Below are 144,179 nucleotides of genomic sequence, written 5' to 3' on the forward strand. Positions count from 1 at the left end.
CATGAAAATGAACCAGCCCCAAGCGAGGCACCCTGACACCCATTAGACCTTTGGTGACTGATGAAATGCGGGCAATCTGTGAGTTTCCCATCTCCCTTCTTGGAGAAATTCGTGACTCAGCAGCATCCCCTCCTCCCCGAGACACAGGTGGCACATGGACTCTCAACCCCAACCCCCACAGCAATTATGAAAACCCACTTGAGTAGCAAATTAATATGCAATTATGATTTTGGCAAGTGCCCCAAGGAAACCCAAAAGGGCTTAATTGAGTGGCATTTTCCCATGAGCCCATTCCCAGAAAAATGGGACAAAACACTTCAGATGTGCTCTGGCCCCAGACAGCACAGGGGAGGGTGTTGCCTCAGGGGGTGAAGGGTGCTGACATCTGAGGTATAGTGATAGGAATTCAACCAGACAAGTATTTGCTATTTGGGTTGGCTAAGCTTCAGGGGGAAATCATACCGTTACAGACTCACAATGTAGAAGAAGTGGGTTTGGGGGGACAGCACAACAATTAAAATAAACTGTCATAAATCTTCCCAAGCGGGATTGGTAGGAACCCAGTCCTCAAAGTCTGAGGGTTCAGCTCATGTACTAGCAGGTGAGGAAAGCTGCATTCAGCATCAGGGCCCCACAGTCCTTGAACTTGTGTGGGCAGCGTAAGGGCAGAGTAAAGACCCAGAGATGAGATGATCTGAAGGCAGCCTCCGGCTCTACCCAAGCAAGCGACATGATCATAAATCTCCTACCACCCACCATACACAACAATAACCTCCGGGTGCATTAAAGATTTAAATAAAAAAGGGAAGAAAGTTAGCAGAATATTTGTATAACCTTGGGCATTAGGGGAACACTCCTAAATAAGACAGTACATTTAGATGCTTAATATATATTTGAATAAGATGAGCATTTAAAATTTGTGCATGTTAAGTTCTCATAACCAAAGGCCAACACCCAAACAAAATGAAATAAGTGGTGCTCTGGAAAATTATTTGCAGCGCATATGAAATGAAGTTATAGGGACGAAGGTTAAGGTGCCTGTATAAAAAGTGCTTTCACAAGTTGACAGAAAGTCAAGCAACTTAATTTAAAAAAATAGGCAAATATTATACACAGGCAATTATGAAAGAGAACATCTAAATGGCCAATAAGCATGCAAAAGATGCTCAACCTGACTAGCAGCAAGGGAAGTGGAAATTAACCCAACAGTGAGAGACCACTTTTTACTCTCTCAATTGGCAAACAACGTAGACAACAAAAATAACGGGGCACAGGGAGGATGTGGGGCAAGAGGTGTCCTCAAGCACTGCTGTGGGGATATGATTTAGTGATACTTTTGGAAAATTACCTAACAATATGTTTTAAAGTTAATATTATGCACACCATTTGATTCCAGATTTGGAAACCCATCCTCCACTTACAAATACGGGTATATAAGGGTTTATTTATAACAATTGTTTTTGTGTGGCAAATGACAAGAAACATCATCAAAGAAAAGCTGGAAACAATTTGAATGCCCATTAATGTGGGAATAGTGAATAAATGGTAGAGCATTTACACTTTGGAATGTTGTGCAGTTATTATGAGCTATGAGTTAGTTTTATATCTTTTTATAAGTTTTGACCTGAAGCACTCTTACAAGATACTGCTAAATGAGAAAAGCAAGTGGAATATCTATATCATAATTTTGAGGGTGAAAACAAATAACAATTCTCTTTATGCATATATATATATATATATATATATATATATATATATATGGAGAAAAGTGCTGAAAAGGGAGTGGAGCGAGGGATAAATATTAAATTTTCATTTATTTTTTATCTAGAATGCACATATATTGCTTTTGTCATTAAAAGAAAACCAAAAATAATGGAATTACAAAGAGAACCACTGAAACGAATGAAAAAAATTATACATGGGTGGGCAAGTGTAGGTTGACAGTTGTGAGTATATGAAACAGAGTTTATTCTTGTATTATTATTTATTCTTGTATTATTTATTTATATTACAACTGTAAACCTACTTTTACTCACAGGAAGAATGTTGGAAGAGGCTCATTGACTCCATGCCAGGATCCCTGCTCTGGGTAAGGGTTTTAGCTCAAGATACTTGAATCCTCCTCTATCTCTAAGAATCTAAGGCTGAAAAAAACTGGACAATGCAGGGTCAAAGAAAAGCAATGAAGCGGAGACTTTTGAGATGGGAGTGGCCCAGGCAGAGGGGACAGGAGGGTGAGGCTATTGCAGGAGTCTGTGCCTTTAAGAGAGCAGATGCAGAAGATCTGCAGCAGCAGGAAGTGAATTGCAGGGAATGCAGGAGCGAGGGTGATGAAAGGGATAGAAAGTAGTCCACTGTGTCAGCAAACTGGGCTGTACTGGCGGTAAGAGACTAGCAAGGCAAAGGGAAGGTTTGAGCTGGGATAAGCTGAGCACCTTCACAGAAAGGGTACCAATGTGAGCAGATAATTTATTCAGTAAGGTGTGCAGAGGGGCTGGGGTGGGTCACCATGCACAGTGAGAAGTGATTGGGTGTGGCATGGAGACGGGGCCCTTTCTCTCTCAGACAGGAAGGCAGGGAAGGACTTTGTTTCAGATGGTTGGAGAGGGGCAGCTAGATCCCAGTTTGGAATCTAGGTTACTAGCTCTGTGGTCAGTCTGTGTAAGCCTTCGTTACACTTAGTAAGTGGAGATACTTAATGCCTACTTCTTAGACTTGTGAGTATCAGAGAAAAAGAGTGTCTGGCCCATCTGCTGCTACTACTTGAGGAAGTGCCGTGTGGAGGGGAGGAGGCACTGTGTGGAGTCAAACAGATTGGGGCTGGGATCCAGGCTTGGACACTTAGTAACTGCTGACTACGGAGATCCTAAGGTAGGCTGGTTCCCTCATCTATGATTGGGGCTATGAATGTAAGGGTGTAGTAAGGTTCACAGATATTGTTTGGCAAATAGAATGCCTGGAATAAAGACAATGCTTCATGTATAGAAACTGTTATTGTTTTTCCTCATCATCCTTTTCCTAATAGGTAAAGTCATGGGGTAACAGTTTCTGCAACATATCAGAGAAATGAATCACCACATTCCTAAGTGACAGAGAGACCCTGCTCAGTTAGCACAGTACCCTCTGGCTGTTCCCAGCATCCTGGAATTGGAAGTGGGGAAGGGAGACAGAAGGTGGAAAGTGAGAAGACAGAAGAAGAGAGAAAGGCTGGTGGCTCCCTTTGGATCACTCCAACCCCCTTCTCTCTTATTTTTTTTGTAACTAAACTTCCATTTGAACATTTCTGTCTCATAAAAATTGCTTTGCATATCTGTGGTATTATATGAGACAAGGAGGAGCCCAGGGATCCAGGGGGACTTGTGATTTGACCATTTGCTTGCTGGATGATACTGAACAAGGGGTTTTACAAGCATCATATTCCTATCTACACTAATAAAAGAGAAATATACAAATTGACCATCACTTCGCAACACCCACCAGCCAATCAGGAGTGAGTATGCAAATTAACCCGACAAAGATGGTAGGTTAATTTGCATACACAGGTGATGAGTGACCGGGGGTGGGGTGGCTGCTTGCACACATGCTGGCACCAAGCGTCCTGGGTCCCAGGGACAGGCATCCTTGGGAGCCAGGCTGCTCTGAGCCTGTAGGCCTGCGTGTAGGCCCGGAGCGGCCGGGGTCCCAGAACACCCCCGGTCACTCCTTGTCTACGCTTGCAGGTGCTGAGCGTCTAGGGGCGGGGTGGGAATGTCTCCCACAGTGAGTGAGCAGACAGCAGGGCCCTGCTTGCCCCTGGCTGTGGCAGCAAGGGGCAAGCAGTCCCCCACAGTGAGCGAGCAGATAGCAGGGCCCCCATAGAGAGCAGACACCAGGACCTGCGGTGGCGTCAAGCAGGCAGGTCTGCAGAGAGCAGAGAACCATGGGGAGCAGGCCTAAGCCATCAGTAGGACATCCCCTGAGGGCTCCCAGATTGGAGAGGGTGCATGTCAGGCTGAGGGCCCCACCACCCTGTGCACAAATTTTGTGCACCAGGCCCCTAGTTGTCTGATAATTTCCATGTCTTGATGAAACAAGTATGAGTTGATACCAAGCTCACATAGAAATGGATGCTTAGTAAATATGAAGTTCCTTTCCCTTGGCTGCTAGTGAGGGCCCTTTTAGCACTCATGTCCTATCTTTGCCCACCATGAAGCCTGGCCTAAAGATGATACTTACATAGTGATTCCTAAATAAATGAATAAATAAATGAACAAATGAACTAAGGTGTGAGAGCAATGTCAAAATGGGCAATCCCAGATATTAGTCCACAGCATGGAATGGAGCTATGTGGTTCTGGTCTCAGGAAGTATGGTACCTAAGAGACCTTTCTTCCTGTCATCAGAGACATGATAAATGACAACTTAATTTTATGACCGGCAGTAATTAGACCCGGGATCATTGCAGTCTCTCTTTTTCAGCTCTGTGGGAACTTTTATGAGGCTCAGAGGGCAGCCATTTCCTACTGCCCCTGCATCCTATATCCATGGGCCTCACGGACCTAGTGCTTTGGGAGAAGGCCAGTGTAGGGCTGGCTGTCACAGCCTACCTTAGCAGGTTCCAGGTCCACCAGGGGACCTGAGCAGGGGCCGGAGGCCCCAGGAAAGAAGTAAGATTAATTAGCTCTGTGATCATTCCAACTCCCATCCTCTTTCTGGTTCTCAGTTCTCTCTTCTATAAAATGGGGCATTTAAGTTAAATGGCCTTTATAAGGCTCTCTCCACTTCTGAAATCCTATGTCTATATTGACCTTTTTGAAGCATTTAGCTTGATTTTAGGTTCAGAAATACCCACACGGGAGTGCTATGTGGGTTTTCTGGAGGTCCTTTCTGGAGCCCTCAGATGCTTATGGATTCTGTACTTACTATAATAAGCTCAGCTGGTGATTAAGATTGCACACGGCAGAGCTCACTCTAAAAGGAGCCGCACAGCAGTCTTCTAGTCTAAAGCTTTGATGTTCTGCTGGGCAAGTTTGGCCTGAAGGGTGTTTCCCTTGGCTGTCATCATCCTCAAATGCTTTTAAATCCCTTATTATGTTAACATATATCCCGATTTACCGATTCTTATTGCCAATCTGCTCCTTGGGACATTTGAGTTTGTAATTGGTGAAAGTCAGGCTTTTATTTTATACATATATCCTTTGAATCAAGAGGAGGTAAGGTGGCTTATCTAAGGCCTCTCAGTTGGGACTCCAACAAGACCTTCTGACTCAACTGAGCTTCTTTTTCCATTGCATTCTAGGGGTAGGGCTCAAGTACAAGTTTAACAGAGATAGGGATGGGCAGGTCCTTTATATAAGCTACCTGGTGGGGTTGGGGGTGTCTGGTAGTAGTTTTCCTTAAGTAGATTTTAATGGGAAGACCAGAGAATTCGAACAAAAGACTTGTGTCAGGGATTCTGGCCTCAGTTTCCTCATCTATATTAACTTGGATGATTCTACTCTACTCCTACCTTGAAGAGTTTGTGGGCTCTAAGTGAAAAGGTGCCTAGAGGTGCTCAATGTTCATTCCTATGAACAGCTTGAATATGGCTAAGGGGTTGACTGGGTCTTACCTTCCTAACCTCCCAAAATGTAATAATCACATGTATTCTTACTTTCAGGACCATGTGAAGGAGGGGAAAGTGAGGGATTTACATGGAAATACACATGAGCACTTTGAGCTCTCTACCAAGGAGAGTGCCAAGGCACAAGCCCTCAGGGCAACCTCAATGCTCACCCTCCCTCTTTGGGGCACCCATGTTGGAGGGAGACCATGGGCTCCTGCTAGGGTGGACCATGGGCTCCACCCAATTTCCCTGTTTACATAATTCAAAACAGCATTTACTTTAACAGTCCTACCCTCTCTAGGCTGAGATGCATTTTCCTTCCCTGAAAATAGCCAGTGCAGATGCATCATATTTCTGACAACACGTTCTCTCACCCAACAGATCAGAATGATCATTTAAAAGCTCTGAGTGAAAGCTCAAGCTTCTGATTGATCCGATAATATTGTCTCGTTCCCATTTTAAGCTACCTGTTCTTTAAATTGCATATAAAAATATGGTCCATGAAATATTAATACGCTAATGAATAATACACTAACAATTTGAAGCATGCCAACCCACCCAAGGATTTTTCATCTCCTGCATGTTTCATCTGAGACACTTGGTATATACTGAGTAATCGTTAGGATGATGAAAATGATAATAACAATGAAATAAATGTAGAGCAGCTTCACTGTGGTGGGGAAAAACATGAAAGGTAATTCTCAATTATAAGTGAGAAATGGATGCCTGTGATCCAGGGATGGGCCTCTGCTTTTGATGTATCACAGGTGAGGGCGGCTGCAGCCATGTGCGAGTGGATGTATAACACAGCCTCATCTGTCTAGCACTGTCAGAGAAGGTGGTATTGCACGAAAATAGAATTTCCTGATATCAGTGGCAAAGTGGTTTGAGGAAAAGGACAATGACTTTGGAGACTGCTCACCCTGGATTCCAATGCCGGGTCAACCATATAATTGCCCCATGAGCTCTTTTAGCCTTCTATTTGTTACCTGGAAGATAGGATAATGACTACCCCACAGGATCATGGTAAGGATTAAATCAGATAGTGTATATGAGACAGCATGGAGGGACCTGGAGAGTATTATTCTAAGCAAAATAAGCCAGTCAGAGAAAGACAAGTACCACGTGATCTCATTCATATGTGGAATCTAATGAACAAAAGAAACTGATGAACAAAATAGATCCAGAGACATAGAAGCATGGAACTGCCTGTCGAGTCTCAGAGGAAAGGGGGTGGGTGGGTGAGTGGGTGGGGAGAGATTAACTAAAGAACTTATGTATGCATATATGTATAACCCATGGACACAGACCATAGGGTGGAGGAGGTCAATGGGAAAGAAAGGGGGCATCTGTAATACTTTCAACAATAAAGATAGATAGATAAATAAATAAATAAATAAATAAATAAATAAATAAATAAATAAGAAAATGCCTGGACCAGGGCCTGACACCTGGGAGGTGTTTAGTAGTTTCCTTCCTCAAACCACAGAGAACAGTACCTGCAGAGGCTCCATAAATGTTAGCTCCCTTTCATTACACCTGAAGCTTAAACTGTGAGGCAGCTGGTTGAAAAACCCAGAGGCTTTTTTGTCTTATCTGTGGCTTTGAGAGTATATCTCAAATGACTGGGGGTTTGGGATCTGATCTCCAAATATAAGGCTGTTTTGGCTCATCTGCATCCAAATACGGTTATAAAATTCTCATACCAAATAAGATATGCCAAATTCTCTGCCAAAAGGAAACCTACAAGCCTTTACAGAGCATTTGCATATTTAGAAGAGTCTATAAGCATTTATAAACGTTATTTTAACCATGAAGTAGATTTTAAAAATCCATCATTTTTGGAAAAGCATTTTAAATGGGATTTATTTCATGAAAAGTTATGGATTTTCTTTAAAAAACTTAACAAAACAAATGCATGCAGGTATTGACTCATTCATTCATAGGCCCTACACTGAGTGTTGACAGTGGACTAGTCACCACAACGTAAACATTGATGTGTAAAGACATACTCCAAGGAGGATGACAGACCCATGCACTTTTCCTTTTAACCAATGCACTTTTGACTAGATAAGCATAATTAAAATTGCTGACATTGAGGACAAGATTCATTTGTAATGACAGGTCAATTCTGCCACCTGTGATCAGGAACTCCTTGAAGAAAGTGACATTTAAGGTCAAGAAGGTAGGAAAGCACATTCTGGGCTTATAACATAGTCTTAGAATCAAGAAAAGTAGAATTTCCTGATATCAGTGGCGGTGGCAGGGTAGAGTGTGTGATGCTGTCTGGAAGATGGGATAATGACTATGTATATGAAGGTGCCAGTTGGGTATGATTCTAATACTAGTCTGCCATAAGTTATTGACTACTGAATGTGTTCCCCCCCATGTGCTTTGCAAAGCACTTATCCACGTTGTCTCCTTTGGTCATTATAACAACCCTGCAGGCTATGCACAACTGTCGCCATTTTACCTTTTAAGAAACAGATTCGGAGAGGCAATGACTAGACAGTGCCATACTTGGAATTCTATTCCATCTTTCTGGTTCAAAGGCTGTGTTTGAGTTGTACCGAATTCCGAGGCACTGCAGTAGAGAGGATACAGAAGATAATAAAACAAGTTCCTGCTCTCAATAAACTTGTTATGAAGGTAAGACTTGGATGTGAGCAGATGTCTTAAGATTTTAGTCAAGATATGATCAATCCCAACCTGGAGACAGGTGAGCTGCCAAGTTCATGGCTGGGGTGCCATTGAACAGAGGAGAATCTTTATGAATTGGGTCTTGAAATATGCATAGGACTTCAACCAACTGAGAAGAGGAAAGGACACAGCACTCAAGGGGAACTAGAGAGTCTGGAAGGCACATGCCTAATTCTGGTTAGGGAACAAAATAAAGAGGAAGACAGTGTGAGTACACAACAGAAGAGACCAGAAAGGAGTTTTAAACTTGACTCCAGGACATTTTTTCACTTTTTTCCTTCCTTCCTTCTTTCCTTCCTTCCTTCCTTCCTTCCTTCCTTCCTTCCTTCCTTCCTTCCTTCCTTCCTTCCTTCCTTCCTTCCTTCCTTCCTTCCTTCTAAATGTGACACCTTACTTAGGCAAGGCTTTTGACTTTACTTAATCCCGCCCCCCCCCCACCCCATCTGTTAAGAATGGTCCAAGGAACTGTCATGAGGTTAAGTCTGATTCTATGAAAACAAGCAGTGAGAAGTCCCTAGTGGCTAAGGTACTCTGTCAACCTAGGGAATTACATTGTAATGAACTCCAGCAACATGGCCTGGATCAGGAGGTTACCATGGCAGAGAAGAGAATGAACTGGACTCTCACCTGTCCATCAGCTCCACTTTTCCACCAGGCAGCAGACATCAGCGTCTCCTCCTAGCCCAGCCCTGAGACCATGCTCACGACTCCTTCAACTGCAACTATTTAAGCCTTTAGCAGCCTAGGGAGAGTTTTGGGCCACATGCTCTTAACAGACCAAACAAATTAAGAAGTGGATATGCCACTATTTGTGCAGGTAATGGCATTTTGCTCCTTGTATCTCAGTTTCCCCACTGAGGAAGCAGGAGTAGATGTTCCTTAAGGTTGTCTTTAGATACAGTTTCCGTGAAATGGAAAATTGCTATTTATACCAGGTCTCCTGTGTACAATCAACATTTCTCAAAATATTATTTCATGGGATGCTAATATGTATGAAGCAAAAGTCAAAATGAAACAAACAACAAAAACAGACAAAGAGAGATTCTATGATCAAATTTAGTTAAACAGCATTAGACAAGGTTATCCACTAAAAGCCTGTAGTGAGTTGAAATGCATTGACAATATCCTGGAAGATAAGATTTGGAGAATTTTTCCAAAATGTATTTGTCCACATCATCCTTTTCTCCCAGGGCCAGTTTTTAGCCAATCATACTTGGAGAAATGCTACACTAGCTTTGGCCTAATAAATTCAATCCCTTGGCAGCTCTTGATGAGTCTCAGGACCAAGGATGATGCAGTATAGAGAGCCCTGGTGTCTGGGACCCAGGAGTACCCATGCTTTAAGTCCAGTTCTGTCCTTTTTCATGTGGCGTGACCCTGGGAAAGTCATTGCCTCTCCTTCCCTATAATTAAGACAAATTTGATAAAATAACCTTTGAGGTCTCTTTTGGTTCTAATATTTTATGACTACATAATTTTCTGTGGTGTATTCATTCATTCTTTTATTCACTCAGCAAACATGTGTGGAGTATAGGCTGTGTACTCAGAACTGGAGCCAGAGGTTAGAAAACATATGCAATACCTGCTCCCAGAGGAAGTTGCAGGCCAGCAGGAGAGACAGACAATGTGCAGGCAGTAAGAGTCCAGTGTGATCAGTGATTGAGTCCAAGTGTGGCTTAGAAATGGCATCTCACCAGCCTGGGAGAGGGGATGGTTAGAAAATACTTTACAGAGGCAATGCCACCTGAAGAGTGAATAGACGTTAACTGACAGTAAAGGGAGCTCTGGATGAAAGAACATCGTGGATAGAGGCATGGAGGGAGGAGTGAATGCAACTCATTCTGGGAACTGCAACATTGGCAGCAGCAGCAACAGCAGTGAAAACAACAACAAAGGCAGGGGCAGCTGATAGGATATTTTGAGCAAATTATTAATGAATGCCTTGTATCATTAATCTCAAATTCCTACAACCCTATCAAGTAGATATTATTATGATTTTATAGTGGAGGCAGGAATAGGCAATTCATTACTCTTTGTGGGGATTTTCCCCTGAACACAGTTAACTTTCAGCAAATCCCAACTGATCTATCCACTTCATCTATTACTTGTCATTCTTGGTCCAAGATTGATTTTTTTTTTTTAATTTAAGTTACCTTTGGCTGCCTCTTACCAACTCTAGTGAGTACATGCAACACAGACTTCTTTCAATATTAGGTTAGGCAAAACATTAGGATAAACAAGAATCAGGATGCATTTTCAAACCAAAAATGAGTTATCTGCATATTTTTAAAATGACAACCCTGCCCTCCTTTGGGATGGGTCATTGGGATTAGGGTTTAATTAGTTCCGTTATCCTCCCCAAGGCAAAGGCTTGAACATTTACATTAACGCACTCATTCATCCATCATTTATTGGAAACCTATCCCATGGCAGACACAGAATAAAATACTCTGGGGACTACCTCAAATCCCCCATGATTCAGTGCAGGTGGTACCTTTTCCAGGAAGTCTTTCTGGATCCAGTCTCCCACCTCTTACCCTACAAAAAGGTAGGTCATGTGACTTTCTCTGTGCTCCCAATCTGCAACAGATCTTGATTGATCATAATACTGTACGACTGTTTACTTATTTGTATTTTTTGGTTTGGTGTCTAGATTATAAGGTCTATGAGGGCAGAGATGGTATGTATGTTAATTGCTGTATTTCCAATGCCTAGCACACTGGCTGGCTGCATAGTAAGTGTTCAACAAATAGCTATTGATTGCTTAGATAGACTTTTCATTCTTTGAATACTGAGACTATGTCTAATATGTTTAAAATCCCAAGTGCTTACCAAAGTGCCTGGAAATGGTAGGGACTCCTTAGGTATTTGTTGAATGAAATGAATGAATAAAATATGAGAATCATGCTATCTATCCCAAGGAGTTTATAATCTACCAAGAGATTACTTGTTGGCAACATCCTTTCTCTCTGTTGAGCAAGAGGATGCCATCCTTCCCTACTTGTTGTGGGTCATGTTGTTTGGTTGGGCCTCTACTCCTGGCTGCAGGGACAGAGAGCACATTCTAGAAATTGATTCAGGGGTGGGCATGTGAGCTAATTCTTGTCAGGGAGGCTTAGGTTTTGGGAATTGAGGGTGCTAGAGGGAAACCTGGCTTCCCTGCTATTGAATGTAAGCTTGGAGCTTCTGTAACCAACTGGCTAATCTGGCTGGGAATGGAGCCAGCCCAGAGGAAGGAGAGCCAAGAGATTGCCCTACCCCAAGCTAATAGCCAGTGCAGTTTCCTTAATGCTGACAGTGGTGTGAATTAATTATTAGACTTTTGTAACAGAGAGTCCCAAGTGAATGAGGCATGGGCCTATGACATTAAAAAAGAATGGAGTTCTAGAGAAAATGCTCAGAGAATTTAGAAGAGAGTTCAGGAAACAGGTAGAAATGTTCTAATCAGGACATGAATGCAGATGGTCGCTTTGAGAGCTCAAGACTCAGAGTATTTGAATCTGGCCTTAAGAGAGAAACAGATTTTGTCCATCAATGTAAGTAAGGAACTTCCAGAAGAAGAAATATCAGGAGCAAAGTTATAGGGTCCAAGCACAGGACACACTTGGGAATAAATACCTGGCTGGAAGCAGAGGTTGATCACGGGCAGTGGCAGGAAATAAGCATGAACAGGTGGGCAGGGGCTGGCTCACAGAAGGCCTTGAATGCCAGGCACTGCAGATGGGCTCTGCAGCGAATCAGAATTTCTCTTCCTGGGAGGCACAGCACAGAGTGGTACTGTCCTATCAAATGTCCATTGACTTGTATGCTAGTACCCAGAGAGAAGCCCTGAGTTCACTCTACCTATACCTTTGGGATCAGAGGCAGAGCTCAATGTCTGCTTTACAACAGATACCTGTCCCAGTCTCTTTCCTGATGCCATATGCAAATTTCTGATGATCTGAAAGAAAGGGGAAGAAGAAAACAGAGAAGTACCCATGAAAAGGCCCTTTTGAGGCCACAGATCCCAAGATGAAAACTGCATCCCAAAGATACATCACCGCATAGGGGAGTGAACTGAGTGAAAGGGAACCACACACACAAAAAAAACCCAGAAAAACAGTGTCATGGGAATCCTCTTCACATGTCAGGGCTGGAGAGGAAACATGGGTCTTGGGAAGAGATGTACCGGACTGGGAATCAGGTCTGTCCTTGGAATTCTAGAACTCTCTGAGGGAACAAACAGGGTTCATCCTCCACCCCCTCTGCTGCCAGGACCAAAGGGGGAGTTTCTGGCTGTTTCTATTCAGCTCACATTCAGTGAGAACTTAGGCAGAGCAAGCCTTCTATGTAGGGCCAACTTCATGGGCATGCAGTCCATTCAGCTGTATAGTGCCCCGTGTTTACAAGGGCCCCAACCTTGGTCTAACGTTCTGCTGTCACTATCTCGACATTCTTAATACTTTTTTGAATGAAAGGCCCTTCATTTCCTTTTCACCCTGGGGCTTTGCAATTTATATATCTGATTTGCTTCCATGTTTATGAGAATGGAAGAAAAAGTCAAAGGTCACTTAAGCAACTAAGGTTCGGCTCCTCCCCTTGGCCATCATGGGTGGCGAGGACTTGCTTTAACTACTAGGTCCTAACACATGCCCCACACCTGCCCGATTTCTCTTCTTTGTCTTGTTCTCCCTCCCTTAGAAAGTGCAGCCTCTGCCTCCATGAATCTGAATTTTCCCACCTCTTGAGAGTAGATAGAAATGGCACTTCCACCAGCACATTTTCCTTGATTCTTCCTGTTAAATACATTTCCTCTTTTTTCTCTCCTCTTCCCTTGAACTTTTGTATTGCATTATCGTTACTTTTGCCAAGTAAGCTGGAGCCAACATGGCTTTAGAAGAGAAAGACTAGATTCAAATGTATGCTTATGGACATAGACTCTCTGAGCCTCAGGATCTTCATTGATAAAATGGGAGTTAGAACTATTCATCACTCACTGTTACTGAAGATAGTAATAAGATACACATAGGGGACTGTGCCTCTGGTTTGCCCAAGATAGTCCTGGTCTATGCCAATTATTCAGACTCAATTAGTAATAGTGCCCCATTACCTTGGTTTAATGAAAAGTTATATGACCCCCTGGTTTCACATTTAAAAGTTCCCAGCAAGGTATGGGACATATAGTAGGTGCTCAAGACATGTTTGCTGAATCAGAAGCTTTTAAAAATTTTTCTCTGCCCTTTTCTCTGTGTATGTGAGCAAGTTTTGTATCTCTCCTAAATTTTACAGATTTAGAATTAATGACAAACTATGCAGAAGCTTAAAACAAAACAAAACACCATGATGAAAAAACACTGCTTTCATCATGCCTCTGATTTTTCAAGGGCTGTGATGATGGCTCGCATGCCATTTACATAGCTTCAAGGGAGGAAGCAGAGGGTCCGGCTGATCTCTTGTGTTATCTTCATTCCAATGTCCACAGGTGCCTGTGGGTCATGGGCGTTGAGCCAGCTGGACTGGAGACTGCTTTCATTTTTACATTTATGCTGAATAAAGTGATGCTATTGCAGGTTGTGTGTCTTGATTTTCTGTAGGGAAGAACTGGTATCTTGGAATGGAGCCCCTCTTTGTCTAGCTCTGACCTATGTAGGGAGAATCTGCTGTGTGGAGAGCGCCAAGGCCAGCCCTTTATGTTGGCTGCGGTGGGATCAGTATCCCCATGTAAGTGAGGCTGGGGTAAGTGGCTTCATGGAATTTTGCTTCGGGTGACACATTTCCCTCCCCTGCAGTACAGGGAACATCTGAGCTGTGGACCTGGTTGGCTCAACCTGCCCAACTCTGGCTCGACACCTCACAGAGATGTGTCCGGAAACGTGAAAAGCAGGGGAATTTGATCTTGTTGTTTGGGTCAGAACTCTTGGTCCTTGCTGTTTTCATGTTTGTTTTGTTTTACTTTTCTATTATTTTTTTAAAAGAATATTTGTATATGTATATATTTAAGGTATACAACATGGTAATTTGATATACAAAGTTAAATGATTACTATAGTCAAGCTAATTTACATTACCTATCTCATCACATATTTCCATTTATTTTCTCTTGTTTGTGGTGACAGCATCTGAAATCTACACTTTTAGCAAATTTCCAGCATTCCATATGGCATTATTAATTATAGTCATTATGCTGTACATTAGATTCCTAGACTTATTCATTAGGGAACTGCAACTTGTACCCTTTGATTAACATCCCCCATTTCCCCCACCTCTCCATCCCTGGTAACCACCGTTCAGCTCTCTGCTTCTATATATTTCACCTTTTTAGGATCCACTTATAAGTAAGGCCATGCAGTTTTATTCTCTTTGTGTTCTTATATTATGTCACTTAGAATAATGTCCCCAAGGTTCATCTACCTTGTTGCACATAGCAGAATCTTTTTTGAGGCTGAATAATATTTCATTGTATATAAGTACCAAAATAATTTCTTTATCCATTCATCTGTTGATGGACACTTAGGCTGTTTCCATGTCTTGACAATTTAAATAATGCTCCAGTGAACATGGGAGCACAGGTATCTCTTTGAGGTACTGGTTTCATTTCCTTTGGTTGTTGTATATTCAAAAGAGGGATTGCTGGATTATGTTAGTTCTATTTTTAGTTTTTTGAGTAACCTCCATAATGGCTGTACCAATTTACATTCCCACAACAGTGTGCAAGGGTTTTTTCTCCACATCCTTACTAATATTTATCTATTTGATACTAGGTATACTAACAGGTGTGAGATAATGCCTCATTTTGGTTTTGACTTGCATTTCCCTGAAGATTAGCCATGGCTGGATACTTTTTCATGTAGCTGTTAGACACTTGTCTGTCTTTCTTTGGGAAAATGTCTATTTAGGTCCTTTGCTCACTTTTTATTTTTTGCTATTGAATTATGTGAATTCTTTTGATATTAACCCCTTATCGGATATATGGTTTACAAAGATTTTGTTTGTAGTTGCCCTTTCATTTTGCTAATTGTTTCCTTTATTGTACTGACACTTTTTAGTTTGATGTAGTCCCATTTGTTTATTTTTGCTTTGTTGCCTAAGTTTTTGGTGTCATGTTCAAAAATTCATCACAAAGGCCACAATCAAGAAGCTCTGTCCCTATGTTATTTTTTTTAGGGGTTTTATGGTTTCAGGTCTTATGTTAGGTCTTTAATCCATTTTGAGTATATTTTTGTGTATGGTGTGAGATCAGGGTCCAAATTCATTCTTTTGCACATGCATATCTAGCTTTCCTAACACCGTTTACTGAAGAGACCATCCATTCCCCATTGTGTATGCTTGGCTCATATAGTATGTAGATGGGCTGGAATTGTTAGATTAGGAATGCAATGAGGAAGACATCAGTGCGATCCTGAAATGTCTGACAGGTGTTATATACATTACTCATGAATTAAGTAAAAACAAAACAAAACTATTTGGTTCCTTTAAAAAACACACTAGTTCATAATGAATATTACTGATGACAAGATCAACTTGGATAGAACTGTTGGCCATCAAAACTAATTCATCCACAGGCTAGCTTAGGCGCTTCTTCTTGGTACTCCTCATAAACTTGATGCTTATCTCTACTCTTAACAGTGGTCACATTATTTTCTAGTATCTGAGCCGATATGTTTCTCTTGCCCACAAGATCAGAAACTGTCTGAGAGCAAACTCTCATTTCCACATCTGTGTCAGGCAGCAGTCCAGTTCAGTGTAGTATTTGTCCAGTAATCTAGGATTTATCTTGCCTGGGGAGGTGAAGCATCTCACCCATCAGAACCTTCACCATTTTAGGATTTTCTTTGTACATAGAGGAAATAATATAGAGCCTTATACGTCATTGTCAGGAACTTCATTGGATCATAGTTTGAATGAGTTGGGAGCTCTTGGAGTCTTGCTTTGAAAGGGGCACACTCTGGCTGCTAGGTTGAGAAGAAACTGTAGGGATGGAGATGCAGGAGATGGGCTGGGAGGCTATGTCAGTCACCTAGGTGAAATATGAGGGTGGCTTGAACCAGGGCAGGGATAGTGGAATGGAGAGAAATGTTTTAGATAAATTCTGTATTTTGAATACCAGGCTGATGGGATTGGCAGATAGAGCAAATGTGACATGTCAGAGAAATAGAGGAATCAAGGGTAATGCCAGTATCTTTGGCTGGAGTAACAATAGGTTGGGGTAGCCTTTCACTGAGTAGAGGAAGAGTGAGGGTCAGACCACATTTGGGAGAATGTTCCCTCTAGGATGGCTTGCTGCCATTGGGCTCGTGTCCAGCCTTTCCTAGCTCCGCCTTCCTGCCTTTGGGAAACTTCAGTCCTGCTCAGCTCCTGAGGCACCTGCTTCTGACCCCTGCCTCTTTCAGCATCACTTTATGTGCTGCCCTTTCTCTGGGATGTCCTCATGTCTGTCACACTCAGCGGGGAGGAAAATCAGGTTCTACCCAATTAGCTCATCGTAAGTGAATTTCACCGTGCATTTAATTAAACCTGTTATAATCTTGAAAGGCATTTTGATACATGGTACTTGATACAGAGTAATTAGACTACTGTGGGCATGCACATAAATATCTTTGGGCTGAGGTATTAAGCTGGGCTCTGGGGCTGTGGGTTCATATGAGCTACCTTGCCAATAATTTCAAAGCCAATAATATAAGCCAATAATATTTACACACTCCATAGTCTGCAGCCTTCTCAGTCTTCTAGTTGGTGATCAATTGCAAGGTCATTGCTTATACTTTTCTATGGCTTGGGGAAAGAATTCTGGATCTTATCACTCTCCTGTTGAAAAGATTGTATGGCTCTTCACCAAGTATGAAATGAGGTCAAAGCTCTTTGTGCATATGATTTTGAGCATCTGTAGTTCAGTTATCCACCATGTTTCCAGTATAACCTCAGTCTGCAAAGCTTTATTCCATGGGATGTCTACATCTCACCTGTCTCCAAGCTTTTCTTCAGTGTTTCTTCTACTTTGGAAATCTTTGCTGTTTTATTGTATATCTGTCAAAATAGTACATGTTAGGCTGCAGTAACAAAGGACCCCGGTATCTCAATCACTTTACTATACCAGAGGCTTATTTTCCTTTCTCACTCATTCCTAGGCAGCCATTGCAGATCAGCCACAGCTCAGCTCCACTACCAGCAATCAGAGCAGAAGGGAGAAGAGAGCATGGTGACTCATACACTGGTTCTTAAAGCTCCTACTCAGGAGTAGCACACCCACTTCCACTAACATTTCCTTGGCCAAGTAAGTCTTATGACCAAGTCTGCCATCAGTGAGGTGGGCAAGTATCATCCTCTCCTGGGCAGAGTGACTATTTGTGAATCACAATAAAATCCAGAGTTGCATCACAGATCTTTCTATGATGACCCCTTGTTTTTATTTCCAAAGCAGTGTTCACTCTGCACTTTCCATGAGATTTTTTTTTTAACTTGTACTTTCCTCCTTGAATAGATAGTGTGCAGGTGGAGGGCAAGGCAGTGTTTGTCATCTCTCTCACCTACGCTGCCTAGTAGAGTGCTTTGTTCCTTAGACACTCAAAATGGTGTTCTATGGATTAAATGTTGCATTTTCAACAATGCGTCACCCAGGAAGCAGCGTTATAAACTTGAGAAAGTTAAAACTGTTCCCCTTAGAAAGACACATGGCTCTCTTCAGTGGTAATTTTATCGTATGCAATCCTGTGTCAGCATTGGGATCTTCATATGGTTTTACCCCTTTATATCTGTGAGAACACTGAGGCCCAGAGAGACACTGACATGCTCACCATCACAGTGAATAAAATTATTTCCAGGTTAGCACTACCTTTGAATTTAAATTGATGTCTAAAAATGATTACTATTTCATAGCCAAAGGAATAAGACCAAGTCTTCTGTCTAACAGGAGACTGACTTTGCTAATACATACACCCTCTGATTTTCAGGAAGAGGGGATGAGGGAGAATCAAAAGAGTCAGACAGATTTGCTTAATTATTGGCATGTACTCATGTTGTGAAATCTTGCATTACATTATTTTGTTTGGGAGAGCCATAGAGTGAAAATGGATCATTCGGGGTGAGAGTGGAGAGGGGAGAGACAAGAGGAAGAGAGAATAAGAAAGGAAAGATCTGAAGTATTAGTGGAGATATGTTTTAAAAATAGTCATTATGTTAATTAATTTTTTAGTCCTATTAATTGCCAACACATGTGCTAGGGAATGGAGATACAGAGATGGAAAAGTGCTAGTTCTTGCCCTTGACGAAGCCTTCAGCTTGGAAGAGGAGATTGCTCTTGATGCAAGGCAGAGTGATAACCAGAGTAGGGGGCGCAAACCCAATAATTTGGGAGCACAGAGAATGAGGAGAGGAAGGCAAAAGCCGCTGATCCCAGCAGTATTCCTCTAGTCCAGGCAGCTTATTAACCAGATTGTCAATAATGTCATGGTAAATGTTTCCAATGTTTTTTTAAAAGCCTCCAAGCATTTCATTGCATTTGACCCTTCATCTAATAAAGCTATCTGCCTACGCCAAGTGGTGTCAGCATACCAATTAACACGAGCAGTCCAATGAGTCCATTCCAAGGCCCATGGGGAATGGTAAAGGGGGCTCCTTTATGGAAAGCAGTCCCTCCTCCTCTCATGTCTAATTCAACTCACACCCCAGGGAAACTTGAGCTGTTTCCTGGGTGTGCTGTGGGTCCTAGTTCCATATTGGACACCAGTAAGCTATTCCTACTGGGAGTCCAAATAGCATCATCTGGGAGTGTGAGCCAGCCAGCATTTGTGGGTTCATGTCCTGGCTCCACAAATGAGCCTAAAGTCCATGGGGGGACATCAGTTTTCTCATCTTTAAAATAGGAATTATGAGCACCTGCCTTGTTGACTTCCTGTGGTTAGTATGAAGGCCTTAACAATTCTCTGCCACCAGTTCTGCCACCATCAGCAACACCCAACACTTACTGAAAGCTTTGCAGGATCCCACTGAACCCTCACCGTGCCCTGGAGTTAACTACCTCCATTGTGGAGATGAAGTCACTGTGGCTTAGTTACCTGAAGTAACCTGCTCCATATCACACAGCTATTGAGTAGGCAAAGCAGAAGTTGGACTAGATTAATCATGCTGCCAAAAACCCTTTATGATCACACTCCACTCACATAGATATGGTGCCTAAGCCAGACTAAAAGAACTACTTAGAAAAGGTATACTACAAATCTCTCTCTCTCTCTCTCTCTCTCTCTCTCTCTCTCTCTCTCTCTCCCCCTTTCTTCCTCCCTCCCTCTCCCTCTTTCTGTCTCCCCCAGGCTCAACAGACAGATTCTGATTCAGTGCATATGGGGTGGGGTCTACCAACATGTATTATTATTTTTTAACTAGTGACCCGGTGCACGAAATCCGTGCACATTAAAAGGGGATTAATTAGAGGAAATAATTTAATATTGCTATTTGCCCTTTCTCTATAATAGAAGTGTCAGAAATGAAAGAAAATTAGTAAAATGTATATGAAAACCTTCCTCCTGTCAGAATCTTGGGCTCACCACGGGACCCAGAGTCAAGTCCCTGCCCACCCACATGCACCTCAAAATTGCATGAGACCCAGACCCAGCCCCCTCCCCCCCAATTGGGCTAGATCCAGACCCAGCCAGTCCCACCCTTGTCAAGCCCTGCCAGGCAGGGGGCATAGCCTCAGGTCCCCTGGCCTGGCACCAGGATGGGGGGCATGGCCTGAGGTCCCCCAGCCCAGACTGGTGCTGGGGGCATGCCTTTAGATCCTCCGTCAAGGCTCGCCAGGTGGAAAACACGGCCTGAGATCCCCTGTCAAGCCCTGGGGGGCATGGCCTGAGGTCCCCTCTCAAGCCCCACCAGGTGGGGGGGTGCAGCCTCAGGTCCCCCGTCAAGCCCCACCGGCAGGGGGGCGCAACTTCAGGTCCCCCGTCAAGCTCCGCTGGGCAGGGGCGTGGCCTAAGTTCCCCTGACCTAGCACTGGGGGTGCACCTTGAGGTCCCCTGTCAAGCCCCACTGGGTAGGGGTGGGCACAGCCGGAGGTCCACTGTCAAGCCTAGTCAGGCAGTGGGACACAGCCTCAGGTCCCCTGGCCCGGTGCTGGGGTGGGGTCGCAGCCTGAGGTCCCCCATCAAGCCCCGCCATCCAGGGGGTGCAGTCTGAGGTCCCCTGGCCTGGTGCCGGGGTGGGGGGCACGGCCTGAGGTCCCCTGGCCTGGCGCTGGGGCAGGGGGAGCAGCCTGAGGTCCCCTAGCCCAGCACCAGGACGGGAAGCGCACCTTGAGGTCCCCTGTCAAGCCCTGCCAGGCGGGCGGGGGGGTTGGGCGCAGCCTGAGATCCCCTGTTAAGCCCTGCCGGGTGGGGGAGGGCATAGCCTCAGGTCCCTGCTGATTACTTGTTAAGGTTCCTTATGGGAACTTGGCCTCAGCTGTGGGTGCAGCCATCTTTGTGATGGAGTGATGGTCAATTAGCATATTCCCTCTTTATTAGATAGGATAGTAATGGTTCAGGTGATTTTGACAAAGCTGGTTCTTAGAACAACCTTTGGGATGCCAATTTGACTTAAAGAATGCCTTGTTCAACTCTCTCTGAGAGCTGAATCTGGTCTACATCCTCAGACTTTTCAATCTTGTGAGAAGGTCATCCATCTACCCACTGATGCTATTCATCTTTGTGCTGGGCACTGCTGATATAGGCAAGAGGAAGTCACAGTTCCCAATTGGGAGACACTATGGCTTAAGTGTTTCCCATGTTCACTAGAACTCTACCTCCTTTCTGCTTCCATGCATCAGTTCCGGAATGTGTTCTGGAGGCCTAGAGGATGAGTCTCTCATTGGTCTGCAATCCTTTGGTCCCTTCTACTTTGGGCACAATACCCCTGAAGGAGAGGCTGGAGGAAAGGGTGGTTTGAATGGTAGGTTAGATTTCTCAGGGCTTGCTGTCTCTCTGGAGCTCTCCCTCCCAGGCAGTTAGTTTGGTGCACACCTGTGGTTTCTCTGCCTACCTTCCTGTGGCATCCCAGCAGCTTCCTGAAATAAACAGCAGCAGCCACAGTGGAACATCTCCAGTCCCCACCCTCCATAGCTAGAAAGGCATTTGGAGACTTGCAGATGTGGAAGTTCTCTGGTAGGTCATGGATGGTTTTTGGGGGTCCCATGAACCCTTGAAGTCGTACACACATGCCTTATATGCATTATACCTGGATGGTCAGGGAGTCCATGACTGTCATTAGGTTTGGAAAACATTTGTGAGTCTCAAAAGTTTAAGAGTTACTGCTATCCATTCCTTCAAAGGGTGTAACACTCTGTCTTTAGAGAGGAACACTTATTAGGCCTTAAATGTTTCCTCAATTTCTTACAAAGAAGTCATATCTCATTTGACCTTTGCCACTTGCTATGGAGTATTTTTTATCTCCACTTAATGATTTTTGGAACTGAAGTCTTGAAGCTAAAAGAACTTGGCCCAAGTCCCATAGCTACCAAATAGCAAAGGCAGGGCCCACACTTGGCTCCAGCTGACTACCAGTGCAGGGCTCAGGCCCTGACCATCCTCTCCTGCTAGGCAAAGACCAAAACCCATTAACATGGAAGAAGCCATCCATTCCACTGGAAGAAATGAAAAGTTTCTTTCACTCTCAGGAAAAACTAGGGAAGCAACCAGTTTAAGTTACTAATGAAAATGCAATACTACTTTTTGAGTACCTACTGTATGCCAAGCACTTGTGTATATTATTTCATTAAATTCACTAAGAACCCTGCAAGTCCAGTCTTTCTGTTCTATAGATGAGGAAGATGAATCTCAGAGAAGCCAGGTTAAACTGCCCAACCTTCACTACTGGAAGACCAGGATTTGAACCCAGGTCTAGGGAAGTCTTCACAGTTTTGTCTCCTACAACTTTCTCACACCATGGTGATTTATAGGACCTGTGTAGGAAGTAACTGGCTACTGACTAAGGCAGAGAGTTGAAGGAAGGGAATGGAAAGAGTGGGCTGCTAAATCTCCCTGAACCTCAGTATTCTTATCTGTGAAATGGGAGTGAATCACATTTTGAACAATGACTGTGGAGATAGAATGAGATAATGCATTTAGGTACTTGACATGTGTACTTAAGGCCCCCTTGTGTCTAACTATTCCTGTCTGAATGGAGGGAGGAGTACATGCGGCCAACATTGGGCTATCTCCTCCTCAGGTTTCTGCCACCTAGCCATGAGTCAGTGAGGGGGAACCAGCTGTATCAGAGAGCTTCTCTTTTTCATCTTGCTGGGAGATGTGAGAAATTAAAAACCATTTTTCAAAATATGTTTTGACATTTAATTATACACATCCTCCTCTTTAGTTACAATTTCCCTTGTCATGTCTGCAACATACAGAGGTTTTGATGTACTAAAGCATCGCTCCTGCCCCTCAATTATCAGATTTTTGCCTTTAACAATTAGTAATCTGAACATCAAAGTCCAAACACCCAGGTCATTTAATTATTTCTCTTTCTCCTTCCCTTAACCAAGAAGAACCAGCAAATGAAACATTGGTTTACAGCATCTAGGATTGTAAAAAACGTGTTTTTAGACTGCACAGTGGAACCAATGACCCTTCTCTCAGACCACATTCAATTAATATGAAAGTGAATGAGACCTTCTGGGTTAGCATTCAAGTTCAGAATCAAAGGAGTTGGGAAAGAGATGGAGGAGGGAGGACTTAACAAATGCTTTTGGAGTAGTTCACACAGAGTTTAGGATCTAGAATCTGATCAACCAGGATTTGAATCCTGGCTCTCACATACCATGATCATGAGATTTACCCTGTTTGAGCCTTAGTTTCATCAACCTTAAAATGGGGAAACTCACTGCCCCTCTCTGACCTTACAGATGTTACAACATTTGCCACATGGCTAGGTACACCCTATAGGAGAGCTGGGACTAAACTCTGTCCTTTTCATTCATGTGTTGTCATTTTTCTCTTGTGCAGATGTTGCAGACTGAAAGGCATGCAGGTGCCAGGTAGGTATTGCAAAGGAGTCAAGTGGGTCAGGGTAGTATGAGAACAATAAGGAGTGGTGTGGACTGTGGCAAATTAGAGAGTACAATCGCCAGAGGGACAAAAGGTGGCAGCAACTACCCAGCTTCAATGGAGGAGTCATGTATTATCACAACTTCTAATTTTTAAGAAAAGCGTGAAATATGGGTTTTATGTAACATCTTCCAACATTGTACCTAAACAAAACACATCTGTAGGCTTCATTTTGCTGGTCAGCACCCATCTAGTGTTACACCTTTGTCTAGTATGCTTGGGGCCTAAAGATTTTTCTCACTTTTGCTTGGTATACCTTGCAGCCAGCCTCCTTCTGCACCATCTCCAGTTTTCCTTTTAGAACCAGAGGGCCCTTCCCCCCCAATCACTGTCTTCCCTAATCACAGATAGAAAAGTAACACATCCCGTTAGTTTATTAATGCAGAGCAACTTAGCTCTCACTGGCCATCTAAAAGCAAGCCCTGGAATCTGTGCTTGGCCATCTCAAAAGGTCTGTTAGCAAGATTTCCTGAACACAAGATTTCATCCTGTGAGATGAGATCACAGGTTGGAGTAGGGAGGAGGGGTGGAGACCCCTGGAGAGCATCCTTAGGACAGAGATTCCACTTTTAGCTCTATCACTAAGTAACTGTGTAAAAATGTCATTAGAGATGTTTGTGTCCTAGCATTTTTATTTTCATAATAGAAATAATAGCACATACCTCCCTCCCTCTTGGATACTTTAGGAGAATGAAATTACAAAATACAGCAGTAATTCAACAACATTTTCTGAGTGCCTGTTCTAGGCCAGGCCCTGTGCAAGAAGTTAGATGCATGAATGAGATGATCCTTGTTTTTAAGGAATTCAGAGTCTGGTGAGCAAACACAAAATAACAATTGTTTGTTGTAGAATAAGGTGACTGAACCACAAGTGGAATGTAGTGGGACAGTGGAAAGGAGGAGGAAGGAGTCTCTATGTTATCTTGGGGTTTAAGTGATCAGGACATGTTATATAAACAAAAATAATTAGGTTAAGAGAAAATAGTAACTGTATTCTGTCAAGTAACAGTGATATAAAAAGATATTACGATTTCATTTGGTATGTTTATTTTTTATTAATTTATTCAATGCATTTACTGAGTTCCTATGCTAAGAATATAAATCTCACTGTCTCGCTTTAATCATGATTACTAGATCAGTCTGTCAACGCCACTCGATGAGCTGGTATCCATACCAGCCACTGAGTATTGGTTGAAAGTGAGCAAACAAATGAGCACAGGTTTGATGCAACTCAAAACCCTAGAATCAGTTTCTAAAAATCTTTGCAAAGATAAATCTTTTGTGATTCTAATAATTTGGGACTACTGCCTTCAAATGCTCTGTGTTAGGGAAGAACTAGGGACATTAAGAACTCTTCAGTTCCTTCTCTTTAAGAAGAATGCTTTTCCTCAGAGGCCAGTTTCTCACCTAATTAATATACTTCTGCCTGGAAAGGATCCTGAGACACAGCACAGGGTGGTGTGGAAAAGTGGGAGCCAGTATCAGTAGCCTTTTCTCCCTTGTGTCCTCTGTCCAGTCTTGCTTCAGTGGGGGAAGGAATGTCAGTGTTCATGTTGGCCCAGGCCATTAGCATTGTGCTTTAACAGACAATGGGGTGTGTCTCCCTGCATTCTGGAGCCAGGTAAAGCTCCCATGAAAGTGGAGCAGAACTGATACACAGAAGGGAAGAGCAGGGAGGGGACTGAGGACTGAGGAGGAGGCTGGGAAGGTGAGAACAAGCAGTGATTCAATCTGAGATTGTGGACACCTAGAACTTCCTTTGTGTAAACGTTCAGAGCATATTGGTATAGCAGCATGGCTCTATTTTTGAACACAAAGCAAAGCCTTCATCCATCCATCTACTGACCCACCCACTCACTCCTTCCTTTCTCTACAGACCCATTCACTTATCCATTCAACCAACCAGGATTGGCAGGCTCACTTCTAGCCACTGGGTATACAGAGATGAATAGGGAGAAACAGGCATGTGAACAGGTAAATTAGGATACAATATACCTAAAGCATTAGAAGGAGGCTGAGATCATCAGAGGAGGAAACAAGTGAGTGGTCAGCAGGGATCAGAGAAGGGTCCCTGGAATAAGTGCCAGTTGGGCTGGGACTGGAAAATTGGTGAGACTGACAGGACAGATGATGGTGGTGACTTACACTAGGAGGTGAAGGAGCAATTTCAATAGAATGAAGGCAGGAAGGGTCTGGGATATTCTGGGAAATGGGAGAAGTTGAGTGTGTGGTTGCAAAACCAACTTGTGAAGTTTACACCACATTTTGCTGGGTTGACTGATTTTTCAGTTTGTTGAGTTTTCAAGAGCTGCCCTTAGATGGTAGAGTCCTTGAAGACATCAAAATACATTTTTATATCAAATGAGACTAGATTAAGTGCCCCAGCTCTAATGCTCTCATTTGGATGTTCCCATTTGAAATGACAAGTGCACATCATTCCTCCTTCTATTCATTCATTTAAAAGTGTTTATCAAGAAATGACTCTCTACCAACAAATGCACAGAAAGGTTAGATTTCCCACATTCACCCAGCTACATTCATCATAGTAAGTTACAGAGGACAACTTAAACCCCAAAGCTCATGCTACTTCCACTTACAATAGGCATCATATAATGTGAATTTTTCTGTAGACAAATGAAGAAATGAATCTAAAGAACCGACTGTTCATGGAACCTCAACTCTTCCAATTCTGAGGCTTGCTTTGCCTGCTGTTATTTAATACTGTAACAGTGAAAGTATACCAGAAAGGAAAAAAATATCAAGGTCCTGCTGTGTTCCAGGCACTATTCTATATAATAAAAGGCTACTATCCACAGAATGGTGGAACTATGGGTCACTATGATGCGCACTGACCACCAGGGGGCAGACGCTCAATGCAGGAGCTGACCCCTGGTGGTCAGTGTGCTCCCACAGGGGGAGCGCTGCTCAGCCAGAAGCTGGGCTCACTGCTGGCAAGTGCAGCGGCAGTAGTGGGAGCCTCTCCTGCCTTCTGCAGGCTGGCGGACATCCCTGAGGGGTCCTGAACTGCAAGAGGGCAGGGCAGAGGGACTCCACCGCCCACCCACCCCCAGTGCATGAATGTCATGCACTGGGCCTCTAGTATTGAAATAATATATGAAAAGTACTTGGTACCATGTACCTAGTCCAGCATCTTCTTGTAACAGACTCAGAAAATGAGAAGTACTGATACTATGCTCAGGTCTTCTTTTGGGGGGATGTGATAGGTTGTTTAGATTTGGAAGAAAAAAATCTAGAACCTATAATCGAGGGAGCAAGGGGAAGGGTTTGAGGTTGAATCCTGACTGTCACTTGTGAGTTGTGTGATGTCATCTTAGTCTTTCTGGGCTTTGACTCTTCACTTGTTAAAAAAAAAAGTAGTTTGAATCATTTCTACTCCCTCAGCTGAGCCCTCTCCTCTCAATTTCCATTGCTAATGAATTGATTCAGACTCTCTTAGTTAACAGTTGCTGCTACAGATGACATGTTTGTGTCCCCCACAAAACACATGTTGAAAACCTGATGCCCAATGTGATGGTATTTGGAGTTAGGGCCTTTTGGAGGTGATTAGGGCATGAGGGTGCAACACTCATGAATATGTTTAATGCCTTGTAAAAGAGACCCAAGAGAGCTCCCTTGTTCCTTCCACCATGTGAAGACACATTGAAAACATGGCCGTGTAGCAGATGACATGATACTGTATAAAGAGAACCCTAAAGATTCCACCAAAAACTACTAGAATTGCTAAGTGAATTCAGTAAGTATCAGGATACTAAATAAATATCCAGAAATAAGCTGAATTTTATGCACCAATAATGAACTATCAGAAAGGAAAACTAAGAAAATAATCCCATTTGCAATTGCATAAAAACACACACACCGAGGAATAAATTTAACCAAGGATGTAAAACACCTGTACTCAGAAAATTATAAGACACAGAAGAAAGAAACTGAAGAAGATATAAATATGTGGAAACATATACCATGTTCATGGGTACGAAGAAATAACATTATTAAAATAGCCATACTACCAAAAGCAATCTACAGATTCAATGCAATTTCTATAAAAATATCAATGGTGTATTTCACAGAATCAGAACAAATATTCCAAAATTTATATGGAACCATAAATACCCTGAATAGCCACAGCAATCTTGAGAAAGAAGAACAAAATTGGAGGAATCATACTACCTGATATTGAACTATATTATAAGGCCATAGTAATAAAAACAGCATGTAATTGCATAAAAATAGACATCTAGATCAATGGAATAGACTAGAAAGCCCAGAAATAAAACCCCACCTTTATGGTTAATTACTATTTGACAAAGGAGGCAAGAACATACAATGGGGTAAAGACAGTCTATTCAATATATGGTCTTAGAAAAATTGGACAGATATGAGGAAAAAAAAAAGGAAACTAAATCACCTTCTTACATCCTATGCAAGAATAAACTCAAAATGGATTAAAAACTTAAATTTAAGACTTGAGACCATAAAACTCCAAGAAGGAAACATAAGCAATTAAATCTCAGACATTTCTCTTAGCAATAATTTTTTTCTGATATATTTCCTCAGGCAAAGAAAACAAAAGAAAAAAATAAACAAATGGAATTATATCAGACTAAAAAGTTTTTGCACAGCAAAGGAACTACCAACAAAATGGAAAGACAATCACTGAGCATAATTGTCAATGATACATCTGATAAGGGGTTAATATGCAAAATTTATAAAGAACTTGTACAATTCAACTTAATAAACAACACCAAATAATCCAATTAAAAAAACAAAAAAACAGGCAAAGGACCTGAATAGTTACTTCTCCAAAGAGGACATACAGATGGCCAATAGATATATGAAAAGATGCACAATGTCACTAAATCATCAGAGAAATGCAAATTAAAACCACAATGAGATATTACCTCACACCTGTCAGAATGGCTGTCATCAATAAATCAACAAACAACAAGTGGAGAAAAGGAACCCTTGTGCACTGTTGGTGGGAATGCAAATTGGAGCAGCCACTGTGAAAAACAGCATGGAGTTTCCTCAAAAATTTAAAAAATGGAACTCCCATTTGACTGAGAAATCCCACTTCTGGAAATATATTCAAAGAAACCTGAAACACTAATTAGAAAGAAGATATGAACCCCTATGTTCATTTCAGTGTTATTTAAAATATCCATGATTTGGAAGTAACCCAAGTGCCTAATATCTGAATGGGTAAAAAAGCTGTGGTACATTTACACAATGGAAAATACTACTCGGCCATAAAAATAAAAATAAAATCTTTCCATTTGTGACAGCATGAAAGGGCCTGGAGATTATTGTGCTAAGTGAAATAAGCCAGTCAGAGAAAGACAAATACCATATGATTTCACTAATATGTGGAATCTAATAAATAAAATAAAGTAACAAAATAGAAACAGACTCATAGATCCAGAGAATAGAATATATCCTATCTAATAAAGCGTAATATGCAACTTGACCCTACCTCCACTACACCCACAAGCCACACCCACCAGCCAATCAGGAGTGAGTATGCAAATTAACCCAACCAAGATGGCTGCAGCCACGGAGCAAGCAGGAGGCTTGGGTTTCCCCGGTAATGGAGGAAGCCAAGCTCTCTGCACACCCTGGCCGGCCTAGGCCTCCACTCAAGGCTACAAAGTTTCAATTAGAGAAGATAAATAAATCCCAACAAAAATGTCGGTAGCCATTAAGCTGGAGTGAGCAGGAGGCTTGAGTTGCCCCTGGCGATGGAGGAAGCCAAGCTTTCCGCACACCCTGGCTGGCCTAGGCCTCCACTCAAGGCTACAAAGTTTCAATTATAGAAGATAAATAAATCCCAGATACCAAGGCCTCTTCTTGGGTCGCCGGTGGGTGTGGCTGGCCTGCAAACCACCACAGGACCCTTGCCCAGGCCGCCCCATGCCCCAAGGGAACCCCCACCCTGATCTGGGACACCCTTCAGGGCAAACCAGCTGGCCCCCACCCGTGCACCAGGCCTCTATCCTATCTAATAAAAGAGTAATATGCAAATTGACTGTCACTCCAACACACAAGATGGCTGCCCCCATGTGGTCAAAGATGGTTGCCCCCATGTGGGCACAAGATGGCCAGTAGGGGAGGGCAGTTGGGAGGGACAAGGCTTTCAAGGGAGGGAAGTTGGGGGCGACCGGGCCTTCAGGGAAGGGCAGTTGGGGGGGACCCAGGCCTGCAGGGGAGAGCAGTTGGGGGGGGGGGACCAGGCCTGCAGGAGAGGGCAGTTAGGGGTGACCAGGCCTGCAGGGAAGGGCAGTTAGGGGCAAACAGGCTGGCAGGGGAGCAGTTAGGCATCAATCAGGCTGGCAGGCAGAAGCAGTTAGGGGCAATCAGGAAGGCAGGCAGGTGAGCAGTTGGGAGCCAGCAGTCCTGGATTGTGAGAGGGATGTCCGACTGCCTGTTTAAGCCGGAACCTGGTAGGATCGGGCCTAAACGGGCAGTCGGACATCCCTTGAGGGGTCCCAGATTGAAGAGGGTGCAGGCTGGGCTGAGGGACAACCCCCCCCCCCCAGTGCACGAACTTCGTGCACCGGCCTCTAGTCTATATATATAAAAGGCTAAGTGACTGATGGTCTGACTGTCTGACCGACCGACCAGCCAGTACATATGATGTGTACTGGAAATTTAAAAATAAATGTTGACTTGCACATATAAAGCTCTAGCTGGCACCAATCGCACATGTGTTTCGATCTGTCATTGTCAATCGTGAATTTGGTTGACACTTCTATTATAGAGAAAGGGTGAATAGGGATATTAAAATATTTATTCTAATTAATTTCCTTTTGATGTGCATGAATCTGTGCACTGGGCCACTAGTATATATATATATAAAAGGCTAATATGCAGAGTGTCCCCGTGGGAGTTTGACCAAGAGACTGGGAGTTCTATTGTTGCTATGACGTGCGCTAACCACCAGGGGGTGATGTGGAATGAAGGAAGGTCCCGGCCAGCAGCTGGCAGCTGAAGGGAGGCCCTGGCCAGCAGCCAGAAGGCCCCGATTGGCCCTGATTGTTGGCCAGGCCTAGGGACCCTACCCATGCATGAATTTCATGCACCAGGCCTCTAGTTACAGCTATTAGAAGGAAGGGGGCTTCCTTCTTAGACACAGACAACAGTGTGGTGATTACCAGAGGGAAAGTGAGGTGGGGGAGATAGAAGAGGGTTTAGGGAGGATAAATGGTGATGGAAGGAGACTTGACTTTCGGTGGTGAACACACAGTATACATACAGATGATGTGTTATAGAACTGTATACTTGAAACCTATGTAATTTTATTAAGCAATGTCACTCCAACAAATTCAATACAAATTTTAATAAAAAGAAAGGAAACATGACCATCTATGAACCAGGAAATGGTTTTCTCTCCATACACTGAATCTGCTGCTACCTTGCTCTTGGTTGGACTCCCCAGTCTCCAGGACTGTGAGCAATACATTTTGGTTGTTTATAAGCCACCCAACCCATGTCACTGTTATAGAAGCCCAAATGGCTAAGACAGTGAACAAGCCCCAGCAGCTGGTTCATGCACAAATTGGGAAATGATGATCTGTTGGGAAATGATGATCCACACAGATTTAGAAAGAGCTGACTTTCCCATGGACTGACCCAGTTCCATGCCAGAGTGGCTTGGGAGCCAACTATGGGCTTGATTTTGACCTGCATATTTTCCCAGCCAGACATCCTAGCACATTGTGCAACGTCCACTAGAATTCACTGTGGCCCTGGCTTCCTCATTGGTCTCAGCCTCTAGACATAGCTGCTCTATTCCAGTCCTTCCTCCACACCATTCCAGGAAATCACTCTCAAACTGAATGACAGGGTCACACTCCTTCCTGAGCAAAGCCTCACTGGCTTCCGATGGCTTCAGGATAAAACCAAGCTGCTTTGCCAAGCCTCATACAAGCTTTTCTTCACTCTGTGGACCTCTATACACACTGGACATTTGCAGTGCCCTGAACAGCAATGCTTTTCCTTGCTGTCATGCCTCTGTACATGCATGTCCCCTTGCTCAGAAGAGCCTCTCCAAGACCCTCCTTTCCACCTTTCATCTTAGCTAATGCCCTGACAGCCATTGAGACTCAGCTCAAGTGTCATCTCCAGTAATCTTTCTGTGATCCCCTATTCCAAAGACAGACTGGGGGGAGGTGAGGCTTCACTGAGCCTTAGCACAGATATACCTCTTCTAGTGAAAGGTCTCATGTTACAGTTGAGGAAATGAAGGCCCAGATAGCTGAAACTTTGCTGACAAGAATGACAAAACCAGCAGCAGCAGCCATCACTGAATGAGAACTGTACCAGGCCCTGACAGCCATACTACAATGTAAACATTATCATTTCTAGTTTTTGGGTGAGGAAGCCAAGGTGATGAGTGACATCTATCATCTAGTATGGTGGTTCTCAAAGTGTGGTCTTCAGTCATACAGCATCAGCTAGAATCTTGGGAGAAATTTGAAACAGCCAGATGACCCAGACCTATTGAATCAGAACCTCTGGTGGTGAGCCCAGAGTTTTAAAGCCCTTAAGGTAATTATGATACAGATTAAAATTTGACTGAATTGTACCAAGTACTGTCCTATATGATCCAGCTGGTAATGAGTGGAGCTGAGATTTAGATTCATATTTGTTTTAGAAGGTCAAAAACAAATTAATAAACAGTGCATTTAACTTCTATGCTGTGACCAGCCATGGACTTTGCTTGGAGTGGGGGGCTCTCCTGACACCCTATTTAACTTTGCAGCTGGTCCCCTTCCTCCATCCACTGCCAGCATTTTCTATGTCCTGCTCCTTTACTTAAAAGCACTGTCCATCAACTGGCATACTATATTTTTAAGTATTTATTTATTATTTATCTCTCTCTTAGTCAGCTGGGGATGCTATAACAAAATACTATGGGCTGGGTGATTTAAAACAACAACATAAATTAATGTTCTCACTGTTCTGACAAAGGTGCATTCTGGTGAGAACTCTCTTTCTGGTTTGTAGCAAGAAGGTGAGATGGCCACCTTCTTGCTGTGACCTCAAATGACAGGGAAAGAGAAAGAGAGAGAGGAGAGAGAGGAGAGAGAGAGAGAGAGAGAGAGAGAGAGAGAGAGAGAGAGAGAGAGCTCTAGTATCTCTTCTTATAAGAGCACTAATCCCATCATGAGGAGCCCACCCTGTGACCTCATCTAACTCTGTCTCTCAAAGGCCCTACTATTGGGGTTAGGGCCTCAAGATATGAATTTAGGGGGGACATGAACATTGAGTCCATAATAATCTACTACTACCTGAGTGTAAGCCTCATTGGGAAGGAGCTTGTCTATATATTTCACTTGTGAATTGCTAGATATTCTCTGTGCCTACACCACCACCACGCGCATAGTACGTGTTCAATAAATATTTGTGAAATATGTACACAGTCACACAGCTGGTTGGTGACACTAAAAGAGACTCATAAGGATCTCTTTGTTTGCAGTCCAGGATGTTTCCTCTGGTCCCCCACCCTCCTTGCCTCCCCTGAGTGTTCCCTTGATTAGTAGTGCTCTCCTTCTAGAAGGATCATTTTCCAGAAACACTCCTTCACCAATCATCATTTGCAGGAAGAGTCTTTCCCCAAGAAGCCCCGCAGAGCAGTTACCCTGGGCATGATTTAGCTAATTTACTCAAAGCTTTGTCTTAATGGTTCACCAAGTGGAGATTCTTCAGTAATGACAGTAAATGCATTTGAAATGTAGATATCGACCCAGGCAACGCTGCATATTCTGCTCATCAAACTTTAATGTTAAAATTAAAATATATATATTTTTTCAGGTGGGGAGAAGCCGAAGTGTTGATTCCAATCTGAACAGAGGGGCATAATTTTTCCCAAATGACAGGAGAATGCCTAACAGTACCTCCCTCCCTTGGCCACTGTCACTTACTAGGAGATGATAACTACAGAGGCACAGAAATCAGATTTGTTTAGGACCTTTTATGTTTTCCTCATGGTATTCACTCTACACAGAAAAGGTGCATGCGATTCTTTGTCACACTTCCCCCCACCCCAGGCAAAATAAATGCCATCATTATCCATTATTTCTCTCAAATAGATTCCTCCCAGAACTCCCAGCTGCCTCAGTCATTATCAGGGGTCCTCCAACTCCTGCCACAAGATTAAAACCATCCCCACTGTTTTTTATTCTATTTATTATTTCCTCAGTGTTGCTTTATGGATCATCCTATTCACGTGGGTATCTATTTTTCTTCTCTATTATCATAGTTACTTCCTCCTAATATTGATCATAATCCGCAACTATTTTGTTCATGTTTTTCCCCATTAGTTTATTTCCATTCATTTGTTGTCTACTCTTAGAAAAACCAAGACTTACAGAATCACACCTAGCTTCTCCTTCCTGGGGTGGGGAAGGGCAATCATAACGCCAATTTATTTCTTGTTAATTCATCCAGCTACTCATACTGTCCTAACTTGTTACTTGCACTGACCCTGTGAGGCAGGAAATAGCATCTCTACTTTGTAAATGAGGCCACTGAGGCCAGAGTAGTTAAAGGACATGGCTACGCAAAGCAGATCATAAGTGAGGGGACCTCACCCACAAGGTCTGCCCAACACCAAAGTCGAGGTCAGTGGCAAAGCCTGCAGGCTCTGAAGCCAGCAGACTGGGTTCAGATTCTGGCTCTGGCACCTAAAAGCTTTGTGACCTGAGGTGACTTATGAAATCTCTCAGTGTTTTCATTGTCCCACCTGGGAAATAGGGCTATTAATAATACCTACTTCATAGGGAGGTGAAGATTAAAAAATTAAAAACATAAAGAACTTTGAATAATTTCTGGCACATGGTAGTAGTCACTCAATACCTTTTAGCTGGTGCTTCTACTTCACCATGCTGGCAATTCATAATTTCTTACATTTTAACAGACTTTTATAACAGTCTACATTAAGAAGGTACTATCCCCACAATTTGTCTCCAACATTTCCCCATTTTTCAGATGAGGAGACTGATGATCAGAGGTTTCTAGCCATTTGCTCAAGGTCACAGAGCTAAGAACCGGTAGAGTCAGGACTAGGTCCCAGGCCCGTGGCCTCTTCTCCAGTGGCCTGCATTTTCAGGCCAGAATTCATAAGGGCTCTATGTTCTCAGGTGGCATCTGTGGACTTGATGTGCCAAAGCTTTTCCAGTTCCTTAAGGAACTCACATAAAAAAGCACCCATAAAATGTAGTGAGTCATTCATCCACCAAAACAATGTGATGAAAGGAAGATCCAAGCCAAGATTTTATAGAGAGGGACTGGAGGTAGAGGGTGGTGGTGGTGGGTGTGTGTGTGTGTGTGTGTGGCCGGTGTGGGTCAGTGGTTGAGCATCAACCTATGAATCAGAAGGTCATGGTTCGATTCCCAGTCAGGGCACATGCCTGGATTTTGGACTCAAACCCCAGTGTGGGCATTCAGGAGGCAGCCAATCAATGTATCTTTCTCATTGATGTTTTTCTCTCTCTCTATCTCTCCCTTCCTCTCTGAAATCAATAAAAAAGAGGTGTTGGGGAGCTGGTCAGAGTGGCAATCTGGGCCCCTGTAAACTTTCTCTGATGAGCAGCTAAGGGTTGTTATGGCAAGATGATGCCTGCCTGCACAGTGATCAGACACATTCTGCCTGAACCTTTCTCCTCTAATACCAAAATAATCTCTCCAAACAGACTGTCAGTTCCATCACTCAAGACACTTCATTGGGATAAAATGCTGCCCCTCCATCATCTTGCCCACAGGAGAAAATTTTCAGACTCACTTCTACAGTCTGCTCCCATCCCCCAGGCTTTCCTCCAATCTACCTGCCAAACAGTCCCACAAAGCAAAAGGAAAAGAGCCTCATATTTCACCTTGGGCAGTTTCTATGTTCCAGGGATGGGTAGCGTGTTTTGCATATATTGTATTATTTAACCCTATGCTGACACTGCGAATAAGTAGTATTGTTTCTTTTTGATGCATAAGGAAACATGCAGAAAGCTTAAAAAATTTTCCAGAGGCTACATAGCTCATAGGGATGGACCTAAAATTCAAACGCAGGCATGCCCAGCTCAAGTCTCTGCTGCTTCCAGGACACCAACATTTACAAGGCCATTAGCAAAGCAGCTTGGCTTTCTGTGTGACCGTGCAGGTACCCACGCAGCCTTTTCTCACTTAGCGGGCCACTGCAGATGGTACCGTTGTAATCTCCCTTTGGGAAACTGGAATCTGTTTTTTGGAAGCTGGGGATCATGCTGAAGTTCTGAAGTCAAGAAAGCATGGGGGCTTAAGTGGGAAGTTTTAACCTCAAAGATGGCACAGTTTGCTTCTACCACACTCCTGTTATGTGTACATCACCATCAGTGAAAAGATTCAGTACCACTCAGCCCTGAGGAGTGTCCCAAGGAGCAGTTCTTCTTGTGGCTCCTTCCTTTGAGTATATAATGGTCGGTTGTCCTCCTGTTATCTCGACCCTGCATCAGTTCTGACTTCTGCATTAGGGTTTCATGTAGGTGAACAGACTACAGGACTTGGAAGCTCATTCCCATGATAATAACATTTATGTGTCCCTTTCCCCCCTTTATCCACCACCCAAATGCTTTGCCTCATACTTCCACAGCACTATATAGATGTTCAGCATCTTAATACACGGAGACTATCAATCCCTCATTTCATGAGAGTCCTCCCTTCCTCCCTCCCTCCCTCCCTTCCTTCTTTCCTTCCTTCCTTCCTTCCTTCCTTCCTTCCTTCCTTCCTTCCTTCCTTCCTTCCTTCCTTCCTTCCTTCCCTCTTCTTTCTTTCCTTCCTTCTTCTTTTTAAACAGCATCTCTCTTTCCACTGTTATATTATGATCATGCAACTTAGCCCACCAATGGTACTGAAATTCTGGGTGTACACTCTTGAGTTCTTTTTGCTTCCTACATCTACTCCCAATAACCAACTGAAGCCATATATAAACCCCTGAATATCTTAGTTTATCTCCCCTGTTGCACCCAACACAAAGATTGACAATAATGTAAATCCTGTGAATCCAATCTTTAAGGAAGGGACATGAACATGTACTGAACATTAACCATGTGCCAGGCACCCACTTTCCCTTAGGTTTTCTTAATTGTGCCTTAGAACAACCAAGAATCGATGAACGTTTCACACCCGTTACATAGAAAAGGAAACTGAGGCCTAGGTAAGTTAAATACTATGGCCAAACTCATACTCTTGAGGGTCAAAGTCAGGATTTTGATATTTCTTTGTCTAACTTTGAAGGCCAGGTCTTTCTAATACAAAGTACTGGGTAGCATTTAAGACCTGCAGACTATTCTGACTTGTTCTGCTTTCTGGAGGAGCCAACTATTATAATATACTGTTCTTTATCATTTGTGACCAGGTTAAATATCAGAGCAAAGTACGTCCACTTTATGCCTCAGCAGTCTCTTTTATAAAGCAACATGAAACACACATATCCACAAACAGAATTTGAAACAAACTGTGATTTTTTTAGAACTATAATAAAAAAGCCATTTATTAACTGTTCATCCACATTCACCAATTAGGTGGCCCTGTCATTTATCTACTTGAACGTCAAGCAGATCTGCAACTATTATTTTAATTAATTAATTCAGCCCTTTATCCCCAGGTCAGCCCCTGGGAGACGCCTGGCTTATTTTCACAGCAGTCCCTGATGCTCAGCTGTCAAGCCACATCATGGCTGGCACTCTGAGCTTCATGCAAGGCCAAGCGCTTAATCTCTTTAACGGAGACCTGTCACAACTCCAGTGTGGCCCCAGTCCATGTTGAGGCATAATGTCTTATGCACCTGTCTCTCCTTTCCCATTCTAACAGCCACCATCTGGGATCAGACGCTTCACAATGCATCTCAGAATCATTGTTCTTGAGATCCACTGAATGCCTGTTTTGTGCCAGGCACCATGCTGTGTGTTTCATAGTCCTCTTTTCCCATCCACGAAACAATCATGCAACACATCACATCCCCACGTTCTCCAATAGGAGATGGAGTCATAGAAAAGTGAAATGACTTGACCAGTGTCCCTCAACCCAGAAGATGAAAAGCAAGGGTTTGAAGTGAGGTCTGTGTTGACTTTAATAATTACACTCCTTCCACTCTTCTGCATTGTCTGTAGCTGTGCCTCTAATCTCTAAGGTCTGGGAATAAAAGACAGGTGCTAGCTCAGCTATAAACCACATAAAAGGGTAAAACAGGCAGGGAGACCCCAGAGAAACATAGCAGAGAGAGGGCCTAGGGGAGATAGGGAATGAAAAATAACAACAACAACAAAACAACCACAAACACAAAAACCCCTTCTGCTGCTGTGCCATGTAAATTCTCTCCACAATCTCATCTGTGGTCTCTTCAGTAAATTCCCCATTGCTCCTGATATTCATGTGCTGTATGTTTATTTGGGGGTGGTGGTAGAACAGGTATTTAGGGCTAAGAGGAGAAGGAAGAGATAACAGACATTTGGATTACACTTGGTTTCAGAGGACTGGTTGATTAAAAAAAAAGAGAGAGCATATGAAAAGGTATTGGAGTGGGGTGGTCCCCAACATGAGGGAGAAAGGCGTTTCAGGTGAGAAAATAGCTTGTGCAAAAGCCCAGAGCTGTGGCAGGGCCCACCCTCCCAGCCACATGCGTCCCTGGGGTACGATGGTTTTCAGAGGAATCCTTTCTGCATACAAGATGCTGAACTGGTCTGCTCATGTTCCTGATCAGTCTTCAATCCCAAGCATAGCTGTAAAGGTCCTGGCATTCTCGTCCCCCCCTCCGCCCCCGGTCCCTCACCCCTTGCTATTAAGCATTAAAAAAAAATCCAGCCATCTTCACATCCATTGCTCCTCAGCTGCCCTGGGTGTGCTGTGCCACCTTTAAGTTGAAACCTCCTGTAATTATTTGGGGTACACTGGGCCTCCCAATGGCAGCTTCATTTAATGCCATTACAGTCTCCCTCCAGGTTCTTAATCTTGGTACCTGCCCTCTTTGCCTCTTTCTGCCAGAAGGGATTGCTCTTAAAAGCTATATCCTTGATGCTCCTAAATTGCCTCTTCCTGTTGCATGGAGGGAAGATGGTAGGACAGGTAAATCTCTCATTCTCTGAGCCCTGGAAGCAGTTTGAAGCTCTCTGTTGAGTGTTTTGCAATCAACACTGGGCCCAGGGTGTGGTCTTCCAAATGTAAGTTTACTGGTCAAATGTCCTCGGGAAGCATAGAACACTACATCTCAGACTTAAAGATTCCTAAGGCATATTGGCAGATTAAAGGCACAGAGAAATCCTGCATTAAGAAACCCCTTTACTGCAGCATTTCCTAAACTCATTTGGTTAGAGAACATTGCTTTTTGCATTGTCTCTACACCCTCTAAGAAGTGCTGCTCTAGATAACCACCCCTTCAGGTGCACAGAATCTAACATTTTACATTCTGCTAGAGCAGGCAGTGAGAAAGGCTGTATAAGTTGTATTTTACAGGTGACACTGAAGGGCAGGCATGTATGTGACTTGTATCAGGGAATGCAGCTGGCAGGAGGAAGATGAAGTAAGAGTTTCTGATGTATAGTGGGGATTTGGTCATCAAGTTGCATGACTTTTTTGGTTGTTGCCATTTGCACGCTTTTTCTAGGCAAATCTATACTATATCACACACACACACACACACACACACACACACACACACACACAGAACAAAATGAGCTTTGTAAATAGTCAAATTATTATTACTTAAAAAACACACAATGGGATAGGTGGGGGAAACTCAGTAAAGAAATGCTTGTTTAGTGCATAGAGGGTGTGGGGTGCTTCACCTACATCACCTCCTGAACCTTTGCAATAATCCTGAGAGATAAGTGTCATTACTCCAATTTTACAGGGAGCACAGTGAGCCTGAGAGCTTGGGTGACTTTCCCAGGTTCACACAACACCAAGATGCTGAGGCAAGCTTTATATTTATGCTTAATTCCAAAAAGCATGCTCTTTCCTCTTACCCCATTGCCTTTTTCTAGTGAATGGCACCATCCCCACCACCTTAGACCCTGATAGAGAGAGCTAGACTTTCCAGATGCCTCTGACCCTACTTGTGTTCCAGGTCTGGTTCAATCTGCAGGTTCAAGAAGAATAAGAATATTGGGAACTAGTAACTGAGCTCAAAGGAGACCAAAAGGAGTTTATGTTTCAATGGCTTGACAATGTTTTGTCCCACCCTAAAAAGTCTATTTTGGATTTATGTCCCAAACCATAAGACTTGTTGATGTCCTCTTAGGGAGCCAAGCAAAAATGACCAAGGCGGGATCTGGAGGTGCTGGGCAGGAAGAGACAGTGGTGGGCAGGAGGAAGGCCAAGTGTCTAATTGGGGTGGTACTCCCAGAGAGTGTGATCATGGCAAAACCCACTTGGCCTCAGTTTCTCATATATAAAATAAAGGGGTGTGAAAAGATGGCCAGTGGTGATAAATCTATGGGTAAGTTCTCTGTCTGGAGGCAAGAGGGACCAATTGTCTGGCCAGGGTTGCATCCTCTGACCCAATTAGTCCTGTAAAAGGAGGTCATCTTAAGTCCACAGGATGGGAGAAGTTTTGGTGACTTCAATCTTCTGAAATGAAAATGAGATGGAGTGTCCTATAATTTATGTCTTGCAGAGAGGGAACCACAGACCAGGGGCCATAAGATCTCTCTCACCCAAGGATGGTGGGTTCTTTCTCCCATTGGTTGCTTGTTACCTGAGTTTGAGTCCCAGGCAGGGAAACTGTAGAGGGCTTGTTTGTTGTTTATCTACCAGAGGAGTTGTTAGCATGGAGGTGTAGGGCCCCTGTTGTTTCAGTGGGGGAGGAGGCCCCTCAAGGATGAAGTGACTGGGGGGAGGGGTAGTGCTAAAGATGGAAGGATGCAACTGAAGCCCTGGGGCTTGTGAGAGTGAGCTACTCCCAGCTGGGGCCTGGGCAGGCACCTGAGTCTGAGCATGGACATTTCCAGAAGCTCCCACAATAGGGGGTTGGTTTAGGCCAGTGGTCGGCAAACTGTGGCTCGCGCGCCACATGCGGCTCACGAGCCTTGGTTTGACACTCTGTTGACTAATGAGTTTGCCGACCACTGGTTTAGGCAATTTCTCAGCTCCCTTCTGGCTCACACATTTTGTGTTGATTTAATCTCCATGCCTTCCTGGAGCAATCCCACAAACAGATTTGAGTGTGACTCAGTGAAAAGTGTCAGGCCAGACAGGCTTCAGACAACAGATTACAATCAGCTCCATTGCAGACCCTGCACACCTGAGGCCTGAGGCCCTTTTCAGATGAATCTCTTCGTCTCCTGCCCTGGTTTCCAGAGGCAAACATGGTGTGCAGGTGTGGTTCGCCCCACAGAGACCAGCTGGGCACTAGATTCCAGACATCACTGGGGCTTCTCGGGACCACTGACATTTTGCCTGACAGAAAGAAACAAAGATCTTAAGAAACCTCACCTTATAGGTTCCTCAACAAATGAAAAGAGTGAGCCCTTGTTACTGTTTGGAGAGAGACACAAAAACAGCCACACCTAGTTTCCAAAGCGTGGGTGGGCGGATGGCATCATCAATACTTGAGTAGCACCAGCTGTCAGGACCCACCCTCTGGGCTCTACTCCACCCCTCCTTGCCAAGCTCATGGTTTTCCCACCAGAGAGTGTTGGCAAGCTCTTCCAACATGGTGGGACCTGGAAGTGCTGTAATCAGTGCAGTCAAGGTGATGCTAAAATATGTCACCTCCAGAGGGTCTGTGGGTCCCAGCTGCAGGTTCAGCATGCAGGCTCTTGGAGGCAGGGACAAGCCCAGTAGAGTCCCTCAATAAATAGTTGTTGAATAACTGATTAGTGCGGAGGTGGTGAGGTGGGGATTGTTGCATGGGTCTCAATGTGATGGCGATCTCGGGAAAGCAGAGGTCTTTGGAATTTGAATTTGGTACCTACTCCATGGGACAGACATTTGTGGTTGGCACTTCACATCAATTACTTTCCTTAAATCCTAACCAGGAATTACTACTTCTCCTGTGAGCTGAGGTTTGAGAGGCGAAGTGAATTGCCCAAAGATGAATCATTTATAAGTGGCAAAGGCAGGATTCAAACCTGGGTCTTCTGACTTATCTGCCTTCATACAGTGAGGCCATTTTATTTTCCTCATTTGATGGAGAAGACTGAGCCCCAGAAAAGCAAGCTCACAGCTAATAGAAGGCAGATCAGGGACTGAAACTCAGAACTCCAGCCTCTCAGCTTCACTCTGTCCCACACCTCATGGCCTGCCTGATGTTCCTCATGACACGTGGTCTCTGACTGTATTCGGCACCTCCTCCAGTCCCCCCTGCAACCAGAAATCCTCATCTTTTCCCTCATCTGCTCACCGAGAGCCAGGGAATCCCTTGCAGCCCCTTGGGGGAGGGCAGACATCTGGCTCACAGCTGGCCTGAGTATGGCTACTGCAACCCTATGGTGTAGAATGTGGGCTTTGTGTGTGTTTATTTTTCTTTTCTCTGCTGATAATAAAACTGGATAATGAGGCTGATGAATGAAGCCCCACCAGAGACTGGGCAGGAGTCCTGGTTCTACCACTTGCTTGAGGTGACAAACTGTACCATTGGGGTGCCCGATCTAATTTTCCCATCTGTAACACATGAGGTTGCACAAAATGACACCTGAGATCTCCCAGCGCTGACCTTGTAGAAATCCATTTAAAACAGGTCAGCACACACATACCAGAAGTCAAATACTCTTCCCTATGAAGCAAAATCTAAAATTAAACATGTATTAAATATTTTGATGTTTAAATCAAACCTTGGCATTTTCTATTCTCTTTTTTATCCATGTGTGACTTTTTAAAAATAGTCTTCATTTTATGAGAAAAGTATATTTTTCCTTAAAAAAGGCATAGAATGTCAAACATTTTTTATTCTCATGCATTTAAAAAGTGCTAATTAAAAACAACAAAACAATAGGATGGGTACAGGAGTACAGTGGCTTAAATTAAAAACTTTCTTAGGGTCCCTGTTTATCTACATCTTGTGATCACTGATTTTATGTGTCAACTTGGCTAGGCTATGGTGCCCCGTTGTGGATCAAACTCTAGATGTTGCTGTGAAGGTCTCATCTATGGATGAGATTAACATTTACAGTCAATTGACTTTGGGTAAAGCAGATTGACCTCTGCAATATGGTGGGCCCCACCCGATCAGTTGAAGGCCATAAGAACAAAGACTGAGATTTCCTGGAGAATAAGGAATTCTGTCAAAGATTCAACATAGAAATGTGGCCTTCTAGTTCTCTGGAAAGCATATATATATATATATATATATATATTAGGTTCAAAGATTTTCCCATCAGAAATGTCACAAAATCCATTGTTCTCAGACTTTTTCCAGGAATGTTGTTCCCATGTTTTGGCTATTATGTCAAGGTCAAGTGTCCTGAGAGTGATCTAGTCACACTGCTTACTAGTGTGGGGCCTGGTGCAGGCAGCACTCCCTCTGGAACTGTTTCCTCATCTATCAAACAGGAGATAGGGGCATGGGGTGTAATGATAACAGCTTGTTCAGGGGTTGCTGGGATGGTCAGATGAGATTATGTATGTGTGTTTTTTAAGATGCATGTTTTTATTGAAATTTAAAAAACATTGTAACCCAGCAGAATAAAGTAGACAATGTTGTAATCTGACTAGATAATCTCTCATTCTTGTTGGAGCATTACAATATAATGAATAATTTTTCTCTATGCTAATTTTAAGATTGTCTAATTATACTATTATCTGATGTCTTTTCAACAGCTTAACTATTTAGAGCTTCTTCTCAGAAACATTCACATATTACACAGGAAATAGGAAACATTCATAGTTTATTTGGGAAACATTCATATTTTATACAGGATTTACAAATTTGAGATAATAAAAAAAGACACGCACACACACAATTGTACCTGCAACAGTATCTTAGCTGCATTGTGGTGATTATGTTGTTCAGTCGGCTGTCCACTCTACACAACTGGATTTTAATAGTGTTATTTACAGACGGGCCGAGAGCGCTCATCTAAGGCAAAGGCGCTACTCAGGTTTAATGTGCACTTTCACAGCCCTATGAGGACACAACCATTATACACACTGTAAACACCATAGGGCATGACATCCATCTCCAACCACAAACATCAGTCTCACCGGATCAAGCACACAAGGTATAAGGTAAGGTGCCTGACTTTTCCTCCGTAAGCATACTTCTCATCCAAGACAGCTGCTGTTCTCCCCATTGGACACTACTCACTTATTTCAAATATGGTGCCAGTGCTCAAAACCTCTCTGGAACCGCTCTATGGGGATTGCCTGCACAGTCCACAATGACGTTTTCTGAACATCCTTGATGGTGGCAAGTCTCCATCTTTTGAGGATGGATTTGATTTAAAACAACAACAACAACAACAACAAACAGGCATAATTAGTCATGGCCAACTGAATCAAACTGTGGGCTGCCACCCTGGATTAAATGGGAGGCACTTCTATAAAACAATGAGACAAGTTTTCTTATACAGCTTGTAAATGAAAAGATACCCAAGCAACAGCAGTCCTGCAGAAACCGGTACAGATTCTCCTAGGGTGAGGGCTCTGAGAGGCAACGCTCACTTGAATGGGATATCTAGGCGGTATTTTGCAGTTTTAAGAATCAATCTTTTGGTTGCCTCTGGGATAGACTTTAGTATTCCTCTTCAGTTTCAGTCCCTTCTGCTTCCTTATGGATCGCCTGATGAAAGCCCTGGCGAACAGGGACCCAGTGATTGTCATGAAGCCCCAGCTTACAGCCAGGGAGGTCTTTTTCAGAGCGGCGGCAGCACATCCAGTATCCTGGCCCGTAGGGCAATGCCTGGCAATAGGGCTTAGGGTGCCACCGGCACAGGGACACATCCCCCTTCACATATTTTTTCTTGCACTGCTTACAAGGGTCCTCTCTATAGCATGGATCTCAAACCCAGCGAGAATCTGCTGGCCTGATGTTGTAGTACTCAATGAGGAACTTGAAATAGCAGCAGGCACATTTAAGAGCCACTAAACTCTTGGTAGGGAGAAACCCGAAGATTTTCACCAGAACGTGGTGGGGCAAGAAAGCCATGTATGGCTTAGGCTCCAAAAGCTGCTGGGTTTTAAACCTGGTCTCCAGAAAGTCATGAGCCTCCTGCTTCTACCAACTGGAGGCCTGAGGCACCGGTACTGTCCTTCCCACGGGAGAGGCTGGCATTGGGACATATGAATCAGCTGCAACACTTTTTTCCGCAGAGGCACTGCCCCCCTCAGTAGCACCTTCAGGCGGGCTGGCTCCAGAGACACTGCTGCTGTGCTTTCATTCAACGGGGAACAGTCCGACTGGTGCTGACCAGGCGGCAAATAGAAAAACAGCCTCCCTGGAAGTGGGTCTTCACAGGGCTTTACCCTAGAAGGCTGGCCCTTCTGCACCTTGGTCCCAGTGAGGCCAACGCACACAGATTCCTTTCTTTTCTGCTCAGGATCTTGTGGCACAAGCGCTCTACTCATGCATTCAACAGCACCTGTGGGCAACTCGATGGCTTGAGTTGGAGGAAAAGGTGACTCAAGTCCCTCTGTCATTTCTGCATCGGGCCTATTGCTGTTTTTTACAGCAGTTTGCTGATCTGGCTCTATTTCTGTGTTACCCCTGGGGGAACTCAAACCTGCCGGCATCGAGGGACAGCGCCAAGGAGCCCCATCCCAGGCCTGCTTCTCTTTCTGAGAATAGTGGTCAGCTCTCGACGGCCACAGTCCACAGGTACAGACTCCACAGGAGGATTCACCTGAGTGTCAGGTGCTTCTAAGGCACCTTCATCAGCCTGAGTGCCATGTGCAAGCAACACCCGCTTCCCAGGGAAGCTGCTCTTCGGAGGGAGGCTCCCAGGCTCATGCTGGCTCTGCCGCTTCAGGTGCTGGGACCCCAGCCGGGCTACCATGTCCAGGACACGGACTGGCTCTCTCTGGGATTCATCAACCTCAGGATTTCCCCTTTCCGTGGGCTCTTCACAAGCCCTGGGGGCAGAAAAGGGCTCAGTGGCCCATTTTCCCACAGGGGCACCGCCCCCCTCAGCAGCATCCTCAGAAGGCACAGCTCTGGATGTCCCGGAAAGCCTCCCCACGGCCAGGGAGTGAGCACAACTGGCCCGCAGAGCAGCACCAGCTCCTCGCTCCAGGGAAGGCCACCATCTGGGTGACGGACAGAGGCCTCCCAGCGCAAACCCCGGCCCCACTGTCACCCGCGTAGTGCACAGAGCAGTGCTCAAGGCCACACGCAAAAGGCTCAGGCTCATAGCACCGGCCGATGGCTTCCCTCATCCTTTCTAACTCTATCCGGGCTTCTTTAAGATCTCCCGATCATCTCCCTCTTGTTGTAGCATTCCCGTCCATATCCCAGGAGCCTTTTATTTTCATAGATCCTATCCTATTCCTGCACTGGTGGGCTGCAAAGAATGTGATTTTCTCCTTGGTATTTCCGGGTTTCACCAGCGCACGGCTATACAGCGGCCCTTCCCCTTCCTCGCCCAGGTGGATGGCTGCAGATGGTGCGTTCTTCTTGGTTTGAGCATCCGTGCTGCTCTCTCCAGGGCTCTTCCCTCTCAAGCTGCTCAGAACATTTGGAGAAAGGACCCCAAAAGGCTTTCGAGATGATGCTTTACCACGAGAGGTGGAAGGGAAGACATTGGTTTTCATGTAGCTACCTTTGCATTTTTATTTATTATTATTATTTTTTTGGTCGTAGCCTCCCGGAGGCTCATGGAAGTTCTCGGGGTTTCCTTGATGATTTCCACATTTTTTGCGCTTTCTTGGGCGGTTTCCAATGTGGCATAGGTACATGACAGAGGCTCTTGCAAGTCAAGATCAATGAAGAAGGACTGAGGACGCCTCTCCCTCTCCCAGCTTCCTGCTGGAGTCAGTAATGAAAGTGGCTAGCTTCTCTTACTGAGATCGGTCTGATCTTTTTTGAAATATTAAAATTGTAAAATGCTAATAGTGAACAACTTTCGATTCAAATCCGCTGTGATTCCTCGCGACAGGAGACTGAACTTCCTTTGGCACTAAGGTCCGGAGCCTGCTGTGGCATCAGAGTCCATTTCCTGCAAAACGCTGAGGTCACAGACACATGGACCCACCGCACTATGACTCCCTCGTGAACTGAGGCGGCCTGCAGTTGACTTGCGCTAGCCAGGAGGCGAAAGCAGCTTCCCAGCCTCTGTCCTGCCAGGTGCCGAGAAAGGTTAAGGCCAGGCGCCAGCTCACCTGCTCTGGGACAGGAAGGACAGAGTGGCCAAGCCTAGGCGGCCATGACCTTGCAAGGTGATCCCCACCCAGGGCTCGACTTCCTCACCGGATGCAGGTCATGGAGACGCAGCCGCTCGGGTGTTGGCCTGTCCATAATCTCTCTGGCTCTAGCCAGGAGCCCGTGGGCCAGGTGACTCGCTCAGCGCCTGGTCGCTGGGAGGGCGAGGCCCGCCTGGGAGGAGGTGCCGGCTCTTGGGTCCCTGCCTCAGATGCACCTGCAGCGCAATGCTCCCTGGACCTGCTGCCCACCCCCCCACCTTGATGTTTGAAATAACCTGAAACCTAACATGAACCTGATAAAGAATAAATGCTACTGATATTATGAGTATGACACCTCCTCTTTTCTATCATCATTATTTATTGTCTTTGTTTTTGTTTTTTTAAATCTTCACCCGGACATTCTTTTATTGATTTTTAGAGAGAGTAGAAGGGAAGGGGAAAGACAGAGAGAGACATACATGGATTGGTTGCCATCCCACCCCTCCACACCAGGGCCAGGGATCAAGCCTGCAACTGAGGTATGTGCCCTTGACTGGAATCTAACCTGGGACCCTTCAGCCCACAGGCCAATGCTCTACCTACTGAGCCAAACCGGCTAGGGCCATCATTATTAATTGGACTCAACATGTATGGATCACTGCCTGGGGGCCAGACCCTATGCTGGGGAGCTGGCGATGAGAGGTGAAAGTCAATGTCCTTCTCCTTCAGGAGCTCTAAGTTAACAGAGAGGAGAAAGCTCCATGTGCTCCATGAGCCACAAGACAAGACAGTATAAATCATAGCACTCCCAAGCTTTCAAGGCTCAACCCAAATCCTATCTCCTTCATGAAACCTTTCCAGATCGCCCTATTAGAAATTAATCTCCCGACTCCTGTGTCCCCAGGGCCTTTGGCTTGTTCCTTTCCTGCAGTACTTACCACTATTTACCTTGTATAAGAGTGATTTATGCACATGCCAGTCTCTCCCACTAGAATGTGAATTCCTGAGGACAGAAGTATTTATGAAGGGCCTTTTGATGACTTTGGTTATTGTATGAAGGACCAACATAACAGCATCAATAATCTGCTTCACATTTTAAAGTGATTTTATAACAAAATAATTTAAATGGAATATAATTTTTGAAGTGTTTTCACATTTTTAGTCTCATAGCCATTGTCTCTTTTCCTGTCCATTTGATAGATGCCACGCAGGAGGCAGAGAGCTTGCCGTGACCTGTACAAGGTCACAGAGGTAGTTAACAGCAGGGTTAAACCCGGAACCTGGCCCATGTGTTCTCAGCAGTCTAAAGCTGGCACTTAGCTGATATGGCTGTGCTGCATAGTCCTAGCCCCATTAAATCACCCTTACCTAGCAACTCCACATTCTGCTGCACAGAAGTAGTTTGGCTTCCTTGTCATGAGTGTGGTTTAGTAAGTTCCCTCCCTGTTTAGACATAAAATGAAGCCAGATGAAACAAATTGCATCTTTTTACTGCCTTTCCAGACTGATTGTAACTCCTGCCCTGATGATTTTCAGGTTGGCAGAGCCTGGTCTCTAGCAATTTCCCCAATAAAACCATGTGCCTTTGGAGTGATTAGGGTTGGGCATGCTTGCTCACTGATCTTTCCACAATCCTGCCCTGGGACTTCTCAAGGCCTTGTGTCAATGTTGAGAGATAGGCTCAATTATCTGCTATTGACAGATGAGGACCTTGAGGCTTGGAAAGATGGAGTTACTTATGTATCCAAGGCCACACACAGCCAGGATTCAAACCCATGTGTGTTCCGGTGCTAAAGACTTTCCATTATGCCCACACTGGATTCCTTCTCTAATTGGGAGGACTAGGAAAACAGGGTTGGTCCTCCTATCTCCAGCCGGCCAACTTTATTTGTAAGATACTAATTAGAGGAGTGATTCTCCGGAAGAATTAATCAAACTCATTAGACAATGACCATGACCCAAAGAATAGCTTTTGATATTGATGCATGCTGATATAAGGCTAAACATATATTTTTTTTCCCTCTCCCAGTCTGTAATTTGAACACAAACTGGCAGAACTCTCCACTGTGATTTTCCACTACAAGATTCCTTCCTGCAGCACAACTGACTAATGGGAAGACTGACTAAAACCCTCATCCTTCCACCCTCATGCCTTTACTTCTGCTGTGTGTCCACTTTGAATGTCCTATCTGCACTCCTGTAACTAGGTTCTCTTCCCTCTTTCAAGATCCCCCTGGATGGGGCTTTGGGTCTTCTGAATTTGTGCTTTGTCAAGACTAGTCTTTGTGCAATGGTCAGTAGAAAAAGAGTCAAAAGTAAAGGATAACCAATAATGGGAGGCCAGGTAGGAAGGTTGGTGAGAAGTAGATTTGGTTAATAAAATTGAACGGTTTTTATTAAGTTCCCTTTGTTGGTCAATGGGGAACCATGGAGCAGAGGGGTGGGTCCCATGATAAGACTAATGTCTAGAGAAGATAAATCTGGTAGGAGAAAGTAAAGGTGTGAAGACTATTTAGTTAATTCTTAGAATAGTTTATCTACAAGGTGATGAGGGCCTGAGCCAGGGAAGTGGATGTGGACTGGAAAGGAGGGAGGTATTTGGGGTGGGATAAACTGGAGTTCTTTGCCCCCCATGGAATCTCGATAAAATTTGGCACAGCCTAGAAGAGAGGATATGGACGTTGGAATGAAGCAGTGTGAGTTTTGAATCTCAGCTCAGCCACCCACAGGCATGTGACCTTGTGCAAATCACATGAAATCATTGAGATTCAGTTTCTTTACCCGTCAAATGGTAAATTAGTAACCACTCATAGACCTTTGTGAGAATCAACAAACAACAAATGCAGAAAGTTAGTCACACTGTAGGTGAACAGTTAGTGGTCATCATGTGGGGGAGGGAGTTAAAGGAACATCCAGGCCCCAAGACCTGGGCTAGAAGTGTCATATTTCTGTCCCTTGTCAGAGCTTGACCTTAGGCAAATGACTGGACCTAAGTGAATCTCAGTATAATGGGGATGATAGTGGCTCTCTCTCAGATCTGTTGTAATGAACACTAAGTTAAATGACAGAAATGTAAATGAAGTGATTAGCCTGCAATGGGTTCATAGGAAGCACTCAGGTAAAGGGGAGTTATTTATTATCAGCATACTAGAGGCCCAGTGCTTGAAATTTGTGCATGGGTAGGGTCCCTAGCAGCTGCTGGCTGCCAGCCAGGGCCTCCCTTCCCTGGCTGCTGGCTGTCGGCTGGGACCTTCCTTCATTCTGCGCTGCTCCCTGGTGGTCAGCACACATCATAACGAGTGGTCGAACTCCCAGTCGGTCGAACTCCCGAGGGGACACTTTGCATAATATATATATATATATATATATATTAGTGTCTGATGGACACTGCTTACCAGCTGAATCCACTTTAATTCCACCCCTTCTCTTTTCCTCTCATATTACAGAATCTTCAAAACTAAATACTCTATTGCCCAGCCTCCTTTTCAGCTTTGCAGCTATAAGTGGCCAGGTGACAGAGTTCTGGCCACTAAGACATGAGCAGTGTCTGCTGGAGGGTTCTGGGATGCTTTCACTTCCATGATTAAAGGAAGACACCCACTCACTGTGGCCCAACTTCCTTCTGCCCTCGATTCCTATCTTACATTCAGGCATGATGCCTGATGCTGGGACAGCTAACTCACAACAGTGAAGAAAAGGCGAAGAGATTAAAAAAGAGGCCAACCAGCCCAACCTTGGGGAGCTGCTAGTCTACACCATGCCCACAGTCATCCATTTATCCAGAGTTCTTGGCATGTAAGGAACATAAACCCTTATATTTAAGTCACTATATTGGGTTCCCTGTGTACTTATTGCTGAATGTAGGCCTAACTGATAGAAGAGTAATGACAGCCAGCAGAAAAGAAGTCAGTAGGTGGTACTGAGCAGCAGTATTGCATCTAAAGAAAACTATTCCATGTTCTCCACACGGGCTCTATGTTTTCCTGCTTCTGTGCTTTTTCTTATAGGGATCTCTCTGCTGAGAACCTTGCCTCTCTGCTGTGCTCCTCCAACCCCCATCTCCGCGTGCATAATCCCCCATGGCTCAGCCTGCTGCCACCCCATCACAGACCATCTCCATCCCTCGATGGAGAACGTATCTCTCCTATTTAAATTTTCATGAAGGTTTTTATGTTTTAAATCATACTTTCAAATGACTATATTGTTTGATATTGGCATTCACATCTTAGCTCCTTTGGTAGAAACTAAGCTCCTTTACATACATTTCTTTTTTCCTAATGTCAATGTGCATGGGAAGTGAATGAGACAATCTTACACAAAATATTAGGCCTTATTATTATTATTTTGTACTTCCAATGTTTGGTTTTTTCATTCAATAACTAGGTACCAAGAATGTATGTGCACCATCAGGATTAATAGTATCTTCTCTGATGATAAACAGTTTGGGCTCCATCAGACAATATACTCAGTTTCTTTATCTTTTAAATAGATATAATGTAGTAACATAGGTATTATGGGGAATATGTGAATTAATATATGTAAAATGTATAAAATAGTATCTTGCATCTAGCAAACGCTTAGGGAATATTATTATTATTTACCAGATCATCTATTAGTCTTAAGGTATATATCTAACATGTCCCCTATCATATATAGTAGGCCTTCAACAAATATTGAATGAATAACTGGTGTATGTGTACCTCTGAAATGTTTAAAAAAAATCTCCAATAAAACTAATTTAAATTCATATATACTTAAGCACATTAATGCTCATGAATAATTCACCTTAAGAAATATCTGTTTTTAAATTGATTTTCTTTGGAGATTACATTGAGAATTTCACAACAACTCTTGAAGTAATTGGAGAAGCACTGGCAAATAGCACAAAGCCAGAAAGAGGGATGACTTAGGTCAATTAGGAAATTCATTCACTTTTAAATTCAACAACTGTCTACACTCTCCCTGCTCTGGTTCAGCACCTGTGGAGGCTCTCACCACCGGGGTCTCCAGAGTGAAAGTCAATCCTCAACCCTAGCCCACAGGGACCCCTGCAGTCAGCCCAACGCACATCATCAGCTTTGTTTTCATTTTCAACCCCTTGCCAAGAGTCTGGGCTCTGCAATCAGAATGCCTGGGTTCACTATCTTGTTTGCTAAGTGTGCACTCCCTCTGGGCCTTAGCCCACCATGTACAAAATGGAATAACAGAGTTTCCTCACATTGAGTTATTGTGAAGCTTAACTGGGTTCATCCAAGTGAAGTGCTTACCACAGTGCTGAGCACACGGTGCATGCTCACTAGGTCTGAATTGTCTTATCCCATTCTTCTAACCAGCCAGCCACACTGCGCTATTCTCTGGGCTCCTTCCTCCCTCCACAACTTTGCACCTGCCCTTCCCATGACATTGTCCCTTTTCTTGTCCTTCACTGGATAAGCTTCTACTGACACATCAAGACTCATCACAGAGGACACAGTAGTCAGGTATATGAGGTGACATGTTCATGCATCCCCAGAGTTTATAATATTTATGGTGAAACAAACATGCAAACAATAGCACTCACAACACCACCAGCTAACCTTATGAGTGAACCACTTACAGCAACCTTTTCCCAAGTACTCACAGATCTGCTAGTGAGGGATATTTGACATATCTAGTCACCATTCGATCTAAGTAAGAACCAGTTAACAGCTGGGAACAGATTCCCATTCCCTTAAATTGAGGTTGACTGGCAGATCTTTGCTGAGTCAGGGAGGGGACTAATACTTGTTGAGTTCCTATGATGTGTTGGCCTTGCACGAGTGCTTCATATGTCCTCATATTTAATCTTTAGTACAACCCTAGGGAGTAGACAGTGTTATTCATTTTACACAGAGGAAACTGAGGCAAAGAGGCCATCTTACTTGCTTGTTTTTACACAGCTATGAATATTGGCTCTGGGAATTGAATTCAGATGTCTCTGCTGACACAGTCTTGCATTTCCCTGGGTTTTGTTAGAGAGGAGATGGAGCAGTGTTGGGTTACAGGAGTGGAGAGAGAATAGAAGAGTTCAGGCAGGCAGGAAAGCCAAATTTTCTACCCTTGCCAATCTTATTAAGCACTGATCCTGACTAAAATCCTGCCAGGTGTTCATTAATAACAGAGAAAAATACATCTGTGTAGGCTCATTTTATTTGCAGAATGGGAATTGCTGGGCCATGATCACACAGAAGTGTCTCACTTGGAAACCGAGAACTTTGATCATTATTTTCTTCTGAATACATTCAGAATTACTCATGGGATGTTGGAAAGCCTGCTTCAGAACCAGCCATCCAGCAATTGGAAGCTGGATTCTAACATATGAGTTGTCAGACTTCAGGCAAGTGATTTGAACTCATTGAGCCCTTAGTTGCCTCATATAAGAATGGGATTATTGGCAATGTCAACTCAGAAGACAATGATGAGAAACTATTAAATGAGGTATGAGTAGGGTGGATATGTAATTTATTGTTCAAACAGGGAATCTGGGGGGGAGGTTGGGTGGAAGCCCTGCAAAAACTTATACTTGGACAATAAGTATAAACTCATACCATCTTGAGCAAACTGGATTGTATGGCCACACTAGGTATGATCTATAGAAGTGCCTAACACAGTGGCTCACAGCTAGTAAACACCTATAAATGCTCTTTCCTGTATTTTATGGGTAAGTATTATGTATTTAGCACAATTCGAAAATTAAGCTACATTGTACCATTTGAAACTTTCTGAACATTTTAGACTTGCAGGCAGAGAAAGCTCAGCCAGGGCCCTATTAGTCATCAGCTATTCATGCTCTCAAGTCTGACAGAGCAGTGAACATGTACAGACTCCTCAGAAGAACGGAACCAACTTCTCAGTGTAGGCAGAAGAGGACAACTTGAGATGATTTGTTCAAAGGAAAGAGGAAGGAAGGTATGTGCTGTAATCTATTTAAAAACAAACAGAAAACATACCAGCTTCAGATCAGAAGATGGGAAGGGGGAGTGTCAAATAACAGAAGGAAACAAGTTAGGACATTTATTCACCGATATCTGCTAAGGAGTGAGGGTGGGCAACCAAAATATTCCAGCAAGACGAGGCATCTTCAGCCACCGCTGAACATACTCTGGAGGAAATAGCAGGGGATGAAGGTAGAAATCCTAGGATTTTGTCTTTCTGACAAACAGTGTATTCTTAATAAATGTTAGTTTCTTTCCTTTTGCTTCCTTTGTAGTCAGGATTTGTAAAATAATCTGAGAAGCTGATTTACAGTTTCCACCCACAGCCTATTAGCTGCTGGACTGAGGAGAAGTTGATGGTCACTAATATCTGCTTAATCATCAACCTCCCATCCCTTCCCTTTCCTCTCCCTCCCTTCCTTCCCTCCTCCATTCCTCCCCCCTTCCCAACTTCTCTCCTTCCTTCCACACTATTTATTGAGACAGGAACTGAAGATATGGTGGTGGATAGACAAGCTCACCTTTGTCAGGGAAGATAGACACTGGGCAGATAATTAACTACAACTTGTAGGAACTGCCCTGAGATCAGAGTCTGCTTTTCACCTCAAGCCCTTGATTTTTGATATAAGTTTGACATGTGCATGTGGCTCTCTCAATGCATCTTAAATGCAACATGTTCAATATGCAATTCATGATCCTCCTTCCACATCTAACTCTTCCTGGCCTGCCTTCCTTGTCAGAGTGGATGGTGTCACTAACTCCCCAGCCCTTGTCTTAATACTTCACCATAGTTCTTGGTTCATTGAAGCAGAGACTTGGGGAGAATGTGAGTTGTGTGTTCAAAGAGTTCTACAGAAAGTTAATAGGAGTGTGAATGTTGAGAGAGCAAATTCTGACCATTAACTTTTGGGTTGTATTAGAGATGAGTGTGTGTGTGTGTGTGAGTGAGTGAGTGTGTGTGTGTGTTTGTGTGTGTGTGTGAAAGGAGGCACATGGAGGAGGCTGAGGGGAAGAGAAGAGATCTCCAAGTTGAGATAACGATCATAGTTCTCCAAAGTTCATCATGGACTGAGGGATGTATATTTCCCCTCCCCCTCCACAGCCACTCCACCTTATCATTTTCATCATTAATATTACATATACATATATACTGTGTATATATATATATATATATATATATATATATATACTGTGTGTATATATATATATATATATATATATATATATATATATATATTAGGACAACCCAAGTCTTTGTTCAACCTGCTTTATCAGAATAAGAGAGATGCTAAATGCCTTCTGTGACAAGAAAACAGCATCTCTACCCAGACACCCTCCAACCCTTACCCCTCCTTATCTATCATCTATTTACCCATTTGAGCAATGGGAGGAAAAAAGCAGCTTCATAATCAATCTCATTTTCCCTGAGTGTTTGAGTTTAAAATCATTTGCATTTCCACAATGGTCCAGCAGTTCCTTATCCCATCCATCAATTTGATTGGTAAATTGGCTGCCCACTTTCCATCTGATCTTTAATTGAATAACTGCATGTTATCAACACAAATTTGCAGTTTGGCCCAGAGGTTTTTGTGTTTTGTTTTGTTTTTTGAGGGGGGCATTGCTTCTTTACTAAAAACTGTTTCCAATTTTAAATGAATATTTATGTCCACATAATATGTGTGTATGGAAAGAGAGAAAGAGATTTGACTGGGCATGGGGAAGAGGTATGGTAAAGGAGTTGGAATTGGAGACATGTACACCACTAATTAAAATGCAAAAATAAAATTCACTCACTGAGTCCACAGGCAATGACTGTTCCTTGAAAAAAACACACACAAAAACTTGAAGCCCTTAATACTTAGAGATTTGCAACTGGATAATAACTTTGCAAAACGTGACTGACAGTTTACCAGATTATCTCCTTAATCACACCTTTATTTCTATTAAGCAGGGCTTATGTTCCCAGCAGGTTTCAAACATGTGTTAACAGTGAACATCCCGTGGAAGAATCAAAGTGCTGTAGCAACTGGAGCTTTGTGGAGGAACTCCGCAAATAGAAACATTCAGAAAGAGGGGTGGAAAAGCCAGTGTGGAGCAAATCCAGCCTCAGTCCACTCCACCTAAACAAGTCTCTTCCCACAACCAGTGCAGAATGAGAGCAGCTCCAGAGAAAGATGATATAGAAAGGTAGGGGAAGGCATGTAAATCAGAAAACTCTGCAGATTTTTTTTTGGTCTTAATGAAATCTTAGGATGCCAAGAGTCGGTTGTTCCAAAGGACTAATTCCCGTAAGACATAATTAGCACTTATACAACATTTTATTATGTGTGTTCTTTTTCTTTCACTCTAAATGGCTAACCATTATGAACAGTTAAGCTGGCAGTAAGCCCTCAGAAAGAGATGAGGATGATCAGAGACCTGGTCTTTTTGGTTTTAAAATGAGTCTAACACAAGGTCCAAGATACCCTAATAGTTACTGGAAGCTTTTCCCAGGAGTTTGCATAGGAAGGACAGAGGAAAATAGAGAAATGTGAAGGGTCTACTCTACACTAAATATTGCATATTAACTAGGTCAGTTCTGTCATCTGCACTCTGAGCTAGGTATCATTATCCCATGTTGGAGATAAGAAAACTGAGCCAAGGTCCATTAACTTGCTTAAGGAACCATAATTTAAAAATTGTAGTCAGAATTTGAACCTAGATCTTCCCTCATTAGCCAGAGAAGTGAATGTAGCAAAGCGCTCAGGAGTGATACTCACGTTTTTCTCTCTGGATCCCATTTTGAAGGATCCCTACTCCCTTCTGCTTCTGTTCCTCCTGTTCTTCTTGCTTTCCTTCCCCCACCTCTTCTCTACACCCTCCTCCTCCTCCTTTTTCTTCATTTTAAAAATTTCCTTGCAATCTCCAAGTGTAGGTATTTTCCATTGGCTCCTTCAGATGCACCCCTTTCCACCCTGATCTGTGCTCCAGAAACAGCCACCCTTGCCTTCTAGCTTTAAGCTGTGTTTGGTCAATGGGAGGCCCTGGTGGCTTTGAGAGAGGGAGAGGACGAGGTTCCTTGGGGTATGTATTTACCAGGCTCTCTCCCTGCCAGGATGCTATGGTGGCTAACCAGGTCCTACCCAGTGGCCATCTTCTACATTGAACCCTTCTGAATTGCAGTCACCCAACAGTTCCCAAATGTCTTGACCTTAGGACCCTTTAGACTTTTAAAAATTGTTGAAGACCCCCAAAGAGCTTGTGTTTATCTCTCAAAGTTGACCACATTAGAAATTGAGAGGGACAAAGACTCAAACACAAGAATACACAAACAAACAGGGCGGGGCAAAAGTAGGTTTATAGCCGTGAGTACACAAAACACAGAGTTTATGCTTTTATGATTATTTATTAATTATTGTATTATTTTCCATAACAAACAACTGTAGTCCTACCTTTGCCCAACCCTGTACATTCCATTAGCCATCAGAACAATGGATCCATTACAAGTCATGTAGCCTCTGGGAAATTCTATTGTGCATTCATGAGTGAATGAGAGTAAGGAGGCAAAAAATGTCTTGGTATTACTGTAAAACTAGTTTTGACCTTGTGGTCCTCTAAACAAGTTGCAGGGACCTCAACTGGCTTCCAGCTTCCAGAACTGCTGCTTCAACTGCTGCTTCAGACTCACTCTGGGATGCTTTTCCATTCCTCTTTGGATGTCTTCACTCTGCCCACACTGTCATAATCACTTCCTTTTGTCAACTCTCCTCAATCATCCCATTTGAATATGCCTTTTGTTTCCTGCAGGGACACTGACTCATCAGTGAGTAGGGGATGACTGGAATTCACCTTGGATGGAGAGCTGGGCCCGAGGTGGATCAGAAATGTCAGCAGCAACAAAAAACATTCGTTCTGCCTGCACTGGCCTTTTGGCTATGAACTTTGATTTATCTTTTAAATTGTAATGATCACTTCTACCCTGATAAAAGGGAGTGTCTAGAATCAGAGAGATGCCTATTTTTCTTTCTGATATTGGGCCAAAACAGAAGAGATTAATTTCCTCTCACAGGTGCAGATGAACTGGACATCTTCATAGGAGGACAAGTAAGACTCTGGAAACCAAGTTCACGAGGAATAAGTAAGGAAATGGTATCTTGTGCAGGAAACAAGCCTCAGGGAAACTTGGCCGTTTTCAGCTCTCACTTTGTCAGCTGGCCATGATCACTTTAGGGAAGAATTCTTCTTTCTGTCTGCTGGGCTCTCAATTGAATTTGAATCAGATCTTAATTGCCCCATATCACTTTAAAAATATGTATTCATTGTTGAAAGTATTACAGATGTCCCCATTTCCCGCCATCGACCCCCTCCACCCTACTCTATTTGCTTATTTCTCTTCTCCCCTTCTAGATTGCTAGCTCCCCAAGATAGTTTTAGTCACCAAGGTGTGCAATAAATGTTTGTTGAAGGAAGAAGTAGAGATGGCAATCTTTTTCATAATTACCATTTTGTTTCCTATAGTCACCTGGAGACAGTCCATGCTTCCCAGCTTTATTGAGGTATAATTGATCTGCAAAGACCTGCACATATTGAATATGTACAATTTGATGAGTTTGGACATATGCAGACACCCGTGATACCACTAGCACAATCAAGGACATACCCCAAACCACTCAGTTTCCTTATGCTTATGTCTCTTTTTATTTATTTTTCCTGTGGTAAGGATAGGTAACATCAGATTTACCTCTTAAACTCCACAAATTTTGAAGGGCAAAGACTGTATTTAGCATAGGCACTATGTTGTAGAGCAGATCTCTAGAATTTACTCATCTAGCATAACTGAAGCTTTATACTCATTGAACAACAACTTCCGTTTCCCCCACACTTCACTCCTGGTCACAATCCTTTTATTCTCTACTTCTATAAGTTTGACTATTTGGTACCTTATATAAGTGGAATCATGCAGAATTATTTTTGAAAGCCACTCAGGAAGTCATCCAAAGTCTCTGCAGAGGCAGAAAGGGAAGCCCCAGAAGAAAGGGCTTACACAGGTGTTGCGATATCTGGACCATAAACAGAATTTGAAATAAAAATGCCTGAATTTCAATCCCAGCCACAACATTCACCAGTGGAGCTGCCTTTCACATGTCACTTCCTTGTCTTAAGGCTCAGGTAATCAGAATGAATGGTTTGGACAAAAAGAGTGAATACCAAGGGTGTCATTGCCAGGTGTCTGGTAATCCATCCACAAGGGTATAAAATATTGTTGGCTGCCTAAAATTTAGTATCTCTGTCTCATATCTGAATTATGTTTTCACATATATGGAAATGTTATAATTTATAAAATTCAAGACTCTTAAGTCGTTCTTAAAAGTGTTGAATCTGTTTTGCATTTTTTTAAAATCAGAAAGTAAAGTTATCTGATGTGGTCGGGTCCACAAAATGCTCTGGCATTTGGACAAAGCTCTTGTTCTTGGGGAAAATTGAAAATTCCTGAGCCTCGAGACTCAGTTTTGACTCTGAAGTCCACAGATGTGATGATGCAGAGAGCAGGAGGAGGTGGTATCTCTCACCTGAAGACCGGAAGGGCTTTGCTAAGCATAGCTATGAACACTGATAGAGGAAATATCCAGCAAAAGCCAGTGAACACTTTTTTTATTTTTTTCTCCACACAGACAGTATCCATAATATAAACACAAGGTCTCATATTATAAGAAGAGCATGAAAGTGTTTAAAGGGGTAGAAGTAATGAAAGTTTTTTTGAAGCAGACAAAATAATATTTGTTCTCCCTTTTATCTATATCCTAACCTGTTATCATCACTCAAAAATATTTTAGAAACTTCCTTCCTCTAATGGATAAGGAAGATTTTGGTGAAAATTTAAGCTACTTAATACCATGTTTTGGGAGCCACTAAAGAGAGGAAAAAATAATTTTTTAACTTTCAGGGATTTTTGCCAACACCCAGTTAAAGGAACTCAGTGGCAATTTAATGGGAATTATCAACTCTTAGAACTACTGAACTAGAAAGTGATGCTTTAAAAAATTTTTCAGTAACACTTTTTCCTATATTTTTCTACTTACTAAAATAACCTGTATTCATTATAGAAGTTAGAAAATACAGAAAAGATCAAAAGAAGGATATATAAACCACCATTATTGTACATGCAGTATTTTATATTCCCACATAAATGTACAACTAGTTCATATTATTCATGCTGTTTGATAACTTGCTTCCTATTAAAATTTTTATTATATAATATTAGGCAAATATAAAGGGCTGTAACTAAGGTATATGTAAAGTTATAAAGCATGATAATAAGATGTACAACCATGAGATCACCATCTAACTTATAGATTCAAATACCACTAGTATGATTAAACCTATCAACAAGTCCTTCCAAATTCCCCCATGTGGTAACTATGTTAAGTTTTTTGTTTATAATCCTCTTGATTTAAAAAAAATGTTTTTAAAACCACTTAAATAAGTATTTAATTTTAATTGTGTTTATTTTGAATCTTGTAATGGTGTATTTTTAATATAAGTTTTTCTTGAGATTATTTTTGTTCAGTTACTTATTTTATATTTATAATTCAGCAAGTTATACATAACTGTATTTCAAACTTTAATTGCTGTATAATATTTAAATGTGTAAATATATGGTGCTTTATTTTTCTGTAGGACATTTGGGTTTCAAGGTTTTGTTGTTGCTATTCAAAAAATCATGCAATTTTTTATATTTGTTTCCTGGTCCACATGTGTAAGAACTCTTTCTAGGGTACATACCAGGAGTGGAATGGATTATATAAATGATAAATTGTTTTCCAAAGGCGTTGTACTCCATTACCAGTGCACAGAAGTCTCCATTCTTTAAAAAAATAAAATTATATATATATATATATATATATATATATTCATTTCAGAGAGGAAGGGAGAGGGAGAGAGAGAATCACTGATTGGCTGCCTCCTGCATGCCCCTTACTAGGGATGGAGCCCACAACCCAACAACCCAGGTATGTGTCCTTGGCAAGAAACGAACTTGGGACCCTTCAGTCTGCAGGCTGATGCTCTATCCATTGAGCCAAACCAGCAAGAGCAGTCTTGACCATTCTTACACTCATTTATCTCAAAATCTCTGGTTATGTGATTTAAAAAAAAAGATCTTGGCTTTCCTAAATACTGTAAATCTAATTTTCTTTGAGTGAGAGAAGGATGTCATCCTTACTGAGGTGGCATTTTTATACACCAACTAGAGACCAGGTGCACGAATTCATGCACAGGTGTGGTCCGGCCGGCCCTGCCCCGGATGTGGGGGGGTGATTGGGGACCAGCTGGGGTGTGGGGCTGCAGGTGGTTGGCGTGCTGGCCCCACCCCCTGGTTGAACTCCTAGTCAAGGGGACAATTTGCATATTAGCCTTTTATTATATAAGATGATACCATTAGCACAATCCAAACTAAAGCCACACATCCAGCAGCATCCCCAAAGCAGTAAAGACATTCCACAAGTAATTTCATGACCTCAGAATACAAAGTCTTTAGCAAGGCTAGTGTGATCGGGTCACTCTCCTCCTTTTCTCTGCAGGTTGTATCACTTCATCTTTCATGCATTTAGCTTCACCTAGTGCTGTGGTTGGCAAACCGCGGCTCGCAAGCCACATGCGGCTCTTTGGCCCCTTGAGTGTGGCTCTTCCACAAAATACCATGGCCTGGGCGAGTCTATTTTGAAGAAGTGGCATTAGAAGAAGTTTAAGTTTAAAAAATTTGGCTCTCAAAAGAAATTTCAATCATTGTACTGTTGATATTTGGCTCTGTTGACTAATGAGTTTGCCGACCACTGAGTCCTAGTGGAACCTCTAACATTTCTAAAATAATATGAAATTCTTTCCTACTCCATGGAAAAGGATTCTATTTCATTTGCTTGGATTCCCTGTCCCCCTAACTTTACTTCCCATTCTAAACCAGACCTGCCTGTTATTATGTCTTTGTAAAGCATATCACAGTATGTTCCCCCCTCCGACCCCCACTAGGCTCTGAGTTTAGACCTTGAGAATAGACTCTGTGTCATTCTTGTTAATTGTACACATTGTACACCCCATGTAGCCTCACACAGCTCATGAGAAATAATAAGCACTCAAAAATATTTTGTCAGAGACACAAGTGAATATCTTGTGTGCCAACTCAGTGTCAATCAAAGCCTATCTTTAGTGTATCTTCCACTAAAAGCTCCAGGGTTTTCATCTTTGAGATGGGCTAATAATTCATACTTCTCAGTGGGGTTTGAGAATGAAATGTGATCATTGTACATATGTGCTTAGATATGTGCTTGGAATGTGGTTTGGGTCATTTGCCTCTGATAAGGGGAATCTTTATTAGAATTTTCCTTCTAACTTTTGTTTTTTACACTTTAAAAATAATACTTAATATAATTATTAGGGAGAATTATAATTCAATCCAACATGTGTGGAGTGCTTGCTCATATATTGTATATGACAAGTACATTGTGTATAGTACCTTACTTATTTGTAGGGCAAAGCCTTTGTTATGGCCCCCTTTACATAGAGGGAAACTGAGGCTGAGAGCAGGGACAAGCCTTTTGGGAACCAGCCACTTCCAGTTGGTTGGAAGCTACCTAACTAGAGAGTCTGCTGTTTACAGGGTATGTTCTCTGTACCTGCTTCATTCTGTTCTTTTCCTGAGAAAAAGGCAAAGCAGAATAAAATGTGTCAATACCAGATTTCTTTTTTTAAAAAGAAAAGCAACTTCCAGAGTCTGCTCTGAGGTCAATACAGAATTTTCAACCCAATCTTCTCTCCTCCTAGACCCACAGACTCTGAAATGAAAACTGATGCTCAAGCGGATGATGCCAGGGCGGGATCCTCCACCAGAAAACAGTGACGGAGCCAGGCATCGAGAAGCACGCTCAGGAGGTCCAGAAAGTAGATGAGCACACATAACAGAGATTTTGCTATGGCAATTAAAAGCAGAAGGCAATTATTTTAACCAGAGCTCCTACTTAAGAAACTCACATGTAGGAGGTGCTTGAAATACATTCCATGAGTCTCAGGATATAGTGAGATTGTAGTATAATGTTCAGTGTAGTTTATTCTGGCTGCCTCTCAAATTAATACGGCAAAGCTCTTCAACATTTGCCCCAATTTTTTCTCTCTCTTTTTAAAAAATGCATTTTTATTGATTTCAGAGAGAGGAAGGGAGAGGGAGAGAGAGAAACATCAATGATGAGAGAGAATGATCATCGGCTGCCTTGTGCATGCCTCCCACTGGGCATCAAGCCCACAACCCGGGCTTGTGCCCTGATTGGGAATCAAACCATGGCCTCCTGGTTCATGGGTCAACCACTGAGGCACACCGGCTGGGCCTAAATTTTTCTCTTAATATTCCACTCCTTGCTCATAGCTCTAACCGCACTTGAGTACTTTTTTCTGGATATACCCCAAATGTTTCTAACCTCTGTGCCTTTGCTTGTGCTGTTTCTCCTTCTTAGAATTCCTGCAACCCAGCCTGCCTCTTAAAAAACAACAACAACAACAAAAAAAAACACACAAAAAACCCACAGCCCTGGCTGGTTTGGCTCATTGGATAGAGCATCGGCCTGAAGGGTCCCAGGTTCGATTCCGGTTAAGGGCATGATGTACCTTGGTTGTGGGCACATCCCCAGTACGGGATGTGCAGAAGGCAGCTGATTGATGTTTCACTCTCGTTGATGTTTCTAACTCTCTGTCCCTCTCCCTTCCTCTCTGTAAAATATCAATAAAGCATATTCCCTCTCCCTTCCTCTCTGTAAAAAATCAATAAAGCATATTAAACAAAACAAAACAAAAACAAAAAAACCACAAAAAACAAACAACAACAAAAAATAAAAACAGGGCAACTCATCCTGTAGGTCTCTGATAGGCTAACTTTTTCTCCATTAAGCCTGTCCCAGGTAAGACATATTCACACCTAGGAGCTTCCCAATCTTCTAGATATAATTACGGCAACATTTCCCATTTTGTGGCATGGTGTGGCTGGTGGATAAAGCATAGACTTTAGAGTTGGATATACCTGTGCATAAATTCTACCTCTGCCACATAAAAGTCATGCTCACGGGCATGATTTAGCAAAATGTGAGCTTCCATTTCCTCTGTGGAAATAAGGGTGCTATCAGCTGCCTGTTAGGGCTCTTGTGGCAAAAGGAAGCGAGCATTTAAAGTGCAGAGCACAGAGTCTATTTCATGGTCAGCAGCTGCCTAGTTCTTGGCTCAAATATCACCTCTTTCTTTAAAAAAAAATATATATATTGATTTCAGAGATGAAGGGAGGGAGATAGAGATAGAGAGAAGGAGGGAGGGAGGGAGGGAGGGAGGGAGGGAGGGAGAGAGAGAGAGAGAGAGAGAGAGAGAGAGAGAGAGAGAGAGAGAGAGAGAGAAGAAAATCAACAACAAGAGGGAATCATTGATCAACTGCATCCTGCCTGCCCTACACTGGGGATTGAGCCCACAACCCAGGCCCATGTCCTGACCAGGAATCAAACTGTGACTTCCTGGTTCATATGTCAATGCAAATATAATCTCTTGAGTGTGGCCCCTATCTAATATCCCAAATCTCTACTCCATTCCCATCTTTAAAATCTTTGGACCAGGTTGTCCATCTGCAAATTCCAACTCTTGCACTTACTGGAGAATAAGTTACTTAACTTTCTTCCCCAACTTTCCTCATAAGTAAAATGGAGCTAATAATGAACTCATAGTCATGTTATAGGGACAATTTATACCTTAGATTAGAGCCAGGCACAGAATACATTCTAGCAGTAACTGTATTGTTCACTCCTCTATTCCTAGGGTCCACATTAGTGCCTGGTTCAAGGAGGTACTCATTTCATAGCTGTTGAATAAATGAATGCATTTTCTCTGGTTCTTTCTCCTTCCTTTGCATCCTGTCCCTGGATCTTAGAATAGAATATGGGCTCCTCTGGGGCAGGAAGAGGGTACCATTGTTATTGGGTTCTCAGTACCCAGCACCAGGTCTGGCACCGTGCAACCCTTTGTCAGTTGCATGGAATGGAAGGGACATTTTCCTGCTGTGTATTCCTGCTGCATTGTGCTGGAAGTGACTCTCTTAGCATCAGCCAGCAGAACAGTGGGCACTCTGCCCGCCTCTCTGAAACTTCTTGTCACCACTTACTCAGGCTCACTTAAAAGAGGATGGGCCCACGGATGAAAAGCCACTTCCTCTCTGGCATGACAAAGACTCAGATCATTGTCTCTCTTGATTGGGTACAAGATTTACCGTGTTCTGTTGGCAGATTCATTTAGACTATGCCCTACTTGAAGGAGAACAAGGAGATTCTTCGCTTTTTGTGTGTGTGGGTCTAATCCCTTGAACCAATATTTGCTCCCACACAGAGACTGCTAAGCCCTTGTGGCATCTCCAAAGTAAGAGGACAAGCATGGGCCACGAGAAGGGAATCGGGGGCAGAGAAGGCAGGGCCCAGCCTGAGAACATCTCCACAGGCCAGGGGCTTTGCTTTCCAGTAAAAGCAATCACTTTGTTGGTGAATGCATTTAACCTCTTTGTAAGCTTCCAAAAGGAGGTGGTGTGGGAAGAATGTAGGGGCAGCCAATTAAATTTCAGTCTGACCAACAAAGAGAAGTAGGCCATGGCTGACGAACAGAGAGGCATTGACTGAGAGAGGCCTTGGCACCGGGAGTCCACCCTGCTTGAATGTTCTTTTTTTTCCCCAAAACAAGAGGACCCCCCAAAGCATGGAGTTATACTGTTCACATCTGGGCTTATAAATTGTGTGTTTCTCTCATGGAGAGTCCACAGCATGACCCCTTCAGCTCACTCTCCATTCTCTCCTTTCATCTCTACAGGACACAGACTATTTTTGTCCATTCTCAATACCAGCATCACTGAGTTTTCCTCCTATTGCCAAATGCAATAGCTGCACATAGCCTGCAGGCAGATTCTGAGTGTGCTACTAAACAGATGCCATTTCATAATCCATTCCTTTTCCATGCTGACCTAAGAGTCTTTGCCCAGGTCCTCTTCTGACTGATGGCTTTTTAGATCAGATGAGGAGGGAGAGGGGGAAGCAGGGAGCATAAAATTTGAAATTTCAGACTTTGAAATCAGATGTGACAAAAGGCTGTTTGAGAGAATGGCATACCCTACTTTCTCTTGTGTGTCCTTGAAAATGGGTGTGAAAGCTGAAACTTGAGAATGTCAATCAAAAAATTCATAGAATAAGGACATTCTCTTAAAAGCTAAATGGCATTGAACATTCACTAATTTTTCTTACTTTTTAGACAGAACAGTAATACATAGCCCTTTCATTTTGTGCGTGATTTTTAAAATCCTCATCCGAGGGTATGTTTTTGTGTTTTGTTTTAATTTATTTTAGAGAGATGGGAAGGGAGAAGGAGAGAAAGAAAAACATTGATTGAACCCACAACTCGGTTATGTGCCCTGACTGGGAATCAAACCTGCGACTCTTTGGTGCACAGGATGCTGCGCCAACCAACTGAGCCACACTGACCAAGGCTGTACGTGATCTTTAATTTGGCTTTTTTTCTTGCACAACTGAACACAAGTTGGCATGTTGCAGTCTAAAATGTGTCCAGCTGAGTCCAGAGTTTACTTTCTGGACAGGTTTAAAATTTGTTGTCCTTGGCTCAGTTTTATTAAGGAAATAAGGCCTACTTATACTTTCCTTGCTGTCACTTAGCTATTATAATTATCACTGCTGTTATTGCCGTCACAGACGAGGAATGGGACATACTGCTCTCTGCGGGCAGCATCTCCATGTCACCATGTTCATTTCATTGACTGAATGCAATGATGCATAGAAAAGCTGCTACAAAGCCAGACATTATATAGTCGAGAGCCACCCGTGGTAGGCAAAAACACGGGCTTCGTAACAAAGGAGGGCTTGAACCAGCTCGCTGGCTCATAGTATCTTCAAAGGTCAGTGCTTTAAATATCATCATCACAATGAGCTAGAGTCTGCCCATAGAAGGAATAAGGAGTCAGAATAAGAATAAGTCCTATTGTTAGCTAGTAGAGAAATGTATTTGCCCTGGAGGGGACTGGCCAGTTTTAACAGTTGGCCACTCTTTCATCTGTCAGCTAACCCCAAACCATCGAAGTTGGGTTTTGTCCTTTAGAATAGGGCAGAATGAAGGGTCTGGGCTTTAGAGTCTGAGAGACCTAGACCAGCTCTGGGCTCCCCATCTTCTGCACAAACTTGGATACATTAATTACACCCTCGGAAATTCCATTTCATTCATGAAATGAGGATAGTGCTGCTTACTTAATACCAACTCTTAGAAGTGTTGTGAAGTTTAAATAGATACAAAAATTATTAACACAGTCTAACACATAAAGAATACTCAGATGGGTGATCTTCAACTGGGGGCAATTGGGGCCCCCTGGAGACATTTGGCAATAGCTGAAATATTATCTCAACTGTAGAATAGGAGTAGTAGATGCTACTGGCATCTCATGGGGGATGTCAGGGATGTTGCTAAACATCTCATGATCCACAGTAGCCTCTATGATAAGGAATCGTCTGCCTCAAAATGTCAATAGTGCCAAGCCTGAAAAACTTGGGCTTGATAAATAATAGTCACTAAGCATCAGGCTAATTTTCCTGTGCATGTCTAATTGCTTTCAATTGTACAGGTTTAAAAATGTAGATGCTGAACTTTGGGGCTGATAATAATAGCATCCACTCATTTACAAAGAACTTTCCTATATACAATCTCACTTGATTTTCAAGAGCACCTGTTGCTAAGTATTATTCATACAATCCTCATTTCACAGGGGAACAAACTGAACAAACAGCATGCCGGCGTCCAGGCTGATTTCAGTTCCTGTGTCCCATCCACATGCACAGAGCACAGTTAGGTAACACGGAAGCTCAGCATTGAATAATTTGGGATATCTGTTCATGTGTGAAATAGAACAAATGACGCCTATCTATGGAAAGCAATTATTGTAAGGATGGCATGAAATGATGCACACAACAGGGACTCCAAAATCAGAGCTCTATCCCATCCCTGCTTCCCCTTAATGACTGGGTCACAATCAGTCCTCAACTCCCCCCCGCCCAACTTGTGTAAGCCAAGAGACCCTCCAAGGCCAAGCCAGGCCTTGTGATGTGTCTGGTTCCCCAGCATCAGCCTGTGCTTGGGTCCCTGGCTTCACCAGGCCCCACGATCCACGGTCCATGGTTGCTTTGTTCACTGAGTGACGCTGCCTGTCAGGCACCACCCTGTGCTGGTCACCGGGACTTCACAGGGGCCGTCAGTCCTTCGTTAGCCTGGTACCCCAGGGCTGATGCCTTGACAACCATGTCACTGCTCTCTCATTACTTATCGGGAGGGTCACCTTTCTGATAGACAGCTTTGAAAATCCTTTATTAAAAATGTTTTTAGAAGAAAAGACAGATTACTTTGCAGTTCTGACATGCTCTACTTATTATGACATGAAACATTGTTCTTGTTCCTTTGGAGGGGACATTTAACTGCGGGCTGCCTCCTGTGGTGTCCCACTATAATATATCGGTTATTCGGTCAGATCCTTTACATATTAATTCATTCATTCATCACTCAACTGCACATTTGAAAACCAATGGTGAACCTAGTACTGGGATAGACATTTATTGGATAAAATAATGCATTTATATTTAGTCCTTGATCCTGGGGACATTCCAGACAAAGCAAGGGTGTAAAGAAGATAAAATGTTAAAGTGGTAAGTGCAATAAAACAGGTGCATGTTGCCCAGTCATTGTGGCTCAGTGGTTGAGTATGAACCTATGAACCAGGAGGTCACAGTTCCTGGTCAGGGCACATGTCCAGGTTGTGGGCTCGATGCCCAGTAGGAGGCATGCAGGAGGCAGCCAGTCAATGTTTCTCTCTCATCCATGTTTCTATTTCCCTTCCTCTCTCTAAAATCAATAAAAATGTATTTTTAAAAAAGAAAGAGGTATGTGTTGTACCTGGTAACTAAGGTACATGTGTACCTGGCAGATGGAAACCAGACTGGCAGTGGATCTGCAGAGTGGGGTATCTGGTTCACTCTGGACTGTGACAGGGAGGGTGGCAGCAGAGGCTGGTGGTGGGTGTTGCTGTGTGTAGAGGATGGAACAGGAGCGAGCACCCACAACTGCAATAAGCTGATGATACTTCATCCTAGAAGAAGGCCTGGATGCCAAGTTTTAGCCCCGGGTGATTTTTAATGGTCCTGAAATACATTTGATGAATGATATCTCCAAGGCACCACTGAGTATCTGAGGGCATTAGCAGGAAGCTCTAGAAAAGGGATTTACTAACCTCGCCTGGGGTACAGATGGGGCTGGGGGCACTGCCCCAGAAAATGTGACATTTAAACAGGACATTAAGTATTCAGTGTGGAGAAGGAATGTGAGGGTATTCTGGGCACAGCCAAGGTGAAGGTGATGCCCTCAGAGGTGGATGATGACGTGAGCAAAGCACAGGGGAGGCCGAGGGCACTTTGGGGCCATTGGAAAGCCGGGCCATGGACCTGTACTCTCTCCAGTAGGACGGGTTAGGCTGTGGCTGATGCATGCAGAGGGGCAGACTGGCAGGATGGGCACTGTAGACACATCTCTCTGGAGCAGTGTGGGGTTGTGGGAGAGTGGACCCAGAGCGCAGGGGCAGGAAGCAAAGACACAAGTCAGGTGATTGCTGAAACAGCCCTCCCTCTGGTTTCATACAGACAGCTTGGCTACTCACTCTTGCATTCAGATGACCCAGCATTATATTTAGAGAAAAAAAAGGCCAAGGATGAGTGAGTTTCTTCAACACCAACTTAAAAGACAAAACTAACATGGGTTAAATACTCCAGCACCTGGTGAGATTTGCAGTGCACAGACTTTATGGAATAAATGCATACATTCCTCAGACACAATGAAGTGTGCAGTAAGGGGAGGGCCTAGTAAAAGGGACCCTGAAAAAGCAGTCTGTGGATTTGCCATGGTGCTAACATCGCTCTCATTCCTACGCACGCACCAAACATGGAGGCCTGATGGACTCGTCCTCTCAGTAAACACCCAGTGCCTGTTTACACAGCACCTGCCATGCTCCATCATGCACCGGGCTCAGCATGCCACATGTTGTCTAAGTTCATCTTAGTACAAGTGCAAAGCAGACCTGACCAGGCATGAGGTTCATAGAGTTTAGGGATTTGCCCAAGTTCAGGGCAGTGTGTGTGGAACTGGGATTTGACCTTCAGTCTGTCCGGTGTTAAGTTAGCCTTCTGCCTTAGTACATCCTATTGTGTCGGCAGATCTATCATTGCGGGATGAGGGGTGCCTGCAGGTTGTTAAGATCACCTTCCTTTCTGGATTCTAATTTAGTATCTTTAGACTACCAATGTGGGCAGAAAAATCAAAACTTTTGGGTGAGAAAGAAATTGGTGGGAAAGAGAAAAAGGAGAATAAAATTTCTCCCTCCCACTTCTGTTTTGGGCTTGTGTAAGTTTTTATCCTCTTTGGATCTGAGCTATTTCTTCTTCACTAAAATGAAATAAATGAACTCAATCATATGCAAGATACATTCTGCCTTAACATTCCTGGGATTCTATGACATGAGCTGAGCTTATCATCACACAGTGGAAAGCAACATTGCAAAAGGTAATGGCTTTCAGTTTTTTTACCAAAGGACTTACTAGTATATGCATGCATATAAGCATAACCAATGGACACAAGATACTTGGGCTTGGGGGGTTTGGGCATGTGCCAGGAGGTAGGGAAGGCTGGGGGGAAGTCAATGGGGGAAAAAAGGAGACATGTAATACTGTTTGTAATACTTTAAACAATAAAATAAAATAAAATAAAATAAAAAGAAATAGGACAAAAAAACAAAAAGGTAATGGCTTTCAGTTTTTAAACCAATCTAAAGATAAACTATGACATCACTGTGGTCTGTTTTAAGAAGAGACTAGAAATGTTATAAACTTCATAGGATTTCCAGGTTTAGCAAATAAAAATTTAGGGTATTCAGTTAAATTAGAACTTAGGATAAGCAATAAACATTTCTTTAGTATAAGTACGTCCCATGTAATATTTGGAACAGAGTTACACTAAAAGTCTTCCATTGTTTTTCTGAGCTTCAAGATTAACTGGAGTCCTGAATTACATCTGGCAACCCTACAACCTTGACAACATAACATTAATGACATAGCTGTTTGAAGTCAGAGGAAAGGATAGAGGAGTGGCTTCCTCTACTCACTGAGTGACAAACCAGTGGATAATCTCTATGAGAGTTAAAGAAACAGAGGTTTAAGTTTAATATTTCTAGCTATAAAGGTAACCAGTAGAAAAACAGAGCAAGAAAATACAGTAAAAATAATAAAACCCCCAGGAGAGTAGGAAGGTAGGAGGGATGTAATGTAAGAAGACCAAATTCCCCTTTAAAGAAAGGGGCCCACGATACAGTCTGCAGTAGATGAATCAAGAAGTAAAATCATAAAATATTATTTAACATTATGGTGGTAATTAAAAAACCCCACCTCACCCCAAAATGAAACTATTAAAAAGGGCTCTCTGGCAGCAGCGCTTAGAGAATGGGAGAAGAGAACGTTATGTTTCCTTTTATTCTACACTCGTTAGATTTTTCAATTTTATGCCATGTGTAAAATTAGATTAAAAATGAAATTATTATATTAATCAGTATTACTTCCAACCATCCTTCAGCAAATTATAAATTTTTTTGTTCATGTATAATCTCATGTTCTCAATAAGGCTTATTTTATTTTCCTCTAGCATCTTCTTTTGGGTATAAAGCTATTCAAATCAGGTTTACAAACCCAGTGGATGCACATATACCTGCTATTGCTATGCCACGATGTATGGCAAAAATAGTTCCATGTTTTCTAGTATAAAAGAAAGATAAAACCCTCCAGATAATAAACATGGTTCATTTAATTTATAACAAATATTTGAGGAGAGGTACTCCCTTAGCATGCCTGTAATTTTGAGTTGCCACGCATTGCCCTGAACACAGACTTGCAAATGAATTATGCTTTCATAAGCAGAAATCAAAGTACTAGCCAGAGCAAATTTGGGTTGATTTGCTTAGGGTTTGATTGATTGAACTTAGAAATATATGAATTTTTATTCAACACTTCTACTTGTTGGGAAGGGAGCCACAAGAGCTCAGTTGGGGCTATCAGAGAATGTCAAGTATTAAGAAGTCACTTGCTATTGAGGCCTCATCGTGTGTGTGTGTGTGTGTGTGTGTGTGTGTGTGTGTGTGTGTGTGTGTGGTGGGTGATATAGAATGACTAAGGGGCAGAAGGTTTGAACCATAAAAATGTCACTGAACTCAAAGTGAAGCCCCATTTGGAGAATGCTGGTTAATGACTGTAAAAACATGAAGTTTAGATTTTGACTAATGGCACTTCTACCCAAAATATTACTAATGCACACTGCAGCCTGGAAACCCCAAGTCCTTCTGCTCACCCTGCCCTGCCATGGAATCAAACCCTTCCTTCACAGCCAGGCCCTAAGGCCACCTCTTCCAGCAAGACCTCCTGTCTCCCTCAAATCAATAACTAATATATCCTCAACTCCTTTCAGAGTTGTTTTGAAGAGTGAAGAAGCTGATGATGGAAGCTTATGAGTTAAGGAACTAATAACATATAACATGTAGAAGGAAAAGCCAAGGACTATCTAGTTTCAAAGACATAGCAATTGTAAAGGTAACAAGAAAAACAGCAACAATCACCACCACCACAGTTTCCACCATTTATTGAATAACTATTATGGGCATATTACGTGTTTTACAATTTCCATCTCATTTAATTCTCACCACAGGATGGGACATTATTATCCCTCATTGTAAAACAAAGAAAATAAGGCACAGGAGGGTTAATATCCAAAATACATAAAGAACACATGCAACTCAACAGCAAAAAAAATCAGATTGAAAAGTAAGATGGCAGAGGAACCAAACAGACATTTTTACGACATACAGGTGGTCAATGGTAAAATAAAGAAACTCAACATCACTAATCATCAGAGAAAGGCCATCAGAACCACAATGAGGTATTGCCTCTCACTTGTTAGGATGGCTATCATAAAACAGACAAGAAAAAGCAAGTGTAGGGGAGGTTGTGGAAAAAGGGGAACCCTCATGCGCTGTTGGTGCAACCCTATGGAAAGCAGTATGGCGGTTCCTCAAAAAAAATTACAAATGCAACTACCATATGATCTAGCAATTCCATTTCTGGGTATTTATCCAAAGAAACTGACAATTCTAACTTGAAAAAGATATATGCATCCCATGTTCTTTGCAGCATTATTTACAGTAGCCAAGATATGAAAACAACCTAAGTGTCCACTGATGGATGAATGGATAAAGAAAATGTGGTGTATGTATACCATGGAATATTATTCAGCCATAAATAGAAGAAAATCCTGCGATAACATAGATAGATCTTGAGGGTGTCATGGTAAGTGAAATAAATCAACAGAGGAAAACTTACAGACAAAGAGAAAACAATGGTTACCAGGGTTTATTGAGTGGTAGAGGTAGTCAAAAGTTACAAACTTTCAGTTATAAAATAAATAAGTTCTGAAAACGTAATGTATAGCATCATGAATACAGTTAATAATACTGTATTGCATATTTGAAAGTTGCTAAGAAAATATTAAAAGTTCTCATCACAAGAAAACAATTTGTAACTATGTGTAGTGACAGGTGTTAACTAGATTTTTTGTGGTGATCATTTAGCAACATGTACATACATTGAATCGTTATGTTGTACACCTGAAACTAATATAATGTTGTATGTTGATTTTGTCTCAATTAAAACTATTTTTTAAAAGAAAACAATTCAGAGAGGTTAAGTAACTAGCCTAGAATCACAGAGCAAAGAAGCTGCAAAGCCATAATTCAAACCCACGTCAGTTTCAATGTGAAGCCCCTGTTATAGACTAGTCCATGAATTGAGTAAGAAGGCTAGAGGAGACACTGATACAAAAGAGCAGATGAGGCTCTCAGATAAACACTGGCCCAGTTTGCGTGTAGTCTGCATCAGCTATTTTAAATCGCATGCTTAGAATCCCCTTCTCCGAGGTCATCTGTTCACCTGGAAGTGTTGAAGCATATGTGGACACACACTGATATGGTGTGCCAGCTACACATGGTGGCACATTGCTTCATCATGACTGTGGGCACAGAAAAGAGGAAAAGGGGGGATGTCAGCAAACAGGGAGCCCTGTGCAGACCCTGAGCAGCAATGAATCTTGAGATGCGACCCGTCTGCTGCCTTGACCATTTGCTGCCGGCTGCGCAGCAAATGAAGCTGATCAGATAGATATACACTTTCTGATGTCTGCAGCTATGGGGACCCCGGGGAGGCTGTGGCCACTTGAGAAGACTTCTGATTGCAATGGGGGTTTTAAAAGTTTAAGACAACTTTTGAAGCACTTGACAGGCATCAGTTGTCCTACACAGAGAAGCAATTCCATGGGTGAGGTTATAGCACGGACTTCACCTTGAAACTGACCTGCGTACTGTGTATGAGTGATGGCTTCTGCAGCACCTTTGCTCTGTGGTTCTGGGGCTTGCTGCTTAACCTCTCTGTGCCTTATTTTCCTCCTTTGGAAATCAGAAGTAATAATGCCCCATCCAGTGGTGAGAATTAAATGAGATGAAAATTGTAAAGCCTCTAATATACGCATAATAATAAGTACTCAATAAATGGTGGGAATTGTGGTGGTAGTGGCTGGTTTTGTTGTTAGTTTTATAACTCTTCTGTCTTTTGTACTAGAACCAAATAGGACTTTGCTTCTTTTCTGAATCCAATTCAGACTTGTCAAGCCTCATAGCTGGCCTCATGGTTGGCCTCGGGGCTGCCCTGAAGATGGCTTCAAACTAATGTTGTCCATTACGAATGTGTCTGCCTCTGCCCCTTCACTCTTGCCCTTTTCTTCTCTCTCTCTCTCTCTCTCTCTCTCTCTCTCTCTCTCTCTCTCTCTCTCCATCCATCCATCATTTTTTCTTTCCCTTGTGGAATTCCTGGTCTCTGTTGCAATGACATTTTAAAAATTTCTTTTCATGTCTTTACCTACGTCTTACCCCTGCCTCCTTTCTTCTTTCCTCCCTTAACACAGAGCTGTCTGTACTGCACCAAGTACTGTAAGTATAGAAGATGGACTGTTTCCCAGGGACCTGATATTATCACAGGAGCAAACACACACATTTGTGACTATAATTCAGGATAGACTAAATGAAGTGGCATTCTTAAGTTGTTTATTTATTCAGGACATAGTTTGTTTAAACCTCTTGTAATTATAAAGCACTGTACTTGGCACAGATACAATTCTACAGGAATTTAAGAAGAGAATGATTGTTCTGGCTAGCCATTGGCAGCCAAGAGGGCAGTGGTAGGGAGAAGAGAAAATTACCAAAGATAAATGTTAGGCTATAGCAAGAAAGCCCTATTTTGGCCAATAAAATATGAATTTCTGCCAATACTTCTGCTCTTTAAAAAACACACATCTCCTTTATATTCCCTTGCTGGGTGTTACCTATGGACTTAGGTACCATCACATTACAACATCAGGGTGCACACACACACACATCATCATCGTTATCATCATCATCTCCTCCCCTCTTTCTTATATTTCCCCCGTTTTCTCTGACATTCTCTCTTCTTTTCCTTCTCCCCTTTCTCCTCTGTTCAATGCAATTCATTCTGGCAGGCTTTGTTTTCATAAGCACCACTCAGCTCAAAATGCTTGCTGACCTCAAAGTGTTCAGCAGTGATATTTTAATAATGAAATATTTTCAACGAGGTAAATATTTACTATCATATGTGTGAATTATTGTTCATCCATTTCACAGAGTATGATACAGCCTCCAAATAGCTTAATTGTCACCCCCTCAGACAGACTTTCCCTAAACAGCACACATGCCTCTTACCCTGCCTTAGTTTCCCTCACTGCACTTAAAACGCGTAAAGTGGTTCCTTATGGTGTGTCTCTTCCACGACCCATGAGGCCAGGGGCTTTGCCTTCACTACTAGGCACCTGGCAGATACCCACTAAAATTTTCTTGATGGAATGGACACATGGAGGCATAATAATTGTATAAATTAATATTTAATAACACAAAATTCCCCTTTATATTAAGTGAAACAGTAGATACTAAACTGTGCTATACCATAACCTCAATTGTATAAAACATATGGCAGAGAAAAACTACAAAAAGAATTCATGTTCATTTTGCTCTCTGGCTGATAATATTTTCCTTAGATTGATCTATATTAATCTAAATTTTCCCAATAAGCATATATATATATATATATATATATATATATATATATATATATATCCTTAAAAACAAGGTAATGGAGCTGGCTCAGTGCAAGGATTTTGTAGCTGGGACAGATTGAAGGGTGTGAAAGTGACGGCGGGATCAGTGCGGTGTTTGGGAAAATAACCCAGATCTCGCTGACTCAGTGCCCTAACCAAGAGCTGACAATTCCTTTGATTGCCAGTGATATGTTTAAAGCGAATGTTTTGATGATATACGTGAAAATGAAGAAGTAGAATCAACAGGCTCAAGATTGCTTTGAGGGTGTTAGGGCTGAAACATAAAAGAGAGTGAGGGTTTGGCAAAGCCCATGGTTTTGGTGGTGCCAAACCCCAAATGATCAAAAACTGCTTCAAGATGTTGATGAAACCTCAAATTGGGGTTGTCCACGGGCCATTCATTCAGTCTTAATGCTTTGCAGCCCTAGGGTAGGCTGAGATAGAAGATAAGTCCTGTGGCTGAGCTGATTGAGGGAGGCCCTGTGCAGAAGGGTTTATCTGCCTGTTCAGCTTTTTTATTGCTGCCACTGGTGATGTCTTAGCCACAGACTCAGCTCCCTTTTTTGAGGACATCTTCCTTCAGAAAAGCACTTTTAAACCTGTCAGGCAGGTGTGTGAACAAGTCCCGCTGCCTAAATTTTCATCCATTCACTGCACCAGTGTTTATGGAGGGCCTACTGTGTGCCAAGCTCGGGACTGGATATTGGGAATGTAGGCACTAATAAAACAGACATGCATTCTTGTCACCATGAAGCTTATATTATAGTAGCAAGCCTGTAGTTTAGGCTTGAGTGCTTGCCAAGCCCCAGTCTTCTCTTAATACTTTTTGGAAAAAATTCTGGAATAATGTCATCTTCCTAATTGGATGGCTGCCTCAGTTTCCCAGTTAGTACTAGTTCCTGGAAAGGGCTGGAGATAGCCTTGGAAAACAAGCCTTGCTATGACACTGACTTGCTCTGAAGAAATTGTTTCCTTAGAAGTCCGGAGACTTGCTGCCCCCTGAATCCTCAGAGCCATCTAGAGTTTGCCTCCGAGCCATGGGTGAATCAGAACCACCGCTCTGCTAGATACTCATCATCATCATCACCACCATCATCATCACAATCATCATCATCACAATCATCATCATCATCATCATCATAGCTATCATTTATTGATTATTCACCATGTACCCCAAATGTGCCAAGCTTTTTCTTTCACTGTCTCAATTAAATATTCACAATGTATGTGACTTCTGCTTTTAGCACATCTCCTATGGGATTCCACTAATAACAACTATAAACTGTGGACTAAATATGAAACCCAAAATGAAAACAATGACCTGTAGGCATTAGAAAACAACAAAGTAGTAGACAAAGTCTTAAGAGAAATATTGGGAAGAAGAGAGTAGCGTGGGGGGTGTTTTTTTTTTCTTTTCCATTTTTATAGCTTTTAACCCAAAGATGGGCCAAATTGATATTTTGCAGAGTGGGTAAATCTATGACACAAAACCCCACAGTCTTTCCAGCCTGGAGAACAAAATAACAGAACTCAGGGTAACCACAGCCACTGAAAAGTGAGAAAGGAATCTCGGAAAAGAGACAGCCAAATTCTGTTTATAAATTCTGTCCAAGTCCCTGCCTTACTCCAGCATGTATGGGGCAAACAAAAAGCAGCTTGTACTTAAGGCTTAAAGAGCACATGTCCACTGGACTGTGAAAGTTTGCACTGTGAGTCTAACCAAGTGTGATGGTTAGTCTCATGTGTCAACTTGGCTAACTTAGCATGCAGTTACTTCATCAAATATTAATATTTGTGTTGCTGTGAAGGTATTTCGTAGATATGATTAACATCTACAATAGGGTGACTTTAAGTGGAGAAGGTTACACTTGATAATGTGGTTGGTCTTCAATTAGCTGAAGGCCTTAATGGGCAAAACTGAGGTTTCCTGGAGAAGACATAATTTTGCCTCAAGACTGCACATCAAATCCTGACTGAGTTTCCAGCCTCCAGCCTGTCCTACAGATTTTATTTTATTTTCATTTTAAAATATATTTTTATTGTTGATAGTATTACAGATATCTTCCATTTCCTCCCCTCCCCCCTTCTCCTCCCAGCCCCTACCCACACCTCTAGGTCTTCACTACCATATTGCCCATGTCCATGGGCTATGCATATAAGTTTATATCTCCTCATTCCCCCACCCCCACATCGAGGTATGTCAGTCTGTTCCATGTCTCCCTGCTTCAGGTCTTATTTTGGTGGTCAATTCATTTTGTTCATTATATTCCACAAATATGTGATATCATGTGCTATCTGTCTTACTCAGTTTGGCTTCTTAACAGCCCCATAACTATATGACACAATTCCTGGAAATAAATTTCTTTGACCATAATAATATGTGTTTGTTCTGTTTCTCTGGAGAACCTTGACTGAGACAACCAGTTTACTGATTACTAAAACAAAAACATCAACACTCTTCAGAGCTGTAACTAAATCTAGAGGCTCCACAACATAATATTCACAATGACCAGGATAAAATCAAACATTACTTGATGTTCTAAGAACCAAGAAAATATAACTCAGTTGCAAAAGAAAAGAGAACCAATTGAACATGACCCGAAGGTTACCCAACTTCTGGAATTAGGAGACTATTATATCTATGCTCAATAAAGTAAAGGAAAATATGCTTGTGGTGAATAAAAAGATGTAAAATCTCAACAAAGAAAGCAGCTTCCAAAAAGAACAAATAATCAAACTGAAAAATATAACATGTGAAATAAAAATTAACTAAATGGGCTTAACAGCAGCATGGAGATGACAGAGAAAAGAGTCTAGATATTATCCAAACTGAGAGTAGAAAGGGAAAATATATATTGAAAATGATGAAAGGAGACTCAAAGGAACTAAGGGAGAATAACAAAAGGTTTCCTTCTAAATATCTAAAAGGAAGGGAAAGAAAGAACAGGGCAGACAAATTAATAAGAGATGTAATGCTGATGTGATAGTCAGTGTCATATGTTAACTTGACTCATCTAAGGGATGCTCACATAACTATTAAAATATTATTTCTGGATGTGTCTGTGGGGGTATTGCCAGAAGAGACCAGCATTTGAATTGGTTGACCAAGGAAAGAAGATCACCCTCACCAACTGTTGAAGATTTGAATAAAACAAGAAGGTGAAGAAAGGGTGAATTTGCTCTTCTTGCTTGAGCTGAGAAATCCATCTTCTACTGACTGCAGACATCAACACTTCTGGTTCTCAGGCCTTCAGACTTGGACTGTGACTTACACCAACAGCCTGCTGATTTCTAGGGGTTCAGACTTGTACTGAGTTATACAAGCAGCTTTTCTGGTTCCCCAGCTTATAGGAGGCATATTGTGGGACTTCTCAGCCTCCATAATCATGTGAGCCAATTTCTATAATAAATCTCGTCTTTATATAGATCTGTATATATACCCTATTGGTTCTGTTTCTTTGGAGAACCCAGACTAATACAGCTGAAATTTTCCAAACTTTGGCATATATATAAATGTACAGATTCAACAATGCAGAAAACTCAAAGCAGGAGAGATAAAAAGAAAAATCACATCTAGGGAAATCATAGTCAAATTACTGAAAACCAAAGATAAAGACAAACATTTAAAGCACCCAGAAGAAAATGACCCCTTACACAAAGGGCAATAAGAACTAAAAATCTTGTTGACTACTCATCACTAACTATAGAGTCCAGAAAGTGCTAAAAGAAAAACAATTCAAGTGCTAAAAGAAATACAATTAACCCAGGGTAAGAATATCCATTGATATTTTCTTTCAAGAATAAAGCTGAAATAAAGACATTTTAAAATAAAACAAGACTAAGAGAATTCATTGTCATAGACCCACACTATCTATTCTAATAAAAGCCTAGGTGGCCCTCGTACCCTCATGTCATCACAAGATGACCACCACAAGATGGCCGCCACAAGAAGGCTGCCACAAGATGGCCGTCAGGGGAGGGCAGTTGTGGGCGATCAGGCCAGCAGGGGAGGGCAGTTGGGGGTGACCAGGCCGGGAGGGTGGTTGGGGGCCATCAGGCCAGCAGGGGAGGGCAGTTGGGGGCGATTAGGCTGGCAGGGGAGCAGTTAGGCATCAAACAGGCTGGCAGGGGTGCGGTTAGGGGGCGATCAGGCTGGCAGGCAGAAGCAGTTAGGGGCAATCAGGCAGGCAGGTGAGTGGTTAGGAGCCAGCAGTCCCGGATTGTGAGAGGGATGTCCGGCTGCAGGTTCAGGCCCAATCCTGCAGGCCTTAACTGGCAGTCAGACATCCCCCAAGGGTTCCCAGATTGGAGAGGGTGCAGACTGGGCTGAGGGGACCCCCCCCCGCCCCCCCCCCCCAGTGCATGAATTTTGTGCATCGGGCCTCTAGTATGAAATAATAAAGGAGAGGCTTCAAGCTAATGAGAAATGCTACCAGATAGAAGCTTGAGTCTTTGGGAGGGGGCGAAAGCTATTGGAAATTATAAATATCTGGATAAATATATTAGACTAGAGTTTTCTCTTAAATTATTTAAAACCTATGGGACTCTTTAAAACAAATTTTATAACACTGTCTATAGGGCTTATAGCATATATAGTTTTAATAATTTGGCAACTATAACACACAGGAAGATGAGGAATGATTAAACAGACTTATGGGGTTTTATGACAGGTGTTGCAAGATCAGTTCTAAGGAGAGAGAAAGTTGGAATCACTAGAGTGGTCACTTAAAAAATGCAAAGAGATATACTTAAAAAATCCAAGAGATAAGTGAAATTGAATTCTAAAAAAAATGTAAAGCAGGCCATAAGAAAAAAAGAAAGAAACAAAAGCACAGGGGACAAACAGAAAATAAATTGTAAACTAGTAGACATTAAACCTACCATATCAATAATTACAATAAATGTGATGTAGCAAACATTCCAATTAAAAATCAGAAATTTACAGAATAAAAAAGGTATGAACCAACAACATATGTTGTCTAAAAAAAAAAATCCATTTAAAATATAAAGACACATATTGTTTGAAAGTAAGTGGATGGAAAAAGATTAACCATCCAAACAATAAACATTAAAAAGTTTGGACTAGTTGTTTCCATATCAAACAAATTATACCTTTGGTCAGTTTATCAATTCATTGTTCCTCAGCTCCAAATCCATTCTCCATGGTCTGTTTTTTTTTTTTTTTTAAATAATATATTTTTATTGATTTCAGAGAGGAAGGGAGAGGGAGAAAGAGATAGAAACATCAAGGATGAGAGAGAATCATCAATAGGTCGCCCCCTGCATGCCCCACACCAGGGATCAAGCCCACAACTCGGGCATGTGCCCCTGACTGGAATTGAACCCAGGACCCTTCAGTCTGCAGGCTGACACTCTATCCACTGAGCCAAAACAGCCAAGGCTCCAAGGCCTGCTTTGTGGTACCTGAGGCAGAACCTGAAAACATTTCACCTTTGTCACCTCTGTTAAGTTTGGCCAGTAGAGGGCACTGCAGTGTTATCGCAGGAAGAAAGGGTTTCTCTTCCTGATTGGTGTGCCTTTTTCCTTCCTTTCTCCTGGGGCATGTGGTGGGGGGCAGTGAGTGTGTGGGACTTCTGTTGGGTGGTGCTCACTCCCCATTGAGTGTCAGTGGCACCCTTGTGAGTGGCTTCTTAGCAAGTTTACACCAGCAACCCAGCTCATTTTCCAGTGACTCCTCAGAGGCACCTTCTCAGTGAGTTTCAGAAGCACCCTCACAGGGATCCTTAGTACAGACCTCAGAAGGAGGCTTTTCAATGGGTTTCAGTGATACCTCAGTCGGTAATTTTCTGTAGAATTTCATCAATACCTTAGCGTGTTCTTTCCTGCATACCACCTCCCGTCTGTGTTACTAAGTGAACTTCTCTGCCATCCACTGTGCCAAAACCACACACTCTCCAACAAGGCCTGAATCTCATGCTCTTCAAAATGTGTTTCTTTTGATGCCACTTCTAGGAATACATCCAAAGAAACCCGACACACTAATCAGCAAGAATTTATGCAACCCTGTGTTCATAGCAGTGCAATTTACAATAACTAAGATCTAGAAACAGCCCAAATGCCCATCAGTAGACAAGTAGATAAACTGTGGTATATTTATACCATGGAATACTATGCAGAGTAGAAAAGAAGGATCTCTTACCCTTTGAGACAGCATGGAGGGACCTGGAGAGTATTATGCTAAGCAAAATAAGCCAGTCAGAGAAAGACAAGTACCATATGATTTCACTCATATGCGGAATCTAAAGAACAAAATAAACTGATGACCAAAATAAATCCAGAGACACAGAAGCATGGAACAGACTGTTGAATCTCAGAGGGAAGGTGGGAAGGTGGGAATAGTTTAACCAGATAATGACAATATTGTGGTGAAGGCCTGGGGAAGGAGTCAGGTGTGGGTTAGAAGGGGTCAATGGGGAGAAAAGAGGATATTTGTAATACTTTCAACAATAAAGATAAATTTTTAAAATGTGTTTCTTCCTTGTGTACCACCCCTCAGCCCAGAGGTAGTGGAAGCTCTATATCTGCTATTCTTGTGACTTTAGAGGCCTCTTTGCCCCTTAGTAATTAATGCCCTGTTACTAATTAATGATTCTTTATATTAAACTGTCCCTATTCAAATTCTCTGTGACTTCTGAATCCTGACTGATACAGACTTCAAGACAAAGAGCTTGATCAGGAATAAAGAAAGTCCCTTTATAATGGTGAAAGGACACTGATGAAGAAGTTTAAAATGGACAGAATTAAAGGGAGAAATAGGTAATTCCAGTCACAGTTGGAGACTCAAAACACCCTTCCTTCAGTAACTATAAAAAAAAGTAAAGACATAAAGAGCAACATTACCAATCATCTTAACCTAAATGATATTTATAGAACACTGTTCTCTACAGCTAACCCACTCATTCTATTCAAGTGCATATGTTCATCAAGATAAATTATGTGTTGGACCACAAATTTATAAAATAATATTTGAAAAGACTTGAAATCATATAGAGTATGTTCTCTGATCTCAACAGAATTAAACTGAAGTCAATAACAATATAATATCTAAGAATTTATCAAATTTTGATAATTAATCGATACACTTAAATAATACATGGATCAAAGGATAAATCATGAGGGAAATTAGAAAATATTTTTATGTAAATTCTAATAAAATACTACATATACAAATTTTAGGATGAAACTAGAGCAATGTTTAGAAGAAATTTGACTTAAATGCTTATATTAAAAAAGAGAAAAGCTTTTAAAAAATGTCTGATTTCCCCTAAAGAAATCACAAAAAGAATAGCAAAGTAAATAAAAAGCAAGTAGAAATAAAGGGAAGAGTAAAAATAAATGTAGAAATCAAGGAAATTAATAAGTGGTAAGCAATAAAAAAAATTAACAAGGTCCAAACTCAATTCTTTGAAAAGCCTAAGAAACTTAGTAAAACTCTAGCTAAATTGATAAAGGAAAAGAAAGCGAGAATACAAGTCACCAATACTATGCCTAAATGAGGTATGATTACTACAGATCCTACAGACAATTAAAGAGTAAATCAAAATATTATGGATAAATTTATGTTGCAAAATAAGAATTCAACAAATTCCTTGAAAAACACAACTTAGCAAAAATGACTCAAGGAAAGAAATAAACCCAGACATCTGAATTGCCCTGTATCTGATAATAAATTGAATTCACTATCAAATGCTCCCACAAAGAAAATTTTAAGCCTGGAAGAAAATTTCACTGGTGAATCCTATCAGATATCAAAGGAAGAAATAATACCCAATAAACATTAAAGAACTAAATTAAACCAATTTAAAAATTTCAGAAAATCAAAGAGAAATAAAAACTCTCCTATCTTTTTTAAAAATATATATTTTATTGATATTTTACAGAGAGGAAGGGAGAGGGATGGAGAGTTAGAAACATCGATGAGACAGAAACATCAATCAGCTGCCTCCTGCACACTCCCTACTGGGTATATACCTGCAACCAAAGTACATGCCCTTGACTGAAATCAAACCTGGGACCCTTGAGTCCGCAGGCCGATGTTCTATCACTGAGGGCTCCTATTTTTGTTTTAGAAGTCAGCATAAGCATAATACCAAAACTTGAGAAAATATTTTTAAAACTTAGCCTAAACCCTTAATGAACACAGATGCAAAAATACCTTACAAATGAGTAATAAATTAATGAGCAATGTAATAAAAGGATAAAACATCATGGGCAAATGGGTTTTTCTCACCAAGTAAGGATTTCTTAACATTTAAAAATCAATTAATGTTATGTACCATATTAAGACAATATAGAAGACAAGGCATATGTTCACTTTAATAGATGCAGAAAGTTACAACTTCAAAACCCTTTCATGATTAAAAAAAAAAAAAACCTCTCAAAAATTTCTACAACTTGATGAAAACTCCTATAGAAATGCTATAGCAAACATCATACCTGAGACATGTTTGCGAAAAGAAAGCAAAATATAAAAAGATTAGAATAAAGTTAAATTGTTTCTATTTGCATGTAATACAATCATTCACATAGAAAATACAAAGAAAACTACAATGTGTTTATTAGACTTGATAAGTGTACTAGTATTTAGTAAGATAGTAGTGTCACTGTTAATATGCATAGATCACTTGTAGTTTTCCATTCTAGCAGCTAATATGTAAAATACTTCATTGAAAAGAGTGTTTATAAAACATAAAATAGTTTGGAATCAATTTAACAAAATATGAGGCAAACCTCTTCACTAAAAACTACAAAACATTAGTGAGAGAAATTAAATAAGTGGAGGGAAATACCATGTTCAGTTTCTTAAATTCAACTGATCCTAAATTGATCTATAGATTCAACACAATCCCCATCAAAACCTTAGGAGACTTATTTTTTTGGTAGAAATTCATAAGCAGATTATAGAATGTATATGCAAAAGTAAGGCTATCCAAAGCAGTTATGAAAGAACAAAGTTGAAGGGCTAACATATGATTTCAGGATTTACCATAAAGCTACATAATTCAAGGTAATGTGATATGTAAAAAAAATGAATTAGTTAACTATTTAAAGGGAATAAAGAGATCAGTAGAACCGAATAGAGAGATGGAAATATACTCCCATTTATATAGTCATTTTGTGTTTTTACAAAGGTAACAAATCAGTATAATAATTTTTTTTGTATTGTGATAAAATACATATAACATTTACTATCTTAACCATTTTTAAGTGAAAGTTGATGACATTAAGTACATTCATATCATTGTCCAACCATCACTATCATCCATCTCCAGAACTCTTTTCATCTTGCAAAACTGAAAGTCAATACCCATTAAATAAAAACTTCTCCTTCTCCCCTTGTCCCCAATTCCTGGCAACGACCATTCTACTTTCTCTCTCTATGAATCTGATTACTCTAAGTACCTCAAATCAGTGGAACCATAGAGTATTTATTTTTGTGTGTGTGGAAGGCTTATTTCACTTAACATAATGTCCTTACAGTTCATTCATGTTGTAGCATGTGTAAGAATTTCCTTTTTTTTTTTTAAGGCTAAACAATATTTCATTATATACACAACCACATTTGCTTACCTATTCATCTCTTAGTGGATATTTGGTTTGCTTCCATGTTTTAGCTATTGAGAATAAAGCTATGTAAACATGGATGTACAAATATCCCTTTGAGATTCTACTTTCACTTTTGAGTGTACAACCCAAAGTGAAGTGTAATGGCTGGATTGTATGGTAAATCCCCTTTTAAATGTTTGGGGCAAGACCACACCATTTCCCACAGTGGCTTCACTATGTTACATTCCCATCAACGGTGGATAAGGGTTCCAGTTTCTCCACAGCCTCACCAATACTTGTGTTTCTGTTTTGTTCGCTCAGACCGTGAAGCCAGAACTGTCCACACATTTCTTTTAGTTGTACCCATGAGTAAGTTTTATTACAGTGACACAGTAAAGATTATGCAGCTGGATCATAAGGGAAAGACACGGCGTCTGGGGGAATCCATGCGCATGTTTCCTCATGCTCTCTCCCTCTCATGAGGGGCACACAGAGCACCCTGCTCCCCCAGCAGTAACGTTTGTGTAATGCTTTTGCCCAGGGAAGCTCATTAGAGACTTGGCACTTAAGGTTTTTACTGGGGGCTGGTCACATAGGCACCAGAAAGAAAGAAAACATTTTTAACAAATGCACTGGAATAAGTAGATATTTGTAAAACACAGAAAACCCAACGTGACCCTCCATCCCTACCTCTCACAAGACACAAAACTAATTCCAACGAATCATTTCCCTCTGACTAGTCACGCGCATGGGAAGTTGAGGATCCAAGCAGAGCGAGTCGCCTTGCAAGATGACCCAGTAAATGGCAGTCAGATTCTGAAGCCGGATTTGTCCCCTTCTACACCTGTGCTATTTACTCAGACTCCATCCTGGAGTTCTACCTAATCACCTTTCCCGTCAGTGGACCCCAGGGCCCAGCAGCATCTGTTGAAGGACGATTGAATGGTCTAGATAGAACACCCTGCTGCCTCTCTGAGCACAGCACTCACCACACTATGCAGCACACACCTAGTAGCCAACACGCTTCCCTGGCCTCCTCTTCCATACAGAGCTTGGTTTTCAAGCTTTGTGCTTAGAGATTGTAGCCAAATTATGAGATAGAAAGAAAGAAAGAAAGAAAGAAAGAAGAAAGAAAGAAAGAAAGAAAGAAAGAAAGAAAGAAAGAAAGAAAGAAAGAAGAAAGAAAGAAAGAAAGAAAGAAAGAAAGAAAGAAAGAAAGAAAGAAAGTTCATTATAAGCCAGCACATTACAACCAGAGTAATTTTTACCTACAGAGCGAGTGACATATGAATTTAAAATAAAAAATATTAAAATATATATATTTCAGTTCAAAATCAACATCATTTATCTTCTAATTCCATTAAGAAACAGTTTAAAATAGTCAGTTTGCTTATCTTTAAAATTAAGAGTGGGGCATCAAATTCTACCTAAGATGTATTACAGTTAGTGTAGCGAGGGGGGGGGGGGCGGGGGCGCAGAGGGAGGATGGATGGGAGTTGAAAACAAAATAGAGAAAACCTTGGAAGGGAGAGAAGAAAGTCAATGTAGAGGGGAGGAACAGCAAGGGAATATTCTGCTCATCAAACAGTGCACAGAACTTGGCTCAGTTTCAAAGATGACCAGGACTGCGTTTTAGTGAATTTGGCCTTCCCTGTGGGTTGTGATCCCCGATGCTCCTGGGTGATTCCAGTTCCCAAAAATATGTATGATGCTCTGCTTTTAAAATCTCGCCTCAGGGTAAGAAAAGCCTTTGCATAGTTGTGTTGTGGTGAGCCTGACATCTCTCAAAATAGCATTGCCAAACACTAAGGAAACCCCGAAGGAAAAGAAATGAAGAAAACGGGCCCAGGAGCCACTGTGGTATTCATAAAACGTAGACTTCTGACTCTGCAAGCCCCCTGCCTTTGTTTCCTTGGCTATCTTATACACAGCTTCCTTTTTCCTGTTTGTCATGAGGAAAATGACCCGCCCCCAATCCTCAGCCACCAGTGTTGAGGGACTCTACAGGCTCTTAATCATCTGGAAGCATCTTCTGATTTGATTGGGGCTCCTTATCCATTCACAGACTTTATCAGTCAAACCCGGACACTTCTGAGAGGTAACTAGAACCCTACTAATAACTACATGGGGACAACAGGAACATACAAATGGTTCTGGGCTGGGTGTGTGGTCACCCTAGTTATAGACTCACAGCAAATAGATACTCCAAACCCAAACCTTTATTTTGCAGATTGTAATAAAATTTTTCACACACAGTAACAATGAGTTTTTCTTCCAGGGGAACATGAACAGATAAACAGAGGGAGAGAGGCACAGACATTGAACAAGACAGGTGACAGGGAGAAAGATACCAGGAGAAGAGCAGGAGGGAGGATGAGGAAGAACAAAAGAGGAAGACAGTGCAGGTAACCGTCTCTGTAGGTACTGCAGTGAAGGCTCCTGGCTGAGGTCTTTTCTTGGGCGTGTTTATACAAGTATCTTGTCCCATGAAATGTTAATTGCTCTATTTCCTTAGTTCCAAGAAGAACACTTTTTTCATATTTTAATGATTTTGAAATCTGAATGTGTATTACAAGGGATGCCAGAAAGAACTTTCTGGCTCCTAGAAAGAGGAATAATTTGTGACCCAGTTGTTAATGCTGGTAGTTGTGTGGGCTTGACAGTGAGTAGAGGCAGACCTGCACAGACCCACATCTCAGATGAAACATTTGCATTGGTAGTACCACATTTTCAATTTTACATGGAGTTTAGATATGCACTAATTGCTCAAAATGTCCCCAGAAAGGCTGTACCCTGTTGTCAAACTACAGCAAAAAGTTATACCTTGCGGAATATAATATGCATATTCCAGGCAGTGCAATTAAATACACTGAAGATGACCAAATATCTTCAAGTGATTAATAGAATTTTCAAATCTTAATAGAGGTAGATACTGACAGGTCATGCTTTAAGAAGACTTAGTTTCCTGTGGTCTGTCAGAAGCTAAGGCTGATTTTTTTGTTTTGTTTTGTTCTTGTTAATTCCCACCCAAGAATATTTTTCCATTGCTTTTTTAGATAGTAGAAGGGAGAGAGAAGGGGAGAGAGGGAAACATCGATGTGAGAGAGATGCATCATTGGTTGCCTCCTACAGGAGCCCCAACGAGGCTAGGAATCGAACCACAAACCCAGGTACATGCCCTTGACCCAGAATGGGACCTGTGAGTCTTTGGTGTGGCTGGCTGACACTCTAACCACTGAGCACAGTGGCCAGGGTTAAGGCTGATTTTTAAGAAAAATCTCTTGAGATAATTAGTGCAATTAAGCAAAAAGAATAAAAGTAACTATGCCTTTAACTATATAGCTAATGTAGATCAAGTGGTGGTCTCCTTCCAATTGCCTTGATGTCACACTCATTTGTACAGGTATTACACAGAACAGGAGATGAAAACCCGCTCACCTATGATGCAATTACATAATCAAATGGCCTAAAGATTCCAAAGGGTCCCAAAGTGTTAATGAGTTTAGACTCAGATTTTAATGGTGACCCTTAAAATAAGTGCTGTGCATATGGCAGATGAATTAATGCTATTGATCAGGTTTTTTTAAAGTTAATTTGCACATTTATTTTCATTCCCTCTACAACCAGCAATTTTCAACCAGTGTGCTGCAATATATTTTTTAATCTTCATGCAAGGATATGTTTTTATTGATTTTTAGAGAGAGAGAGGAAGGTAGGGGGAAGAGAGGGAGGGAGGGAGACAGAGAGAGAAAGAGAGAGAGAGAGAGAGAGAGAGAGAGAGAGAGAGAGAAATATCCATCGTTACCTCCTGTATTCACCAGGCCTGCAAAAGATTTTAAAAGATGCACTACCTTACTATTTAGTCAGGGACACTGACCTCTTTTTTTTAAACTGTCAAATAAAATAATGACAGCAGCCAACACAACAAGAGCCATCCGGTGTGAATGAATCCAAAGTACATCCTTTTTTGTGTGTGTCAGAAATTGTCAAAAAATATTATGTTTTTCTTGTGCCACAGAATTTTAGTAATTAGTTTGTGTGCCATGAGATGAAAAAGGTTGAAAATCGCTGCACTACACCAATATCTGCCCCAAAGACTGTAATTGGATTAACGGTCCAGTTCATAATTGACTCTGTCATAAAATTAAGGAAATATGATACTTGTCAGCCCCACAACTGCTTTAATCCTGAACTTATAGGTTCCACTATCCAAAGGTTTGCCCAGGTTGTCTACTCTGGTGGGAATCACTAAAGACACAAGAGCAATAACTAGAACCCTATAACTTCCAGAAGGGAGATAAATCTGACCAAGAACGAGGTTTAGCTGTGAGGTGAAAGATTTATATTTCTGACATGACTATACATTTTAAAAATAGGTATTAGTGTCCAAGATAAACTAAGAAAAATATAGTGAGTATATGACTGAAAGACCACTGAAGAATAATACATATAATTTAATTTTGACATCATTCATTTCACATCAATACAGAAATTTAAAACATTAGCTCAGTGTGAATTATTAAGTGGCTATCAAAATATTTAAAATGAAGCCAAAATGCCCAGTGAGAAAACATTTGTATTTAATCTTGAGTTAATAAACTTTCACCTCAGAGTGAACAAAGCTTTCATTGACTGTGCATCTTAGATTATTTCTTTTAGATTTTAAAAGTCTCAAATGGGAAAGTGAGAATCCACCAGACCAAAAATCTGAGGAAAAAGGCCAAAAGAGGTCTTATCTGCAAAGGTAAGGATTCTTGTGGTACTAGCACTATTATCTTTTTATTGTTTTACAGAATATTTACAGAAATATTTTTGTTGTGATTATGGACAAGTCTTCTAGCCATAAAGAGAATAACTGATTTCAAACAGGTGAACATACCATTTCCCTGTTACATAAATAATTGTATTGAAACATTTGATGCCCTGTCTATATTGTAACAACCAAACTGGATTAAACCGGATCATAGAGATGCAAATAATTCCCTACAAGTGTGGTGAGGGGCACTCCAGAAATGTTTCTTGCAACTTATTTAAGATGGCATTCTAGGATTTTAAGGTGTGAGCAATATGTTTTTCCAATGTAATTGAAATTCTGATTTTTTTTTTGTAATGTTAAAAAATGAAAAGGTTTGAGTATACCAATGTTTTCAACAATGTGCTGACAATCCAAAAGTGATTACTTTGTATTTGGATGGGAAAAATAGAAATGGAATTGGCTTAGAACCAACAGTTAAAAGAGTAAGGCATTTGCGATATGGTGATGGGAATGTGAGAAGGGACAGAGGAATATATGAATAGGCCGGTAGAAGGCATATATTGACTGTATTTTCTGAACCAAAAATTAGAACACAAAATCTAAGACTCCAAATATATCAGTGGTAATAAGGATGGAAAATTATGGCCGCCCCAGAAAATTCAAAAATTGTTGCCCCAGGAGTGCATAGAGGCAGTGAAACATTGACAAAGGTATTAATATAAGAAAAAGAAAACTACAAAAAGCAACCAATTACATAAAGTGAATTTTATCTTTTCAAACCTGTTTCCGTTTTCCCCAAATTATTATTAGTAGTACAGGCAAAATGTGTGGGTATGAAAAGAAAATGTGTTAACTTTGCCTTCTGAGTACATTTATTATTCTAAATCTACATTAATGCACCAAGGAATATTTTTTGCTAAAAGCAAGAAACAACTTAGTCTTCAGAATGAACTCTTTTCTTTATAGAAACAAAAGACAAGCTTCTTATCACACACCTCTAGCTATTAGGCCTACCAATAAACAAAACTCCAAAACAGCTTCCCTAAAAAATAAAACAAAAAATAAAACACAGAAGAGTATCTTAGTCTATCATTCAAAAACAACAAAACATGCTCTGAAGAAGAGCCCAGAACAGATAACATACCTGGAAATAGATTCCATTTTCCATGGGAATGCAGCTTACCTGAAGGTCAGAAATCTTTGCAGGATGTTTGCAATACCTCGATTTAATATCTACCCTTTGACATTTTCGCAAGTTGGAGCAAACTCTTTATCTTGTCACCAGCATTTGAACAACATATCAAATCAAAGCACATATGGTAGCAAAGTTTCATTATTAAATATAAGGTACACGTCTAGTGCGAATAAATTATCACTTTTTTGAAGAAGACAAAACAGGAGTGATTACTAATTTTTCAGGTACGTGTATTTTTCACTTGGTAACAGAATTCCTTTGAACATAAAAATTCTCTAGAGGGTTTAAATTTTATATATGCTGCACAAACACTTGCCTTATACACAACTGTTTGGCAACACAAAGGTGGCCTACAGGGAGTCTACCACTAACGGTGTACATTATACTCATACACCTAGCAGAACATCCTCACTAGAGCAGAACAGGACTCTGAAGACTTTCAGAGGAGGCTTGAGAATCATGACAATAAAATAACCCAAGAATAAAGAGTACTCAGCAAGTCAAGCTTTTGCCCTAACATGGCCAAAGGTGACAAATGGGAAATAAAGAACCATATTACTCACCAACATAACCAGCTATTTGTGTAGAGGGACCTGTGGCAAATCCAAGCTCTATCAATGACCAGTCTGTAAAGAGAAAAAGGAAGAGTGTTACCATTTTTGAGGAAGTGGAGACATTTGTGAGCAAGTTGTTGACCGCATTCAGACAGAACTGTATTGCAAGGCAGACATGGGTGTGAGGTGGGAAGGGTAGGGAGGGCTTATTAGAACTGCCTTTCTTCTCCTTCAGCTATAACCCCATATGTCTATTGTACAGCTATCCCTTCTGGCCTGCATACTGAAGCCAGGTCTAGCCCTCAGCGAGAAGCAAACAGCAAGGTCTTGATGAAAACCCTCTAATATGCCATTCCATGCCTTTTTGCTATTCTTTCTAAAATACAGATATGATCAAGTTCATTCACTGCTTAAATCACTTTTCACTTTGAAGGTCAAGAAAAAACTCCTTACCAGGGTTTACAGGGCTCTTCAGGAGCTTATCCTAGACTCCTTGCTTTCCCAACTTGCTGTCTCCTCCCCATCCTTACTAACTCATTTTCATCTCTAGAAAGTCACACACTCACCATCACCCATAGGCCACTGAGCCTGAAGACCCCTCTGCCTTGAAAAACATGTCTCCCCAGTTCCCATAAGACCTCTTGCCAGCCTGCCCCCATTCATGCTATTCATTCAGTTATCATCAGAAAGCCTCTCCCGACACCCACAGGTCATCAGGTGCATGCCCTCTGTGCTCCTGCAGCAAGTTATTTCTAATTCTACCTTAGCACTTAACAGCTTGGGTTGTGACAATATGCCGAAGAACCTGGTCTTTACTGTTTTAGATCTTCTTTATTGCTGTATTGTCAGTAGCTAGTAGAGTTCTTGCCATAAAATGTGCTCAATAAGTGTCTGATCACAGCTATATAGACTGAGTCAATTAGCATATGGCAGAAAAAGTGAATAATTTAGTAACTATTTATCAAGCATTTACTAGTATATACCAGGCACTGAGCTATATTTATCACCAATGTTTGCTTTCTATTTTTCTTGCATAGATTCTGTCTTCCTATGGTGCAAATGACTTGTCTTGATTCTCTAATTCTTTTCTAAAGAGTTTATTACTCATCCTTCTAGCTTGGGTTCCTGGTGCCTAATTACTGAAAATTGGAATTTGCCTTGATGAGTCCTGTCTTTAGTGAACTTTCTTGAAGTTGACTCTTAACTTGTATGACCATAGGAGTTTGCCAGAATGCTTCTTAGTTTTGAATGAAGCTTTCAGTTCTTTTTTTCAATGGTAAGAATTTTAAAGCTATAAAAGTTCAATGGGCTGTTTGGTTTAGTTAAGCCGTTTGGTTTAGTTTAAGAGTTGGCAAATTACAGTCCTTCTTGTTTTGATATATAAAGTTTCATTGGAACCATACCCATTTGTTTACATATTATCCCGGGCTGCTTTTTGCTACAATAGCAAAGCTGAGTGGTTGGAATGAGACTATATCACCTGAAAAACCTAAAATGTTGGCTTATCTACACCTTTACACTAAGTTTGTCAACTTCTGATTTGGATCATCATCTCACAGTATTCCTTCACTGTTTTCACTGAAGAGGAGTTTTTTTTTTTTTTTTAACTCTTGAAGAAACTCATTTAATTGTTTATTGGAAGATCAAACACAGAAATATCTCCATTATCTTTCATTAAATCTATCTGCTACACAGGCATAGAACAGAACAAGGAGAATCAAAGGTGTTAACTTTCTTTGGTCACTTGTATATTTAAATTAAAGACTATTTTCCTCCTTTTTTATATTTTTAATATTTTTCTTTAGTGAAAGAACATTGCTTCTATAAGTGGAAAAAAATTAAATATAAACACTTTTATCCATTTTTCCTAGATCTGTCTACTCATTTGAGGTCATTATGGGGATGATAGAATCTTTTCCATGAACTTCTCTGTAAGGGGAAACTTTAAACTCAATACAACAGTGAACAGAAACTGTGGTATCCCAAATAAGAATATCATGGGAAGCAGATAGCTTTTGAGTTGTGTTGGTGATTTTAGTGGGTCAAATAAAAAGATAATGAGGTTTCACAGATCTCTGAGAGTTACCCTATAAAAAAAAGAGTCATATGATAGTCTTTTTTTTATGGACTCCCTGTCTTTTTAATCTGTTTTTCCAAGAGTTACTGAGACTGCCAAATCATAGATATGGAAAGCACTTTCACAGTATTTGTCCTCACCAGTCCAGTTCTTCACATCCTTCTATATTCTCATCTTTACAGGCTCATACTGCACATCTCCAATGATGAGATACTGACTTTATTCACAGGCAATGCATTTACTTTTGGATTATTGCAAATGTCTTTGATCTTTCATATTGAGATTGATCTTCTAGCAGCTTCCAATCATTGGTCCTAATTTTTTCCCATGTGAACCTACAAATCAGTCTACTCCTTTTTCTTCATGACAATTCTAAAGACATTTAAATCCCTAAGTATCCTCCTCTTCCAATTGAACATCCCCAGTTCCTCCAGCTTTTCCTCATGTAATACTATTTCTGGCTCCCTCACAATTCTTTGTGCCTTTTCTGTTTCAAGTGTGGTTTGCCCCAAGGCAGAATGGCATCATCATCTTCCTACTCTCATATACTGTTCTGAGACATCTGAGAACTATGCTACCTTAGGCTTGATTATCATACTCTTGCTCATAGCCCTTCAGCACATGGTTATGTATAAATTTCAGGTTTTTACATGGTTTTCAAAATATTAATTTCAGATCACTTTACCATAGTCTCTCTGGGAAAGATTATGAATTTATGTGATCATTATTTTATATTGGATATTTAGGTTGTTTTCATTTTTCTTCTCTTATAAACAATGCCACAACTTGATTGCTGTTTTGCATAAGCCTTTCTCATACTATTTTTGTATTTAGATTTGCTTCCCAGAAAACCATTCCTCATCAATAAATATTTTTGATTGAAAAAGTGTAAGATAATCCTCTCTAATAAAATGGTAATATGCAAATTAACCATCACTCCGCTACATAAGCCACGCCCACCAGCCAAGCCATGCCCACCGGCCAATCAGGGCTAGTATGCAAATTAACCCCAATCCAAGATGGCTACAGCCACAGAGAGCAAGGTTTCCCAGGTAACAGAGCAAGCCAAGCTTTCCATAGCCGTTGCAGGCCTAAGCCTCCACTCAAGCTACAAAGTTTCAATTATAGAAGGTAAACAAATTCAAACAAATGGCGGCAGAATGGAGCTTGAGAGAGCAGGCCAGGGTTGCTGGCGGCAACAGGGGAAGCAAAGCTTTCCGCACACCCTGACCGGGCTCACCCGTTTAAGGCTACAAAGTTTCAATTGTAGAAGGTGAATTAACTGCCACAGAAATGGCTGCCGCCCTGCCCCCGGAGGGAGCAGCAGGCTTGGCTCCGCTCCAGGCTACAAAGTTTCAATTGTAGAAGGAAAATAAATTCCAGATACCAAGGCCTCTGCTTGGGTTGCCAGGGGGCTTGGCCGGCCTGCAAACCACCACAGGCCCCTCGCTCAGGCCGCCCCACGCCCCAAGGGAACCCCCACCTGATCCGGGACACCCTTCAGGGCAAACCAGCTGGCCCCCACCCGTGCACCAGGCCTCTATCTTATCTAATAAAAGAGTACTATGCAGATTGACCATCACTGCAACACACCATATAGCTGCCCCCATGTGGTCAAAGATCCTGCCCCCATGTGGACACAAGATGGCCACCACAAGATGGCCAGCAGGAGAGGGCAGTTGGGAGGCACCCGGCCTGCAAGGGAGGGCAGTTGAGAGGGACCAGGCTTGCAAGGGAGGGCAGTTGGAGGTGATCAACCCTGCAGGAGAGGGCAGTTAGGGGTGACCAGGCTGGCAGAGGAGGGAAGTTGGGGGCAAACAGGCTGGCAGGGGAGCAGTTAAGCATCAACCAGGCTGGCAGCAGAGTGGTTAGGGGGTGATCAGGCTGGCAGGCAGAAGCGGTTAGGGGCAATCAGGAAGGCAGGCAGGCAAGCAGTTGGGAGCCAGCAGTCCTGGATTGTGAGATGGATGTCTGACTGCCCGTTTAGGCCCGATCCCACCAGGATCGGGCCTAAACGGGCAGTCGGACATCCCTCCAGGAGTCCCAGATTGGAGAGGGTACAGGCTGGGCTGAGGGACAACCCCTGCCGTGCACGAATTTCGTGCACCGGGCTTTTAGTAGAATATAAACAAATTTTACAGATTGCTAAATTCAATCTCACATGTTAAGAAAAGTCACTTGACAGAGGGAAAAATAGTAATTTAACAGGAGAATATATGTATGGGATTTCAAATTAAATAAGGTTTTTATTACTCCCCCCTTTTACCCCTCTCCCCTCTCAGAACTAATGTCTACATTTCTTTAAGGAGGCACATCAAGTCCAGGGGAGTAAAGTGTTTACCTTACAAATAGACATGATATTGAAAAATAATATATATATATATATATATATATATATATATATATATGTTACAGTGTCCCAGCTAATTTGCATAGTACCTCTTTATATATATATATATATATATATATATATATATATATATATATATATATATATATAATTTTTCAATATCATGTCTAATATATATATATATATATTAAGAGGTACTATGCAAATTAGCTGGGGCACTGTAACAGTCACAACTGGTCAGGAGGAGGCTGTATGCATAGGTGAAGCCCAGAGCAGAGATGGAGACAGAGACAGGGGGCCTGCCCACGTCACTGCAGCCAAGGGCAGGCATGGAGAGGAGAGGGCAGTCCTGCCTGCAGCCAAGTGCAGGCCAGGAGGAGAGAGGGGAGAGGGGTGAAGGGAGAGGGGAGAGGACCTGCTCACAGCTGCTGCAGCTGAGGGCAGGCCCTCGCCAGCAGTGCCGCCTCTGCAAGTGAGCTGCAGAGGAAACACCTTTTCTGACCTCTCATTGGCTAAGCTCCCAGTATGACACTCACAGTGTTCTTGGTAATTTGCCTAATAAGAATCCAAGAAGGTGATCTAGGATTTTCCCACCTCACTCCTGGAGGAAAAAACAAAGGTTCACTGCTGGAAGGTCTAAGAAATATCATATCCTGCCCTAGCTTGTTTGGCTCAGTGGATAGAGCCTTGGCCTGCCGACTGCAGGGTCTGGGTTCGGTTCTAGTCAAGAGCATGTACCTAGGTTTCAGCCTCCTCCCTGGCCGGGGCCCAGGTCAGAGCTCATGCAGGAGGCAACCAATTGAAGTGTCCCTCTCACATTGATCTCTCTGTCTGTCTTTCCCTCTCTCTTTCACGCTCTCTAAAAATCAATGGAAACATATCCTCAGGTGAGGATAAAAAAAAAGAAAGAAAGAAATGTCATATGCTATGAAAGACACATCTTGAAAATGCATAAAGAAAGTTGTCATTTTTTTGTGGTGAAGGGACTGGAGTCTGTGTTGATGAAAACACCTTGGCAGCTGCAGTGGCCAGTAGTGGCAGCAGCAGCGGGGTGATGGGGGTGGTGCATTCCCCTGATCAGCCAGTTTGCCTCCTGCAGAGGGAGGCCAAACTGAGGCTTAGGCCTGCTCCCTGTGGGGAGCGGGCCTATGCCTTCAGTGGGACATCCCCTGAGGGCTCCCAGACTGTGAGAGGGGGTAGCCTGGGCTAAGGGACTCCCCATTGCATGAATTTCATGCACTGGGCCTCTAGTAAAAAAATAAAACAAATCAAGAACCTCTAAAAAACAATAAAATATATACCCAAACAGATATATTTTGAAAATATTTCAATGATCTAGATTGCTATAGGTAATAATAAGAAGGGTGTGGAATTTTAGAATAGATTTCTATTAGAGGATACACTTTAATTATTTAAAACTCAAAGAATTTCCCACCCTTTTCCATCTTGCCTATATATGAGAAAACCTCTTCCATTTCAAACAAATATTTCTCTTAATATGCATAGATTTGGATTTGGATTATGTATAAAATTTGTCTCAAAAGCCTTAAAAATATATGTGCAAGCACTAATGTCACTTTCAAAATTCTGTACACTGAGAATGCTTATTCAGTGCTCATTTAGAGCAAGACAAGTGCTACATGCCCATCTGAAAGAAAATGCCCTCCAGTGCTGTCCCTGAGATGTTAACTGGGAAATACCTTCCCTCATGTCTTCTCCTTCATTTCTTCCTCTCCTTTCCATACCAGGGAGGGGGTACAATGAACAATACTCTTCTCTTGAGGTTTATGCATCAGATTTAATATTTCCCATTTCCATTGAGTTCCAGGCATCCTGTTGGGCATTATGAGCACAGCTATGAAAAGATGGATGTGTTCCTTGACCTCATGGTTCTCTGCCAAATTCCCTTGATAGTTGCTGCAAACTATGATCTTAAGGCTCTGATTCTGGCTTCACCATCATCATTGTAAGTAGACTGCTGAAAATATGGATAATTTAATGAGGAGAATGTAGAAGATGTATGTTAGAGTCTGATCAGTCTACCATTCTCCCTCATTAAGCCATCCCACCCTCTATCATAGAGTGGATCCCTGGCAACCAGAGAGTATTGAATGAGACTACTACCTTCCTGGCCACAGCTGCTTGGACCAAGTGCTGCCATCTTGCTATGTAGTATTTCCCCCAGAAATGTGGAAATTGGACCACAGGAATTAGCTTTTTTAGGTGGCTGAATTGTAATATGTCCATTTGAGAACTGGAAATAGACATATCTTTTTCCATGCAAGAGACCAAGGAAAGTCCTCAGAAAGAGAAGAATACAGTAGCCATGTAAAGAGAGGCAGATATGAGTGATAGTATACAAATAGCATTCTGAGCTTCACCTGCATTCCTGACCTTGTTTTTCATGAGACAGTTTTTCACTCTTATAATAAATCCTGCATTTTTGTTCAAGCTACTTCAGGCTTCTTTCCATAACTTAAAATGAGTGGCCTAATATGCTGGGGTTAGGAAGGTACAGAAGGACGGGAGGGGTGCCACCTTAACAAATCCAGATATAATGGTCTAACAGTGAGAGTGACGAGTTACTGTGGGAATCACTGCTTGGCAGCAGTTAAAAGATGAAGGGAGGCTGGGGTTATATGCTCAAACTTGATGTAAGTTAAAAGGAGACATGAAAATTAGAATTAATCAAATCTCAGAGCTGCCATAATTTGAGAGTTAGCACAAAAAGCCTTCTTAATCAGAGAGAAAGAAAGATCCTTGGAGATGTAAATTACAGAAAAAATAGTGGTAAATTTTAGGTATAATCATTCACGATGTAGTGTTGCATTTGAAGTAACGAGAATGTCTTTTTTTTTAAAAAAAAAAACAACAGAAAGGTTAGAATTAAAAGATAAAAATCATCTGATTAAAACAGTGACCTAAAAAGGTTGTATTCTGCCCTGGTTGGATTATGAGGCTCAGTTGGTTGAGTGTTGTCCCATGCACCAAATGGTTGCCGGTTTGATTCCCGGTCAGAGCATATGCCCTGGTTGCAGGTTTGGTTAGTGTGCATATGAGAGGCAATAAATTTATATTTCTCTCTCACATCAATATTTCTCTCTCTCCTTCTCTCTTCCTCTCTCTCTTAAAGATCAATAAAGCATTTTTTAAAAGGTGGGATTCGTATTCTCATAAATCTGTATAAACTAATTCAAGAATGCTAGTTGTTCAAATCATATGGTGGACAACTAAGCAAGTAAGACAGACCCTGGCTGGCCTCACAGGTACCAGCTGTGTTGCATCAGGAAAGTCCCGAAATCTCTACAGGCCTTAAGCTCTTTCATCTTAAAATAGGGTGGTGTATATGTGATTTAAGAGGTTTCAGTGAGATTAAATGAGATACTGTAAGTAGCATAAGGCCTAGTATAAAATCTGTCACTTAAGCCCTAACAGGTTTGGCTCAGTGGATAGAGCATCGGCCTGTGGACTGAAGGGTCACAGGTTTGATTCCAGTCAAGGGTATGTACCTTGGTTGAGGGCACATCCCCAGTAGGGAGTGTGCAGGTGGCAGCTGAATTGATGTTTCTAACTCTCTATCCCTCTCCCTTCCTCTCTGTAAAAAATCAATAAAAATATATTAACAAAATAAAATAAAATCTGTCACTTAATGTATTTTAGTTTTCTTTCTTTTTGGCTTTTCATGATACACTTGGGTTTTTGGTCAAGCCAAAAGACATTTGAAATGAAAACAGAACATTAAGTAGTACACAACTATTTCACAAAAACTGAGATTGGTGAATTCTTATGCTGCATGTCCCGAAATGATCAAACAAGTGAATAAACAAGTCAGTCCTCACCTAGAACACAGTGTTGTGATTGTCTGGCTACTTGTCTGAAGGTCAAGATGGAATATAAGCTTCATAAGGTAAGTTTTCAGCTCTGTTCCTTCCTTATTAAATTCCCAATTCTGAGCATACTGCCTGATGGACAATAGGTTCTGAAGGAAGGAATGACAAATAACAAAGGAGGGAATGAAGGAGGAAAGGGAGAAAGGAAGGGAAAAAAGGGTACATTTATTTATCATGAATACTCTAAAATTCCTTTGATGTATTTCTAGAAGATGAATAGTGGAAGAGGACTACTTAGATTTCTACCCTGATGTACCCACTGGGACAATGACAGAAAGCCCAGTGCTTTTTATAAACCACCAGGCAAGAGGCTAAACATTTTCCCAGAAAAGCTAAATTCAAAGAGGCCCTAGTTGTGAGCTGAAGCAGAAAAGACAAGGAGTCAACTGCAGGGGTCCAGCTCTACTGCTTGAAGTGTATACTAGTGGTAGATACAACCCTATAGTGGGAACATGTCCTAGGAGGAACAAGCGCATGGTCAGCACACTGCTTAGGACAAAGCACTTAGACTGATGTAGTTCTGGGGTGGATAGGAGAAAGAGATCAGTGATATTGGTTCTAGAATTCCACTTTGCTGCTGAGTCCCTAGGAGATAGTCTGATTCACTTATTTATATACATTCAGTTACTTAATCAACTGATGTTGACTGCTTGGGAAGGCCCAGTTATATAAGACTATTTGGGAGAAACCACCAACTTAATTTAGAATTTAGGGAGATGACATTAATGTTAGAAGATAACATTTCAGAATAGAGAATGGATAAAAATGAGTTGGTTGTCTGAAGAGTAGGAGGAAGGAACCTCCACACAGAGGAAACAATATGCACCAATATCTGGCAATGAGAAGAGAAATGGTATATTTGGGAGAGCTATAAGGAATCCAGCATGGCTGTGCCAAGGGTAAAGAGAGGAAAGGCAGGACCTGAGGCTGGTGTCTTGAAGGGGCCAGGTCTTGAAGTGCTTTGTAAACCATGCCCATGGGTGTCTTTCCATAGAGCAGGGGGGACTGTTGAAGGAAGGCAGGAGACTGAAACAGTTCAAGTGAGAGATGACAGTGGTCTGATCTAGAGTAATGGCTGTGGGAATAGAGAGAAGTGGACAAATTAAGAGATAATTAGAAAGTAAGAATTCAGTCTCTCTCTATTGTATAGATGGTTCAGGTCATATTTTCTCTGTGGTTCAGATCCCTCATTACAGGTCTGTAGTGTTTAACAAGAGAGTCATAATCCTTACATTAGGGTTAACACATTGTCGTCACTTTTGAATGTTCGTCAGGGTCTGGCCTTTAGTGATAGTGTGATATTCACCAGATAGCACATGTAGCCTGGAGGATATATATATTTTTATTTTTTAGCTTGTCAGCACCCAAGGTCAGGGACTCCATCTGCTTCACTTCCATGAAGCTATAAAACCACAGCACAACTAATGTAACACAATAGACCAGAAAGTGACCCCAATTTTCCCATTGGTCTGAAAGCCCTGAGGTCAGCTCTTCTCAGGGCTCTCAGCGAGCAAGCTATAACATAGTGGGGGACCTCTGCTCTTTGGCACCACTTCTGCCACATGCATGCCACAGTTAAATGTGCAATATTAAGAGAAACTAAATTGAGTTCAGAAATTGGTTGCTGAGGCCATGGATATTTGATCATGGCACTTGGAGTCTATGGGGGTAGATGTGCACAGTCTTTGATTCCAGTCTATGTGATCCTGCAGCCTTAGGGTTAGATTCCTGTCCTTGCTTCAGCACCTCAAGCTATGATGTGTACATTAATTATTTTTTGTGTCCATTGTTTATTTTCTCCCTAAGCCCCCCCAAATATGGGGAGGTTTTTATGTTTTATACTGTATCCCCAATGCTTAGAAAAGTGCCGGGCAGAGTAGGAATTCAGTTAATATTCATTGAAGAGCTAAATTAGCTGAAATAAGCTTGGGGGACATTATTTGAGATAAGGCTTCAGGTTTATTCACATTTCAAATGGGACTCATAATATGTGTCATACCTTTTTCAGGGCTCTTTTGAAGCTTTAAAGAAAAAAATGAAACTCCCCTCCTTAGATGTTCAATTGCCATTTCTGTATTTTAGGTAGTTTACAGTGTTCTATCTAGTTAGCCATCGAGCCACCCATCCCTCACTCTAGTTTAGCACTTATTATGTACCTGTGTAGAGCCTCTAGCACTATTCCATATCAAGCATTGTGCTAGACACTACATTCACTATCTCTAATGTTTACATCAACACTGCAATGTGATTCTCTGTATCTCATTTTGCAAATGAGGAGGCTGAGGCTCAGCAAGTCCACAAAGATGAAAAGTGGCAGACAGGCATTCACATTCTAGGTCTGTCTAATTGGCTTTTGACTCCTGGTTTTTCCATTTTCTCTATTGGGTTTCTCTTCTCTGAAATAGACATGAAAATGCCTACTTCACAGGATCCTATGCATGTGCCTGGGATATACACAGTAAATTATGTAAAGCACTCATATAGATAGTACCTCATCATTGATGTTATTACAGGTATGTCCACCGGGCACCCTGAATGATGATGCTTATGGAAAATCACACACAATGCCCCCCCTTTTTTTAACTATATTCCTGTCATTCATTATTTATGGACATTTTAGCAGGGAAACCACAAATGACATTGCTCGCTGCTGCTCATTGCTAGTGTCTGATGGCATCCAGGTGCCCTGTCTATGAGTTTCTGAGAGCCTTCTCCAGCTCTGCTCCATCTCCTCTCCTGGATAAACTCTCACTCTTGAATTCAGGCACAAGCCCTCTCTGGGGAACCTCCAGATGTTTCTTTATGGTCTCTCATCAGCTCCTTCTTGCTAAATTCTCTGAAAAAGCCTTCTCTTAAAGAATCCTTTCAGCAAACAAAATTAATTTTTTAAAATATATTTTATTGATTTTTTTACAGAGAAGAAGGGAGAGGGATAGAGAGTTAGAAACATCGATGAGAGAGAAACATCGACCAGCTGCCTCCTGCACACCCTCTACTGGGGATGTGCCCGCAACCAAGGTACATGCCCTTGACCGGAATCGAACCTGGGACCCTTCACTCCACAGGCCGATGCTCTATCCACTGAGCCAAGCCAGCTAGGGCCAAAATTAAATTTGATAGAAATAGTAAAAGTATTGCCCTATGTATAATTTTATGCAAGGCCAAGAAAACAAAATTAAATACTAAAAAGACTACAAACACTTCATTTCCCACTATTAAATGAGGCATTTTGGGTTAGTTTCTTACAATGCTGGGTGCTAGGCCTTGTCTAGTTGTGTAGAGAATTTTTGATACAGCTGGAAGACAAGCATAGGCCCAAATCCCAAAGCAGCTCAACTTTTAAAATTAGCTCGCTGTGTGACTATGCCTTGACCACATGGTAACGCCAGCTTGACAAGGACTTTCTCTCTTTTGCATCTGTGTCATCATTGCAAGAAGGAGAAGAATGATATTTGAGTATACAGTGGCTAGTTCCATACTCAGATCACAGGGGAGTAGCTAGCTAAGAAGTAACAGTTACTTAATGGTTGTAATAAATCAGGCAAAAGATTAGGTGCTTTACATGTATTTTGTATTACTAATATTTTACAATGCTGCAAAGCATATGTTACCATTTTTCAAATGTATAATTCAAGGCTCAGTTATATAGTTTGTCCACATCACATGGGATTGGAGTTAGAAATTGATCTCAAGTATCTCTAACTCCAAAGTGACTACTCTTTCTACCCCATCCCATACTTAGCACTGCTCATTTATTTCTTTTCTTCCTTGTATTACTTGTGTGTATAGCTTTCAGGCTCCTTTGAGTGGGGAGACTGTTCCACTGGATCCTACAGGACATCTATTACATATGCCTCTTTACCAGGACTGGTAGACATAGTAGCTGTATAATTCATAGAAACAAACACTGGGAGACTGCCAGCATGAGAAACAAAGAAACATGTCCCAAACAAAAGAACAGAACAAAATTCTAGTAAAAGAACTAGACAATCTACTGAATGCAGAGTTCAAACCACTGGTTATAAGGATGCTCAGTGGACTTAGAGGAAGAGTAGATTAACTTGCTGATAATTTCAACAAAAAGAGAAGAAACATAAAAAGGGAATTAGACAACAAAAACCAGTCAGAAATAAGAATGCATTAACTGCAATGAAGAAATAATTACAGGGAGTTAATAGTGGAGTAGATGAAGCAGAGGATCAAATCAGAGATTTGGAAGATAAGGAAAAAGAAAACATCCAATCAGAACAGCACAAAGAAAAAGGAATACATAAAAGTGAGGTTAGTATAAGAAGCCTCTGACACAACTTCAAGCATACCAACATTCACACCATAGGGGTGCCAGAAGGGGAAGAGAGCGAGCAAGGTATTGAAAACCTATGTAAGAAAATACTGATGGAAAATCTCTGTAATTTGGTAGAGAAAATAGACATGCAAGTCCAGGAAGTATAGAGACCCAAACAAGATTATTCTACCCAGCAAAGGTATCATTTAGAATCAAAGGACAGATAAAGAGCTTCCCAGACAAGAAAAAGTTAAAAGAGTTTATCAACACCAAACCAGCATCACATGAAATGTGAAAGGGTCTTCTTTAAAAAGAAAAAGATTAAAGTTTGAATAATAAAATGGCAATATGTACTTATCTATTAATATTTGAATCTAACAAACAAACATAAAACAAGCATAGCATAAATAGACTCATAGATACAGGGACCATTTTGATGGTTGCTAGAATGAAGTAGGTTGAGGATATGGGTATAAAAGGTGAAGGAGTTAAGAAGTAAAAATTGGAAGTTACAAAATAGTCATGGAAATGTAAAGTGCAGCATAGGGAATATAGTAAATAATATTGTAATAACCATGTATAGTGTCATATAGGTATGAGATTTATTGAGATGATTACTTAGTAAGTTATATAATGTCTAATCAATGGTTGTATGCCTGAAACTTATATAATATTGTATGTCAATGGGAATTAAAAAATAAAAATTTCAAATTTCAAAACCTATGTGTAAACATGCTTTATTTTTATTATTAACTATTAACTCTATTCACCAGACATGGGAATTGGACTTATTCATCTTAAATCTTTTGTGGCCATCTGTGTTCAGAATTGTTTTATACATTTTGCCCTTGAAAAATGGAACTATAATTCTTTTAGTTATGAGAGGAAAATAAAAGTCCCCCAAATAATAATGCTCTGATTTTTTTTCTTACCCTTTTTGAACTTCTATTATTTATATAAAAATGGCAAACTGCCTTTTTTATTGCTTCAAATTACATTTGTTAAAATACTTCTGTGCTGCCAAGTTCCAACCTGAAGCCAATGTTCATATCCAAGTCACAAACATGAATGAGGAATGTGTTTGGGTCCTTGCCCTTACTCTCCTTCTTAGAATCTCAATCCAAACTTTCCTCTATGTTAAATCTATTCTTCTGTTAACATTTAAAACACTGAGATAAAAGTACTTCTTTGTGATTATTGCATCTGGAAAGAGTTTGACCTGGCTTTTATTTATATGGATTCCAGGGAAAGCCAAAGAAAAACAATAAGGACAAACAAGACTGTGCTGTACTCATCAGAAACAAAAGGTCTACTGACATGCATGGCCCTGGAAAGACCCATGGCATTGGTCATGGTGCAATGCTTTAGTCACTCAAAGCTCCAAACTGAAATCATCCTCAAGGAACAGAAATATGGATTAGAGGCAAAATTGCAGCCTTAAGGAGATAATCAAGCTATTTCAATAATGAACGAAGTTTTTAGACATCAGAAACAAAACAATTCTTAACTCATTATGGTTTTCCCTTTTTATTCCATGCTGGGAAGGTACATGTGTGGGGTGTACCAATTTATTGGCGTGTGCCAGTCCTTCCAACTTTGGAAGGTAATGGGAAGTATGGTGGAAGGAGGAAAATGGAGCCCCTAGTGCAGCTTTTAGGTTACATATTGAAAAATCATTATTGTGAATGAGTGTGAGTGTGTGTGTGTAAGCATTTTTTTTAAAGTATCTAAAAGGCTAAATCTTCAGGATCAAGGGTAGCCAATGGGGCTTCTGAAATGCTTGACATCAAATTTTCAGGTTTTCTTCTGGGCTCATTAGGCTCACTCCAGAGAAAGGGTGTGGGAGCAGACAAGCAAAGACAGGTTTCTTCTTTCTAACCTCCATGGAAAACTGCAGTATCTTGTGCGGCACATGAAGTGTGGATTCTCTCTACTTGATAAATGTGCAAACTGATAAGGAAGAGACTAAGAAGCCCCCACCCCCTGTTTATTACTTTAGAGTTTGGGCCAGACAGTCCCTGTCTTTGAGTATCATACTCTTTCTCAGGTAAAGCACTTAAAAATTTCAACTATCAAAAAAAAAATTTCAACTATCCATTAACCAAAGGTCAAATTAGGCTCCTCCTTCCCATATTTTCTGGGGACACAGAGCACAGAGTAGGTACTTAGGGAATCCAGGTCTCAGTGTTGGTTCTGCCGTAACTTTCTCCATGACCTCAGTCAAGTACTTCATTGGCTCTCAGTTTCCTCATCTGTAGAATGGGCAGGTTGGGCCAGATAATTGTAATCTCCAGCTTGAAAAGAACAGGGCTCTAATGAGTTGAAACCATGCTGGGAGACACTAACATATTTGAACTTACAATGTTCAAATAGGTTTCTTTTGCCTCAGAGCTGTTGTTGCTGCTTGTGTTACTTCTCTCTTCTCCTCCTTTATCCTGTATAGTCATCTCACTTCCAAAAGGTGTTGAGATGCTGATCTATCAGGCAATCTAATGTTGGAGAGATCCTGACTGCTGGAAGCCTGGTTAAACTACGGGGCTCCTGAATAAAAAGCAGGTCTTTGCTCTGCCCTGGAGCTGCCTGTGACAGCGCTGTGTGATGTACAGGCCCCTCAGTCATGGAGGAGTCCTAGATGCACTTGATGACCACCTGTCCTAATCTTCTCACTCAGTGCATTACTCAATTTTATGATCATGATCATTCTCTGGCCAGGCCCCTGCTTTTGCTACCCAACTGATACAAAAACAGCTTGGGCAACAGTCCAAAGCAGCATTTATCATTTGCTGTATCAAACCCAGGGGAATTCACTGCCCCCTGAGAATCCAGGCTGTGGTTTCCACATGTGGAAAGGTGCTTCCCCTAGGCCAGAGTGCAGCAACATTGCATAGAGGTGCTTCTACGCAGGGATCAAAACCTGTGTTTAGAACCCCCCTTACTACTTCCATCTGTGTCTTCCTAGGGTACAGGTAAAACTGGCCCTGAAGCTGGGTAGGAATTGTAGTTCCTGAGTGTTGTCTCTGAGTTTTTCTTAATCAACTGAAAGGGTCTCAGTTATACCAATATGCATATATACTGTAGTGTCCTGGAGAAGAGAGGTGACAAGTCCTCTGTCCACGCACTGACCAGACCATACTGATAATATTGTGTGCTGGCCTCAGCAGCACACTTTACACAAAAAAGACTTGCATTCTTAAAAAAAACAAAACAAAAAACTTTGTTCCTTAAAATATCATGCACTCCAGGGAATTGATTATATAGCCACATGCATATTGAACAGACATACCTATCTGGAGGATATCCCGTTGTGTGCACTTGTATGACTACCAGTTGTTTAATTCAGATGCCCTGTGTCCTTCTTCTCACCAATGTGGCTAAGCCAACTCCTCCCCTGGGTCCCCAGACCTCCTCTTGATGCAGCAATTAAAGGGTTAATGCCTGTACCATCAAGATGACCAGGTTCTAGCTCTATGACCAGTCCATGTTATAATGTGCCAGTGATTTTGAATATGCTTTGTTACTGTTCTTACTATTAACATTCTTCTAATGAGTTAGATGAATTGTAAATAAACGCAAAAATAGTGATCAAGAAGGATGAGATAAAGGGAACAAACGAAGTTCTCATATTTTATTTTGTTACTACAAAGGATCAGATCACCCCTGTTTGGGCACTGGTGATTTAAAACACTCTATTGCCTTTTGAAACCAACTTCTTTCCTCCTTATTCTTCTCGTCACCTTTGTTTAATCATCATTCCTCACATGTAACAGCCTTCCACATGGTTCTCCTGACTGTTTTTTCTAGTCTTAGACTTTATCTCCACACAAAAGCGTAAGATGTATTTCTGTGAACGCACCCTGACCTGAGACTTCCCTGCTTAGCACCCTCTGATGTCCATTGAAATGACAGAGGAATCTCCTAGCAGAGCACCTACAAAATAAATACCCTTCTGGAAGAAGTCAAAGGATGTGCAATGAGTTATATTTTCCACTTAATTTTTAATTTCTATTTCTATTGCAGGACTATCACAAGCCTTGAATGTGCTCTGTTAATTGTGAATCTTACAAGACAATGCAGTGTACACCATTTCCCAAACATTTTGGTCATGAAAAGTCTTTTCCAGCACATTTCTACCAATGACACTCAAACAGTGGTTCATTGAACATCAGTTTGAGAAACACTGGCCTTCAAAATAAAGTCCCAACAGCTCAGTAAGTCTGTCAACATCCTGTGTCATCTGCCCCCTAACTATCATCCCAGCCTCTTTCTCTGGTATTCTTTCTACTTACGGACCTTCACTCCCACTCCTTGTTTTAGGCAAGTGGTCCTCAAAGTCTGGTCCAGGGAACCCTATAAGTCACCAAGACTCCTTTAAGAAGCCCATGAGGTCAAACCTATTATTTTCTTAATAATACTAGGATATTACTTGCCTCTTTCACTATCATTATCTCATGAATATACAAGGGAGCTTTCCAGAGACTATGGAGGTGTAAATTTTGCAACAGACTCAGTGCAGTACCACATGTGATAATCCAGCTGACTTTTATTAAGCCACATTAAAGATATTTGAAAAAATGTAAAACAATTTTTCTTTTGTTTCTGGAAATACAGTTACTTTGGATAAAGTATGCTGTGTTACCATGGGCCAGGTTTATTGTTGTTTAAAATTACTAATAATTGAGAGAAACCAAGATGGCGGCATAGTTAAACACCTAAACTGCAGCCTCGCACAACAATTTCAAAAATACAACTAAAAGACAAAATGGACATCATCCAGAACTATAGGAAAGCTGGTTGACTGGAAATCCTACAACTAGAAGGAAAGAGAAAACCACAAGGAAAATCAGAGGAGCTGTAAAAGACTGAGGTACAGAGACACAGGCGTGTGTGCGGAGAGGACAGAGCCAGAGAGGACAGGGCGGCTGAGTGCTTGGCTGGCATTCTCTAGCGGAAAGGAGATAAAAGCTCCAGACTGCGCTGAACCCCAGCTCCAACTGCACTGAACCCCAGTTCCTGGCGAGACTCTGGGGACCCAGGCTCATACTGGGGGAATCTGGGCTGTCAGGCGGAAACTCAGGGGAGCGTTGAAAGGCAGAGCTCCGGAGGCGTGCACGTGAATGCTAGCAGAGGACAGACTGTTGACTGTGCTGCTGGATTGCCCTAGCAGGAAGGAGACAAAAGCTCCGGACTGCACTGAACCCCAGTTCCGGATGAGAATCTGGGAATCCAGATTCATTGGGGGAGAGACTAGACTGTTTGGAAGTGGGCAAAACTCCAGGGTACCTTTCTCTCAGAGGTGCTTGCAGCTAGTACCAAGGGACACTGAGGGACACTGAGATCCAGGAACCTCATAGGGCAGTGCTGACGGGAAGCCAAGGCTGTAGGCTCCACCCTGAAACTCTGCCCCATCCAAGATGAGCACAGAGGCTTTTACAATTTTGCAAGTCTAGTCGAATAAGGCTGTCTCCCGGCGTAGACACAGCTGATCCTCACAGCCAATTGGCCTGGAGGTCGACTCCTCCCACTGATACCAACAACAATCAAGACTTAACTACAACAAGGCTGTACACACAGTCCACTAAGGGGTGCACCAAGAGTGTCCACCTCAGGTAACTAGGGAGGCCGAGCCACTGGCCCATATAGGACAACTAGCACAAAAAGCTACCCTACCAACTCAGGGAAGCAGCGAAAATGGGGAGACAAAGAAACAGATCAAAAACCAAAGAAATGGAGGAAAACAAATGACTGGAGATAGAGTTCAAAACCACAGTTATAAGGTTTTTCAAGAATTTCCTAGAAAAGGCCGATAAATTTAGCGAGACCCTCGAGGATATGAGAGAGACCCTCGAGGATATGGAAAAGGACCAACTAGAAATTAAACATACACTGACTGAAAAAAAAAATATTATACAGACACCCAACAGCAAACTAGAGGAATGCAAGAATCAAGTCAAAGATTTGAAATACAAAGAAGCAAAAATCACTCAACTGGAAAAGCTAACAGAAAAAAGAATCCAAAAATTTGAAGATAGTGTAAGAAGCCTCTGGGACAACTTCAAGCTTACCAACATCCAAATTATGGGGGTGTCAGAAGAAGAGAGAGAGCAAGATACTGAAAACCTATTTGAAGAAATAATGACTGAAAACTTCCCCTACCTCGTGAAAGAAATAGACTTACAAGTCCAGGAAGCACACAGAACCCCAAACAAGAGGAATCCAAAGAGGACCACACCAAGACACATTATAATTAAAACTAGAGGCCCGGTGCACGAAATTCGTGCACGGAGGGGGGTTGTCCCTCAGCCCAGCCTATATTCTCTCCAATCTGGGACCCCTCAAGGGATGTCCGAAGGATCGGGCCTAAACGGGCAGTCGGACATCCCTCTCACAATCCAGGACTGCTGGCTCCCAACTGCTTGCCTGCCTGCCTTCCTGATTGCCCCTAACCGCTTCTGCCTGCCAGCCTGATCACCCCCTAACCACTCTGCTGCCAGCCTGTTTGGCCCCAACTTCCCTCCTCTGCCGGCCTGGTTACCCCTAACTGCCCTCTCCTGCAGGGTTGATCACCTCCAACTGCCCTCCCTTGCAGGCCTGGTCCTTCTCAACTGCCCTCCCTTGCAGGCCAGATGCCTCCCAACTGCCCTCTCCTGCTGGCCATCTTGTGGTGGCCATCCTGTGTCCACATGGGGGCAGGATCTTTGACCACATGGGGGCAGCTATATTGTGTGTTGCAGTGATGATCAATCTGTATATTACTCTTTTATTAGATAGGATAGAGGCCTGGTGCAAGGGTGGGGGCCAGCTGGTTTGCCCTGAAGGGCGTCCCAGATCAGGTGGGGGTTCCTTGGGGCGTGGGGCGGCCTGAGCGAGGGGCCTGTGGTGGTTTGCAGGTGGGCCACGCCCCCTGGAAACCCAAGCAGAGGCCCTGGTATCTGGAATTTATTTTCCTTCTACAATTGAAACTTTGTAGCCTGGAGCAGAGCCAAGCCTGGGGCTCCCTCCGAGGCCCGCAGCCATTTGTGTTGGGGTTATAATTGAAACTTTGTTGCCTTAAGCGGGTGGGCCCGGCCAGGGTGTGCGGAAAGATTTGCTTCCCCTGTTGCCGGCGGCAACCCTGGCCTGCTCTCTCAAGCTCCATTCTGCCGCCATTTGTTTGAATTTGTTTACCTTCTATAATTGAAACTTTGTAGCTTGAGTGGAGGCTTAGGCCTGCAACGACTGGCAGAAAGCTTGGCTTCCTCTGTTACCTAGGAAACCTTGCTCTCTGTGTCTGTAGCCATCTTGGTTGGGTTAATTTGCATACTCACTCTGATTGGATAGTGGGCGTGGCTTGGGGTGTGTCAGAGGTATGGTCAATTTGCATATTTGTCTGTTATTAGATAGGATGCCAAGAGCAAAAGACAAAGAGAGAATATTAAAAGCAGCAAGAGGAAAACAGTTAATTACCTACAAGGGAGCACCCATACGATTGTCAGCTGATTTCTCAACAGAAACTATGCAGGCCAGACGGGAATGGCAAGAAATAGTCAAAGTGATGAATAGCAAGAACCTATAACCAAGGGTACTTTACCCTGCCAAGCTGACATTCAGAATTGAAGGTCAGCTAAAGAGCTTCACAGATAAGAAAAAGCTAAAGGAGTTCATCAACACCAAACCAGTATTATATGAAATGCTGAAAGGTATTCTCTAAGAAGAGGAAGAAGAAGAAAAAGGTAAAGATAAAAATTATGAACAACAAATACATATCTATCAACAAGTGAATCTAAATATCGAGAGAATTAAAAATCTGATGTACAGAATAAACTGGTGAATATAATAGAATCAGGGGAATAGAAAGGGAGTGGACCTCTCAGGGGTAAAGGGGTGTGGAGGGTGTGGGAAGAGACTGGACAAAAATTGTACACCTTTGGATGAGGACAGTGGGCGGGAGGTAAGGGAAGATGGTGGGATGGGAACCAGGTGGAGGGTTGCTATGGGGGGAAAAAAGAGGAACACGTGTAATAATCTGAACAATAGAGATTTATTAAATTAAAATAAAATAAAAAGAGGAAGACATTGAAAAAAATAAAACTACTAATAATTATTTTTAAACTTTCTCAATTTTGATTTCTTATACAGAAGATATTACTAGATAAATCCCACATAAACAAAATCTCTTTGGGGTTCTTAAAATTTTAAGTGCATAATGGAGTGTTTTTTTTTAAACCCTGAATTGACTAGGAGTAATTAATAAACACAACTGTATATATTTAAAGTGTAAAATGTGATTATTTAATATATATATACATTATAGAATGATTATTAAGATCTAGATAATTAACACCTCCATCACCTCCCTTAATGAGCTCTACTGAAGGGCCAATCTAAGTAGGAGGTAACTAGGAATAAAATGGGGTCTACAGAATGGAGCACAAGGGTTTGGAGTGAAGTATAAGATGCCACAGAGAGAATCTAAGTGGATCTAGGAGTAGGACCACAGGGATTTTTGACAGTGTGTATGAGGCCTTGTACCACAGAGAAGATACTGGGTACAAGAATACAAGGTAGATGAGACATAGAACAGGTTTTTTAACATCCTTAAGATTTTCTTTTCATTTCTTTTATTCATTTCCTTTTATATGCCACTAGAAAAATAATCCTACCCTAAAGAGGGAATGGGTTTGAAAGATCTGTGAATGGCTGCTGTGACTTAGATGAAATGCATTCTAATTATGATATTCAAAGTCTCTTGGTCTCTTGTGCCTCAAATTATACACATGCTTGGCTCTGTGACTTAAATTGGTGCTAGCCCTGTGTGTATGTGATGAAAATAACTTGATTTTGCTCCTGTTTTCCCAATTCAGTGTTTGCAGTTTGGCTATTACTCCCCCATCAACATATATGTTCCAGTCTATCTCTGTGTTGTTAACATTATTTGTCAATAATCATTGCCTTTTCCTGTGTTTGAGTGCCCAGAGGCCATTGTGTTTGGGTTTATCTTGAAAATCCAAATAATGTAAGTGGAAAGTATAAATAATATATCAGCTTCTTATTCCTTGGGGGGTCTGGCAGGCCTGTCTAGAAATGTCGTTTCTTTTAGTGTGTGTCCAGTTCAATTTTAAGGTCTATGGGAGCAGTGATAAGACTTGAATCAGAAAACATTAACAGGGAAGATATTCCCCCCTCCCCCACCTTTATCCATAGTCTTGTTAAGTATTATGTGGGCAGAAGGGTAAGTGTGGAGATAAACATGATCAGAAATGGACAGAATTTGAAAGCATCAGAATTTGGATTTTTTTCCCTTTAAGGTTTCAGGATAGCAGGAAGGGGAGGAGATGATAACCCTGTACAATTGCCACTTATACTTTAAAACAATAAAAAAAGTCTCCATTAAAAAGGGAACAAATACCTGCTGTGAATTTAACAAATCTTAGCCTGAGGCCTATTTCTCTCTATTAATTTGCTTTTATTTATTTATTTTTCTTCTCATATTATTTCATGCAAAGGCAAGGCAATCAATGAAGGCACTTACAATTCTTTCATCCCCACTTAAAGTAAAAGCTAACATGCATGAGTTCGTATTCCCTAGATTTGCACAGAAAGCTTACAGTTCTTGATTTTCTCACCCCAACTTCTCAGGATCTTCTAGTAACTATTCATTTATTCAATTTTGCTTTATCCCTCCATCTACCACCCCAAAAATAATTATTTACAATCTACCATATGTAACTGTTGTGCCCCAGCCTCTCCCCCTCTCAAACTCTCTTTCCTATAATTAACAGGGTTATTTTTCTTAAAATACATATTTTATATTCCCCAGATGAAAAGCCTTCCACTGATCCCTAGTGCCTTCATGGAAAGATAAAGTGTAAAACTCTTCACCTAGTATTCAAGACTATCAAATTCAAATGTCTGGATTCTGGCCAAGGTAAAGTAAATGGGACCAGATATAACCACCTGTCTAAAATAACAAAAAAGCATACACAACTAGTCAAAATATATAAAACAATAGTTTTCAGACATTGGACACGGAGCAATTCCAAAGAATGATCCCTGATAGAGGGGAAACAAATGAGGTGTGCCCTGCAATTGCCCTGGTTGACTGTCTGGAGGAGTTTCCAGGAAACAGCAGGAGAAGGGGAGCTAAGGCAGAACATCAAGGACACCTTGAGTTGATAAGATAGTTCACTAAATATCATAGAAAAGAGCTGCTCAGAGAGCTCCAGAGATTTGCAGAGGGCCCTGCAGTCTTTACCTGAGTACTGGTCACAACATACATGTGAGGAAACTACCCAAGGACAAGGAAGCAGCACCAGAAACAGTCACTGGAGCTCACACAGGGCTCGAAAAAGTTCTTGTTCCTGCCAGCTAGAGTAAACATTTCTCATAATCTATAATAATAAAAGTGTAATATGCAAATCGACCGAATGGCCGAATAGTGAAACAACCATCCAGACAACCACGGTATGACACCCACTGGTGCCAGGTCAAGGCGTGTGCAATGAAATTGGTCAGGGGACCCCACCATCACCCCATGATTGCCCTGCAGAGGGAGGCCCAGGCCACCGGCAGGCAGGGCGATCAATTGGGGGGCTCCACAATCACCCCAAAGAAGGAGGCCCAGACCACCCTCTGCAGGGGGATCAATCAGGGGGCTCCATGGAACTGGGGAACTGGGGGGGGGGCTGTGGCGGTGGATGTGGGCAGCGCCAGGCCAAGGTGGGTGCAGGCAGGGGATGGGGCCAAGAGGTAGCCGGGGCCGCAAGGCAGCTGGGCTGGGAGGTAGCCGGGGCTGTGAAGGCCTACCCTTGCACGATTTTTGTGCATCGGGCCTCTAGTTGGTAGATAAACAAGTAAAGTATTTGGACAAATTTTGCCTTGGTGGTGAGGTAAATTTAGCACTAGACTTATGCCTCCTATGGTCCTGCTTCTTAGATAAACCTGAAAAGAATTAGATTGTTTCCAAGTAATTTAACTGTATCCCAGAATATTTTAAAAATACTTATAGGAATGCAAACCATCTAGCACCCAACCAGATAATAATAACAGATTAGACAGAAGTGGATAGAAAACAAATAGCAAGTTACTAGATTTAAACCTAAGCATATCAATAATCACATTAAATTACTAAATGCCACTTAATGACAGAGTTTATTAAACTAGATAAAAAAAGAAGACCCAAGTATATACTGCTTCCAAGAAACCAAGTTTATATTTAGAAACACAAATAGGTTACAACTTAAAGAACAGAAAGGAAAATACTGTGCTAATAATCAAAAGGATGCTGTACTGAAAACATAGTATATATTAATATCAGAAAAAGGAGATTATCAGAGAGATAATGAGATTTTGTAATGATAAAAGTCATTTTATCAAAGGAACATAAGATTTCTGAATATTTATACACTTAAGAACTAGAGATTCACAATATTTGAAGAAAAAGATACTAATAGAACTGTAAGATGAAATAAACAAATCTACAATTAAAGTTACTATTTCAACACTGCTCTCCCTAATTTATAGAAAAGGTAGAAAGATCAGTAAAGATCTAGTAGATCTGCCAACTATTAGCCAATTTGACCTAATCGACATTTGTAGACACACTACCTAACAACAGTAAGATATGTATTTTTTCAAGTATACCTGGAATATTTTCTAGCATTGGCTATAATCTAAACCATATTACAAGTCTCAATAAATTTAAGAGGGTTCAAGTAATAGCACATATATTCTATGACCACAATAGAATTAAATTTGAAATCAATAAGAATGAGTTCTGGCAAATTCCCAAATATTGGATGGAACTGGAGAGCATTATGCTAAGCGAAATAAGCCAGTCAGAGAAAGATAAATATCACATGATCTCACTCATTTGTGGAATATAATGAACAACATAAACTGATGGAAAAAAAAATAGAACCAGAGTCATAGAAGCATGGAACAGACTGTCCAACCTATGAGGGAAGGCAGGGGGTGAGAGGGTAAGAGATCAACCAAAGGACTTGAATGCATGCATATGAGCATAACCAATGGACACAGATAGGGGTGGGTGGGTGAGGGCATGTGCTGCGGGGTGGGGTCGACCAGGGAGAGGTCAATGGGGGAAAAAGACTTATGTAATACTTTAAATAGTAAAGAATTTAAATAAATAAAAAACACTTTAAATAATGTAAATATCACATGGGTCACATAGAATAAACCAAACAGAAAATGGAAAAGATTTTGAACTAAATAAAAACTGAACACAATATTAAAAATCCAAGCAGTACTTACAGGAAAATTTATAACAGTGAACACCAATATTACTAGGTCGAAAAGAAAGTCTCAAAACAATGATTTTTCTTTGCATCATCTATAATAATAAAAGGGTAATATGCTAATTAGACCAGACATCCTTCCAGATGCCCTTCCTTCAGGACAAAGCCACAGCAGGCAGGGACCCAAGACAGAGGTAGCAGAGGCCTCAGGCTGGGGTGGCAGCGGGCGGGGCCTGGGCCAAGACCCTTGCAAGAATTTCGTGTTATCGGGCCTCTAATAGGATATAAAAACATTTATAATCTGACTCTACAGTTCTATAAGGTAGGATTATTACCTCCAGTTTAATAAGGAGGATGCTAAGTTTTAGGGAGATTATAGAACTTGTACAAAGTTATGTAATCACACTGCCATTCAAAATTATTGAATATCCATTATGATTTCAGAGAGAAAGGGAGATAGAAACATCAATGATGAGATAGAATCATTAATTGGCTACCTCCTGCACGCCACCCCCCACTGCAGATCAAGGTCACAAACCCGGCATGTGCCCTGACTGGGAATCAAACCATGACCTCCTGGTTCATAGGTCTATGATCAACCACTGAGCCACGGCAGCTGGGCTGAATATCCATTATATACAAAGCTCTTTTCCAAGTACGCAGGTAGCGAGTTTCAAATTTAGGACTCAACATTCAGATTTGCATGGCTTCAAAGCATATTCCCTTAGCCATATTAATTTTTATTTTGCCATTTGTATACTCCTTGATTCCCCTTGAACTTCCATTCCAACTCTAGGGACTCAGTATGATGTTTAGATCATAGTTGGGATATAGGAATGGAGAAAGAAACATTTATAAATCATTGAATATCATTCTATACCAGATCCTGATTGCCTTTCATATATCTATTTTTTTTAAATATCAGGACTGTGTGAACTTATTATTATTATTTACATTTCAGCTTCCAAATATATATTATTATTTCCCCTTTTCTACATCTCTACTTGCCCCACAGTCAGGACAATATAATTTCTTGTCCGGACTACTGCTAGAGTTTCCTAAATGGTTTCCCAATTTTTATTCTTGCCTCCTCAAAATCTGTTTTTCACAGAGTAGCAATAATAATCTTTGAGACAATATTCAAAGTAATATACATCAGGCCATTTATATTCTATGCTTAAACATTATCACATGCCTTTAGATTGGAAAACTAACTCCTTAGTGAAGCAAACAAGATCTGGTCCCTCTCCATCTTGTCAACGTCAACTCTTTCTACTTTGCTCCTGGTTACAGCCTGACCATACATACTGGGCTTTTAGTATTGGTATATTCCAATCCTCTTTTCATCTGTAGTTTTCATTCATGCTGTTTCTTTTTCCCAGAATACATTTTTCCTCTTTCAGCTGGAAAATCTTATCTATACATCATATCCTACCTGATATTATAATTTTCTATAATCCTTTTGACCCTCTTCCAATATCAATTTGCTTTATTAACCCCTCTCAGAACTCCCTGTTCTTTTATTTTGTTGCTCTTATCACAATTTAGAATCATATAGTATTTATTCATGGCACTGAGAGTTAGCAGAGTTTTAGATTTTATTCAAGTCAGTAGTCAATTCTCTACCTTACAGTATTTTGCAGCAGCATTTTTATCCCATGGTTGTCCATTTCTATTTTTGAAACAACGTCTGTTGGCTCCCATGACACCACACTCTCTTGTTTTTTGCCCTCCTTCACAGACGTTGCTTATTTTCCTTTACTCAAGCCTTCTTCTCCAGCATTCTAAGTGTTGGCAGGCCTGGGTATTTTTCAGTATATTTTTTGTCTTGGTCCACCAAAATGGAAGTTTTTTAAGTCAGGAAATCCAATGAAAATATCACAGACTTTGAATCATATGTATCTGTGTAGATTCCCAGCTGTGACACGTAGTAGTTCTATGAACTTGGCCAAGTTTTTTTAACTTCTCTAAACCTTAGTTTCCTTCTGTGAAATTAAGATAATGATTGCATCTCTTTCATAGAGTTTTCATAGAGCATACAAAATAGGTCTACCCTACAGTGTACTTATAGGATAATAGATCAGTCTTATTGACCTTCATGTTTAAGGTGCATGGAAGGCACCAACAGGTCTGCTGAGTGAATTTATTTTCCATATAACCTGAGTACATGCAAGACTTTCTGTTTTAGGGAAGACCATTACAAACAACGTTTGCTCAACTACAATCTATGTTCCTGGCATGAGAAAGGACCTGATGCAATGCAGTATCCACACCATTCACTTCAAATACACAAACACTGGTCCTTGTTCAAGGCTTGCCACACACACCAAATTGCAATGCTTCTTTTTTACAAAGACTGTAACTCAAGCATGGCTTGCACACCCATGGGCACACACTGGAACAAATTATTCTTAGCTTTGGAAGTTTATGGCCATGGAAACAACTGTCACACTTCTATACTTCATTCCAGGGAAACAGGGCAGGGAGGACTTCCATGAACAAACACAGACAGAAGTTGGGTTAAACCAGACAGCACACAATCTGGTGAGGTGTTTTAATGATGAAGTCAAGGCGAATTGCCAGGAAACTCTGGCAGTTTTTACAGTGAAAAGAGCAAGCATTTTGGGCAAGAGGGGGAGGAAGATGTGGGCAATGGTGATACTTATTGATTTCTGGGGTCTGGATTCTATTTATCTTTGGGGCCTGCCAAAGTAGCAGAAAGAAAAAGAAATAAAATGCAACAATTCTATCTCCAGGCATTTCAATTCCTGTTGGATTGTTACTTTCAAATGGCTGACACTCTGAATTTCTGCACGAATGACTCAGATATATTAAGGATTAGGAGCAGGAAGAAGGTAAAGTGATGTAGTCTTAATTGAGATCCTTGGTGATTAATTTTGCCTCCATCCTCCACAAAGTCACTGACAAAATACTTCTAAAATTCTAATCAGATGAGTTCACTCTTGACTGAAGGCCTTCAATAGCAATCTGCTGCATACAGGATAAAAATTCAAATTCTATAACCTAGAATATAAGTCTCTTCATGTCTGGCCCCACAAGTTTCTGTTACCTTATGCTCTACATTGTAGCCTTATGAAAATATTCACTCTTCTCAGAATGAAGAATGTTGTGTCCTGAAACTCCATGCCTTTACAAAAGTTCTCTTCGTTTTTAAGAATGTCCTTCCTCATCTGATATACTTGGCCAACTCCTATTTATTTTTGAAAAACCACTGTTATGCTTTATTGAATCACTTCCACATTCTCCATGCTCTCCTCCTGCCCGAGTTGACTATGCCAGTTCTTACTCCAATATCCACAACACACATCTACATCCTCATACTGTAATGCAATTAGTTATTGACATCTTGTCTCCCTCATTGACCTGGATATTCCTTGAGGGTGTTGAAGAGAGTACTTTTCACAACTCCTACTCCTACTTCCACAGGACACTCATCCTAAAATGGGACTGTGTATCCCAGTCCTGTATGTGCACTGACAGGGAAAGAGAGAAGGCCACTAACATTTGAGTTGGTTAATGCAGAGGGTGTTACAGAAAGTAATAATTTCTGTGTGCCAGACATAAGGGTGGGACCATGGAGTGCAATTAAAGAAAGTATTTCCTCTTGAATTTTTACTTCTAACACATCTACCATATTTTATGAATCATGGGAATGTTTTTAGTATGTTATCTTAATTTATCAAACAAAAACAACTGTGGAAGACATTTCTAATTGTTATGCAATTTTAAAAATAAGGCTTTTCTAAGATGTTATTCCTTAAGGGATCCAAATTTGAACTAGATTACAAGGTGAAGAATATTTTTAAATAATTAAATCTATTTATTAAGCAGCTGCTATTTTCTAGGAATTGTGTTAAATTCCATGTATATTATCACTAATTTATAATAAGTTATCACGATAATTGGGATTACCTCCACTTGTAGATAATGAACAAACTATGGTTCAGAGAGACAAAGTAATTTTTCTAAGAACACACAAAAAGCAAGAAGCAGAATCAGTATGAAATCTGGATCCATTAAACACCATAACAGCAATCTTTCTATCCCCATGTTTGTTGAAGTTTTTATTTCGTATTCACCCAAGTCCCTTGTAATAAGCAAGAACCCACAGAAACCCACACAGAAAGCCCCCAAGGAAAATAAGGTTTAAGCAGTGTGCAGGATGGTAGGGTAGAGGGAAAAGGTCATCCCACTGAAGAGGTAAATAAAGGGGTTTCTGAAAAATATCTGTGCATGGAAACAGGATATGTAATTAAAGGCTATTTTAGGGAACAAGAATGGAAGAATCTGTTCAGTTCTCCTGTTTTCTGGTTCTTCTTGCACATCCATGAAGGAATCCATCCAATAGGACCTTTGACAGCAGCTGGGATAATGCAGAAAACTTGGACACCTTCAGGATAGTGAAGGATCAATATGTTGAAGTCTCAAAACCACACTCTTTGAGGAGAACTTGAAAGAGTATGGGCATTTCAGGCAAGAGAATGAATAATTTAGCTCATCTAAGAGAAAACTCTCCCAGTAACTGAAGGATGCTCATACAAAAAGATGAATAAAACCAGGACAGGAGCTCCAAGGAAAATCAGATTTCCTCCTAGGGCCCATATGTGGACACAACCAAGAAACAAATTTCTTTTCAACGGATTAACTTCCTAAATTACATGGGTTAAGCTGGTGGGCTGCCCATCTTGGGAGAAGCTCCAATAAAGGTGGGATAGCCACTTGGTGGGGATGTTGTAGAGAAAATACAAGAATTGTTAAGGCCCTTAAAATTGCTGCCATTTCTTGCCCCTTTGATTCCAAGAGCTGCACTGAATTCAGATGTATAACACTGAAACCATATTTACCACAGGCATTATCATGTCTCTAGACATCCAAGGAGATGGATATTGTCTTGGCTGTTTAGCTGGGAACATCTAGTCGAGAACAGAATCCCAATCATACTAAGTACCAAATGGACGAGCCTCTGGGGTATAGCAAATCAGAGCCCCTTATGGGAGGAGACAAGTCATAGATTACAATCATAGCTGGTATCATTACAGTCTCCCGGGTCCTGTGCTACATAGCACTGGAGTAGGCTGAAAATATTATCTCCTTGGGATGATAAAACATTCCTTGGTAAGCACACAGGTTCATTTTCCTAAAATGAATAAATCACTTGAGCTTTTCTTTTCTACATTTTCTATCAACAGGCTAAGAACCAAGCCTGCCAAAATATCTGTCTAAAAAATAAGTGTATTTTTAGAAGGACTGTACCAGGAATAAATACAAAGCAGGTCCCATGCCAGAGGTCAAACTAGGTTAAAAACATGTGCCCATTTTGTCGGGAGTTGTAGAATCCATGCTACCAAAATATACTTTTTTTTTTTTTTTTTTGTGATGAGCTTAAGGGCCTAAATTCCAAGCAACTTCTAATTTTCACTGATGTTATAAAGTCAGGAATACAAATGGCTTTAGGTATTGAAGGTGAAACTGTTGCCTAAAGTATAAATTTTATCTAATAACTCAAACCTCTATTGTTTTCCCCTTGAGTTTGACTATGCTCAGACTGAGATTTGATTGATAAATCTGGTCCAGACAGATCTTTGCTCAAATAATTCCCTGTCCTGGGGACTTGGAGTTTGCTTTGAAAGCACTTATAATGGGAGCATTTTGCAGAGCTAACATGTACTGAATTTATTCTTTGAAAAATTATTTTTGAGTACTATCTCTGCATCAGGTAATCTACTGGGCATAGGAGTGGAGAATATGTATAAGACACAGATCCTTTGCTGAACAAACTTATACTTTAATGGTGGGGGAGGCAGACTTACAAACATATCATGCATATAAGAGAGGTAGTTATAAGGAACAATAATGATGTGAAGGAGGATACAATTGACTATGCATATTGTGTGTGTTGGTAGTGGGGACGGTGGGGGGGGGGTAAAGTTTGCAGGAGAAAGTTTCTTAAAAGAATTAATATCCAACCTTGAGCTGAGCCTTGGAGTTTATCTTTTCCTATATAGGTAAAAGATGAAAGGGCATTCCAGAGAGAAGGAGAATATACAAAGGTGCCGAGGTGTGGAAAAGTGTGGCATATGTAGGAACACTTGAATATGGCTAGTTAGGATACAGGTAAGAATTGTACAGAAGATGGGACTAAGAGGTAGCAGAGAGCACATTTGTCCTTTGACTGTGGGAAGGCAAAATGTTTTTAAAGAAGGAAGTGACATGATCAGATTTTACCATTTGCAAATGTGTGTATCCGTAATGTGGAGATGGGGCTGGAGAGGAAAGAGAATGGAATCTAGAAGTATAATTAACAGTTAATTCCAAAATTTTTAAGTTTTATAAAATCTAGTGGTCATAAGCCCGTAGAAAAGCATGCATTCTCTCATACCTTGTTGGTGGAAATGTAAATTGGTTCAAATTCTTTGTAAACAAGTTGGTAATATGTACCAATTAAATTTCTAGAATTTAGGTTATAGACATATCTTCATGCATGCATATATTTGCTTTGAATAATTGTGAACAATCTACATGTTCATCAATAGGGAAATGGCTAAAGCAGCATTACTTATCTATATACTAGAGGCCCAGAGCATGAAAATGCATGCACTGGAGGGGGGTCCCTCAGCCTGGCCTGCCCCCTCTCACAGTCTGGGAGCCCTCAGTGGCAGGAGGCGACCCAACAATCAGGGGAAAGCGTCGCCCCCCATCACACCTCTGCTGCTGCCACTGCCTGCAGCACAAGCTCGGCAGGCCCTGGTTACCTGAGCCTTGGGTGGTCCTGGGTGGCTGGGCAGCCACCATCTGAGGCTTGCCTGCACCTCAGGCCGGCCCTAGGCAGCTGGGCAGCTGACATCCAAGGCTTGCCTGCTCTTCAGGCGTCGGCTAGGCAGTCGCCATCCGAGGTTTGCCTGTGCCTCGGGCTGGCCCGAGCAGCTGCAGGGCTGAGGGCAGGTCTGGCCGTACCATGTGCCTGCCGCCCCACCAGCTGGGCTGAAAGGACTGGGGGACTCTGGCAGGGCTGATGGGACTGGGCACCGCCATCTTGTGGCTATGGGCACCACCATCTTTGTGATGGTCAATCTGCATATTCCCTCTTTATTAGATAGGATATAAAACCCTAATATGCAAATAGACTGAACGACAGAACAACTGAACAACTGGTCGTTATGATGTATGCTGACCACCAGGGAGTGCATGCAGAACATGATCATTATGATGTGTGCTGACCACCAGGGGGTGCGCGAAGAACATGGTGTCAGCAGCAGTTGGCAGAGTGCGGAATATGGAGGGCATCAGCCGTGGCGGGATGGTGGAGCAGGTGAGTGGGGTCGCCAGACCAAGGCGGAGTGCTGGTTGCTATCATCAGGGCAAGTCTCTGGTGGTTACTGAAAATTATTTGCTCCTGCACACCATGGTCCCACTGGGTGCTTGGACCTGCTGCTGGCACTGGCCCTGCTCACACCCACTGCCAGTTCCAGAGCTGCTGCTCGCACCCACTGCCGGTTCCCAGCGCTGTCCCAATTGCTTGGCGCTGGCAGCAGGTGCGAGAGGTGGCTGCCTGCCCCAATCACCCCTCAGGAGCAGAGGGATGTGGAAAGGCCCTGAGGGGTGATCAGGACCAGCAGCCGCCTCTTGCATTCGCTGCTGGCGATGGCCACGCTTGCACCTGCTGCTGGTGCTAGAGCCGCCCCTCGCAACCATTCCCAGTGCCAGCCCTGCTCACACCTGCAGCTGGAGCTGCTGCTCACACCCGCTGCTGGTACCCGGCACCAGCCCCAATTGCTCCGCCATCAGCGGGTGGAAGTGGAGCTGGTGCCTTGGTGGCGGCTGCGGGAGCAGGGCTGCTGGCAGACAGGGGACTGGGGGCCGTGGTGGGAGGGGCTGGGCAGGGGCATGGAGGATGGGCTGAGACCCGCACCTGTGGCCACCACAGCCTTGCATCCCACAGTTCCTTTCAAGATGCACGAATTTGTGCACTGGACCCTTGTACAATATAATTGGCTGAAATAATAAAAAAATAATAAGGCAGATGCATCTATACTGATGTGGAAAATTATCAATGTGTATCATTAAAGGGAAAAAGTGAGTTATAGTACAGATTATAGCTAGCTACCTAGCTATATAAGACAGGTTAAGTAATTGGTAACCATCCTGTTAGCCATAACTAAAAGCTAAACCAAAGTGAACAATGTATTTTGGACAATGTATTTGTGTATGTGTGGGTGAATGGCTGGTTACAAAGTCACTAAAGAGTTATAGATCTAAGATTTAGAAAAATATGAAAATATGAAGAAATGAACTCAGTATTTAGGGTAGCTTTTCCACTAGAATTGCCTGCTGGTTCTTACATAGGAATCTAAGAAGCTGATAAGTTGTACATAGAGCTTCAGGAGATTCTTAGAACTAAGAGAGCAAAATATGAAGTCTTGGCTCCCTAAGCTATGAGATGCTATTTTAATAAACACCTTTCTTTCCAGTTGAGGAGTTAAAAGTCTATATCTACGAGTAATAATGAGCCAGGAATGCATTTTCCCTGTAAGAAAATGAAGTCTAGCTTTAAGACATCTTAATCTTAAACTGGATTGATCCAGAATAGCTACTAACACCAATAAATATGCCCATAGCCTATATAAAAATTTTCTGGAGACAAATACATTATTCTAAGTTTAAATTTTATCTACAATATTTTATATAAAATGACCAACATTCAGTAAAAAAGAACAAGACATAGAAGAGATGAGAGATAGGACTGAAAATCAATAGAAACAATACACACGCATACACGCGCACACAGAGATTTATGGGACATTCAGATCATAGAGTTGCAGGACTGAAACATTCAAAATAGCTATGTTTAATGCATTCAAGGGAATAAAATGTAATACTAAAATTTCAACAGAAAATTGAAAACTATATAATAACCAAATGGAAATTCTAGAACTTTAAAATACAGAAATTAAAATTAAGAACAACCTGGGTGGGTTTAATTACAGGTTAGAGCAATTACACAGAATAAGTGAATTGGAAAATTAGAAAAATGTAATACAAAATGACATGAAAATATAAGTGATTAAAAAATGCCAAAAAGAGGTGAAGATACCTTAAAAGTCATCTAGATAACATTCACTATAATGGAAGTTAGTGAGAAGTTCATCAAAACTCTTTTCATTTCCTCCCTGACACAAAAAGCTAGATTAGATTTTAAGCATCTCTTAAAATTGAATATGGCAAAGTGGTTGAGTTCTGGCCATTGGAATGTTGGAGGAAGTGATATGTTCCACTTCCAGATATGGCCCATAAGAGACATGTATGTAATCCTCTTCTCTTCTTTTGTCTGGGATTTTGACACACAGGTGACCTTGGAAGCCACATGTTGAAGATGGTTGAACTTCCATCATCTTGATTCCTAAATGACTGCATCAGGCAGAGTAATTTAACTCCTGCCTTTAAATGGGCTGTACATGATTGAGGAATAAACTGCTGTTGTGTAAGATCCTGTGATTTTAGATTGTATCTATTACAGTAGCTAACATTATCTACACTAATAAGAGAGAAATATGCAAATTGATTGTACCTTCGCAACACCCACCAGCCAATCAGGAGTGAGTATGCAAATTAACCCAACAAAGATTGTGGGTTAATTTGCATATGCAGGCGCTGTGCAGTGGGGGGGCGGTGTGGGACACTTGCGTCATCGCCATGGTGAAGGGCGCCAGCTCTGGGCCTCTGGGCAGTGTGGGAAGGCAGAAAGGTGGCTCTGGGCCTGAGCAAAGGCAGAAAGGTGACTCTGGGCCGGAGGAAAGTCGGTGCCGGCAGCCAGGGGAAGGAAGGCCCATTCTTGCACGAATTTCTGTGCATCAGGCCTCTAGTCCTAAATAATATGCTCATCCATTCCAGAGTCTCTTTTGCAATGTCTCTCTACTAAGTATACTCTCATACTGAACACCTACAACGAAGGGAAATGTCCAAATTTGCAAGGTAACTCATTCCTTCTGTTGAAAGATCAAGCTCTTGTAAAAAGTTTCTTGCTTATATAATCTCTGTGAATTTACTCACTTGACTTATTTGCTTGAGGTTTCTTTCAGAGGCAATCCTTTATCTATTAAATCAAACTCTCATAAAGAATTTCCATTTTAGAATGTGTTTTGAAGGGTAAATAGAAAACTGATATTGTCTAGCTGCATGACATTAAGTATGTCTCCTTTCTTTGAACTTGGCCTCAACTGGTGAGATAATTGAGATAAATCAAATTGATCTCTACTACCAGTTTTTGTTCAGAAAAGGTGAGATTGAATTTTACCAATTAGCTCAGGAGAAAAGAACACAAACAAAATATAAAAACATACAAAGTGTTCTATTACATATAATATAATATAATAAATAGAATGAATAGAATAGAATATAATCTCTCTATATAAAAAGCCAGTGCCCGGAATGCCAGAATGGCCAGAATGACTGGTAGCTATGATGCCTACTGTGGCCAGTGAACCGGCCTGATCAGGGGGTAGGGTTGGCCAGCCAACCTCCTGTAACCCCTCCCCCAATCCAGTCCCACCCCAGATCGGCACCCCAACCCTGATCAGGGGCAGGGTCAGCCTGCCCACCACCCATGGCCCGTCTCCCAGGCTGCTGGATCCTGATCATCCCCCCGACCCCATTTTGGGGTGGCGCCGGCCAGCCCACCACCCACAACCCCTCCCCATGGCCAGCCCCACCCCCAATTGGCCCCTTATCCCAATTGGGGGTGGGGCCCGCCAGCAAATTGCCTGTGGCCCTTCCCCTCAGCTGTCCTGGCCCTGATAGGGCCCTGATCGGGGCAGTTCAGCAAGCCAACCTCCTGCTGTCTCCTTCTCCCTACAAGCCTGGCCCCAATCTGCCCTGATTGGAGCTGGGCTAACTGACCCCACCCATGCACGAATTCATGCACTGGGCCTCTAGTATAATCCTACCTAATAAAATAGTAATATGCAAATTGACCGCAGCCTTGCTACTCCCAAGCCACGCCCACCAGCCAATCAGGGTGAGTATGCAAATTACCCAACAAAGATGACAGTTAATTTGCATACGCTGAGGGAGGGAGGAGTGAAGACTGACGACAACTTAGAGGGAAGAGGGAGGAAAAGCAGAAAGCAAGGTGGCTGCCAGAGGGAAATCCCAGGCGGGGCGGGGCGGGGTGGGGCAGGCGGCAGCGGCGCGCATGTGCAGGTGAGGCGGCCCCAACGGCGGCGGCAGCAGCAGCGCACGCGGCCACAGTGGCTGCTTGCAGGATTCTTCCTGCAAATGGGTTACTAGTATAATATAAAATATAATATAATATAATATAGTATAGTATAGTATAGTATAGCATAGTATACTATACTATACTATACTATACTATACTATACTATACTATACTATAATATAATCCTATATGATAAAAGGGTAATATGCAAATTGATCCTAAGGGTGGAACAAATGGGAACAACCAGTCGCTTTGACATGCACTTACCACCAGGGGGCAGACGCTCAATGCAGGAGCTGCCCCTGGTGGTCAGTGCACTTCCACAGGGGGAGCATAGCTCAGCCATAAGCCAGCTCATGGCTGAGTGATGGATCACCCCACAGAGGGAGGCTCAGGCTACCCAGCTGGAGAGTGAGCCTAAGCCGGCAGGTGGACATCCCCTGAGGGGTCCTGGACTACAAGAGGGCTGAGGGCCCCCTGAGTGCACAAATTTTTGTGCAGCAGGCCTCTAGTATAATATAAATCTACATTTAAATCTAGTTGAGATGAGAAGGCTAAAAATTAGATCTATTTATGTTAGAGATAGTAGTTCATACACTTACACATTAAAATTAACAAAGTTAAAAATCCTCTTTAAGGATCACTTAATCCAGTTTTTTCCCTACCCTTCATCCTTCACCCTTTTCCAGCTTAAATTTCTTCTACCATAGCTCCATCAAGTGGATGCTCAGATATTGCTTGGATTCCTCCAGTGACAGGGAAGTCATTACATCCTAGTGAAGCAACACCCTTTATTGCTGATCAGCAGAGTTGTGATATTTCAATATTAAGAATTGATTTTAATAATATCTGAAAATAATTTGACTATAAGGTTATATATTCGTATGCATATATCCACATATAATAGCAAATTAGACAGAATATATATATATATATATATATATATATATATATATATATATACATATATATATATACACAAAGATATAGAAAAACACAAGCAGTGTATACTCGCAAGTAGAGTAAAAATGCACACATAAAATTGTTCATGGAGTTGTTGACATATTTATACATCTCACATAGCATCACTCAATCATTTTGACTATGTCAGGACATGATAATCTTTCACTCACTCTTTTCAATGAGGACAAGGCCATTTTCTATGCCTTTGGAAGATGCAGAGTAAGCCCTTCTTATTTAATGAGTATTATAAGAGGAGATAAATATAATTTTCTATAGAAATTCTTCTTAGAGTATTGGCTGGCCCACTCTGACCCTCTGAAGCTAAGATTTCCCTTTTTGTAGGCCACAGGAAGACACCTGCTAGGTTCAAGTGGAATTTGGCATCCTGGGACAACCTCCTTTTATCACACTGTGCAATGAGTTAAATCTGTTCCCATCCCTCTGAAACACCATAATTTCATATTGGTATCATTCAGCATATTTGGCGATCAAGGGCTGTACTCTTTCTATGTGAGGTGGCTACATAGTGAAATATCTACAAATCCTTCGCAAGCTGACAAAGTGTGCTGTGATGCATTAATTATTTAATTTTTAAAACCACTCTTGAGTTAGGTAGAGTAGGGATCTTATCCCAACCTATAGGAAGTCTAAAAGCCAGTGGAGTTAGCAATGAATCCACCCTCATTGTCCCCCCCCCTTTTTTTATATCCACTCATCCCCTTCTTGCTTACTGAAAGCCCCATTAGTTTGTTTAGGATGGCAATGTGTACAGTATAAAATGTGGTCTCCTACATGATTTGTAGGTAGGGGTGGGCATGTGGCTTAGTTCTGGCCAGTGAGGTGCAAGTGGAAGTTTTATATGAAGGTGCTAACTTCCTGAATAAAAAAGACCAAGGTTGACTTCCCTCTATAACTATCCTTCAGGCACATGAAATTTTATTTAATTCTGTTAAAAAACATTGCCAAGACCTGGCGTCAGAAATAGCAGGACTAAGTGAGAGGAGGTGAGCTAGGAGAATACAATTTTGTTAGGCCAACTATACATGCTCATTTAATTTTGCTCTTTCTGAGTCATTCCTCAGAACTGTGGGAGTCACTTAAAGTCACCATTTTAGTTTCAGTCTGAGAAATTATCTGCCTTAACAAAATGCCAACAAAGTATGACACAGTAACAAAGGCTTGTGAACATGTGCACAAATAAGTCTTAGTGACAACATGGCAAAAGGTATAAATAAGGAATAAACCCTAATGCTCCCTTACCCATCAGCTTTCAGGCTTTCTGTTGCCACAGATCACAAAGATAAAATTATATGAATGCAGTTTTCTGATGCAATTTAAGGACATATAGAATCAGGGACTAATTGAACGTACTGAGCAGGATGAAGCTTAGAGGTCGGTCACCTGGTCCAGATGTTCTCATTTTTTTTTTTTTTTTTTTTTTTTGCTATCCATTAGACTCAACAGGGGGCTTTTAAAAAATCCCAACATCTCCTAAACCACTTCGATCAGAGTGTCTGTGAGTGGCATATAGACATTCGGATATTTTTATTGATTTAAGGGAGAAAGGGGAAGGGGGAGAGAGAGATAGAAACATCAATGATGAGAGCGAATCATTGATCGGCTGCTTCCTGCACACCCCACACTGGCTTGAGCTCACAACTGGGCATGTGCCCTGAACCAAGAATTGAACCATGAGCTCCTGGTTGATGCTCAACCACTGAGCCATGCCTGCCATGCAGACGTTCGGATATTTTAAAGCTTCCAGCTGATTCTATGCACACCTAAGGTTGAGAACCACTAATCTCAGCCAGCCACCCCTTTATTCAGGTCAGAAGCTGAGGTTCAGAGAGGGGAAGTGACTTACCTAAAGTCTCATTGTTTCAAACTGAGGTTTCTTATTCCTGTGGTCTTTGCTCCCGGCCATGCAGCACAACCTCATGCCCTGGGAATTCTGGTTCCACCTCAACCACACCGCCAGTTCAAAAGCCAGGATGGCGCTATATTTGCAAAGGTGTGATATAGAGTTCTGACTCAGGTGTTTTGAGAATTCACCTGAAACTTTTCATGCCTTCACAAATTCATTGTGAAGATGATAGGCTCTGCAGCCCAAGTCCTGTTGTTTGCAGAGCATAGAAGGATGTAGTGGACTGGAACATGGCCAGGTACAGGGTGAGGGAAGAGGTAAGCTGCACCTGCAGGGTGGCTACTTCTCTGTGAGGGGCCAAATAATGAACACACAGATGAGTTTATTTAATCTTCAGTCCCAGCTATTTAGTTGGTATGTACAGGGATAGCACTATTGGCTGTTACATATTCAAATAATTCTGCTGAGATTGTTAAGTAGCCTCTGCTGCAAGATGGCTGGTTGTCTCTATGCTCTCCCTACTATCCCTGTCTCCTGGCCACCTGCTTCTTCTTGAGGACCTCCTCTGCCTCTCCTTGGTTCAGCAAAGGGTTAACCTTAGGCACAGTGGAGGCCTTTGGACCCTGCTCTAGTGCAAAGGCTTCAATTACCCTTCTGATTACTCAGATCCCTGTGCTTCATGTATCAGTGTCTTTTGAGTATCACTTCTGTTCATATTCTACCCCCGCCTTCCCACATTCCCACAGCAAATCAGATCCATAACTTCACAGATGAAAAAGCAGATGCTCAGAGAGGGTGCAAGACTTGCCCAAGGTTACACAGTGAGTGCATGGCAGTCACCCCAGCCACTCCCTGTACTTGGGTCATGAAGCAGTGGCTGTATTTGAAGAATGAAGCCCAGGAGGGACTCTGGGATCAAGCACACATTTTAATTCTCCATGTCCTTCTCTTTGAAGCCTTAACATGAAAAGAGGAAATCCACAATGGCTCTGCTTTATGTCTCACACACAAAAGGTACTAGATGACTGTAGTGAAGATACCAACATTACCTGTGGATTTTTTGAAAACAAACAATCCTGGCCAGTGTGGCTTAGTTGTTTGAGCATTTTCCTATGCAATGAAAAGTCACTGGCTCAATTTCTGGTCAGGACACATGCCCAGGTTTTGCATTCAGTCCCCATGTGGGAGGCAACTGACCAATGTTTCTCTCTGATGTCGCCTCTCTCTCTCTCTCTCTCCCCATCCCTTCTTCTCTCTCTAAAATCAATAAAACATATTTTAAAAAAGAAGAAACAAACAAACAATTTGAAAGGAAAAGAATGATCATTTTAGGCCCATCCTGGGAACTCCCCTCAGGACTTGAGTCTGGAGTAGACCATATAACCATATTGCTTATATCCACTAACCGCCCCCTCCTCCTCTTTCTCATCCAAGAACCCTCACTCCAGACTTCAAAACAGTGATTAATATGCTCAGATACTGGGCCTGTGTGAGCATTGCTCAGTAATGTGTGAGAGGCACTTAAATACAAAGACTGCCCCTTTATCACCCCTTTATCACCCCTTTTCCACAGCACAAATAAATCTCGATTTTTTTTTTTAATATTGCAGAGCTGGGCTATTTATTCTGCATTGAAATCCACTTTTTTATCCTCTTAAGACTTATAAAGAATGTTAATAAATTCTGTAAATTGTGCAGTTTCATCAGCAAAAGAGAAAAAATGATCAAGAATTAGTTTTCATTATCTGAGCAAATGCTTGGGTGCAAGAACAAGAGTTGAGGTCTCACCCATGCTAGGCACAGTACTTGGCACAAAGAAGCCCTCAAAGAAAGGTTGTTAAATTCAACGTTGAATAATAGAACTAGGTGTTTTCAAAGAAGAGTAAAGGGAGAATCATGTCAAATATATAATTTCTAGGCACAGAGTGGCAGTTTCAGTCTTCATTAAGATCTAATTTCCCAGTAAACTTCCTGTCTTCCAGGGAATTCACTCCTCTTTGCTATTTTAGAACACATTAACTTTAAAGCAGGGCATGGTGAGGTAAAATCTAGTATTTATGGAAGAAAAATCTAAATTTTTTATTTATAGAATCTCTCACCCTCAATGATTTACTGGTACAAAGTAAGCCATTTGTAAAGAAGATGAGAGTTTCACAAAGAATCTTGAAGTTATGCCATAGTAGGACATTATAGCCAGGTTTTTCCAGGCAGACAGACCTGGATTCCAATTCCTGCCTGGCCATTTACTAGGCATGTGACCTTGGACAGACTTCTTAATTTTTAGAAGCACTGGTTTCAACATATTTCACAAGGATTGTAACTCTCCCTGACTTCCTTCCAGGCTGCTTTAAGAATTAAAGGGCATGATGGGTAAAGAATTTATGGACTGAGGCCCAGGACATGTTAGGTTCTAGGGAAACATTGGTCTTCTTTTCTCCCATAGTTCAAAGTCTTGTGATACACCATGATATGCTGACAAAAGAACCTTGTATTTTATAGTGTATGTGTGTTATACCATGCAAAAAAAAAAAATAGATTTAGAAATGTCAAGTTTTTCCATTAGAAAATTAAAGACCCTACAACCAAATTGAAGTATGAATGATTGTTAAATTTTATAATTACAATTACCCTTTGCTCATTTTTCCCAACTAATTTTATAATTATAAAATTATGCATAATTATATTTTTTCTGGAATACAGGGTTTTATTAATATTTTAATTTTTCAAAAAATAAAATTTTGAGGGAAAATGTAATTTAAATGTAATTTAAGGAATATGGATGATGGATATCCACTTTTCTGGGTGAAATGGATGATGAATGAATAACCAAATAACATAATAAAGGAAAAGGATGACATTATCAATCCCACTGTCTCACCATGAATTGAGAATGATTAGTTTGGTTTCATAGATAAGGAAGGTGATCTTTTTCCACAAGGTCAAGTCTCTTATTTAAAGCTGCATAGTCATAGTTGAGTTGGTATGACCAGAACTGACAGGATCATAGTTGGACATTTGAACAGATAAATTGTGTCAATCTGATTTTCTCTTTTAAAACTTGGACTTGGAAGGTGTTGGGCACTGACACAGTGCTATTCAGTAAAGATGGGGCACTAGTTGGGATTTCATCAACTCAAAGTCACATGAAAATTATTATTATATGAACAAAACCAATGGACACAAACAGTAGGGGTGTGAGAGCTTGTGCTTGGGGGAGGAATGGTGAGGGAGAGGTCAATGGGGGGGGGGAAAGGAGACTCATGTAATAGTTTAAACAATAAAGAATATAAAAAATATTATTCTTGGGACTAGGGATTAAGAGACTTATCTGGGAAGTGAAAAAATGCAGAAGAGAAGAGATTTTCTATACTTGAGTTTTATGACATTCTTCTCTATCCATTGGAAACAAATAAAGGAATTTTAAACAATATTTCAATGATTTTTCTGTTCTTTATAACCAAAGTTCTCTAATATGGGAAGATTTACAACAGAAAAATTATGATGTTAAGACTGAATTAGGAATAAGCTTTACACACATTCCTGGTTAAAAATAAAATTTACACACATATACACCATGTATGTATATATATATATATATATATATATATATATATATATATATATATAGATATAGATATAGATATAGATATAGATATAGATATAGATATAGATATAGATATAGATAGATATAGATAGATATAGATAGATATAGATAGATATAGATAGATTTGGATATAGACATAGATGATATATAATCTACTTCCTTTTTTCTTTTTCTTTTTGCATCTTTTTTAAAAAACTTAAATTCTTTATTGTTTAAAGTATTACAGGACAGAAAAGATGGTGGTTGGCAGGATGGAGGTGAGGGAGAGGACGTGAGTGAGAGAAGGACAGTTAAATCTGGCAGGAGCAGCAGGGGCTGGCAGACCAGGCTCTCTTGGACAGGGAAAAACTACCACCACAGTGGGCACTTCCTGGACTGTGGGACTTGGGCACAGAGCCCACACCATCTTGAAGGGGAGAGTGGCCTCTTCTAGGAACTCATCAGAACCACCACCCAGACAGGCCTTGGGCAGTGCCTGCGACCTCGCAGCCACTCCAGCTAAAATCCTGCTGCCCTACCTGCAGACCCATAGAACCTGGGACCTCCACCTCCAAAGGTGCACCTCTCCCACATCAGTAAGTGCAACTTCCCCCCTCCCCAGCGGCAGACCTCAGGACATCACAGGTGCGCATTTCCAGCCCAAAGGCCTCCTGGACACACCACTCCACCAGCAGCTCTTAGATGCTGCTGTGAGCCCCCATTGGGTGTGATTTTGTACAGACTAGGGTGCGCTGCCCCGCAGTAGAAATTCTGAATCCCCTCTTCCTGAATAACTGCCACAGACATCCCAGCTGTGCAACTTCAGCACCAGGGTCCCTCAGAGTGCGTCAGAGCTCCTCACTGGCAAAGGCACTACACAGGCACATGTTTCCAGCTCACAGGTCCCCTGAGCCCATCGATCCACAGGGTACACTTGGGAGCTGCTGTGAGCCTCCATGGGATGCAATCTTGGACAAACAGGGACACACTCCCCCAGCAGTAGAAATTCTGAATTCACTCATCCTGGATACCTGCCCACAGACACCTAGATTGAGTGGCTTCAGTACCAGAGCCCTTCAGAGTGTGTCAGTACACTCTGCAGGCATATGCACCATGGGTGCCCCTGTGAGCCACCACTGGGGACACATGTATCCAACCACAGAGGCAGTAGCAAAAGCTGAGTCTGCCCACCCCACAGCTATAGAACTCTGGACACTACAGTCATACCTTTCCAGAGCGCAGGCCTCCTGAGCCCCACCACCCCAAGAGATGGCTCCTGGGTGCCACTGTGAGTCTTCACTGGGCACGCACAATTTCAACCAAGGGCACAAGACAGCAAAAATTGGGACACCCCCTCCATGGCTGCTGACTTCTAGACCCCCAGTCGTTCCTTTCCAGCTCACACGCCTACATCAAGAGAACCCAAATAGTTCAAGTAGGGAGCTACACTAGATTACCAAGCCCAGGAGACCTGAGACACCACATCAGTAGCACCATCCCCCAAAGAACCTGGGTAGCAAAGCAATTAAATCTACAATTAAAACTTTACAGCAAAACATGGGAAGACAAAAAAGCAATCCCCAAAGGAAAGAAAAAGAGAAATTACCAGAAAGGGAGTTAAATGAAATTGAAGCAAGTAACGTGTCAGAGAAAGAATTCAGAGAAATGGTTATAAGGATGTTCAAACAGCTGGATGACAAATACACACAACTCAATGACAAATACACACAACTCAATGAGAATTATATGGAGCTGAATGATAATTTCACCAACATGAAAAGGAACCAAGAGGAAATGAAGAATGACATAGCTGCAATAAAGAACACAATGTAGGGCTTAAACAACACACTAGAAGAGGCTGAGGACTGCATCCGTGAATTAGAAGACAAGGTAGGAAAAAATACACAAACACAGCAGCAACTGGAAAGAAAATTTAAAAAGCAAGAGGAGAGCCTAAGGGAGCTTTGGGACAACAGAAAACAAAACTACATTTACATATTTGGGGTACCAGAAGAAGAGGAAGAGAAGCAAGGAATAGAAAAACTGTTTGAAGAAATAATGACAGAAAACTTCCCTGATATTGGCAAGAAAAAAAAAAAAAAAAAACTACGCAAGTCTAAGAAGCACGTAGAGTTCCAAACAAGATGAACCCCAAACGACTGACACCAGGACACATCATAATTAAACTGGCAAACACCAACGACAAAGTAAGAATCTTAAAGTCTGCCAGAGAGAGACAAAAAGTTACCTACAAGGGATCTCCTATTAGAACATCAACTGATTTCTCAACAGAAACACACCAGGCCAGAAGGGAATGGAATAAAATATACAAAGTGATGCAAAGCAAGGGACTGAATCCAAGAATACTATACACAGCAAGGCTATCATTCAAAATTGAAGGTGGAATCAGGAGCTTCACAGATAAAAAAGGGCTAAGAGAATTTATTACCACCAAGCCAGCAATGCAAGAAATGCTAAAGGGACTGCTGTAAAAAGAAGAAACAGAAAGGCAAGAAGAAACACAAACATTAAGAATAAAAATGATGACAAACAAGTACTTATCAATAAAAACATTAAACGCAAATGGATTAAATGCTCCAATCAAAAGACATAGGGTAGCTGAATGGATAAGAAAACATGACCCATATATGTGCTGTCTGCAAGAGACCCACCGCAGAACAAAGGATTCATACAGACTGAGAGTGAAGGGATGGAAAAAAAAATTTTCAGGCAAATGGAAATGAGAAAAAGCTGGGGTTGCGATACTCATATCTGACAAAATAGACTTCAAAGTAAAGGCCATAACAAGAGATAAAGAAGGCCACTACATAATACTAATGGGAGCAATTCAACAAGAAGATATAACTCTGGTAAACATATATGTACCCAATACAGGAGCACCCAAATACATAAAACAACTTCTGGAAGATATCAAGGGAGAGAACGATAGCAATACAGTCATAGTAGGCGACTTTAATAATACCCCACTGACACCACTGAATAAACTAAACAAAAAATCAGCAAAGAAACAGCAATCCTAAATGACTCACTAGATCAGATGGACTTAATTGATATCTTCAGAATATTTCACCCCAAAGCTACAGAATATACATTCTTCTCCAGTGCACCCAGGATATTTTCAAAGATAGACCACATATTGGGACACAGGCAAAGTCTCTTCAAATTCAAGAAGATAGAAATCATAACAAGCATCTTCTTAGATCAGAGCAGCATATAACTAGAAATCAACTACAATAAAAACAATGAAAAAATCAAACACTTGGAGGCTAAATAGCATGCTATTAAACAATGATTGGGTTATCAAAGAAATCAAAGAATAAATAAAAAGCATCCCGGAAACAAATGACAATGAAAACACAACAATCCAAAATCTGTGGGACATAATGAAAGCAGTCCTGAGAAGGAAGTTAATAGATCTACAGGCCTACCTCAAAAAACAAGAAAAACTGGTCATAAATTATCTAACCTTGCAACTTAAAAAATTAGAAAGAGAGCAACAAGAAAAGCCCACAGTATCCAGAAGGAAGGGGATAATAAAGATCAGAGTGGAAATAAATGACATAGAGACCAAAAAAAAAAAAAAAATACAAAAGATCAATGAAAACAAGAGCTGGTTCTTTGAAAGGATAAAGAAGATTGATGAACCTCTAGCCAGGCTCACCAAGAAACAAAGAGAGAGGACCCAAATAAAGAAAATCAGAAATGAAAGAGATGAAGTAACAACTGACCCCACAGATATACAAAGGATTGTAAAAAAAAATATGAACAACTCTACGCCAACAAACTGGACAACCTTGATGAAATGGACACATTCCCAGAAAAATAAAAGCTTCCAAAACTCAATCAGGAAGAATTAAAAAACCCGAATAGGCTGATAACTACTGATGAAATTGAAACAGTAATCAAAAAGCTCCCAGCAAACAAAAGCCCAGGACCAGTTAGCTTCACAGGGGAGTTTTACCGAACATTCAAAGAAGAACTAAAACCAAACCTTTTCAGACTATTCCAAAAAATTTAAGAGGAAGGCACACTTCCAAGCTCTTTCTTTGAAGGCAGCATTACCCTAATCCTAAAATCAGATAAAGACACCACAAAGAAAGAGAATTACAGGTCAATATCCCTGATGAACATAGATGCTAAAATCCTCAATAAAATTCTAGCAAACCAGATCCAGCATTACATTAGAAGATCATACACCATGACCAAGTGGGATTTATTCCAGGGATATAAGGCTGGTACAATATCCACAAATCAATAAATGTGATACATCACATAAACAAATTGAGAGACAAAAATCACATAATCATATCAATTGATGCAGAAAAGTCATTTGACCAAGTCTAACAACCTTTTCTGATAAAAATGCTCAGCAAAGTGGGAATAGAAGGATCATACCTCAACATAATAAAAGCCTTATATGACAAACCTACAGCCAACATCATACTCAATTGGCAAAAACTAAAACCATTTCCCTTAAGAACAGGAACAAGTCAGGGATGCCTGCTTTCACCACTTCTATTCAACATAGTACTGGAAGTGCTAGCCAAAGCAATCAGACAAGAAGAAGAAATAAAAGGTATCCGAATTGGAAAAGAAGAAGTAAAGTTGTCATTATTCGCAGATGACATGATACTGTACATAGAAAACCCTAAAGACTCCATAAAAATTATTAGACTTAATAAATGAATTTGGCAATGTAGCAGGATACAAAATTAACGCCAAGAAATCTATGGCATTTTTATATACCAATAGTGAACTTACAGAAAGAGAGATTAAAAAATAAAAATCCCAGGGGACCCTTCTCCCCCTCCCTACTTGGGAGTCCATTCTGTGGGACTCTTTCCTCTCCCCACATGGGAGTCTGTACTTGTTCTTCAATAAATCTCCACTTTTGCTATAAAAAAAATCCCATTTACCATTGCACACAAAAAATTAAGATACCTAGGAATAAACTTAACTAAGGAGGTAAAAAACCTCTACTCAGAAAACAATAGGACATTGTAAAAAGAGATAGAGGAAGACATAAACAGATGGAAGAACATACCATGTTCATGGATTGGTAGAATTAACAATTAAAATGCCCATATTACCCAAAGCAATCTATAGATTCAATGTACTCCCCATTAAAATACCAACAGCATATTTCACAGATCTAGAAAGAACGCTCCAAAAATTCATCTGGAATAAAAATAAAAAGACCCTGAATATCTGCAGTGATCCTGAGAAAGAAGAACAAAGTAGGAGGGATCTCAACACCAGATATCAAGATGTATTACAAAGCCACTGTTCTCAAAACTGCCTGGTACTGCCACAAGAACAGACATATAGTCCAATGGAATAGAGAACTCAGAAATTGACCTAAGCCACTATGCTCAATGAATATTTGACAAAGGAGACAAGAAAATACAATGGAGTCAAGACAGTCTTTTCAATAAATGGTGCTGGGAAATTTGGTCAGACACATGCAAAAAATGAAACTAGACCACCAACTTATACCATACACAAAATAAACTCAAAATGGACAAAGGACTTAAAAGTAAGATGGGAAACCATAACAATAATAGAGGAATCCACAGGCAGCAAAATCTCAGATATATATTGAAGCAATATCTTCACCGTCACAGCTTCTAAGGCAATAGAAACTAAAGAGAAAATAAATAAATGGTACTACATCAAAATAAAAAGCTTCTGCACAGCAAAAGAAACCATCAAGAAAACAACAAGAAAACACACTGCATGGGAGAACATATTTGCCAAAGATATCTCCACTAAGGGTTTAATCTCCAACATTTATAGGGAACTCATACAACCTAACAAAAGGAAGACAAACAATCCAATCAAAAAATGGGCAAAGGACCAAAATAGATACTTTTCAAAAGAGAACATAAGGAAGGCCAATAGACATATGAAAACATGCTCAAAGTCACTAATCATCTGAGAGATGCAAGACAAAATGACAATGAAGTACCATCTCACACCTGTCAGAATGGCTATCATCAACAAACCAACAAATGACTAGTGCTGGCAAGGATTCAGAGAAAAAGGAACCCTCGTGCACTGCTGGTGGGAATGCAGACTGGTGCAGCCACTGTGGGGAACAGTATGGAGTTTCCTCAAAAAACTAAAAATTTGACCCAGTGATACCACTTCTGGGAATATATACCAAGAAACTAGAAACACCAATCAGAATGAATATATGCACCCCTATGTTCATAGCAGCACAATTTACAATAGCTAAGATTTGGAATCAGCCTAAGTGTCAATCAGCAGATGAGTGGATTAAAAAACTTTGGTACATCTACACAATGGAATAATATGCTGCTGTAAAAAGGAAGGAACTCCTACCATTTGCAACAGCAGGTATGGAGCTGGAGAGCATTATGCTAAGTGAAATAATTCAGTCAGAGAAAGATAAATATCACTCATATGTGGATTATAATGAGCAACATAAACCAATGAACAAAAACAGATTTAGAGACAGAGAAGCATTGATCAGATGCTCAAACCTCAGAGGGAAAGTAGGGGAGGGTAAGGGTAGCAGGGAGAGATCAACCAAAGGACTTGTATGCATGCATATAAGCATAAACGATGGATGCAGACAACAGGGGGTGAGGGCAGGACTTGGGGGGTGGAGGGACAATGTGGGGAATAAGGACACATTTGTAATACCTTAATCAATAAAGAAAAAAAAAAAACTAAAGTATTACGTAAGTCTGACTTCTTTTTCCCCTAGAGAGGGAGACTGGATGCTCTAGAAGCAAATTAGGCCTGTTTACCGCCGTGTTTTAGAGAGGAATGTCCAAGAGTTCCTGTTGCTGTGACCCTTGAACAACACAGAGTCTTCAGTTCTTTAAGTCCTCTTTTAATGACACAGGCTACTTCACTACCCATCCCATGATTATTTTTATAAATTAAAGTAGGTATTTTATTTATTTCTAGCAACTAGAAGAACTTTAGCAAATGCTATATCTTCTATTGTCATTTATACTTGGCACTACTGACATTTTTTTAAAATTTAAATTCTTTATTGTTTAAAGTATTACATATGTCTCCTTTTCCCCCCATTGACCTCTCCCTGCCCATTCCCACCCCCCAGCACATGCCCTCACCTCTATCTGTGTCCATGGGTTAAGCTTATATGCATGCATACAAGTTCTTTGGTTGATCTCTTACCCCTCCCACCCCCATCACCTGCCTTCTCTCTGAGGTTGGACAGTCTGTTTGATGCTTCTATGTCTCTGGATCTTTTTTGGTTCATCAGTTTATGTTCATTATATTCCACAAATGAGTGAGATCATGTGATATTTATCTTTCTCCGACACCCTTATTTTGCTTAGCATAATGCTCTATGAAAACATGCTTAAAGTCACTAATCACCTGAGAGATGCAAATCAAAATGACAATGAGGTATTATCCCACACCTGCCAGAATGGCTATCATCAGCAAATCAAAAATCGACAAGTGCTGGCAAGGATGTGGAAAAAGGGAACTCTTGTGCACTGCTGGTGGGAATGCAGACTGGTGCAGCCACTGTGGAAAAAGTATAGAACAGTGGTTCTCAACCTTTTTAATGCCGCGACCCTTTAATACAGTTTCTCATGTTGTGGTGACCCTCAACCATAAAATTATTTTTGTTGCTACTTCATAACTGTAATTTTGCTACTGTTATGAATCATAATGTAAATACCAGTATTTTCCGATGGTCTTAGGCGACCCTGCTAGTGGTTCTACCGGTTCTTAACCTGTGGGTCGCGGCATTAAAAAGGTTGAGAACCACTGGTATAGAGTTTCCTCAAAAAATTAAAAATGGAACTCCCATTTGACCCAGTAATTTCACTTCTAGGAATATATCCCAAGAAGCCATAAACACCAATCAGAAAGGATATATGCACCCCTATGTTCATAGCAGCACAATTTATAATAGCTAAGATGTGGAAACAGCTTAAATGCCCATCAGCAGATGAGTGGATTAAAAAAACTGTGGTACAAATTTATGGGCCTGGGTGATAGAGAACATTTTATGGACTTGACCCAAAGGCAAGGGAGGTAAAGGCAAAAATAAATGAATGGGACTATATCAAACTGAAGAGCTTCTGCATAGCAAAAGAAACGGACAAAACAAACAAACAGGCAGCCAACCAGATGGGATATGATATTTGCAAACAGTAGCTCTGACAAAGGTTTAATTTCCAAAATATATAAAGAACTCATAAAACTCAACACCAAGCAAATAAACAATCTAATCAAAAAGTGTGCAGAGGATCTGAAAATACCCCCCTCCTAAGAAGACATACAAATAGCCAATAGATATATGAAAAGATGTTCAACCTCACTGGCTATCAGGGAAATGCAAATTAAAACTACAATGAGATACCACCTTATACCAGTTAGAGTGGCCATTATGAATAAGACAAGCAACAACAAGTGTTGGAGAGGTTGTGGAAAAAAGGGAACCCTCATTCACTGCTGGTGGGAATGTAGACTGGTACAACCACTATGGAAAGCAGTCTGGCGATTTCTCAAAAAATTAAAAATAGAGCTACCATACGACCCAACAATCCCACTCCTGGGTATACTGGGTATATACCTGAAAAACTCGAAATAATTTATACACAAAGATATTCTAGTATGCACCCCTATGTTCATTGCAGCATTATTCACGATGTCCAAGAGTTGGAAATAGCCAAAGTGCCCTACGATACAGGACTGGATAAAGATGTGGTATATATACACAATGGAGTACTACACGGCCATAAGAAATTATGAAATAGCATCATTTACAACAACATGGATGGGCCTTGAGAACATTATATGAAGTGAAATAAGTCAAACAGAGAATGCTAAGAGCTATACGATTTAACTCATATGTGGAATATAAAACTGAAACTTATGTAAACAAACAGCAGCGTGGGTAGTGGTGGCCAGAGGGACGGGGTTTGGAGAAGCAAGGGGTCCTAATATGAGGTGACAGGAGAAGATTTGACTTTGGGTGGTGGGCACATCGTCCTATATACAGATATTGTAAATTAGTAATCCATACATGTAACCTATATGTTCATGTTGACTAATGTCACCCAATAAAATGTAAAATAATTAATAAACCAAAAAACTGTGGTACATTTACACAATGGAATACTCCGTTGCCATAAGAAAGAAGGAACTCTTACCATTTGCAACAGCATGGATGGACCTAGATAATCTACTTTCATGATGTAGTATAAGGAAACCGAAAAAGCTGGGGTGGCAGTGGGGACTGAACAGAGAATTTGACTTCTCTTACTCAGCATGGCACCTATGCTATGGGAAATAGTATTAGCTGGAATTATATTAGTGCAACTGATAAAGGCTCTTTATTTAAAATGAAATCCTGATCAACTGAAAACAGAAAAGAGAATTAGCTATAACTGCTAGAATGTGACCAGTCCAAGGAGGTAGGCAGATGTTCATGGCAGAGACCATAATAAAGGATCAGGATAATACAAGGCTAATGAAAAAGAGAAAGGGACTAATGCCTTGGTTATTCCTGGGTAAGGGTTTTTCTGTGTCCTTAATAAGAAGGTGTTGAAGTAATGCCAGAGACACGTGATATATTATTAATGCTTTGTTGTACATGTTATGGTTTATGTAGCTTTAAGCAAACTTTATGTAGTTCATTCCATGTATGATGGCAGTAATAATAGCTAT

The 144,179-nt window shown here is 41.5% G+C and overlaps 1 pseudogene across 1 annotated transcript; it reads right to left on the bottom strand.

Moving 5' to 3' along the window:
• Positions 1–44,042: 44,042 nt before the first annotated feature.
• On the bottom strand, positions 44,043–46,072 carry LOC307110148 (F-box only protein 34-like; annotated as a pseudogene). Its single transcript has one exon. The product of its transcript is annotated as an F-box only protein 34-like (transcript).
• Positions 46,073–144,179: the final 98,107 nt, after the last annotated feature.

This window comes from Cnephaeus nilssonii (assembly GCF_951640355.1).
Source record: "Cnephaeus nilssonii genome assembly, chromosome: 13".
Classification (NCBI taxonomy): Eukaryota; Metazoa; Chordata; class Mammalia; order Chiroptera; family Vespertilionidae; genus Cnephaeus; species Cnephaeus nilssonii.